Here is a 144179-nt window from a genome sequence, read left to right as displayed (position 1 = left end):
GAAAGAGTTGTAAACAAAACTGCCCAGAAATGACCAAGACAACAATATTTCTATGTAATAATTGACACAGCAGCCAGGTTGAGCCTTTTAAAACAAAAATCAGGTCATGTCACCCCCAAGCTCAACACCCTCCAAAGGAGAGCCATTCTTCCCATCTGACTCAGAATAGAATCCCACATTCCTACCTTGGACTCTAAGGTCTAACATGATGCTGATTGCCTCTCTGGCCTCATATCCTACCACCCTCTCCCTTATTCACTCTGCAACAATGAACACTGGCCTTCTTGCTATTTCCAGAACATTCCAAGACCACTCCTACCTCAAGGTCTTTGCCTGTGTGGTTCCTTCCAAAGTGCTCTTCCCCTGGATAGCTACATGGTTCCACCCTCACTTCCTTCAGGTCTCTTATCAAATGCCACATTATTAAGGATGCCTTCCTGCCTTTTCCATAGGAGGATCTTCAAAAAATAGGGTACATGCCCCCAGATATAAGAAATCTTCCCAAGGAACACCTAGGCACTTATATAGTTTTAAGGGAAATACCTTTTGGAGCCTCAAGTTCTACCTTCATTCTTTCCTAAACTGTTTGACTTGACTAGGGTCAAGTATCTTACAAGTTCCCTCTTCTTATTTCCTCTTTCAAAATAGATCCTTCTCTCACTTTACAAAGGAAATATTTACCTCTTCCTCATCCCAGATCTTGTAACGATGGCTTGTCCATGTAAAACCTCCAGGTTGCCAGGCAAAGTTTTACTTGGAAGGTTGAGGTTGCATCTGAGAAAGTGCACACCACTTATGAGTAAATAAAATATTTTCTTGCAGCTCAAGTAGTTTCTAATTCATTGTTTTTAACAAAATGGAAGAAGTTCCTAATAGATGTATTCACTATATTGATCTAAAAATAATTTTTGATGAAAGATCCCCAAGTGATTTGGGCATTTAACTCAGAAGGAGTTCAGAGAATTGAGTGACACTGCTCTAACAGAATCTTTCCACTCCTATCTACTTACGTATGCAGACAAGATTTCTTAGCACTTACATCTCTAAAAATCAAAAAGAGTTACAGAATTGATATCGAATCTTGTATCATTCAAACAACATTATATTCAGCCAAGGATATTTTGAATTAAAGTTATATTCTTTACAACTACTAATGATAAAATTTAGAAGTTCATTTAAAAATGGTGAGAATCAACACTACTGACCCCATAGACATTAAAAGGAATAAAGGAATATTATATAAAATTCTATGGCCACAAGTTTGATAACTTAGATGAAAAGGACCAATTCCTTGGAACACACAAACTAACAAAATTCACACAAGGAGAAATAGATAATCTAAATAGACCTATATCTATAAGAGAAACTGAATAAGTAATTAGTAACTTTCCTAAAAAGAAAGCACCAGGCCCAAATGGTGTCACTGATGAGCGTTACCAAACTTTTGTGGAACAAATTATACCAATTTTCCACAATCTCTTCCAGAAAATAGAAGCAGAGGGAATACTTCCTAACTCATTCTATGAAGCCAGGATTACCCTAATACCAAGACCAGATAAAGATATCACAAGAAAAGAAAATTACAGACCAATGCCTCTCATGAACATAGTCACAAAAATCCCAACAAAATATTAGCAAGTCAAATCCAACAATGTATAAAAAGAATTACCACAACCAAGTGGGATTTCTGAACTGAAAATTTGTGCTCTTTTACCAGCCTCTCCCTATTTCCCCCATCCCCAGCTGCTGGCAACCACTTTTCTACTTTGTTTCTGTGATTTTGACTTTTTTCCCCCTAGACTCCACATGTACGTGACACCATTGTTTTTCTGTGTCTGGCTTATTTCACTCAGCATGATGACCTCCAGTTTCATCCATATTGTCACAAATGGCAGAATTTCCTTCTTTTTTAAGGCTGAATAACATTCCAGTGTGTGTATATATCTATATCACTTTTCCTTTATCCATTTATCAATTGACAGACACTTAAGTTGTTTCCATACATTGGCTAATGTGAATAGTGCTGCAATGAGTATGGGAATACAGATAGCTCTTCAAGATAATGAATTCATTGCCTTTGGATATATACCCAGAAGTGCGATTGCTGGATCATATGGTAGGTCCATTTCTAATTTCTTGAGGAACCTCTATAATGTTTTCCCTAGTGGCTATAATTCCAGTTTTCATTCTCACCAACAGAACACAAGAGTTCCTTTTTCTCCACATCCTCACCAGCATTTGTTATATCTCATCTTTTTGATAATAGATATCCTAACAGGTATGAGGCAATATCTCACTGTAATTTTTATTTGCATTTCCCTGATGATTAGCAATGTTGAGCACATTTTCACGTACGTGTTGGCCATTTGCATATCTTTTATTTTTGGAAAAATGTCTATTTAGGTCCTTTGCCCATTTTTTACTTAGGTTATTATTATTATTATTATTATGCTCTTGAGTTGTATGAATTTCTTGTATATTTTGGATATTAACCCTTAATCAGATATGTAGTTTATAAATATTTTCTCCTATTCCCTAGGTTGCCTTTTCATTCTGTTGATAGTCTCCTTTGCTGTGTAGCAGCTTTTTATTGGCATAGTCCCATTTGTTTACTTTTCCTTTTGTTGCCTTTGTTTTTGATGTCAAATCCAAAAAATCATTGCTAAGATCAATATCAAGGAGCTTACCCTCTATATTTTCTTCTAGGAGTTTTATGGTTTCAGGTCTTATGTTCAAGTTTTTCATCTATTTTGAGTTCATTTTTCTCTATGGTGTAAGGGAGTGGTACAGTTTCATTCTTTTGCATGTGGCTATCCAATTTTCCCAATACCATTTATTGAAGAAACTACCTTTTCCCCATTGTGTATTCCTGGCTCCTTTGTCATAATTAATTAACTGTATATGCATGGGTTTATTTCTGGGATCTCTATTCTGTTCCATTGATCTCTGTGCCTCTTTTTATGCCAATACCATACTGTTTTGATTACTCTAGCTTTGTAATATAGTTTGAAATCAGGACGTGTGATGCCTCCAGCTTTGTTCTTTCTCAAGATTGTTTCAGCTATTCAGAGTCTTTTTTAGTTCCATACAAATTTTAGGACTGTTCTATTTCTGTGAAAAATGCCTTTGGAATTTTGACAGGGATTGCATTGAATCTGTAGATCACTTTTGGTAGTATGAGTATTTTAACAATTAATTCTTCCAACTCATGAACACAGAATTTCTTTCCATTTATTTGTGTCTTCTTGACTTTCATCAACATCTTATAGTTTTCAGTGAACAGATCTTTCACCTCCTCAGTTAAAATTATTCCAAAGTATTTTATTATTTTTTTGTAATAATTGTAAATGGGATATTTTCTTCATTTCTTTTTCTGATAGTTCCTTGTTGGTGTACAGAAATGCAACTGATATTTGTATATTGATTCTGTTTCCTACAACCTTACTGAATTCATTGTTAGTTCTAATAGTTTTTTGGTGGAATATTTAGGGTTTTCTACATATAAAATTATGTCATCTACAAATAAAGACAACTTTATTTCTTGCTTTCCAATTTGGATGCCTTCTATTTCTTTTTCTTGCCTAATTTTGCTCTGGCAAGCACTTCAAATACTATGCTGAATAAAAATGGAGAGAGTGGGAATCCTTGTCTTGCTTCTGATCTTAGAGGAAAAGCTTTCAGCTTTCCACCATTGAGTATGATGTTGCCTCGGGTTTGTCTCATATAGCTTTTATTCTGTTGAGGTACATTCCCTCTATACCCAGTTTGTTGAGAGTTTTAATCATGAAACATGTTGAATTTTGTCCAATGCTTTTTCTGCATCTATTGAGATGATGATAATGATTTTAATCCTTCATTTTGTTAACGTGGCATATCACATTTATTGATTTGTGGATGTTGAACCATCCTTGCATCCCTGATATAAATGCCACTTGATTATGGTGTACAATCCTTTTAATGAAATGTTTAATTCAATTTGCTAATATTTTGTGGAGGAATTTGTATCTGTGTTCATCAGGGATATTGGCCTGTAATTTTTTTTTTCTTGTGGTGTCTTTCTCTGGCTTTGGTATCAGAGTAATGCTGGCCTCATAAAATGAGTTTGGAAATGTTCCCACCTCTCCTGTTTTTTGGAAGAATTTGAGATGCATTGGTATTAATTATTCTTTAAATGTTTGGTAGAATTCACCATTGATGCCATCTGGTCCTGGACTTTTCTTTGTTGAAAAGATTTTGATTACTGATTCCATCGCCTTACCAGTAATTGGTCTGTTCAAGCATTCTATTTCTTCATGATTCAGTCTTGGTAGGTTATATGTTTCTAGGAATTTATCCATTTCTTCTAGCTTGTCCAGTTTGTTAGTGTATAATGTTCATAGTAGTCTCTTATGATCCTTTGTATTTCTGTGGTATCGGTTGTAATGTCTCTTCTTTCACTTCTAATTATATTTATTTAAGTCTTCTCCCTTTTTTTCTTGGCAAGTCTACCTAAAGGTTTGTTTCTTTCATTTATCTTTTCAAAAAAAACAGCTCTTAGTTTCATTGATCTTTTCTATTTTCATTTTATTTTCTATTTCATTTATTTGCTCTCTGATCTTTATTTCCTTCTAACCTCGTTTAGTTTGTTGGGCTTTGTTAGGGCTTAATTTGTTCTTCTTTCTCTAGTTCCTTGAGGTGTAAAGGTGGGTTGTTTCTTTGAGATCTTTCTTTTTCTTAATGAAAGTATTTATCACTATAAACTGCCCTCTTAGAAGTGCTTTTGCTGCATCCCATACATTTTGGCATGTTGTGTTTCCATCTTCATTTGTCTCAAGATTTCTTAAATTTCCTTTGATTTTCCATTGACCAATTGGTTGTTCAGGGGCATGTTGTTTAATTTCAACATATTTGTGAATTTTCCACATTTATCCTTGTAATTTCTTTTGAGTTTCATATCTTTGTGACCAGAAAAGATGATTGATATGATTTCAATCTTCTTCAATTTATTAAGACTTGTTTTGTGGCCCAACATATGATCTATCCCAGAGAACGTTCCATGTGCACTTGAGAAGAATGAGTATTCATCTTAGATTTAATGCAAACCCAAGCAAAAAAATCCCAGCAGATGATTTTGCAGAAAACAATGAGCTGATTCTAAAATTTATATGGAAATGTGAAATGCCTAGAGTAGCCAAAACAATATTTAAAAAGAAGAACAAAATTGAAGACTTGCATCTCCTGATCTCAATACTTACTATAAAGCTATATAGCTAAGTGTGGCTCTAGTGCAAACACTGTGGTACTATTGTAAAGACAGGCATATAGATGAATGAAGGAGAATTAAGAGTCAAGGATAAATCCTTATTTTTACGGTCAATTGATTTTCAACAAAAATTCCAAGACAATTCAACTGGGAAAAGATAGTTTTTTCAACAAATGGTGCTGGGACAATTGGACACTGACAAGTAAAAAAGATTAATTTAGACCCTTACCACACACCATACACAAAAATCAACTCAAAAATGGATCTAAGGGACTTCCCTGGTGGTCCAGTGGTTAAGACTCTGCACTTCCACTGCAGAGGACAAGGGTTCGATCCCTGGTCGGGGAACTAAGATCCCTCATGCTGCGTGGCGCAGCCAAAATAAATAAATAAATATCAATCAATCAGTCAATAAATGCTTTTAAAAAATGCATCTAAGACCTAACTATAAGTGCCAAAACTTTAAAAAAAAAAAAAAAAAGAGCTAAAACTTTAAAACTTCTGGAAAAAAATATAAAAGAAAATCTACATGATCCTGGGGTGGGCAAAGACTTAAAAATCACACCAAAAGTATGGTCCATAAAATAATTATTATATTTGACTTTAAACCTTTAAAACCTTTTGTTCTTCGAAAGACACCATTAAGAAAACAAAAAGCCAAACCCCAACCTGGGAGAAAACACTTGCAAATCCTATATCTGACAGAGGATTTGCATCCAGAATATATAAAGAACTTATGCAACTCAATAATAAGACAAAAACAATTTCTAAAATTAGGCAAATGATTTAAATAGACATTTCACCAAAGAAAATATGCAAATGGCCAATAAGAACTTGAAAAGATGTTCAACATTAGAGAAATGCAAATTAAAACCAAAATGAGAAAGCACTTTACGCCCACTAAAATGGTTATAATCAGAAAGATAGGCTGGGAACAGGGCAAAGCAAGCATTGGCAAGGATGTGGAGAAACTGGAACCTGCATACATTGCTGGTGGGAGTGTGAAATGGTACAACCATTTTGGAAAACAGGTTCCACACCTAGGTATCTGCCTAAGAGAAATTAAAACATATGTTTGTATGAAGACTTGGATGAAACTATTCATAGCAGCATTATTCATAACGGCCAAAATCTGAAAACAATCCAAATGTCTATCAGCTGGTAAATGGATACACGAAATGTGTTATATTGTACAATGAAATACCGTTCAGCAATTAAAAGGAACAAACGACTGATAGAGAGGAGGAAGGAAATATAACTGTACAATAAATTAGGTTAAAAAACTTTATGCTCTTGAGTTTGAATTGGAAGTAACAGCATGAATTAAGATGTATTTTATCTTAAACAGTATGAATTAAGATGTATTTATCTTAAACACTTTTTTCTAGCTTTGCCCACTAAAAATCCTAGTGAAAAATAACCTACCCAGTATTAATGAGCCTCCTAGCGCCCAGACTATGGTCTCTGAATACAATTTTCCACCAAAAAGAACAAGTACTCCTTGAAGAAATGACTGATTCCAGATCTGTGGCACAAAATGTACCAGATGAGCCTGGAAATTTTTGTCATACCACCAAAAAAAAAAAAGAAGAAGCTACCAACAACTACAAGAGTCATGTCTAAAAGAATGGAGATGTCAAGTTGATTAGATTCCAATCTGCACAAAATGGAACAACCAAGCATCAAAGAGGACAATTACCACAATAAATCAAAACACTTCCAGTGAGTCTGAATCTCTGACTTTATAATGACACTAAAAAACAAAACAAAACTCAATGGTTGTCTTTGGACGATGCTAGGGAATCAACTCATTATTTTGAAAAATAATAAAGCAAAAGAATTAAGCATCTATCTTGCCTTTCATATTCAAATTCATCCTCAGGAGACCAAATGGTTTAAGAGGACAAGTTTATCTTACAGAAGTAATAAAGGCAGAAGTAGAAAACCACCATTTTGCAATCCTAATGAAACAATAGACTTAGGCAATAATTATCGAAGGTTGCTAACATCAAGAAAAGAGATAAATCACACACCATGATACCCTGTTGGAAGTACACTACACCATTCATGACGTAGTCATGCTAAAGAAAAGAATTGAACTTGAACCTGAATGAGTCTCTAAACCCAACTTACAGGAAATACAGGGGGAGAGAAACATGTTAAATAATATCTCAACGATGCAGTTGACAAAACCTAGACTTCAGGAAATTCTAAAGGCAAAGACCTATTTCTTCACTTTAAAAAAAAAAAACTGTTATAGAGGGCAAACCTATACATTAAAAGAGACTTAGAAGACATCACCCAATCACAGTATAAGGGCCCTAATAAAATCATGATGCAAACAAACCATTAAAAATGTTTAAGTGTTTTAGGACTGGATTGTGGTGATGTTTACACAACTGTATAAATTTACTAAAAATCAAGCTGTACATTTACAATGGGTGAAGTTTATAGTTTGTAAATTATACCTCAATAAAACTGAAAAAAAAGTGTGTCAGACGATCAGGGAAATATGAACACCAATGGATAATAAAGAATTATTGTTGATTTTTTAAGGCATGATAATCATATCGTGGTTTTAAATAAAGAGTCCTTATCATTTAAAGATTAATGGTGAAGTATTTGCAGATACAGAGAATTCGAAGCATTTGAATTCAAAGCTCTCTGGTGTGGGGTGAATGAGGGCTATAGGTGTCAAATCTGGATAACAATACTATTCTACATTTGTGCCTGTTAGAAGTGTTCTATAATAAAAAGAGTGAGGTATAAAAAGATGATTGAGAAACAAAAAGGAAAAAAGAAAAAGTGAGGAAGAGAAAGTCTTTTAATAAATCAGTTCTCTCTTCCTTAATTATTTAGTTCTTATCTTTCTACCTTTGATATTAATGCAAATGCCTTGTGGGAATGAATGGCATATAAATAATAACACTGTAAACCAGGTGCTGTATCTTCATAACTATATAATGCATGGAACAACTGCCTCCCACCCCAGGGATGTCGCAAGGAAACTGGAAACCAACCACGTACATGGACTTGACCCACAAATGATGGGCAATGATCGGAGTATGTTTTAGTCTTGGTTTACATGCGTCCCAACGCTGCATACAGACTTCATATGATTTACTATAGTCAGACTGATGAAGTAAGATCCCCAGATCCATTCAACAGCTTTTTATAAAGTAAAATACTTCACACTTCATGGAAGTCAGAGCTTACGTATCCATGAGTAACATTATAGCAGGAAGATTCTGAATAGAGGTGAGCTTTCCCCACAAAATTTGGTAAAATAGCCCTGCAGAGTATAAAGGCCACACAATAGCTTTGCATAATGGTTCTTATTGGTTTACACAGTTTATTTCATTCTAACTCCCCTACCTCTTTTTTTTTCTTGAATCCTAGATTATTTGTTCCAGAATCATCAGTTCCAGGAGCGGGTTTGGGGGATGTCATTCAACCCATAACAGTGTTAGTATGATAAACCATCTTTACCTCCCAGGGGCTGCTTGAAGTGTGGCCTGTGTTGGGTCACACCCGGCAGGTGTGTAACGTGGTTTTCCATATTTGAACATCACCTGCCCTGGACACTCAGCTACAGAAAACAACTGACATTTCTTCTGGATTCATCTGAGTTAGGTGGTAAAGAACACGGCCTTCGGGTTTAGACAGATGGGCTCCTTTTTTTTTTTTTTAAAGTTTTTCAGTTTTTCACTTTATTTATTTATTTATTTACTTATTTGGCTGTGTTGGGTCTTCGTTTCTGTGCGAGAGCTTTCTCTAGTTGCGGCAAGCGGGGGCCACTCTTCATCGCGGTGCGCGGGCCTCTCACTGTCGCGGCCTCTCTTGTTGAGGAGCACAGGCTCCAGACGCGCAGGCTCAGTAGTTGTGGCTCACGGGCCCAGTCGCTCCGTGGTATGTGGGATCCTCCCAGACCAGGGCTCGAACCCATGTCCCCTGCATTGGCAGGCAGATTCTCAACCACTGCGCCACCAGGGAAGCCCAGATGGGCTCCTTTTCAACAGGATGGAGTTAATTCTTCCCTTTTCTAATCCTCACACTCTTCATCAGGGAAATGGGAATAAAAACACCTTCCTCTCAAGGTCGACGTAGGGGATAAAATGAGACAATGCAGGGAACGCTTTTAGCGCCACGCCTGACACGTAAGACATTTTAACCAAAAGCAGCTGCTGTGATGGTTCCTAACACCCAGACTTGTGCAAGATGAAACTGGAGGTGGACCTTGCAGCCTGTTTCACTGGCAAAAAATAAAAATAAAAAATAAAAAAATAAAGCGCTTGGTCTGCTGGATGACCTGGCAGGGCACATGTCTGATGAACAGATTTTTTCCAGGGATGATTCGGCAAATGGCAAAGATGCTTGAAAGAGCTTCAAAGGTCGGCCCCGGCCTCTCGGGGCCCACACAGCCTGTTGACCTCCGGAGGGAGCCTGGCGTGATGGAAAGAGCGTGGACTGGGGCGTCTGCATCCTTGGCCGAGCTGCTTCACCTCGGCCTCCTCCCTTGAAAGTGAAGATGGGAACATCTACCTCGTTAAGGAGGTTAAAAGAAGGAAGGGTGGAAGCTCACGTTGCCCAGGACTAGACTCTGTACAGGGAGTTCACCGTCACTGTTATTTATTGAAGGCTCACAACAACCCGGAAAAGAACGCATCGTTATCTCATCTTATCAGGCAGGAAAGAAAGGCCCGGCTGGGAGAAGGCACGGGCCCAAGGTTACATACCTGTGTGTGGAGGCGCCAGGACTTGACACTGAGTCTGAGAACAGATCCCAACCCTCCAACCACTCCTCCCTACCGCCTGCCACTCAGCTCCCCGCTCTGGACACAGAAAGGCCCGAGACCGCACTCGTGCCGGGACGCAGTGTTTTTAGGTCTACACTAATCCCCGTGATTTCATGACTCCCTATCACAGTGACACGGAGGAAGGGGTGGCAGAGGCCGGCCTAATCTCCCTCCCTAGTTTTGCTACCAACTCTCCATGAAGGAGTTAGTTCTAGTGTCTACAGTGGGCCCAAGTCAAAACACTAGGTTCCCAGAAGATAAAGGGATATTTATTTGGCATCTAGAGGTCAACTCCTGGAAGGAGACAAATGGGAATTCATCTCTTCAGAAAATTAATTAATGGAAGGGCTGCTGTCAACAGAGCCTCCAGAACTGAATATGCAGAGAGCTTAAGAGTTTACTTTTCTCAGTACGTGCTGTCTCATTGCTTGAATTCTTCAAAGCTGCAGGTCTAGTCTCAAGACCTCAGGGTTAACCTAAGTCCAAAAGTCCTGCAGTACCTGATCTACCTCACAGCTGCTAAGCTTTATAGCTGTTGTCAGACCGTTCAAACACAAGCAGAGCCAAACATCCTCCCAGCCAGCATGGCCCTACTCCCGAGAATCATGTGTTACGGTTTCCATCACGCCCAGCCATAAAGTCCCACTTGAGCTTGTCATCCCTGGGAGCCAAGTGACTGCTGGCACCTACCTGGGTGACCCCTGCCTCTTCCCTTGAGACAGGGCTTCTCAGCAGAATGGCCACAGTCACTGGCTACGATGAGTCACAAGTTCCCCAAATCTCCTGACACCAGTCGGGAGCAAAAGGAAAGGGACAGCAAACAGGCCCAGCGGGGGGCTGTCTAGCCATGACATAAGAATCCAGCACATTTCTTCAGAGGAACATTCATGCCCAAATCCACCCCCCTTTGTGGGGGAAGGTGTAGGGGGGAAGCTCCAGAGACAGCGTTTCCACTGGGAGTGAGAGGAACTAGGTCAAGCCCCACACATCCCCGGGGGACACTCCAGACATTCAGCGTACCCACAGAACCTTCCCGACACCCCTGGACCCAGTGACTCTGTCAGGCCAACGAGCTGGCTCCCAGAACGTGAAAGAGTCTGACAAGGAGATGATTCTCTCTCTGAGCAGGCAAGGTTCCATGTCGCAACAGCAATCCCTGGTACTATGAGAGAGTCACAGAGCAGACAGTAGCCAAGGACAAAGACCTGGGGCCAGACCTGCTTCCCAAGTGACCCAGCGTTCACGGAACAGACCCCCCTGTGCAATGGGAATCTCACCCGCCTTCTGCACACACTGGTCTCCTGGTCATTCCCCCACTGAGGCCTCAACCTCCACAGAGGCCTTTAAAATACACCATCTGTTCCCTCACACCTTTAGTTGTTCTCGAGGCGATGGGGACAAGTTCAGACTGTGTCCCTGATCCCTTCAGTGGGTGAAGTCTCCCCGCGCTCGACCAAGGAATGTTTTCAACAACCTCGGCCTGGCTTCTGGCCCTCCACCTACTGCCACGAGGGGCCTGGCCTCCGCCATTCCTCTTCGAGGCTGTTGACCTCCAGCCAAAGCTACCCACTCACTCTTTTCCTGCCCTCTCCCGCCCTGTGCTTTGGCCCAGACTTTTAAAAGACCATCCACCTTAAAAGCCTCACCTGCCCAGCCCAAACATGCATATCGAAATTCTCCCAGCCTTTAAGGCCCAGCCAAACACTCCCTGCCCAAGAAGGCACCCTGATTCCCCATCCACGTCCTCCACCCAGGTCCATACCTCCCACCTGAGGGCAGGTAATTCCATCCCTCCACCCCAGGGGGGATGAACTGTTTCTCCTTAAACGTTGGCCCTCTAATTTACTATTCATCAGTGGATCTTCCTACAATAATTACTATGACGATATTCTATCAGTAATCTTTATTTCCCTCATTCCTTCCACATTTATTCACTAGGATTTTTCTGTAAAGAAGAGTTGTCCCTCCTCCTCACATATTTATTTATTTCAGTCACTTATATTGTACTTATCAGTATTAACTCAAGGATGCTTACTTTATATAAAATTAATATTAAATATAACTGTGCTATATATTACATTATAGAATATATAATTATATTAAATTACAGTCATTATAAATTATGTATAATGTATTGTCTATAAATTACATTAAATTATATAAATTATATTAAATATAAATACTATTGTGATTTATTTTGTTGCTCAAATTGTTCTAGCTTTGGTCAGGGCGAGCTCGTCTGGATTGCTATAATTTGCTTTACTAGATTATAAGCTTTTTGAAGATAAGAATCATGTCTCACTGGTCTTTTTGTTCCCACAGTCCCAAACACAACATCATGAATATAGTCGATTCTCAATAATAATACTTAATATTTATATACATTTCAGTTTTTCAAATGTTTTCAGGTCAATTATCTTGATTCTTACATTGTTAGAAGAATGTATAAATGAATAAGGACCAGACTAATTCATGAATGATTTTTGTGTATATCCCAAAAAGTTACCTAAATTGAACTCACTTAGGAGCTCAACTTTTATCTGTCTTTCCTTGCTTGAATCTAGAGCCGCTATTAGGCAAAACACTTGATTATTTTAGCTGTGTCCAGCTGTGTCCACTTCTGACTCAGACCAACTCTGTATAGGGCTCTTATGAGTAGATCTTAGGTTGTTTTTGCTTGCATGTTTGTGTTTCAAATCAAGCTGAATTTCCCCTGCCTCTCTGCTCATCTGGACGATGCTGATCTGCTATGGTACACAGGTAGAGTACTGAGATACCTGTCTGAAGTGGACAGCATCCCCAGCCATCACACCCTCTTAATATTGTTCTCGATTGTTGGGCAAAAGCTTCTGGAGTATTATACCCAGCCGTGAACATCTGGCCTCATTTTGTAGGACGGCAACTCAGATCCATGTGGACAGCCTTACGTGGAGTATGTTGGTTGCTATCTTCTTGCTAAACTGGCTTGAAATAGGCTGCATCATGGTTGACTTGAAGTGGCTTCAGATGAAAAACATGTTTCCTAGTTATCAAAAGTAACAAGTCTAAAGAAGAATAAGGTGGCATTCTCAGTCTCATTGACCATATCAGAGGAACAGGCATGAAACACTAGTGATTTTTTTATTCAAGAAGAGCCAGGAGGTCTTTTGCTCAACCTGCTGACTCTAATCTTCATTCCCCCTGGGCTCACTTCCACCATTTCATGGCTGGGCCTAAAGAAAAGTAACGGGTGACTAGTGAGTACAGGTAATGTGCCCACATGATGTTCATCTACACCAAGACACTTTTGAAAGGGAAAGAGGATACTATTAATAATGACAACTGGGTGACAATCATAAGTTGAGGCTATCTTGGAGGAATTGGGGTGTATCCTCATTCTACGTAAAACAGAATCCCACCCTTAAAGCAATGGAGACTGGTAAACTTTTACTAGACATATCTGTATCTTCAGGAAAGCCAACAGCAATCCTCAGTGACGTTTTCAGGGAAAACAGATTGTCTTATAATGGAGTTAAATGTGCAAAGGGATAGAAACTGCTAGGTATGTGGAGGATATTTTTGTGGAAGGGACTCAAAGGCAAGGAAACAGAAGGAGGCACAAGCAGCTGAATACACAAGAAATAATCCTGCTCCTCAAATCAAGAAAGAGAATGCAAACCTCTCTGCCTATGAACCAGCTGAACGGTACATCCCAGCAAAACGGACTGCTATGTAGCATAAACTCATTAGTCTTTCAAATCTTAAACACTTTCTTCTTTCAAGTCAAACCCAATTTTAAGTATTCTGTTTAATAATTTCCTTCAAACATCTAGTCACTTAGATCATTTTCTCTTAAAAGACACGAAGCTATAAAGAAGGAAAAATGGGGGCTCTCACCAGGGAAGGTGTGTTCTCTGGGATGTTTTTCTATATTCATTTGGGAGCAGTTACAGACCTCACCATCTACCCAAGCTGTCTCCAGTTGGTCTCTAGTAGGAAACACCTCTTTGGCAACAAGTCATGACCCAGTATTATTTTTTCCCATTCTACCAAGGAGGAAATGGAGCCTTTGTAAGGGGCAAATGATGTGTTTAAATTTCTGGCTTGAATCAGTAAGCAGCCAGATTTGGGATTACTCATGCTGTAGCCACGACCCTTCTCTTTCAACTTTAATGGGAATAGTCAACATCCTATCATGTGAGTGTTTGTCCCGAGTTCATATTTTTTCACACAAGGAAAGGCACTGAATGATATAAATCTTTTCAAACCTATAAAGTTAAAGGAGGAGGAAAGTCTTCCACATATCCATAGTGGAGACAGTGGCCTGGAAGATCAGAGATCATTAGATAAGTCTGTTATCTTATGGTAGAAGCCATGAGGATCTATGAGTAATAATTTCCAACTCAGAATATCTGATGAGTGAAATGCATTGAGTGCTTAGGTTAGAACCTGCCCCCAAAGTCCTCAGCATGTAGTGATTATTATTGCTGTTGTTGTAACTATCAATAAGCAACAACTTCAGCCTAATGCCTTGCGGAAATTTTAAATCTAGTGATACAAAGCAGATTAATAACTCTAGAAACACTGGCATTCCCAGAACTACTCAAGATAAAGTCCACAGGACATCCATCTCATTGCTTCAGGGAAGTCTCTTCATTGAAAGTTTCAGCTAGTGAACTTAGAAGAAATGATGGAATAGCACCATTTTATGACCCTAATGAAATAATCACAATAACAACGATTGTCAATGGCTGCTAACATCATACAAAAGAGAGAGAATCAAACACCATATACTTCCAGCCCTATGTATTCACAGAATACTATGAAGTATTCTTGACAAAAATTGAGCCTAAATATGATCACGCCTTTAGAGCTATTAGTTTTCAGGATACACAGGGGATGAGAAATATAATAAATGACCCCATGAAGACGCAATCTGCAAAATCCAAACCATGGGACCCTCTACAAGTGACGCAGTTTCTTCAACAGAGTGCAAAAAAAGTGGGGGGGGGGGGGAGATATATATAGCTTAAGAGAGATTCTTAGAAACATATAAGAATAGCAATATATGAAGGTTATTTGCATTCTAATGTAAATGTCAAAAACTGTAAGGAAAAATCAGAAAATAATTGAGAAAATTTGAACATCATGCTGACTGGATACTTAATAATATTAAGAACTATTTTATTCTTTATGTGTAATAATGGTACTGTGGTTATGTTTTTGTTATTGTTTTAGTTCTTGATCCCATGTATACAACAAAGTGATTAGAAGAAAACATAAGAGAATACAGGGGACTTCCCTGGTGGCACAGTGGTTGAGAATCTGCCTGCCAATGCAGGGGACACGGGTTCGAGCCCTGGTCTGGGAAGATCCCACATGTCGTGGAGCAACTAAGCCCATGCGCCACAACTACTGAGCCTGCACTCTAGAGCCCGCGAGCCACAACTACTGAATCCCGTGGGCCTAGAGCCCAAGCTCTGCAACAAGAGAAGCCACTGCAATGAGAAGCCCGTGCACTGCAATGAAGAGTAGCCCCCACTTGCTGCAACTAGAGAAAGTTCACGCGCAGCAACGAAGACCCAGTGCAGCCAAAAATAGATAAATAAATAAATAAATTTATTTAAAAAAAGAAAAAAGAGAATACAGAAGTAGGTAAAGATTTCTTGGTGAACACACAGAAAGCACAAACCATAAAAGAAAAAATGAATATACATTGAAATTAAAAGTGCTATTCATCAAAAGACACTATCAAAAAAATAGGTAGCAGATTGCGAGAAAATATGTGCAACACGTATATCTGGATGGATAGATAGATACATAGATAGAACGCCTATATCTTTTTTTTTAATAAGGTGTCTTTAAACAGTCACACACAAAACAAGGTTATGTATTGATTGGTTGAAACACCTATATCTTGTATCCACAATACATAAAGACCTCCTACAACTCAAAAATAAAAAGACAAACAACCCAATTAAAAAATGGGTAAAATACTTGAATGGACACCTCACAAAAGAAGACATACAAATGGCCAATAAGCACGTGAAAAAGGTTTCACCATCACTAATCATCAGGGATGTGAAAATTAAAATCATAATGAGATACCACTACACACACTAGCATAGCTAAAATTAAAAAGATGAAAAATACTAAATTTTGGAGAGGATGTGGAACAATCAGAACTCTTCATATGTTGCTGGTGGGAATGTAAAATGGAGACAGTCACTCTGGAAAACCATTTGGCATTTCTTAAAAATGAAAATAGAGAATCTGAGAAAGAATACATATACACACTTTGCCACACACCTGAAACTAAAATATTGTAAATCAACTATACTGAAATAAAAAAGAAAACCAAAACAACAACAAAAAAAGGAAAATATACCTATGACCCTGCAATTCCATTTCTAGACATTTACTCAACAGAAATGAAAATATATGTCCACAAAAAAAGCCCTGTACAAGAACATTTAGAGCAGCTTTGTTCATGCTTATCAAAAACTGGAAACAGTCCAGATGTCCATTAACAGAAGAATGGATCAACCAACTGGCATATCTATACAATGAGACACTCTTCAAAAATAGAAGGGCTCAAGCCACTGATGCAAGCAACAACCTACATGAATCTCAAAGTAACACACTGAACGCAAGAAGCCAGGAGCAGAAAAGTACAGTATATGAGCCCATTTATATGAAATTCTAGAATAGGCAAAAAATAACCGGTAGCAACAGAAATCAGATCAATGGTTGTTTCTTCATGCAGGGCACTGACTGGGAAGGGGCACGAAGGGATGGGGTGATAAAAACATGCTGTTCCTTGATTTGCAGCTGTCCAACTGACTGAATGGTACACAAGTTCTAAGGATCTGAATGTATGTAAATTATATGGCCAAAAAATTGTTTTAAACTTAAAAGAATTCTTATCTATATAATTATATATATATATTTTTAAACAAGTGAAATTATATGATATATGGGGTTTTCTTCAAAATAATCCAGAGTCAAGGGTGAGTATACATGAAACAAGTTTGGCCATGAGTTGATAACTACTCAACCTGCGTGATGAGTATGTGGAGATTCATGACACTTTTTATTCTTCCTACTTTTGTTTATGTTTGGAATTTTCCATAATAAAGAGTGAGTGAGAGAAAGAGAAGGGAAGGGGTGAGGGGATGAGGGAGAGAGACGGAGGGAGGGAACGAAGGAGGAAGGGTCCAACCATGAGATCTGCCGCAAAGCACTGAGGATGAAGCCAAGCAGGACCCTGTGGGGCTGCTGGGCATGAAAGCCTCTCTGTGTCCCCCATTTCTTGTTTGTGGGGAATAGACTCCAGCTTCCATGACCTTCCCTGAGTTCCAGAGGGCAGATTCAAACAGTTGCTAATCAGGGACAAGGGAGGGGCAGTCAAGAAACAGTAGTGCAGCCTTGGGGCAGGGTCCTGGTTCTGCCTCAAGGAATACACATAAAACAGTATCTTTGAGCTCTTCTACAGAACTAAAACCCCCAACAAATGGAAGATGTTAGCATTCTTCATTCCACAGAAGATCACAATTTGATAAACTTGAGAAGGTCATCAGGAGACCACCTGAAGCCAAATTAAAGGACTGCAGGCCCTGCACCCTGATCCTTACCAGCCACCCTGCCCTTGAACCATCGCTATAAAACTCCTCACCAGATCCTCCCAGGTTGGGACACACAGTTTTGAGGGCATGGGCCCACTGTGCCCCCCTTTGCCTGGCAAAGCAATAAAGCTATTCTTTTCTACTTCACCCAAAACTCTTTCTCCGAAATTCAATTCAGCACCGGTGCATGGAGGCCAAGTTTCTGGCATCGAGGACACCTCCGGACATCAACTTGGCTCAATCATAGATATGCCTGTGATGACCCTGAAAAGGTCAAGCTGAATTGGATATGGTTCTTTTTGCAAGAGAGACTTATGTCCTACTTTGGAGGATATTTTACAAACAAAATAGAAAAAATCCAGGCAACCACAGAGGCGGAGACTTCCAGTGATCTGGAACTGTTCCCAAGTCTGGGGCAGAGCTCAGCCTGAGGACACCACCCAAATGAAGTGTCAAGGTGCTATCATCACGGGGCGACTGACCCTGCCCCAGGGCCGTGGCTGCTGTCCCTCACCAGGGTTTGGAAGAGAGGCCCTCCACCCTGGAGCTCTCCACCCTGGAGCACTCTGCCCTGGAGCTGCGCAGGCTTGGCCCAGGGGCAAGGCGGTGTGGGCCCAGCCTGGCCCTCGCGCTCGGTATTGTAAGCTCATCTCAGCAGGGACATCTGGGTCCAGCTTACATTCCTTCGAAAATCTTGCAAGATGAGCTGTGTCTCTCCCACAGCTATTAAAAAATAGAATTAAATTGTTTTTAAAAAAAGCTTCATTTCCAATGGAAAACAGACCCTACACAGACTGGGTTTTTTTCCTCAGACCTGGATGCACTTAGCGCTGCCCTTTGGTCAGTAGGGATCAAATGGGCTGTGTTTCCAGGTCTGCCTCTTGGCTGAAGCTACTTCAGTGCCACTCCACAGTGTTACTCAGGGATGGATCCTGGTGCTGGCTAGAGGCCAGACCGGGCCTGGATTTGTTAGCACCTCGAGGACAGAAGGCCAGTCTCCTCAACTAGCTTACTCAGCATGCCCTGCAGGTTAGGCAGGTAAAAGCCTCTGATGGATGTTGGAAATTTTAGAGTTTCAGAACCAGTTATCAGGCCAGTATTCTACCTGACCCCAGTAGCCTATTTTTAAAGAATACTTCGTGACGTCTTTCTGGTAAACCTCACTACACGTCTGAAGAGGGTAGGAAACGGAAAGCCTCGTGAAGGCAGATGACGGGTCTGTCCTGTGCACCACACAGGGCATCCCAGCACTGTGCAGAGGGCCAGGTACACAGGTGCTCAGGAGACATTTAACAGCTGAATGAATGAATGAATGAACGAATAGCAGTTAATGTTGCAGTATCTCCAGAGACTGGTGGTGGTTCTCAAATTTCAGTGTTCACAAAAATCACCTGGAATAATTAAAATGCAGATTTCTCAGCCATCATACCCCCCCCTTCCTCCCATCCCAGATTCCTGAATCCATAGGTCTGAGGAGGAGCCCAGGAATTTGCATTTTTACAAATCTTCCCAAATTATTCTGTTGCCCACAGTTGGTAGTTTACACTTTGAGAAACACCGTGTCTTACTTCAGCAAGTTTCCTCGGGGTCTCTAGACATCTTCCCTAGTCTGTGATCCATACAGAGTGGGTTTCCTCTGCTCATTTTAATTCAAAGGGAGGCTGAGGAACTAACTTCAGCAGATGCTAGGTATGGCACATGCAAAATGCTACTAAGATAACAAAACCTTTGGAAGAAACAAACCTTTCCTAAAAATCCACCCACTTTCCTTAATTATAGTTTTTCTTCCATAAGTCTTAGAACTGCCCTGGAAAATAACATTGGCTCATTTCTCAGAGAAGCACTCAATTCCAACACTTTTTTTGTGCTGGTCAATGACCAGCCCTACAGCTTTCAAACACTCCGTATTTGGAACGTTCACTCTCTGGAATCTAGAAGGTGGCAGGAGGCCTTCCCCTTCCCCACGTGGGCAGGCTCTCTGCAGTGGAAGCCGGCAGCTCCCTTCCCAGGTGGGGACATTTGAGACAGAGTCAGGCTTCATCTCAAGACGATTAGGTCAAAACAGCATCTTTGGGATCCAAAGCTGATTCAAACTTCTTTTTGCTGTCAAGAATATTAAGAAATTCTAATCCCAGAGGGAGTATTATTGTCCATAATAAAGACTGAATTTTCATTCATTCAACTGATATCAGTTTCTCTGACACTCAGATCCAGCAGGGGGGACGATGGCTGGGTTTTGAGCCAACTCTTGGAGCAAAGTAAGGTAACTCAGACTCCAAAAGTATTACACAACTGAATGCCCAAGCCTGGAAACATTCCGAAGCCTTTTTTTAGTTACCCAGAAATGACAAAGGAAATTATTTACTCCAGGAAGGTTTGCAGGTTGGTGTGGCTAAGGGATCCAAGAATGCATTTTTCTTACGTCTTCCTCCCTATTCCTACTCCTGCCAGTAACCAAGTGACAACAGAATTATTGCTAGCCATCTATTTTTTAAATCATGTGATTTTCTTACAAAAGACAAGGACAATTGTTGTTTCCAAAGAAAGGCACATAATAGTTACATGAGATTCCATACAGCTGTTAAATGCCTCCAGCCAGTCCAATCCAGGCTTTTGAAAATTATTCATGCTTTTAATGGAATATCAATTAAGACAAAAAAAAAAAAAAAGGAGTCAAAAGGGAACTGGAACCTTAAAGATAATACTAATCTAAAATACAGTCCATAGGCTTCCCTGGTGGTGCAGTGGTTGAGAATCCGCCTGCCAATGCAGGGGACACGGGTTCGAGCCCTGGTCTGGGAGGATCCCACATGCCATGGAGCAACTGGGCCCGTGAGCCACAACTACTGAGCCTGCGCATCTGGAGCCTGTGCTCCGCAACAAGAGAGGCCGCGATAGTGAGAGGCCAGCGCACCGCGATGAAGAGTGGCCCCCACTCGCCGCAACTAGAGAAAGCCCTCGCACAGAAACGAAGACCCAACACAGCCAAACATAAATATAAAAAAAAAAAAAAAAAAAAAAATACAGCCCATAGGGCTCTAAGAACTGTTGAGATCTCATAAGATACTTTCTTAAGAATAAATGAAATTTTCTATTAAGGGTGTGTTTTATCACAACTTCACAAGTACTTCTAAACAGAATTGCCTGACTTCAGGAAATGTCTCCTTTTTACCAAGTCATTGTTTTGGTACACGTGGTGAATTGAGGTAGGAAAAACTGTTATCTTGTAAAGGAGAATGACTACGTTCCTTTCAGAATAACATTGTATTTCAAAAAATATTTGAATATTTCAAATTAATTTCAAAATATTATTTTATAATCAGAATGCAAACCCCACCTATTTTGTCTAATTCCTTTCAGTAGGGGAAAAGTGGAGACAATCCAATGACACAACACCAAGGCAAAAATTACAAATGACAGTGTCTTTCTCCGCCTAGGTTCTGTGAAAACAACTCAGCAACTATCTCAGGGTGACCAGCTGTGCCCTTTTTTTTTTTTTTTTTAAGTGGAGAGGCTAGGACTGTTCCAGGATTGACACAACCTAGCCATTTCTATAGACGTGCAACCCTCCGGAGGGTAAGCAGATAAACTGGCATTTCAGTCTTGTTATTGGCAAGTTTGGAGGTGGGAACTAAGCAAAGGGGACTGACCCTGGTCCCTGAGCCCAGAGAAGAGGTATACGGAAAGGGAGGATTCAGCAGCCTGTGGGGATGGCTGGCTGGAAGGAAAGCCAATGATCCCATTTCATCATCGGTCACATCCCCTCTCTTGCCTTTGAACTTTCCTTGGTTGAAGAAAGTGAATAGCAGCTCCAGACTTGTCCAAATACCTTGGGCTTCTCTTGGTCTGCTTTTATTTATTTATTTACTTATTTATTTATTTTTGGCTGTGTTGGGTCTTTGTTTCTGTGCGAGGGCTTTCTCTAGTTGCGGCAAGTGGGGGCCACTCTTCATCGCGGTGCGCGGGCCTCTCACTATCGCGGCCTCTCTTGTTGCGGAGCACAGGCTCCAGACGCACAGGCTCAGCAATTGTGGCTCACGGGCCTAGTCGCTCCGCGGCACGTGGGATCTTCCCAGACCAGGGCTTGAACCCATGTCCCCTGCATTGGCAGGCAGATTCTCAACCACTGCGCCACCAGGGAAGCCCCTTGGTCTGCTTTTAATTTGTTGGAATGTAGGCAGACGCAGACTGGCTCACCCCAGAGGAATGCCTTTGGCTGTGTCCAGTGGCAAGCACTGACCAGTTGCTTTAGCCTCACTGGGAGCCTGGTGATGACCCAAGTCAGTCAGGCTGGGCTCTGAACTTCTCAGTAGGATGGCTAGAGGGCTGCCTAGGGAGGACTATTGAGGATTATTACGATGCAGCCAGAGCTAAACAAAGACACGTGCCTGCATTTGGAAAAGGAGTCCTGAGAGTCATCTAGCCCACCTATGCAAGGAACGACTCTGATACGAGGGCCTTGAAGGGTAGGAGGAGGCTTTGAGCTGTACCTTGTTGACAAGGAAAGGAGGAGAAAGGCATTCCAGACAAAATCTTCCAGCATGTGAAACAGCTGGAAGCATAAACGGGAATGGCTGTTGGGTGTGACTGGTACCTAGGGTGGAAGAGATGAGAATGCGGAAGAAGGTAGGGAAAGACCTTGTATGCCTTAGATTAACCTATGCTATTCAGACACCAGGCTAACATTCCTTTAGAACAAAAACCCTCCAGCCAAAGACCGCTTCTTCCAGGGGGACTCTTGGTATGTCCACTGTGAAGTGAGGGTTCTAGGAAGTAATTAACTGGAAAACAGTCATTTGCTGATAGGTCGAACATATAATTAACCACCCAAACACTTGACAAGAACAGCTAATAATAATTGTGCTGGGCACAATTAGCCCAAGCCTGTCTTGGCCAAACCAGAATGTCTGGTCACCACTATTTTGTGAGCCCTTTCTATGTGCCAGGCACTGTGATAGGGTCTTAACTCGGGTCATTTGTTTCCCTCAGTAACTCCAGTTGAGCAGGTGTGATTATTTCCATTTGGCAAACCATCATGAGTCCCCAAAGCAGAACTGGCATCCTTTTGTATTGCTTTCCCAGCTCCAGAATCTTCCCCTTCCACCCTCCTGTTTCAAAAACTTCTGTTGGGGAATTCCCTGGCCGTCCGGTGGTTAGGACTCCGCACTTTCACTACCAAGGGCCCGGGTTCGATCCCTGGTCGGGGAACTAAGATCCCGAAAGCCATGTGGCATGGCAAATAATAATAAATAATAATAATAATAATAAATTTTAAAAATTAAAAACCTCTGTCAATGCTTAGGGCATTCAGCTACTCCCCTGTGTACCTCTCCTAGCCACTGACATCTACCTGCCACTTGGTTCCTCCCCCAGATTAAAGGCTTGGGCACTTGAAGTTGAGACTTCCTCTCCACCCCGGCCCTGCAGTCTCTTTTGTTGGCTCTGAAGTCTAATTTGCACACCCCGTGCAATCTTCAGGCTTCCTCTTCCCTGACCTCTTCCACTCTAGGGCCCCATCCTCACTGCCTGTCAATCACCGACTGGCGTGACCACACCCTGGACCTTGAGACAACTTCCTGTTCTCTCCCTCTCTCTCCACCTGTTCTCCTGTGTCATCCAAACTGCCAATCCTTTAATGCCTTCGTTACACCCGTCAGTGGTGCACTGGTCAATGTTTAACCTGCTCCGTGGAGGCAGCACGGAGCTGCATATATAACATACGCCTGCATATATGTACATAAGTTTATTACGAATTTACTGATATAAAGAATATGCAGCACACAATCTATAAATAATAAAATATACAACAGCCTTTACTGTAAACTCTATCAGGCCAATTGATTTTTGGCAAACTCTTCCATCTGTAGCCAACATATGGCGGTGATGGCAATTCAGCCAGGATTTGACAAGGGGACTTGCATCCCAATCCACTAACTCTTTTCTTAATAAATTTGTTTTTTCAATAAATTTTAACTGACATGGGACTTCCCTGGTGGTCCAGTGGTAAGACTCCGTGCTCTCACTGCCGAGGGCCCAGGTTCGATCTCTGGTCAGGGAACTAAGATCCCACGAGCTGTGCAGCACGGCCCCCCGCAAAAAAAAAAAAAAAAAACTGATATGATTTATTGTTAAGCCATTTCCCACCCTCGTTCAAACTATATTTATTAAACTGAAACTTTGCTCGGCTTCAGCACCAGCAGTGGAAGCATCCCCATCGTAAGATACAACCAGGGCAAATATTTACTTCCAAGAGCAGACAAGAGCCACGTGTAGTTCACGAGGACATGATGAGTTTTGAGTATTTACTGCCTTTGTTTTTTAATGTAACTTAGTAAGTTTATCTAAGTTAATTGCAAATAATGGTGCTATCTGAAATTGGCTCACAAAATTCCTGCACACTTAAGCATCAGCTCCTGTGAAATGGGCGATCTGGCTCCAGCACACCACGAGGCCCCCTCAACCTCAGCCTAGCCCTCTCCTCTCCTCATTCCCTATCTTACAGGTTAGCCTATAAGGGCACATGGAGCTGACGTCCTCCACAGCCCCTGGGTGAACATGACTAGGGTGAGGTCGAGGTCAAAGAGTCTACAAATGTCTCTCAATTTTCTTAATATAGGTCCACTTGTTCTTGGGAAACAAGTATCTCGACTAGTTTGTATTGGGCACATAATGGGTTTACAACTTACTAAGTGCTTCTAGAGTTACCAAGGAGAGGTTATGGACTCTCCTGGAGTTTGGGTCTGGTAAAATGTCTACCCACTCCCCCGTGTAAGAGATGGAGGCCTCCAAATGGGAATGCAGAAAAACCATGGAAATGAGCCAAGCAGCTCTTCCACTTACCCTGCGGGGAAAGGTTGACTGTCCAGAAGCCCCACTAAGGAAACGGATCTCCAAGGCCTACCATTACCTATGCTGACACCAACTCCTAAGTTGAGGCTTTTCCCCTGACAGGGGAAGTCATTTGCATACATTACCTCATCCTCCAATCCTCACATCAAACCGGTGAGGCACGTAGAAGGTATCCTCAACTTACCTCATCTGTGGGGAAATCACTGCCCATGCATCAGGGAAGCTCACTGCTCAGCAAACACTCCGAGTATCCCTGCCACCAGCACAGACTAAGCAGTGGGTATCTCTGGTTTGTCCTCGAACCAGTTTGCAACCAAAGTGCAAAGCGGACGGTCCTCTATCCCAATTCACCAGAGAGAGAAATCTGTGTTAAAATGGCCCACTGTGAACTCTGTTCTAAGCAGCTAAGATCACCTCACTGGAGCAGCAATTTTAGTAATGTTACAATCCCGAGAGCGGGTTTGCAGAAACTCCAGCAAGTGGGTTACCATCTTAGGCAATTTTAAGTTTTATGGGAACTCTGAAAGTTGCTTGTTGGGGATTGGAGCTCGTGGAAGGAAATGTAAAGAATGACTAACAAGCCCCCAAAAAGTTGCCCTCTTTCTTCCTGGAGGATGTAAATCTCTACTTTCCACCAGTGGCTGCCAGTGCAAACAAGACTTTCACTTTTCGAAGATATGAACGTGATAAAAGTACTAACACCAAGAAGTTTCACTTAGCCTTTGAGTTCATGGGCAGTACGGTTGACAACAGTATCCTGCTACCAGTCAAGCTGAGAAAAGTTGGCCTAAGAAAGTTGGCCTCTATCTCCCTTTTTTCTCCTTAACAGGTAAATGCCTTCTCAAGTATGCAGCTTCTCCCTCTCACAGCCACGTTAGCGAAGCCTGGGATCTGCACAGAAAGCCTCCTCTCTCAGCCACCTGCAAAACTAGAAGTTCTCTCTTGACCTTCGAGATGCCCATGCCACTCTGTAGCGTCCTCTGGTCAAAGGATCCAAAGGCCTGCCCTTCACCTGCAGCTCGTACCCCGGCTGTCTCCATCTCACATCCGGATTACCCGCCACCACCCAGGACTACCTGCCTTCCTCATTCTTTCATGCCAGCACAGACCTCCCTTTCCATTCCACACTAACTTCACTCATTTTCCAGTTACTTAAACTGGAAAACATCCTAGAGACCATGTATCTATGTGATCACCAGGGTAATTTTCTACACGGAATAATAAATGAGAGTAAGGAAACCTAACATGAACACACTCTCAGTTTAGAGGTCATGGCCCAGCCCGGCTGCAGGCTCATGACCCACGAGGAACACTAACAGATGATACAAGGTTCAATGCCTACGTGACAGTGACTACTGCCGAGACTGCCACTTAGTGCAATACGTCTCTTGGAACAGCCTTCCACCCACCTAACCACACCAACGGGTGTAAGTTTAACCAGCACCATCATTGTTACAGTAGGTCAGCTCCAACGTGGAGAAACAATAGCCAAGGCAAAGTCCTTCAGTGTGGCAGGTCCACAGGTCAAGAAACAATCCGTCAGCCTCTGGTCACAGCAGGGGCCTAGATACTGTCCGAGGAAGGAAGTTTCTCCCTCCATGTTAACCATCAAGCTCCAACCATGGGATCTGTCGCTTCCCACTGTGTTGCTTCCTCTTATCAACTGATGTTAAAACGTGGGAACTGATCTTAATAAATGACATTAGGTGCGTGATTTTATGTATATGTACAGAGGGTTTTGAAAGGAGCCTGCGGGTTTGAGTTCTGGTGGTGCAATCAAGGCGTTTTTCTGCATTTGGACTAGATCACTTTTCAAAGTGATCTGTGCACAAGACCCAGGTCTGGGGGTAGATGCTTTTATCTGTTCCACACTCTGGGCTTCTGACTATCGTGTCTTTTAAAGCAAGGGTTCCATTGCTGGAAGGAAGGCAGGAAAAAACAAAAAAACAAAAACCCTAAAAGCTGGACTGATCTTCCAGTGTCTAAACAGATAAATATTAGAATGACCTATTGCCTTTTTCCTACTCCAACTCATTTGGATGTTCCCTTGCCTAGCAAAAGAGTCAGAAGCATGGAGAGACGGGACTTAATCCTGGTTTTAATCCTGGTTTTAGATTAACCATCATTAATCTAATCCTAACTCATTCCTCGGGCATTTTCTGAAAAAAGCAAACAAAGAAACTCAATCTGCAGCCACTGAGTGGAAGACACAACGTTCCCCCTTCACGTGGCCTTGAGAAGCCACTGCTCCCACCACACCACCCATCCCTGCTCGCTGACCTCCTAGCCAGGGCCCTCCCCAGCCTGCCCTTCAGGTGTTTTTACCTTCAGCTCCACCTATTCCAACATGAGATCTCATATGCCTGGTCATTTCTGTGCCAGATGTAGTGTCAGACGTTCCACGGATGAAGTGCCCCAGGGTGGTTTGTTACCAGGGAGTCTACTTGCTCTTCAATTCTTGGGGACTACAGTTTGGTCCCAGAGGGACTGTTTCCACCCCCACCCCCCACAAAGAAATACCAGATTTGAATAAACCATGGCACCGTGGCTGACAAGGTTTTAACTCACGTGAGAGCAAAACACGAAAAAACAAAAAAAAAAACCCCCCATAAACCTAATAAAGAGCTGATTCTGCACAACTAGAAAAGAATGACACCAAACCATTTAAACATAATTTATGTACATTTATGGCTTTATACAGTAACAGCAAAGATTGTTCTTGTGTCTGTAAGTACATCAGCATCATCAGGCACTTCTCAGAGAGTATGGGAACGGGAACGTGGAACCTGGTACTAAACTCGAGTAGTGAAACGTGGGCGGGAGTGACTGCGTCCTGACGGGATGGACGTGGCCGCACCTGGCCAGGCTGCCAGGCTGTCACCCCCCGCCCCCGTCAGGGAGGAGGCCAAGAGTAATGCTAGGCTGTTCTGTTTGCATAAACCACACTGCAACTTTTACCGAATGGTTACTCCCAAACTAAAACCACAAGAGAAACTTCTTGGTTACAAGTCAGTTATAAATTAAGAACTCTTAGGAGCTGAATGTAAGAATTTCCAGTTGGGGGTTGGGGAATGGTGGGTGGGAGGGGAGGATTGGTAACATATATCCAGCAGCTGAACGAGTCCAAATCGTATATTTTGGGGGAACGGTTTCCATCTTAAGTGTCTTTCTCCTCTTTTGGGGATGTTTCACTGATTTACTGCTCACTGGGGTACAACATTTGCTAATTAATTTAGACTTTGTCAGTTTGTCAAAGCAGAACTTTCCAAGTAACACATCTATGACCTAAATATATTCCATACGTCTATATTACGGAAACAATACTTTATATTTAAAATATCTGAATAGCTCTATAATACAATATGCTTTTAATAACAGTACAAACCAGAGGAAATAAATCAAACAAGGCTGCATAGGTGATATCATTTGCACATTTCACAAAGCAATCATGTACAATAACTGATATACTCATTACTCCAGAAAGTCAGTATTCTTACAGAAAAAGAATTACTAGAGGTCACATAATGTTTGTTTTCAAAATAGACAAGGTGCCTTTCACTGGACTTCACTGTACCCCGGAGAGCTACCCAGGATTCTTGTTAGAATTTCAACACAAAGAAAAATTTGAAGGAAAAAAAAAAAAAAAAAAAAAGATATTTACACAGACTCAAGAGGAAGCAACATCTTTTTAAAAGTCACTCTACGAAGTAGTAAGATTTTAACAGTGATTTGTAGCTACGGTTGCCTCTTCAATGAACAAGGCGGCTGGGGAGGCTCACCGTGCGATGCCTGGGAGGCGGGGAGTGGTGGCAGGTGGCCACAGAGGGGAACACGAGTACTCTGGCTCCAGCGAGCTCTAGCACATGTGCAGGAGGCACTGCTCAGAAGAACTAGGGCTTCTATGACCAGACATATTTTGGAGTGGCCAACAATGAAGACGGCTAGAGAGGCGGCTGTTTAATGAATTTTCAGAAGCACAGAAGTCACTGTGGGAGCTTACAGTAGAGCCTGTCTCCTGGAGGAGAGAGCCATCAGAACACCTGTGTTCTTGTTAAACACGGAGGAAAAACCAAGCCAACAGAGACGCAACTCACAGGCAAGACAAAGCAAGTGGGAAGTGGGCTAGGTTCACAGAAATCAGAGCCTTCTCAAGAAGGCCAGAGGAACGTTTTTGTGCACCTGTTCCTTTTATTGTGCGGATTCTGAGCATTCCACATGACTTGAACACACCGATGGATTAAATGCCACGCAAAGCCAATTAACTTGGTCTATCAGTACAGGTAATTGGAAAATATCAATATTACAACATAATGATCAGAATTATAATTTGGGTTGCTAAAGGCAGAAGAAACCCTCCAATTCTTAACTTACGCTAAGGCTTTTTAAAATAAATTCAAATATACAACTTACAGCTGGTTTGTTGGTTTTCAAATTCATTGCCCCAATTTTTAAGCAAGTTCTATTCCAACTGGTAGCCATCTGCACTCATGAACACAAAACATTCTAAAAATCACTCAAGTCCCACTTAAAAATTCCCCGCTTCGACTTAGCCTTCCACAGTGTGCCAAGTAACCCAAGGACAGAGGGAAAGAGGGATGAAGCATGAGTGTGGACCTAATTCTTCAAGGCAGAGCTACAAAACCAACCTCCACCTAGACCAGGAAGAGCACAGTATTACGAGGGAAATCTTTTGCTGAAGCTCAACTCAAAAAGGTTAAGTTGATCAAAACCCCCAGCTTGAGAAAGGAGCACTGTTTTAGAGGTGGATCTCCCCTTCTGATCTACAAATATTACGAGGCCCCCCGCCAGGAGTATTTGAAACAAAGAGCATACAGGCATCAATCAGAAGAGTCAGTGCTGTGTGGTATGCTTAATTCACAGGATAGTAGAAGCGGATGGAATTTTTTAAAAACACATACATATAAAAGTATCAAGTTCTCCTAAACGTGAAACACAAAATGTTCATAACTATACATCACTCTCCTGCCAAGATAGGGCCAGAAATGTTGAGTGTGCAAGTACTAATTACAATGATTGTAAGATTAGTCAGAAACATCACCAAGTAGCATCCCAAAGTGTACAAACCAGTTAAGCACGTATAAAATTAGTACTAATCCAGTTAGAAATACAAAATGAAAATTATGGATGCTGCTTCAAACATCTGGGATTCCACAAATTTACAAGCAGACTATGTAACAAAGTAGACTCTAGTTTTAAGAAAACATTACAGTTCAATATCTATTCCAAAAATGATCTCAAGTCCCAACAATAACATCAAAAATCATTCATTTATCTGGAAATTAGAACCATTTAAGTGTTTGTACAAATTTGCAAATAACAAAATAAACAAACAAACAAAACCAAAAAAAAAAAAGAAAAGACCTGTACAAAGGCTGGCGTTTAACCTATTTTTTATTTTTTTCCAAAAGAGTTTTGGTAAGTCCATTAATTCAGTAGACGGGCAACACGCTGTTGGTTCTCCTGTGAATTATGTGGCAATGTGAACAGGTCCAGAGCTGTTCAATGGAGGTGCAGAATGGAGAGCTTGGTTCTTTGTCATTCATCAGTTCAGCAGAACACAGGTCGTGTACAAACAAAAGTTTAACTTATCAAGGACATGAGACCATCACAGTATCACAAAAAGAGGAGAAACTTTCCTTGGACCAAATGAATATTTAAAAAAACAAAAATGCACACAAATACAATTCTGTAGCTACGGCTTATATACAAAACTTGAAAGCACACCAGGATCCAAAAGTCTTTTCTGCAATTATATGGTGTAGTGAGTTTGGCACTTCATTGTAATGAAATTTCCAATGGCACAGTCCTTATCTACAGCAGCACGTAACCTGCAAACATCGGGCAAACATCCTGTACAGGAAAAGTGTCTTCGCTGCCAAGTCTGACGAAAGGAAAAAAGAAACACTTTTTTTCTTTTTTTTTAATCAAGAAAACGAAAAGGTAGGGTGAAGGACATCTTTGGACTGCTTCTCTCAGTTCCTGCTGTCAGACAATCTGAAGTACTTTTAAGCGTAGCCTAGGAAAGAAAACACACACACACACACACTCATTGAATATACAGCCAAATTAAAATCAACTCAATTCAACACGTTAGGGTGACAGACATACTGCAGGGAGGGCTGGACTTTCTCAAACAGCTCTGAAATCATTCAGTGGGAGAAAATTCCACTTTAAAAAACCCTTCAGCATTTGATTTGTATCAAATGTATTCACTTATTGAAGAGTTACTAAAAAGATGCAGCCATCTAGTGAACTGTCGAAAGAAACTCTTTAAAGCAGTTAGAGGAAAAGCTTCCTTATGTTTAAGCTCCAAAGGAAAATTTATAAGCTGCAAAAGGGACGGAGAATGAATGATAAAAGATGCCTCTCTGCAAGGGGCGGCCAGCTGCCATCCAAAAAGCCCCGACCATGGAAGATACAAGGCAAGGTACTGGGTTCCTCTCTTTTATGTCCTGTTTTCAGAAGGTCTTTTGGTATCGGGGTGCTCTTACCTGCTCACTTGCTCGCGCTCAGCCTGACACCCAGCTGTGTGTCGTCGTCTTGACACTGTGTGGGAAGCTTTGGTTGGGCAGCACATTGTCAAAGTTAAAATCCAACGTATCTCCATCCATGAGGTCGTTCCGGATGATGGACTCCACGTCACAGTCCAAGCGCTCGATAAACATGCCGTCCAAGTCACTGGGGAGCTTCTCCTGGTGGAGAACGCCCATCCTGCCGTAGCCGTTGCAGCTGCTCACGGAGGAGTAGCCCCCCAGGGCATTCATCTGCATGGGGTGGGGCAGAGGCACTTGTAAAGCTGTCTTCACTGGGGCCAAGCGGCTCATACCCGAGGTGTGGGGCATGGTGTTCACCGCGTGGGGCAAGGCACGCCCATTAACCGCAGACGTTGGCTGAGCGTGTCCAGGGTGGGTGTGGGAGCTGGGGTTCATCATTTTGTTATGAGATGCCTGGCTGCCATAGGCTGGCATGACTGAATTAGGGCCCATCAACACATTCTGGCCAAGGACACGGCTGTTGGGTTGAGCCACCCCAGGATCAACTGGTGTCATAATGTCATTATGGGGAGGAGAGTCAGAAGTAAGTAACTCCTTCAAGAGTCCCGGTGCACAGTTATACTGACTCATGCCTCCATAACTCGATTTGCTGTCCTGAAGCGTTTGCATAGGCATCTGGGGCAAAGGGCTCATGCTAGACTGGCCGTATGTGTATTTCTGGTAGTTTGGGCTGGGTGAATTCAGACTGGTGTTTGGCGGCGCAAACGAGTAGCATGGCGTCTGCTGCATCATGGTGCCCGGCGACGACTGGGTTGAAACAGTTAATGACGTTGGTGATGAGAGAAGGTTGAGATTATCCAAGAGGTTTTCCATGTTCTCAGGACTGCTTATCTCAGACAGACTGGGCAGAGTAGAAGCCATCTTTGCCGCTGACGGTGGGTACACCATAGAATGCACATCCCCGTCTCCAAGATCATCCTGCTCAGTCATAATGGGAGAAAGTCTCCCACTAATAGTACTAGCATTCGAGCTAGTTCGAGGGCGAAATGTACTCCAGTTATCAAAGTCGTCATTGCTGTGAGAGCCAGGGCTTGCAGGCCACTTGGAAAACTGAGACCCTGGGCTGTCCCCGGCACCCTCCTGGCCAGCCTGGAGGGACGCTTTTTTCTTGGCAGCTCGGCCTCGGCTCTTAGCAAATTTACTGTTGTTGTCCATGGATGCGGCTCTTCTCCTGGGCGATTTCCCACTCTTGCCTCCCTCGGGATTAAGCATCCACCAGGAACTTTTTCCAGTTCCTTCATTCTGCACTCGAATAAACTTGCTGTGTAGGGACAGATTATGACGAATTGAATTCTGTAAAGCAAAACACCATGTTAGAAATACAATACTCCTCCAATTGGAAAACCCACTCTTCAATACAGACACGTATCACATGGAAGACAAGTCAAGTTTTGAAAGAGTTTACAGTATAGATTTCAACCTGTACAGTCACTACGCGAGAGCTCAAATCAGTAAAGGAAAAACAGTATCGTATCTTAAAAACAGTATCTGTGTCTTAATTTAACGAGGGGACAAAGTTAAATGAGCATTATTATAAACACCTTCTTTTATATAGCTCTATTTTGCAGGGAAATTACAGGAACTGGTTTTAAAACCACTTGGATTTGCTATGCAAATAGCACTCTATAACAAAGTGCTATCAAAACCCCTTTCCACTCTATCACGCCTAGAACTACTGCAAATCCTCTTCGGACGGCACATTTGCCACTTACACAGCCATCTAGCCTAACTGTCGAAAGTTTTATATTATGGGGCCCACACGGTCACGGAAAGGAAAGAAAGGAAGCAGGATATATTCTTAGTCAAGAATTAAAAGCCTGAAAACTAGTAAGACATAGATTCATTTACATCCTTAAAGTCCATTAGGCAGATATAGGTGAATATAAGGACAACTGGGCTGTTGTTGTTTAATTTTAGAAAGTTAAACTGCCAAAAAAAACGAGAGAGAAAGAAAGGAAGAAAGAAAGAAAGAAAGGAAAGTTTAAATTCAAATGTTGTTCGCAACCCTCTCCTCCCAGCAATAACCAGTAGCACGCACCACCTAACTCAGCCTCTGACACCCGTCACAGGTTACACTCCGGCCAAAAAGCCGGTCTGGGAGGGAAGGAGTGGTGGAGAGGACAGAGAGCTGGTGGCTTTGATCCACTGAGTACGGCTCCACAACTAAATCGCATGCCCCCTGGGACAGTTAGTAAAGAAAATCAACTTTTTTTGGAGCACTTAGGTGGCTCTGCTACTCACTGGCTACAAACCTTGGGAAACTGCTTGGCCCCCATGTACCTTATAGCCCCTTTGGGGCTGTTCTATGGATTCCACGAGATAAGGTAGGTCAAATGCTCAGTGGTGTGTGCAACATGGTAAGCAGTCACCAAGAAGAAGGTGTCAGATCCCAACTTGGTTGGGGGCTGGGGAGGAGGGGCCCAAGGCACCGCCCATTCTGAGCCCATTTCCCTCCTCCTAGTCACTGGTGTGTCGGCAGGAGCTTACGGGTATCGCAAACACAAACCCACCACTCCAAACACGCTGCAACGGGAGCCAGAGACAGTTGCAACTCCAGCAGAAGCTGTGGAGCCAGGCGGTAAACAAGGAAGCCCGAATGCAATTCCCCTACTGGACACACGGCGAGACTGACAGCATCTGGAGAACCTCTGGGACACGTGGACAAGGAAAGGGGGGCTCCCGAGGAGGAGGGAGCTTCTCTGATAGATTTTTTTGCCCCAGCACAGGACAGGGCACGCAGCAGACTCCGTCATCAGGGCCCTGATCCCAAGTCCAGGGGCGGGGACCTGGGGACCTAGAGCAGGGCTGTGTGCGCTGTGTGCGTGGCCCCCAGACTTCCCTGGCTTCCTCTGCCGACTGAATGCAAGGCTCAGCCGACCAAGCCCCCCGAATTGCTGCGGCCTCCCTCCCTGACCACGGAAAGGCTCCGGCTGGATTTGTGGTCGCCCAGGATGCAGCCACGACACCCACACCCTCACGCCATCGCCGTGGGACGCAGACGCTTGAGTGCCAATCACTGCGCCAGAACAAAGCCTTGGCACACAGCAGGGCAGGCCGGGGCTCAACACAGACTATGAGTTCACAATTTTCCTCATTAAAAGGAGGTAGAAAACAAAGGGAAAAAATCTCACTTTCTAAAAGGAGATGCAAAAGTCAGAGTGAGGCCGGACAGTCAAGGCTGAGAAATCCACATTTCAAAACGCCCTCTGACCCTCTGTACTACATTCCACCCAAGGATTGCAACACAGCAGCTATGTGATGAGCCCTTCTGCCAGGCCCAGGCGAGTGTGGGTCAGCCACGGCCCTGAATGGGGACTTCCAGGCTGGACGCTGGGCAGGTGTGTAAGTGGATGGCAGTGAGGATTTTCTTCTGTTGCCAAGATTCTCCTCTTCCTTCTCACCTACAGATCTATCCCCAACTCAAGACCAGCTTTGAGGACTTTGTGGACATACACGAACCCCCTAAAAGAGGCCTAGCACTGCAATTCCCCAATGTCCTATTTCATCCCCATAAGATTCCCCAAACCCTATGGGAAGGTTTTACTTACACGTGCGTGCACACACACACACACACACACACTGTGTGCTCCCAATATTCCATCATGACTATTTTGTTCTTTGAACACAACAGAAACACAGATAAGTGACGATGGAATCTCTGGAGGAAAGGAAGCTTGACTCCTGTCCCTGTCACATTTAGTTAATGATAAAGGGGGAAGATCTTCCTAGATAGTGGCTTCCTGGCTGTCTGTACTGCCTGGGGAAGGGGGTGGCACAGCTCTGTGATTCACATAATTAGATCAGATCATTTGCAACTGCAATTGGGGGACATTTTTTTTTAATCTTATTTTTGCCTGGAAGCCATTCCTTTTTTTTTTTTTTTTTTTTGGCTGCGTTGGGTCTTCATTGCTGCGCACGGGCTTTCTCTAGTTGCGGCGAGCGGAGACTACTCTTCGTTGCAGTGCGTGGGCTTCTCATTGCGGTGGCTTCTCTTGTTGCGGAGCACGGGCTCTAGGTGCGCGGGCTTCAGTAGTTGTGCCACACGGGCTCAGTAGTTGTGGCTCGCGGGCTCTAGAGCGCAGGCTCAGTAGTTGTGGCATGCGGGCTTCAGTAGTTGTGGCACATGGGCTCAGTAGTTGTGGCTCGCGGGCTCTAGAGCACGGGCTTCAGTAGTTGTGGCACGCGGGCTCTGTAGATGTGGCTCGCGGGCTCTAGAGCACAGGCTCAGTACTTGTGACACACAGGCTTAGTTGCTCCGTGGCATGTGGGATCTTCCCGGACCAGGGCTCGAACCCGTGTCCCCTGCACTGGCAGGCGGATTCTTAACCACTGCGCCACCAGGGAGGTCCCTGGGAGACATTTCTAACAAGACTGCAGAATCTGTCATGATGAAATCTTTAAAAAGTTCAGGAAGCATTCACTAGCTCGGATGGGACATACGCTGACTTACCACTTAGATTTACCAAAAAAAAAAAAAAAAAAAAAAAAAAGGGTTGGGGGCGGGGAGTGGGTGTAGAACAATCCCTTACTTATCAAAACATTATGCTACATATTTTCCTAAGAGGACATTTCAGGTCGCTCTTTGAGCAACAGAGCTGTCTCCTAACTTTGCCAACAATTAAAAAATTTTTTTCCGAACAGGAAAAGGTTTGCTGCGCAGGGCTTGTTACATAAATTCCTGTTTTTCACACAGCCGGCAGGACATTAAAGAAGCTATAATTTCCAGTGGGGGATATCGGAGTGGAGGGTGTTGAAGAGGTAAAGCTTGTAAAAATACGTGTCGCTATTAATGATGTTATGTCTGCAAATCTCTGCCGGATGCGGTGGACACAGCCGAGGCAGGGAAAGTGCGGTTCCCCGTGACCTGTGCAGAGAGCCACACGCGGCCAGCAGTGCTCTGAGCTGCTCAGTTCTTCGGCCACGAACAAATTATCACGTGAGGAGCGAGGTAGGGTGAGAGGACAGGAGACTCGTGCACTGCAAACCACTTACCTAAATCCCGAGTTTCTGCATGAGACCATCAGAGAAAAAGACCACTCAGCAACTTTCCCCTCCACTAGCCGTAGTCTCCGCAGCCCGGGCTTGCCGCTGGTGCCGAGCTGGCTCTCCTCTGCACACGCCCTTCGGCCGCCTGCCCCTCGACTCTCCCTCGCCTTTCGCGTGCCTGGCCACCCCGAGCAGGGCAGCGAGTTCTTGGGAAGCCTGACCCAATGGAAGCCCGTGGATCGTGTAGGGGGAAGGGGCAGCCTGCACCCGGTGCGGTGCACCCTGGCTTGCTCAACCTGCTCTGCCAGCTGTTTCGAATGCTCCGGTGTTCATTTTGTGCACTCTACAGACCGGATTCCAAGCTTCTTAAAGGGCAAGGGGCTGAAGCGTGTTTTTATTTCCTCATCTCAAAGCCCCTAACAGATGCTCTACACACAAGATACATTCAATGAACGTTTGTTGACTGATATCCCAAAAACATCACAGGGAAGGTGTAATGCCTTCCCCATCTTTTCTCTATCCATTCGTGTACCAATTCATGCCAAGTAACTTTTATTGGGACTGATTTATGCTGGGTGCAGTGAAGGACGTCAGAAGGAATTAGTCACAGAGTCTGCCCTCCGGGTGTTTTATGATCTATCTACCTGTGGAAGGAACAAGTCCACCTAAATGGCCACTCAGGACAAAAAATGATGTACAAAGGACTGTCCAGGAGCCTCGACTTTTTCCCGCCAAAGGTCACCACCACCCCTAACTTCTGTCTCAGCCCAAGTGTCCCTTCCTTCCGGAAGCATTTCCTGAGAACCCCATCCCAGCCTGCAGCTAACACAGGACCTGATTTACTCACCACAGTCATGCCTCTGCTATGTCTGGCTCCCCACTACCCTGTGAGCTGCATGAGCTCAGGGACCTGGGCTGTCCTCTTGTGCGCTGTATCCTCACAGCTCCATCACCAAGTAGACACTCAAGTATCTGCTGAATGGATTAATAGGTCCTACATGTACGGGGTTGTCGTGAAGATTAAATGAGATAACAGATGTCCTTACCTCAATCGATATCGGCCGCTGTTATTATTAAGATAATGGCACCTATAAGATAACATGTCTGTGTTTTAGAGACTCACCCATATTACAAACATTGGTCTCGTTTCTTTATAATCGTACCTTGTACTGTTCCCACTAAGACGAGGCTTTTACATGTTAGTTACTGGGAAAACAGACCAGTTTTGCGGTAGTAGTTAAGATATTTTCTCTCTGCACTAGATATAGTGTCTGCTGTGGGCAGGTGTTAATGAAGGAATTTAGATACTACAGCTGGTCTGTTAACGCGCTTGCCGGGCGCGTTCTCAGAATCCTCAAGGTGGCTGCCGAGCCTTGTGTGCGGGCTCCGCGCTCTGCGTTCAGCTGGCGTGTGACGGGGAAGCAGCGGCTGGTGTTAGAGCAGGGCCACTTCCAAGGCCACAGGCTGGTGTGTCTCCTCGGGGGACGTTGTGACTGAGCTCTGCGGGCCCACCGCCCTCCTGGCTGCAAGAAGCCACGCTCCAAGGCTGGGCCCCAGAAACCCTGAAGACACAGGGCAGGAACTGCCCCTTTCCTGGACGCACTTAGCCTGGATGTCTAAAGCAATAATCGGAGAGCCATCGACGTGCAAGAAGAAATCTTTACACTTTTCACCTACTTTACATTTTTATCTCATTTTTAAAAATGAGCACGGAGAAGTTGATTTGAGAACTAAGTTCCGTTTCTCCATTCTTTAGCCATTGAATAAAAGCTTGTCTGTTCCAGCCTCAAAACAAATTAAGTAAATAAAAATGAGCAAATGCACTATACAATACATACAATATGCTGGTATAGTATAAATGAATAAATGTAACATCAAAAAGGGTGTGATTTTTACAAAAACATTTAGAGAGCACTAGTCTATTACAGTAAACTTCCAGTCTACTAGAAGCCCCAACAAAGAAAACCAAGGGAGCAGAACTAGACCTCTGTCAAGTCTAACAAACTCTTTGGTCCCCCAAGGCCTGTGTTGAAAAAATGGCCTGGGGGTCCAGCCCTCGGTTTGCTCCCCTCCTCCCCTGCCCTCCTGAATCCCACCTTCAGACCTGAGCTCCCACCCGGCTCCGTCCAGCCCACCCACCAGTGTATGTGGAGACCACCACCTCTCAGCCACCACTCTACCCATCACTGCTGCACCTTACTTTTTGCTGGGCATTCTAAGACTACTCTGGTCTTTGTGTTTAACCAAGAATAAAACAAAACCAGCAACTTAAGCTGAATACATCCTGCTCAGGATCCCCTGGCCTTCATACTTTACATGTGGATTTTACTTTACAGTTTACAAACGGCTTTCAATACATCATGTCTCATTCCATCCTTGCAAGAGCCCTATATAAGGCAGGTATTATTGGCCCCGTTTTAAAAATAGGAAAACTGAGGCTCGGAAAATGAATCTCATGCAAAATAACTCTGCACATAACACCACTGCCAGCTGGAGAAACCACTTTTTGGCTTCACCATCATTAAGAAGAATCAAAGGAACATACTTAAGACTGAGGTTACATGTGTGCATCTTGAGGGAGCGGAAATAATTCTGTTTACAAACACTAGTTTAGAAAACTCATTTTCTGCCTCAACGGGTAATAAATTTACAAAATATGATTTGCTTTTAATTCTAATTGGTTACTCTTTGTGGCAGGAAAGCAGAGCAGCTGAAATGTGAATTTCAGATGTGAGCACCGCCCCGGGGAAAAAGCCTGTGCAAAGGGGCTGTGAGGACCCACGAGGGAAATGGAAAGGCCCTCAGAGGTCCCACAGCCTAGAACTGCCCGTCGCCCTGTGGGAGGGTGGGTGTGAGCTACAGTCACCAAGCCAAACAAAAAGAGCTCCAAACTAAGGCGATGGAACACGTGACTAAATGAACTTGTTGTTCTAGAAATTCTAGAAATTCTTTCAAAATGCTAGACAAACTAGGTTTTTCCAAAAGCATTTTATCTAATTTCTGTGAACTCTGTCAATGTGTGCTATGGTTTCGTAGGCTCCCAGCATGGACTCACCCCCTCCCCCTGCTTCCTCTCTTTTACACATCCCTTCCTGCAGTTCCAAGAATGAAAACAAACTAAGGAGAAAGTAGGAATAATCTCTGTTCAACAGAGTTCCCGTTAGAGGTGCTAATAAAACAACAACTTTGTAAAATAATGCATTTTGCCTGCAAACAGAAGGAAACATGTGACCTTTTGCCCGTGCTTCTTTTTTACAGGTGATGTCAAAAGACGTATGTTACCAATCGACAGCATAAAAATTCAACTTTAGAAACTGTTGTAATGGAAGATTTGCTGTGAAGAGCTTGATCTACATGCTTACACATTAGGCCCTGGCATCCAGCTCTTCTTCTGTAAAGCTGATTTCACTTCCCCGAAACCTGTCCTTCTTGCCTGCACATCGGTGACCCCAAAGGCCACTCTCACCCCCAGTCTGTACTAGGACTCAGGCTTCCCTGGGAACCCCTGTGGACAGAGGACTCGCAGCTTCATAAAACTTGTGAGCTGGAAAACCCTGGGAAGGTCACCTGGCCTAACACCCTCATTTTATATTAGGGAAAATAGAGTTCAGAAAGATTAAAATGCAGGTGAAAGGCTTATGGGTGTTCATTTACAAAAATCAGAAGCACATGGGGCTTTAGTCCTAGAAGAACAAGTGTCAAGGACATGCAATGACCCTCCCCCAACCAAACCAATACTCAGCTACAGATTCTCCAGCGGCTACAGACAGACACACATTTGGCTCGAAGCAGCTCTATCTCTGACTCAAATCATTCCAAAGGAAGGAAAAGATGACTACATTAAATCGGCTTCTACTAAAAAAAGCCTATCGGAGGCTATGCTCTCATGTAAAAAAGAACCAAAAGGACCCATGTAAGATCTCATGCGAACCTTCGTGTTTTCAGGAGGCAGTGGGGAGGCGGATCCCAAGGTCAGACTGTGGGACCCCGAGTCACCTGGTCTCCCCAAGCCCCAGTCTTGACATCTGTGACACAACACCAGCTGTTACTTGGGATCGTTAGGGGCAGAACGGCATCATCTGCATGGAAAGCGCTCAGCGCATCACCTGGCACAAAGTGAGGGAACAGAGGTTGGCTACTTTGTGATGGGAAGTAAAGAGATGTATAAACAGGAATTTTTTAGCCATCATGAATGGTTACAACCTGATTAAAGACCATTCATCACAAACTTCCTGTTCAACAGGCAGCCAGCCTTCCTGAGGCTGCTTCCATGTCCTCACAACTGAGCTGCAAAACCCTTCTCTGACAGAGAAATTGTTCTCGCCCTTTAAGAGGATTTCAAAGGTAAAAGTCCGGATCGTTTGACTAGCGTGTTCCGTCAGCTTTGGGGGCGACCCCTGTCAGAACCTGTGTCCACAAGCTTGTTCAAGGAGCGGGACATACACCAGTCGGCCAGTGAAGAGCTGGTATCCAGGAAGGCAATTACGAGAACAACACTCTTCCTTGTCTCTTCCCACACAGGGGCCACCCAGCGCCGCCTGCTTCATAGACAGCAAACCCTGAAAGAGCCTCCGAGAGGGTGGGGGGGATTTAGAGCAGACTGCAGGGCAGAGTGCTGGGTAAAGGGGTGGGTTACAAAGTGAACGGGACCATGGTATCAGGAAACAAGGCGTGCAGACGGAAGCACCCCTGGCCTAGAAGGACGGCCAAGGAGGAAACCTTGTGATAGAGAAACAGACGATGCTCCACGGCTCGCCTGATCTCTAATAATCTCTCCTGTTGGCCAAAAGCCTCCATATTTCAGGGTAAATTTTCAGCCAACAACCTCAGACATTTAGGACTTAAGAAAAAATCTTCAGGGATGGAAGAGAAACTTTACTTAATGATGTTAAAAGTATCCCAAGCTTTTGCTTCTCAGAAGGTCATAATTAAAAAAGAAGCACCACGTTTCCCCATGCTGTGTCCCATAGGAAAACCCTGTATCAGAGAAAGCTACATTTTATGAGAGGAAGGGCGAAGTCCTTAATTTTCAGCGAAGTCCTTAATTTTCAGGATGTGAAAACCTATACCATTTCATGCCCTGTGCTTTTTACACACTATCAGAAACCAGGAACTCCGAAAGACAAAACCCAGAACAACCCAGGTGAGGCTGAAACCTTAGATGCAAGCATCTTCCCTTCTGTTCCAGATCATGAGGCGTCTATCTGAACCACTGTCCTCGTACAATCTCCGTGAAAGTTGCTACTGTGGAGCCCTGCTTAGTAAAGTCTGGAAAACAGAAACTACCTCCCACGGCTATACACTTGGGCCTGATGTTGCCATATACTAGCCACAGAGCTAACTCTCAAGTGAATGTCATCCACCCTGGCTAGGAAGGTCCCCATAATGGATATACAGAGACTAAATTTCATTTAGCTAAAATTCTTTTAAATACCTTTTTTTTTTTTTTTTTTTAATAAAAAGGATGTGTCGGCTACTAAGGATTTCGAAGTGGAGCTTGTTTCTCCTGGGATTTAGTTCCAGGGCGGCAAGCAGGCATCCCTGGCCACCCTTTAACCCAGTCCCTCCTTCCCCAGGGAGGCACAGAGACCAGCAGGCACTGCCAAGCCCACAGCAAGGAGCCACCACTCCCCACCCTGCCCATCAGCTGACCTGAAGGAGCCTATCCTTTGCGAAACTTCTTTTTCATTAACTGCCCAGAATACAGACTCTTTTGCTGCTCTTGCCTAATGACTGCCTCAGACACATGCTGCCTCCACCAGCACAGAATATTAAGAGGAAACTCATTTGTTGAAGTGATTCTGCCATATTCCTAATGAAAATCTTTGTCTATTTTATAGGCCTTACTACTTTTCGAATCTTCAGTGGCTTTAGAAACACACTGCTTCACAATGCAATTAACTACCTTATGTATTTGGCTACCGGAATGAGGCAAAACAAAATAAAAGCCAAAAACAAAGAACACATTAGGATTTACTCTCTTCTGATGAAGAACTTAAATTAGGCATAAAATGAAACATAGCATATATCAATAGTTTGATCCATTTTAAAGTTTTCTAAAGAGAACTAAAGTGAATTTTAAAGTATTTTGTCAGTTAGTGATGAGCCCATTAAACCTGCTCATGTTAAGTAAATGTTTACTCAAGGTTTGCAACCAAACTGCTTACAAGAGCCACAGAAAGCTCTACGGATGTAAAGGCAATAAGGCTGAAACTTGGACAGATTAGAATCTCTAGGATAAGATCCCACCCATAGGACGTACTATCTATAATTGCTTTTTATCCTAAATATGTTCACTGTCTGGAAAATCTAGGGAAAGATGAATCCACTGAATGCATAAGCTATTTACCAAGAACTACTACTCATAGTCAACAGAATTAAAAAGTACAAAGTCTAGGTTTATGTGGGCTTTTTTTTTCTGTTTTGGAACCCAAATATGATAAATCCAGATTACAACAACAAATTGCAATAAAATATAACACTCTGAATCACACATTATTTGCAATGTAGGGTTTTCTTGGTTATACAGAATCTTGAAACCAGCCTTCTTGCCCATCATTCTGGGTAAGGAACCTAATGCAACAATGATCTGTTAAGTACACATCGTTTTGGGGCTACCCCCCAAAATTTCTTCAGAGCTTGTCTCAAGTCAAATAGTTACAGATATTCACTGACTGACCCAATACTAGCAAAACCATTTGGGCCCATTTACTTCATGATAAAGCGAAGCGCCCCCCACCGTGGGAGACTGGGCCCGCCAGAGCTGTCCCCAAGCGTCCTGCAGATGGCAGGGATCCACCTCAGTGAACAGACCACAGACACAGCAGGTCTGCTGCACAACAGCCCTACTCTCCACACCTTCCTTCCAAACAACAAAGACTCTGTTAGTACCACCAGGACCCACGCCAGTTCAGGGACGCCAAAAGAACCCCCCAAAATGTTTCAGAAATGCAGCTTTATTAAGTTACCTAAAAGCCTACATATACATGTCTCTCAAGGCCTTTCAGAATGTGTCCACCTTAAAACCACATCTCCTCACCGGCACAGCCCCTGTCCTGCACACGAGGCCTGCACTTAACTTCTCAAGCAGTATTTGTCCGTGGCGCTGTCACGACAACATGGTGCTGTGCTTGTTTGTCACCTATGCTATGAACAGCATTTTCACCTCTGAAAACTGCATCAACTAAACAAGGAAGGAGCCTGAGAATGGCCCCCTCACTCCTGCATAGTCACTGAACGCTCCACCAGAAGTAACACATTTATTAAGTGATGCCCACAAGGACCTGCAGCCTAAATCAGGTCTCAGGTCAAGATTAAGGCCAGCTCTGGGAGAATGTGCTTCGCCACGATCACTCCAGGGCTCAGGGGATGCTGGAAGGCTCCAAACTGAGTTTGCCCTGGAACCAGATTTAGACGACCTGGGGACATCTACTATGACTCCTGTGGGTTCCATTATTTTTGAGCTTAGCCCCAGGGTTAGGCTGGTCCACGTTCCAGAGAGAAGAGAGGAAGTCAAGTAGGACAAAAAGGATCCCCAAATCACCTGAGGATCCCCAACTGAGCGATCAGCAAACCTCCCCATCTGGAAAGTTTTCCTTGTATTAAACTTTTTACTCTAATGCTGCAGTTTGAACTCATAACCTCTAGAAATATGAACAACATTGTCAAGAATTAAAAGTGTAAGACCAGGTTTACAAATCTCCAAAGACAAAAACCTCACAGCTACTTTTGGTAGTTATGAGGATCGTTTTTAGGAAGATGTCGATCATTTAAAATGCACCGGCTACACACAACACACGTTCATTGTTTTGGGTTGAGAAAACAATGAGAGAGTTTTGTTAAGCTCTATTTTAAATACTAGAGGGAAACTAACAAAGAAGTAATGAATAAATGACTATATGAACCATTTCTTAGGGTGATTCAAACCAATGGAGAATCAGAACTTCTCACCCGAGCCCATAGTCTGTGATGGTACACGTTCAACTCCTCTTTGGAACTTCAGTGCTCACTGTTTGCAGTTTTATCACTTTGAATTTTGTCCAAAATGGAACTGTGAATAGCAACCATTGTGGCTGGAATCTTGCACATGGTACAAATGTTTTGTATCTCTTCCGAGCTACTGCATTCAAGGATACTCTGAACCACTGCTAACAATTTCCACCACAATATATTAGTATATACATTTGGGGTGCCTTTTCTCCACTTCCTTAAAATGATGCATTTGCCAAAATGGTTCAGTATTAAGGGTCTTCTCAGAAGAGTAAGGGCTTATTTAGACGACGCCCTGTGCCTCACCATCATATAACCCAAAGGAGCACGATGAAAGCTAAGTGAGAGTGCACTTGGAAACCACACAGCATATTAAAAATGTGAAAGACACTAACAATTTCAATTTCTAGAAATCCTTGATATTCTAAAACAAAAGCAGGGTTTTCTGGAAGAAGTTGTTAACCCTGTTAGCAGTGAGATCAGTCTAATTTCAACTCCTCTCACTTTGTTCTAAACAACAGGTAGTCTCTTTGGTATTAATTTATTTTCTTTCTTCTTTTATTACTCGGAAAAGTAATTGAGACAAATTCTGACAACCTAGTTAAGATTGTAAGGGAGCGTTCAGAATTGTTAGTGGGTGAACAAAGTTTCAAACAATCGTTCTTCACTACAACTCTACCCCCAAAGGTAAGAAGTTTTACATTTTAACCATTTTTAAAGTCCATGATACAACTCTATCAAACAATTGATGAAGACAGACACCAATATATTGCATAACTGTTTTAGTCCTCAAAGTAGTTATAAATTAAACTGGAGTAGCATGCCATTTTAGAACAAAATATTTTCTTTTGAAGAGTCTTCAAGGCTGGGTTATTTAGTTTTTTGTTTATTTAATTATAAAGACACCCAACTGTTCCAAAAGGACCCCAGGGTCAGTCAGGGCTGGAGCAGAACATGTCCCATCAGCACTGCCCCAGCCAGCACCAGAGCACTGTTTCCCTGCCTCCCAGGGTCATATACAGATGGCTGACAACATGAAAATGAAAGGTGGCACATGCTCAAAACAAGAAAGGAAAGACCCTAACCTAGAATTGAGGAAAGGCAAGATTCAGATCGCTGGATAAAAGGGAAAGGAATTGTCGGTGTGAGTGCAGAACATGAATAAAAGGTGATGGGTATACTACATAACGTGTTCTAAAACCCGAGAGACCTGGATTCAAATCCAAACCTGAGTAATCCTGGGCAAGTGACTTACAATCTAACAGGACTTACCTTACTGAACCACAGTACTAAATGCTCAGTGTGTACAAAGTGGCCAACAAATATCAGTATCAGTACATGCAAGAAAAGTTTGTTAAAAGCACTAACAAGATGTGTCTGGAGAAGAAGGGTTAAGCGTGGCTGTATTTGAGTTCAGATGCAGAAAGAGGGGAAAACAAGGTGGGAGGGGACTTTTAAAAATGAGCTAGGAGCTTGTATTTTATCCGACACGCAACACTCAGGAGAGCGAGAAAAGATCAGAATAAAGTTACGACGTGGAACCTAGAGGAAAGGGCCAACCTGTCTTCCCACGAGACAGCAGGGAAAAAAGGAGAGACTGTGTCCTGCTCGGAAGGCAGATATTTTTGATTATCCAAAAATTTAAGTATGTGCGACATCTGTATTTTCACGTGCATATAAATGTTTGTTGATAAGCAAAAGCACCTCGGGGAGGTGCTGTCTTCAGTATGGTTCTTCCCCACCCTGAAAGGTGCCCTTTGTTCAAATCACTCCCCCAACAGGAGGCTGCCACAGCTCGTGTGGAGAGGCGGATGACAAGTGTCACCTTGAGGACTTCATGCATCTCTCTCGCTGAAAATGATGGGGTTTTAATATTAAAGCTGCTGCCGGGCTTTTGTCTCATGATTCAAATGCTACTTGGTTGTTTTGAAACTCGTGGCATAATATCTGATTTTTTCATAGTCAGAGGAGGGCAGGAGACTGGGACTGGGACCATTTGTTTTGAAAACAAATTCTAAAACTCATTTAGTCTGGTGTGTTTTTATACTTTTAGCCATCGTTCACAACATTTGGCATACAAATCCCGTTCTTACTTTTAGAAAGGTTTATTTTTGTTTCTTGAGGTCATTGTCTAGGCTCAACCATAACATCTTTCAGGTTGTTTTGAAAGGCTAAAGGGAAATTAAAGGAAGTAATGCCCTACAATGTAACCATGGACCGTTCCACATAAACAGGGATAAAGCTACAACAAATCACTCAGTTATTCAGTACCCTAGTAGATGCATATGAGATCCAGGGCCGAAACTGGCCCATGGCTGGACAGCAGTGGTATGAGGATAAACTGAGATGGCATTTTCTCCCCAGGAACCGCCCCCACACACAACACTCCCTCCACCACCTACACACTTCCATCATCCTGAAAGGCACCACACACGCACACACACAGGAAAGAGGTCTAAATCTTGGGAACTTAATTTTTAACGGCTGACTATCCCATCAGAATTTGATTATAAAAGCACGATTGTGGGTATAAACCCCACCCTCAGCAGATCCCATCGACCTTTCCTCTTCCACAGCCCAGAAGCCCTGGCCTCTATCTGCTTCCTTTCCTTTCTGCCCCATAAATAAGTTAGTGCCGTGCAACTTACAACCAGGTTTAAAAGTCACAAAGTTACTAGCAAGCAAACAAACAAACAATAGCAGGCAGTTCAAACATTTTGTAAAAGGAAGATCTCACAGTCTAATACTTGGCCTGATCACTTTTCTGAAGAAGCGCTGAGGAACACTTGCTGAGAGAAATACCACACCACAGGTTATTAACTTCCCATCTATTTCACAGCGCTTTCTCCCAACCATTGCTCCTACAAGGATCCTTCTATTCTCCCCACCAAAACAAACAAAACCAAACAAAGCAGTTCCATTAAGTCAGAGTTTGTATCTTCTGGATAGAAAGTACTTTATGTGAACTTTTCATGTACACTCAACTCCTGGAAAAGCTTAGCTTAGGTATGGAAGGAAGGGAGGGGGAGGAGGGAAGAAGGGAGGGAGGGAGGGAGGGAGGGAGGAAGAGAGGGAGGAGAAGAGAGGGGAGGGGAGGGGAGGGGAGGGGAGGGGAGGGGAGGGGAGGAGATCAAGTGCAATGCCCAAGATCAGTTCTGAGAAGCTGGACTTGGCTTGCTTCCTTAGTTTCAGATTTCAATGCAAAATAATAAATCATTTCTGCCTGGCTGGAACAATTCACCTCACAATAAAAGAGTTTTGTTAAGAGGTTCTGCTTCCCCCAGAGCAGAGGGCTGACTGATGAGAGGGATGCAGAATCTGCCGCCTGCACCTTCACCTTGCCCCCCTACCATAATCAAGCAATCTAATGAGAGCAACAAAAGCAGCAAAGCTGAATATTAAATATTAAACAAGAGCTGGGGGGAGGGGTGCTGACACAGACGGCCTCGCTCAGGGAATGTGCCTGGTCAAACACCTGCCAAGAGGAAGCAGTGTGTTGTTCTGGGTCCAAATTTCTTCAGTCCATCCTTGCCAAACAGTGCAGCTGTCACTCAGGCTATAGTTCATGAGTCTTTACCTAACAACCCTGACAACCGTTCCTAGAATGCTGATCCTGTTGACTGAGAACCTTCCTGCGTTCCGGTTAAAATCCTACTCCACAAAGCTCCTGCTGAACCGCTGACAATGACATGGTGACAGGATTCCCCACGGCCAGCCTCCCACCCCACCCGCAGGGTAGTCTCTATTACCAAAGCATCTCCAGCCACTGCCCGTGTGGATTCGCCTGCCAGGTCGCCAAAGGTTAGATTTTCCTCTAACCACTGAGGTCTCCTGGAGCACCTCCGAAGTAAATCCAGGACAAGGCGGTACTTTATGGCCGAGGGGAGCATCTCCAACGTGCGCTCCACAGCATAATGGCTCCTCCTAGGGTGAAAGGAGTTCACTGAGGAAGCAGGTTCGGGATATCTGGCCACACCGACTCAAACAGGACTCCCAACTGCGGGATTCTTAGAGCCTTTAATACACTAACTTCATGTTAACATACAAAAGCAAAGCAAAGCAAAACACAACACCCTTCACTAACTTAAGATGTTTCGTTCTGTTTTGTGGGTGTGATCCCATGCACCCACCACGTCTCTGACACTTCCTCACAGACCATACCGTGGAACCAACGTTTAGTAGCACACACTTTGGGAAATGCTGGTCTAATGGCAAGACAGTGGTCAAGAGAGTGAAGACCTAGGTTGGCTCTATCTTTGTATGTATGACTTTGGACAAATTTTATATCCTGTGTATCTCCGCTTTCTTGCCTATAGAGTGGAAAAAATAACACTTGTCCTAACTCCACAGAGGAGTTGTAATGGATACAACTTCTTCAAAAAGCATAAATAGAGCACTGTGCACTTGTGAGATTTCATGATTACGCCCAGGGTAGAAGGGCAGGCTACCTGAAAGCTGCAGAGCTATCCACACTTCCTACCAAAGAACACACCTGTCCCAGGTACCCTGGAAAGCCCAGGTGCTCTGCGAACCATGAACCATGCCCTCTCACTCTCTGAAGGACGAAGGAGACGCAGACTCTCCGAGCAGGTCAGGTTACTCAGGACGAAGCAGGTCCCACACAGGCCTCTCGCCCAAGATCTCACAGTAAGAGCCAACATCAGTATCTTCAAAAATACACAAGGCAGAGTTACCAGGGGAGAAGAATGGGCCCACTCTAATTTCATTTCCAAATCTCTCCCACCTCCCTTAATGCTTTTGCGAGAGGAAGGAAGGCAAGCAAGGTACAGGAGGAAGAAGAAAAGGGGAGGAGAAGGTAGGAGAAGAGCGTGGTAGGTTGATTTGCTCAGACAGCGGAATGAAAAAAATGACTATGATTCCTGAGACATCTCCTAGGTCAGGAAAATACTCCAGCTCTGGCCATGACACCACACACTGAAAGAACTGTGATGTGAGCAGGGAGACAGTTTTCTAGGGTCAGGGAAACGGAGCCTGGAGGAGAGGAACCTGCACACAGGCGCTCCTCATCAGTACAATGTGTAGCAGAGCTACTGTAGAACCAGATTGGGCAAAAACAGCAGCTAGGACTGGAAAGTTTACTTATATACAACATTTGACAATGAATGTCAATTATCACATCCCCGAAACCTCTAGTGCATGCTATTTGTAGCTAATGTAAACGGTGACCTTTATTACCAGTTACATGGGATCTATATGGTCAATTATTTCTTTTACAAGTCAACCTCAATGAATATAATGATGATGTCTCTCGGTGGTGAAGGTAATGGGGATTTTTAAGTTCTAGTTGTATGTTGTCCTTTTTGCTGTTGTTAAAAGAAAGAGCGTGTATAACTTTTAAAATCAGAATAAAGCTACTTCCTTGGCGGGGAGACCCAAAAAGAAAAAAAAATTATGCCTGTTCCTCTTTCATGTGTTCATTCAAAAAACTGATTACCTACCAAGTGCCAGGACCTGTATCATATAATACACACACACACACACACATATTTACATAATCAAATAAAATGAAGTTCACAAACTATATCTTGATTTTTTATTTTTTCAGGAAATAGCTCTTTCCTTAATCAGAAGTAGAAAAAACAATAGTTTTATGATAGTTTTACACAAAACCAGTAGAATATGGTGGCTGAGGAACATGAGCCTGTTGTCAGACAAGCCTGGATTCTAACCCAGTCCTGGCACTTAGTGAATGTGACCCTGGCTGAGGCACTTCAACTCCCCATGCTTTAATCGCCTCATCTGCAAAATGGGGACAACAGTTGCCACTTTAAAGAGTTTTTATAAGGATTAAAATGAGATAATCACACAAAGCACTTATAAACACAAAATGTCAAGCAAACGTCTAGCCTCTGACTAAAGGCAAAGCAAACCTCATGTCGCCGCCCTGCACAGATTCAAAGGGAACCGAGTGCTGGTACGTTTTTTAGGCAAAACACATCCCTGGGCACTGGGTCTTAATGTTTATCCAACCATTATTAGCAGTAGCAACAAAAGATGCTGCCACTTGAAGATGAAAGTCATCCAGGGCACGATCAAACAAAATAATTTCAGCCAGAAGCTCAAAGACACACCGTGTTGTTCAAGACCGTGTCCAAAGCACTTCTTAGCCCTCATCTACACACAGACATACAAGGGTGATGCAGTTAGGGAGATATGGGCACCAACATTTTAAAACCCAGCAGGAGAGGGTGTCGGAAGACATAAGAAAAAAATACAGAATAAAATCAAATGCTTGGGCACGTCCTTGGAGAATACAGAAGGGAATTTGGGTTTTTCCAGGGTATAAAAGGTGTCTGGAGTGGACAGAGCACCACTGAAAATCTCAGCTGTGTCTTGTGACTCCTTCCCTCATCGTGGATAAACCCTGAAGAGAAACCGCTTAAAGGCAAAAAAGTTGAACAAAAATAGAGTGCAACAGCCTTCACACTTTGCTGAAACACATTCCTTCACCTTTGAAAGACAATCATGAGAACTTGTGGAGGGCTGTCTTCATACAATAGTACAAATTGTGTTTAAATTGGGAAACCAGCTGTTCCTTGATCAGTCATCCTTTTATCATCAACAGAACTTTAATTAGCCCCCATCTGCTTCCTGTTTTATGCCACAAATCTTAACTTTCACCTGTCTGGAACCAAACTGCAATAAGTACACCCATAGTAAATAAAAACAATGAACTTTTCATACAACGTGCAATTAATTCTCGTTAAGTTGATACTGGGCTATTCAAAACAGTGCCTGATTCAAATTAACGATTTTCCCATAAATGACAAAGTTCTATACTAAAAATTCAACAGAAACTCTCTCCCACCCACATCTTCTTGCACTTTTTCCATTAAGAAGGTTTTCAAGCTGTCTGGCTTCAATTTCCTGACTTTACGGTTAAGTATGGGGCCATATCAGGTCATGTAATAACAATGGCTAAAACTCAAAAACACCATGCTGACTTTAAAACAGTTGCAGAATGATACCTACACTGACAACACTTATATAAATGTAAAGGGATGGGGGGGTGACTATATAGGATTTATGGACCCGCCTATATCAGCCCAGCTGGGGAGGGGGGGGCAGGCCTCTCTAAGGAAAGGAGCCCCCAACAGCCCACCTCTGAATCAGTGACTGCCTCTGGGGAGACAGGAAGGCTTCAAGCAAGATGGGTGACATTTGTTAAAACCATGTGGTAGCATGTGCGTACCAACTGTACTAGCCTCTGTGCGCTTCTAGATGTTGGGACTATTTCATAAAGCTGTAAGAGAAAGACAAGGGGGGGCAGGGCAGCAGCCAAGAGGGAAGGAGAATCAGTGCCCTAGACTTTCTGACCCCCACCCAGGCGCATGCCCATCTGAGAGCTGGGGCAGCACTGGACACAGCTTGAAAAAGCTCCCCCAAATTGTCATGCCACACCCCCAAGCTCATCCTTCGGGAAGGCTGAGTAGCAGTCCCCACGCCTCAAGGGCAGGGATGCCACTCACTCATCTCCAAACTGCCAGCGCTCACCTACCTCGTCAGGACCTGAGACATGAATATTACTTGAGTGAATCAACAGCTATCAGCAGAGGATTTCTTGTGCTGCTATCTCGTAGCCCAGTAACCAAGCACAGCCGGTCAATTTCCCTTTCCTGAAGGAGTCTGAAGAGATGAATGAGTGCTTACCACTCCAGACTAATGATCGGCATCTTCTAGGAAGTGTGGTGAAAACTGAAACCCTAAAGCCCTTGGCTTGGAGGTTGGGATTCACAGCACATATGGAGTGTGGCCCAGAGTTCTATATTTTAAAAAGTCATAATAATGCTGAGGGTCACCAGGTTTGGGAACACCTGGAGTAGCTTCACATCCAACATTCCTTTCAGTTCTAATATTCTAAGAAAATAACTCAACTGTCTTATTCCATATAGAGTCTGACTCCACAGGAGGAGAGTGTAAGTCCCAGAATATTCTTAACAAGTATCTCATCTGACAGGCAAGTTTGAGAAACACTGTGTTAGTGGTACTTGTATGGGTCATTAACACCAAATAATATAAGGCAACTTATTAGTATGATGTTATTTAACAGGTAGTTAAGAAAGGATGTTTAAAAATATAATTATAAGGTTATGGATAAAAGCCAGTTTTTTCTGAGATCAAACTTTAAACCATCATTGTTTTTCAGAAAGAAAAACAGAAGCATCGTTAGGGAATGAGGACGTGTCAACCTCACCTTTCAATTTCCTGGAATTCTCCTCCCCCGCTTTCCTCTTTAATATATAGTATTTCCTTTGGACACACACACAGCCAACTTCACAATGAAGTCTTTACAAGATCACTGCTCCAGATACCAACAGGCCAGCCAGGGACTCAGTGGGAGGAACACTATTGCAGCTTGACTGCACCCGCTTCCCCTACTCCTGCTTTGGCCAAGAAAGGATAATCATTTCTTATCACACACTGATATCACCTAAAATTCCTTTACGTTTCTGACAAGCCATCTGACTCCAGGGTGGAGGGGGACTTCACATCTGCTCTGGAAATTAACAGTGGAAAGTACTTTCATGGGATCAAAGGTTCTGAACACAGCTGACCATAGGTCAGGTGAGCCTGACCCAGGTTAATGCAGAAGGAAAGAAGAGTGAAACCCCATCCAGCAAAGTGGATCCAAGCAGCCGCCAGTTTTCAAGGGTCAAAAGCAAAACCTAAATGACAAAGATGTCCAGAAAAGTGCAAAATTATCCTGGCTAGTATGTCACATAAGGGCTCACATGGAATCATACACCTTTGAGGGTGTTTAACTTAGTACATAATTTTAACAAGTTCATGTTTGAGACAAGACCAATCCAAAAAGGGGCTACTTCCTTCAGTGTGTGCCCAAGGGAAGTGTGAACCCCCTCCTTCCATTCCATGACTGAAGGCCAGTCTTCCATATATGGAGGCATCCACTTCTCCCCTAACTCCAAGGTTACTGTGACATGAAGCTCTTTTAAGAATAACTGTGGGAAAGAACCTCATGCTAAAAACTCTGGATCACAATCCATAAAGCAGTGAAATCAATCTAGAGGGTTGAGGCCAGCATTTTTTTTTATTAACAAAATAGAAAGCTTTTCTATTTTGTAAAACTCTTGTATCACGTTTGTGCACGTGTACACTGAGTCATACTGGAAAATGGATTTCTTACTATGCATCAGGCTGGGGGAAAAAAATGAGAAAGCCACAGAAACAGAAAGAAACGTATTACTTCCTAGAGGACATGCTTTCCCTCTCTAGGAAAGGCCTAATGACAAAGCCCAATGAAACGGAGCACAGCTCCATCCCCAGGGTTTCCGGAGATACCCCAAAACCTTCAGGGAGTGCCCACTCTGTGCAGGCAACAGGGGGCCTTCTTCCTCAGCGTCCTGTGAGGCAGATGTGACTCACTATCTGGGACAGGGAAGAATACAGGCTGGGAAAGGGTTGTGTACTATCATGTTGGACAATTTTTTTTTAACCAGGTAACTTCTGGCCAAGTTACTTTCTCGTCAAGAGAAGAAACGTGGTATGCTAAACCTTCACATTTTAGGAGTGTGATTTTAAAAAACTATTACTTAAGTCTCCATCTTTCCTTTGGGTGGGTGCAGAGTCAGCACAACGAAACCATGGCTCGGGCAAGTGAGAAAAATGAATTCAGATTATGTTTACAAGCCAAGGAAAGGAGAAAAGAAGACACGTTGAACAAATCCTCTACTGGAAACATTGCTAAAGTGTTTTTAAACTGAAGATTATACCACCACTTAAGATATTTTTTCTCTACTATTTTGCCCAGCATATTACAAAACTGCATCTAGGACTGAAATAGCAGATTGCCTCAAGAGCAAATGACAATATTTGTACCAGAAATGTTGGCAACCAGCGGCACAGATGGGTTTCTGCAAAGCAATCTTCAAAATGGGGCTCCAAGAATAACTCCACCTACTGCACCAATGCTAAATTGCTGAATCCAAAGTCAGAAGGGCTCATTATTGCATATTTTTCCCACCTCCTCCTCCCCAAATGCACGTGTACCTGCCTGACCTCCTCTGCCTGGGAAGCAGGGCTCAGAACAAAGAAGAAAAAGAGAGAGAGAGAGGGAGCAGACTAGAGTGAAAAGGTCCCCAGGCATCAACTGGTAGCCAATGGTCAATTATCCACAAGAGGCAGGAACCCAAAAACAATGGAAAAGTCCAGATAAGCCCAACAGTTATTTACATGAATAGTTTTCATCTTCCCCTTCAAATACAAATTTTAAAGTATTTATCCAAATTTCATCTCCTCTCCAAGGCTGGGTACCTTGGTCATTTTTGTTAAAAGAAAGACTCGAGAACTGAGGGGAAAACTTGTACTAACCATAAGAATTACTCTCCTGCACCTACAGCACAGCTCAAATCTCCTTCAAGAACTTGAAGAATACAGCCACCTTTAAACAAAGGAGTTGGCACCTCCACGGCAGCTCTCGCCGCCTGCCAACCACAACGTGCTGTTCTCCCTCCGTTCCTCTGCAATTTCTACCAAATGGTCTGGAAAAGCAAATTAAACAGAAGTCTTCACTTAAGGAGACATTAATTATGAAACCCATCCAATTAAAGTGCTGTCTCTGGCATTCACAGTATCCTTTCCCTGTCTTTGAAAATGGCCAGGGGGTTGGCAGTGGAAATGGGTCTTTGCCTCTGTGCTATGTAGGCTGACCTCCAAGCAAACCGTAGGGTTCTCCATACAAAAGAGAACAAACATACAAACTTTTTCAGGTTAGGACAGTGCTTTTCAAATTATATAATGCAGAGTACAGAATACTGCATCGTGTTCCGTATCCCCACATGTCCTAAGGTACAGGTGGTGTAGGAGGCCTGGAATCTCACAAATTAAACTCAATTAACAAAAGGTTAGGAGTTCAGGCAAACAGAGGCCTACATTTAAATAATTGTTAATTTCATCCTAAAGAAACCAAGAGTGGAGGATTAAGGGAGTGCTAAATCTCCCACCTTTCCTCCCCGAATGATTTGTGTGTTCCCAAGATAGGCTCTGGTGGTAATTCCCTGAACTGTACTTCTCAGCTTGAAGGTCAGATGTATCTGGAGAAAGGACCTCTACTTTCATTATCACATCTTGATTCAGCTGAAGCTGGATAAGCCAAGTGATGCCATGAGTGAAACAAAGTTGTCTGCCTTCCTTTTCATTTTCCACTGAGTCATCTAAAATCCTAGTGAAAAAGAGGGTGTTAAACCCTCCACAATCGCTGCTAGCAGGAGCAAGCAATGTCCACAGAATCCCAAAGTCCAGAAAAAAATACTTTTAAGCTTTGGTATATGTCTTCATCCTTATATCTGAATGAGTGTATCAGGTTTGGAGGGGAATTTATTCCAAGCCAGAAAGTCACCTAAAGAAGCCCCCCGCTAAAAAGGAGTCGGGAAGCAATATGATCATTTCCCCGTTACCCATCGAACCTCCTCACTGGTAGAAGGCACCAGCCTCATGAGAGCAGTCCTCAACCAAACCTTCTCTAGAGAATTCAGACTAAGCAACGAAGGAGCCTTCCTTGGTACAATGAAGGGCAGGTCCTTCACAGTCAACAAGACAGGGATTTAGAAATGCCGCTGATGCCAGCAGCCCATAGGACCGTCAGTCAGGGTAGATCATCAAGAAATGACCGCAAGAGTATATCCAACACTAAAAGAACCCTCAAACAGTCCCATCTATTCTCATTAATTTTAAACAAGAAGAGACTGGCATGAAATTTACATTTTCCTCCCAATCAAGACCTTCCTCACCAACAACATGGAATTAAAAAAAAAAAAAAAAAAAAAAAAAAATCACATAAGCACAGTCAGTATTATTTTTAGAAACAATTTTCATTTCCATTTCAATTTACTTAAAATTCAAAACTTGCTAATAATAGAAAGTATTTCAGTTGTCACTAAAACCGGAAGTTGCTGCAAAATAAAATATGGTATTTCAGAGTCAAACTCAAGGATCCGTGTTGTAAAATATTTGGTCTTTGTTACTCCCTCAGCATTCAATTTGTAAAAAGGAAACATGTTCTAGTCTGGTTAATTAACCAGTAACATAAGTCAAATAATGAATGCTGCTGCTTCCTAAGTAAATCAGAATAGATTAACAGAATCCTTTTGAGTTTATTCCGTTTCAGAACACATTTCAAAGCCATCACGGTGACTCTGCCTGGAAGTTAAGAAAGAAGGCATGCGCTTCTGTATGTCAGCAGCAGAGGTGTTCAGGAGTGCCACTGTTCCCGGGTGTTCAGAACAGCTCGGCTGTTCGGAGCTGGCAGGAAGAGCCGCCAGACTTCTGGGGCTGGTCACCAGGGCATGACTGGACAACAGCAGAAGCAGCAGGTGTCTGAGGGGTGCCTGGAAACAAGGTGAAGACGCAAAGACTAGTAACTTGGAGACTGACAGAGGTCTTACTCTCTGTCATAATCTGCAGTCAAGAAGTTTTAGCAGGCCTTCCCTGGTGGCGCAGTGGTTGGGAGTCCGCCTGCCAATGCAGGGGACTCGGGTACGAGCCCTGGTCTGGGAGGATCCCACGTGCCGCGGAGCAGCTGAGCCCATGTGCCACAACTACTGAGCCTGCACTCTAGAGCCCGCGAGCCACAGCTGCTGGGCCTATGTGCCACAACTGCTGAAGCCCAAGTACCTAGGGCCCGTGCTCCACAGGAGAAGCTACCGCAGTGAGAGGCCCGCGCACAGCAACGGGGAGTGGCCCCCGCTCGCCGCAGCCAGAGAAAGCCTGCGCGCAGCAACGAAGACACAATGTAGCCAAAAATAAAATAAATAAAAATTTTTTAAAAAAAAGAAGTTTTAGCAAAAGTCTGCAATTTTGTTCTGTGGCAGCCTTCCTCTCCCTACTGCTCGTGGCCCCTGCCCAACTCTTCCCAGTAACAATGGTGTTATTTTACAAGCCTACAGCAAGTCTGAAAATGTAACAGATTCGAAAGCCATCATTTGTCCCAGAATGACTACTCCAGGACAGTGTCAGAGAAGAGGCTCTCTCGGATAAAGAGAAAACCTGTTTTCACAAAACAAGGGATTGGATTAGACTAGTAACATCTAATAACATCTAAGCCAAAGGATGCAAACAAAACACTATGAGAGGAATTTACACCAGAGCATAAATGCCACAAATGGGGAAATCTTCTCCTTGCTGAGACTCCTGGGTTCCTTCTTATATAATAACTCCTGGCTGCTACTGTCCCTAAAAGAGCTTTCTTTCCAAAATGACCATTATCCAAATACCCACCCCTTCCAGAATTAAAGTGACTCAAGTTTGAGAGAAGCATTTGTCTGTCAAGGGTGCAGAATGGAGACAGAGATTGCCTTCAGTCTACATACCTTCATTTAAAAATAATGCTGCTGGGAAAATGGTGCCAGTAGACTTGTTCAACAGAGGGTTGCCACAAACCTTCAACCTGTGAAAACGTAGTATCTGTGAAGCTCAGTGTAAAACAAGGCACACCTGTATCCCAAGTGGGACCCTAGCCAGAAGTAAAATATAGATACTCAAAACCGGAACTAGTGAAATCTAAAGATGAACCCAAAACAGCACAAACCCAGAAAATTCAGCAGATAAAGCTGAGTTTTCCATCTCCGCGGCGTAGGTTAATCCCAACAGTCTCAAAGTCTAGATTTGTTACGCTGGCTCAGACTTGCTGTGAATGGAAGTGCAATGAAGATGAGGAGACATGCTGAAATGCCAACCCTGTTTAAATAACACACCAAGAACTATATTAATGCCTTCTGTGCAGCTTTTTTTTTTTTAAAAGAAAATCAAATTGCTTTGAGGAGTGGAGTGGACTTACATTTAACTAAACATTTTGCCTGGCACATGGCAGTTTTTCATTTAACATGCCACTTCCCAAGTTGCCCAGCAAAACACTCTTTTACTTAATGTCCACTCCCCTCTTCCTTTTATTCCCTTCTGGTTTTCAAGGTGGTAGGTACTGCTAAAAACACCATGCGTAGGTTCTAGAAGACCTCTGGAGGGCTGGAGCATGACTGACGGGGGCAAGATGAGCGGAGGCCAAGAGGACCAGAGTCCCAGGCAGAGAGGATGACCACTCAGGGAGTTCATCAGAAGTCCATCATTTCTGCTCTGCAAACCCACTGAGAATCAAAGAGGCCCTTCTGCCAACAAGTAAGGAGGACGGAGGGGGAGCAATGAGACATCCAAGAGGGAACGCAGACTTTGGAAGAGGGCAAGTTGGCAGCTTGCTGCTGAGGGATGGCACTGATGTATAGACAGTTTCCTAGTAGCTCCCACCTTCCGGACACAGAGCAGTATGACTAGGCCCAGACATGGTCCAGCAGACAGTGGCTCATATGGAGAAGGCAAGCATCGCAAAAAGAAGAAATCATCACTGGCACTGAGCGTCAGCCAAACTGGGCAGAACTGCAAACTCGATGGAGATAAAAGAATTTCGAGCAACTGAGCCAGAGACAGCCAGGAAGTGGAGGGAGTGATGAGGAGGTTAGTACAGCCAGCCAAGGGCCCAGAACAGGAATCCCCATCCTTCCCCAGCAGGCCCACCAGGTAGAGCACCCAGGACAGCTGGGGAGGACAGAGAGCAGAGTGGAGGAGGACAGAGGAAACCCCCAAAGGGGCCTATAAATGAGAAAGTGTAAAACCATTAAAGGACAGTCACTTGATAGTTTTACTACTGTTTCCCTGTGATAAGTGTTATATTTGATTGAAAAACTGGATGAAAAAAAAAAAAAAAAAACGAGCAAAGAGTTTCTTCTCCTTCCTTAGACAGCAGAAAGAAAGGTACTTCCGTCCAACTGTCCCTCCAGTCTCAAGGCCAGTCTGAAGAGATTCAGAGTACCTGAGACCCCACATGGGAAGGGGTCTCTAAGATGTCGCAGGCTCTCCTCCTGATATTCAGGCCCTGTGTCATCTCCTCCCCTACAGGCACCCAGCTACACTGGGCCCAGGATTCCTCACCCACAGAAACTGTGAAATAAGGGCTGTGTGTTATTTTAAACCCCTAAGTTTTGGAATACTTTGTTAATCAGCAACTGATAACAAAAATATCCTATTTCATTAAAACCTTCAATATAAAAACTGAAGCAACTGAAACTAGCATTTCCTTAAGTACAAAGCCAATATTCAGCGACTTTTCTCATCTTTGGGTTCAAAGACTTCATTCGGGCCAGGATCATGAAAGAATGACATAGCATAGCCAAGAGTTGACACCATATATTCTTTTCCTGAGGATTTATTTTTAATGTGGAAATACATGTATGCGGTACAAAATTCAAATGATCTGAAAGAAGACCTCACCATTTCAGGTGTTTGTGTAAGTGTTACCCTAATAAGTCTACCTTGGAACTCAGGATCTGCCCCCTTTCCTTGCTTGGCTGTTTTCCAAAGCACTTAGCACCATGACACACTTCTTTCGCTTTACTTATCTAATTACTAGTACAATTATTGCAGTCTCTCCTGCTGGGGTTGTAAACTCCGCATGGGCATCAATTTTGTGAGTAATGTCTACCAGTGGGTCTCCAGTCCCCAGGACGGTACCTGGCACGTATTAGATGTTTAGTACACACTGACCAGGTGAATAATAAAGGGAAACAGTAAGAAAAGTCTCTGCATATCCTTGACATGGCTACTATCATAGGAATTCATATACGAAACTGAATTTACAATACTTTTCCTCCTGAATTTGTTAACTTTTGATCTCTTCAAGATCTCCAAAAGAAACACGACTTGTACAGAAACACTGAATGCGGCCCTGCTGCATCTCAGAGTGAAAACAGCTGAAAGTGAAGGCCTTTTCATTCAGTGACTTTTGTGAAATTCTATTGATAAGAGGTTTCAATGCATACTTCACCTTACGTCAGAATCAACACAGATACTTCAAGGTGTGACTGCATCATCTTCCCAATCACTTTATTGTTTAACCAAGTCTTTTATGGAAGAGACTTTAAATTTCCAATTAACAGGAGGCTGTGCACACCATGGTGTTGTGGGCTGCTGTTAACTTCTCTCACTCCTCACACCTTCCCCGTGGGCTGCCGGCTGCTTGTTATTTCCTGGGGGCAGCACGTACCTTAAAACTACAGCAAAGACTATTTGAAATTTTTGGTTGCTATAGCTCGGTCAATAAGTTAAAACTTTGCAAGTAGATTAAATGAAATAAATCATTAGGCTGAATTCTCACATACTGGCATCTTCAGCCATCAACATTCCATAGCTACATACGCTTCACTCTTCCCAGCTGGGTATATCATAGTGTGTGATCCCCATCTCATTTCATCTTCATGCTACTTTCATCTCTGCTTCCAACGGCTCTCAGGTTACTAAGCTACGGACAAACTAATTTAAGAACCTGTGTACCTGCCCTCCATTAAAAAAAAAAAAAAATTATCAAAACTCAGGACACAGAGCCAGTTGCTTCCTGCCCACTGCACAATTTGTTTTGTGAACTAAGCCTACAGTGTCTTCCCGGGAATTATCTTAAATTTTTAAAAGCAGCAGATCAATTTGTATTTCAAAGATCCAGAACAAAGAACATTCTGTTTTTGAATAGCAGTGAAAGCAGGGAAGAAGCAAGACTAAACCAGAAGAGTGCCCTGATTACTACATTCCTCGGGAACATTTTCTGAATAGCTCCAATTCTACAACTGGAAATGCAGCATCAGGTGACCCCTGCCTTGGATGTAAGCTCCCGAGGGACTAAAGCTCTGTCTGACGCTGTCTTTCTGCAGTGCTTTAGCACAGTCAGGAAACCAGACTTCTAATAAGTGAGAAGAATCCAAGTTACTCCCTCCTTCTTTCCAATTTCAATAATCCTAATTCCTATTTTCCAATTCCTTGTATTACTTTACTGCTTAACAGGGATGGCAGGCCCCTACTGTCTTGCCATGAAATATTAAAGAAATATATTTCTTTAATATATTTAAGGGGGCATTTCTGGGTCTCACATTATTGAACACAATAAAAAGGTACATGGCTTATGATATTACCAATCTAATAAGCAATCATTTCACCACCTACATAGCAGTTATGTTTATAAAACTTAACACTGATAAAATACCAACTATGCCTCAAGAATAGAAGGAGGCATTTTGAATGAGATCATTTAAAATCTAAGACTCAGAGAGGTACTGAACCTTGGATCACAGACATAATATAGTCATTAGGAAACAGTTCACTTCCGGGGTCTGAAGCCCCGGTGTACAATCGTTCCGAGATGTTACTGTTTTCTACCTAGGTGATATGAAAAAGCTCAGCAAGATAATCATGCATGCTGCAAAGAAAAGCTATTACCACTGTACAGCGTGCTTTAAAAATATTTCAAGTTCAAATCTGAACTCTGGTAATAAATAATACAAACTAAACTACTGGACATCCCAACCTATAAGCTGGTTCTAACTTACACCACAGGTAAAGAAAAGTGAAGATTTAGCTTTCTGTTGTTTGATATTTTTTCAAACAGCAATTTATTATATAAAGAATCCTCTAGTTTGCAGTAAAGTCTACCCCAATATAACAAAAATTCAGGACTTTGGATCCTTCTCTGACATCCTTCTTTGCTCCTTAATTAGATGTTTCATAGACTTTCAAGTGAAACTTAACAATTGGCTCTGAGATCATTTACATTTAGTGAGACATCGTAAGCTGCCCTGTCACCATCATAGAGCACTGCCTAATGAGGTCCCCTTAGACAAAGGCTCGCTTGACAACAACCCACAATTAGTTAATACTAAAGTGATCCAAGATTTCCTAATTCCTCTGAATTTGGAAAGGATTTAGGGAACGCTCTTCCCTAAAAATGGGGGAATAAAGAGATAATATTTCATACAGGGGTGTCTTCTGTTTGAAGGGCCCCCAAGAGAGCTGCACCATTATCAAGTGAGCAATAATATACATTCAAATACATTCACAAGTTCACCTCCGAGTCCTTGAACAGTTAATGGACAGTGCAGAAAAAGCCCACGCGGTCACCGCTATGCCCTTCTGGAGTTTAAGGAGGCCCATGAGGGCAGCAGGAGCCAAGCAGAAGGCGGGGCATTTAGCGGGGAGGAGGAAGAGCAGAAAGGAGGGTGTCAAAAGTGGAGGGGCAGAAGTGGCCCCGGGTCATGAAATGCTGGCTGCAGGCGGTGGAGATGGGCTGGTGAGGATCTCCGGAGTGTCAGGATCTAACGCCTTCATTTCGGGGCTGAGGAAACTGAGGCTGTGCTCTCAAAGCCGGTAAGTGACAGGAATCAGGCCTGGGTTGCTCGTCCACCGCTGAGAAGGCCAGATGCGTGGACAATGAATGAAGAGGTTCAAACCGCTTGGTGTGGACCACCTTTCTACGTGTTCACCTCACACTCTCCCCTCCAAGGAAGAGCACAAGAAGAAGGCAGCAGGGCTTCCCTGGTGGCGCAGTGGTTGAGAGTCTGCCTGCCAGTGCAGGGGACACAGGTTTGAGCCCTGGTCCGGGAGGATCCCACATGCCGCGGAGCGACTAAGCCCGTGAGCCACAACTACTGAGCCTGTGCTCCGCAACAAGAGAGGCCGCGACGGTGAGAGGCCCGCGCACCGCGATGAAGAGTGGCCCCCACTTGCTGCAACTAGAGAAAGCCCTCACACAGAAACGAAGACCCAACACAGCCAAAAATAAATATTAATTAATTAATTAATTTAAAAAAAAGAAGTAGGCAGCAGAAGAGGTGTGCAGCAGGAGGAGGGGCCGTCTGGACCATACGGTTGGTCAACGGGCTTCGATCTGCAGTGGTACCTACGTGAGAGATCTGTAACCAGGTTGTGGTTTTTATACTCTTAAGAAGCCAAGGTCAACTCCTCTCCCCAAATAAAGGAACACTAGCAACTTTGCATTACAAATGGAGAAAACTGAGATGGAGTGATTAAGAGGTTTAATAAATGTCAGACTTTGCTAGAAATGGCAAAATGCCCCTTTGGTGCTAAACAGCTATACTTGAGACTTCTGTTCTTTAGGGCCTGGCTCTAAAAATATAAGGTTATATTCTTGAAACAGGCTTTGTAGAAAAGGAAAAAAACCTCTATTCAATAAGCTTAACCGTTAACTTAGGGGGGGTGAGTACCATAAAATCCAGTGCTTCTGCTGTTAAATGTGCACAGGAATCACCAGGGATTTTATCAAAATGCAGATTCTGATTCCATATGCCGAGGGTCAGGCCTGAGGTTCTAACAAGCTCCTGGGTGATGCTGATGCCACCAGGCCGGTTTATGGACCATACTTCAGGCAGCAAGGCCATAAAACAACATGAGGTATGAAAACCACAGTTCAAGGCATGTTTATCTCACAACTTGGATTGCTGGCTATAAAACAGTGACATGTGGGTCTTTTTCCTTCTGGTGAGTGACAGGCTCTGCAGAAATGTCAACATAACTTTTTTATTCTTGGGGGGGCGGGTTCCAAGTCCAACAAGTAAACATAAAAGCATTCAGTACACGGCATTGTGATTATTTAATACAACAGAAGTGGCTCCGGGTTTGGGGGGAAAAAAATCATAGCCTGTATGTTTGTCAGACAAGAAAGGGAGAGTAAAGGCTGGAGTTAATAGAACCTGATTTAAGTCCTCTTGGGTGGCCAACTGGACCATGTGTTCTTTTGCATGAAAGCTAACCTTCCCCATTTGCACTCAGAGTGGGTCCTGTGTTACTTTCCAGCAGTCCTGAGGCTTCTGTTGTGACAACCCACGGGAAAGCCTGGGCTAAGACCGTGGAGCAGGGTTGCTCTAACCCAGGCATACAATCATTTCTCTAACACCTGACACCATTTCCGTCCGTGGTCTCATGTGCCTTAGTGGAAATGTAAGCTTTCTGAAGACTATCTTATAGTCTTTGTGGGCTATTCCACGTTTGAGGAATCAAATTTTTAAAACTAGCCTTAGGAAGCAATGTGGCTTTGGAGATCTTGGCTCAATCCCTGACAGTCACTAGTACTTGAGCTTTCTAAGTCTTTTCCTCAACTACAAAATGAGGACAAGAGCCACCGAGTGAGGTTCCCGCGAGCTCAGGTACTCTGAGCTCCCAGCAGCTCGGCAGTCGGCCCAGTGAGGCCCAACGGCAGAAGTATCACCGGTACCATCACGGCCACCTTCTCCAGCTGAGCCAGCAACCCCAATCCACGCTCTACTAAACATACATGTCACTGGTAGGCTCTGTTCTCAGCGAGCTTACGTTCTCAGCAAGCAACACGTATAGTCACACCGACTTTTTAAACATCACTGATAATTCCTGATTTCTATGTACTCATCTAAGCACTGCGGTACACAGAGGAGAAAGACTGTAATATTTATTTTCCCCAATGCCATCTCGTCACTAATCCTCCCCGCTTCCCACCACGTCCCCTCATCCTCATTCTGTCTGAAGACAGCACAGCACCCCAAAGAGGAGGAAGAGAGCCTGTCCCCTCACCCCATCTCCCCATCTGTGTGTCCTTCCTGAGCCAACAGCAACTGGTCTCCCCAGCAGCATGTGAGAAAGAACAGACCGCCTTCCCCTGCGAGTTCAGCACTGATCACACAGGAAGGCTACTTACGAAAGCAAAACCCTGGAAGACCACTGTTTACAAATAAGTGCATGTGATTAATGTTTTAAAGTCCATAGTCTTTCCATATACATTATCTCAATCAATCCCAACAATAACCCTGTGAAGTATTTAGGACTGCTATTTTTATTACCTTTATCACAGATAAAGGCTTACAAAGTCTGATAAACGAGACAAGTTCATGGCCAGCTAGCCTTTGTACCTTCTCTCATTCTCTAAGACAGAGAGATCTCCCCAGGAAGATGGTGGTGAGGACATTCCAGAACCACCTACGTAATTCAATTACACACATCTTTCTGACGGAGACCACTGGAGCCCATTTTATCAGCCTGAGCTGCGCCCGCTCTAAGTTATCAGGATCTGTAAACCACAGCCCACCATCTGTGGGCCCTTAATCATAGCCTAAACAAGGTCTCCTGTGTTGGAATGTAAATGGCAACGCTGAGTCAAGGTTGAAGCCGAAACCCTACATTTTCCCTCGGTGAAGGAAGGGCCCTGCCCTATGAAGAACCTTCCCTCGAGCTTGGGAAAGTCTCTTCTGCCGAATCAGAGCTGAAAAGAAACAGCCAGCCTCGGCACCTTCACAGGCATCCCGAGCACGGTCTGAGGGCCTGTTCACCAGTGTGAAAGCTGCTCTCTCCCTCCATCTGCCCACACACCCTTTCTCTGGCTGAAAGGGCCTTTTCAAAGGCATCAGAGGTGCTACAAAATCTCCGCTAAGTAATTTAATAATGAGCGTCTGGTACTTCAGTCCCAAACAGAAAGGAATGTGCCCGGGAGCCAGCAGGCAGAGCCACATTCCTCCTGTCACCCTGTTACGGCGGGCGGGCAGGCGGGCAGACGGGGCTGGAGCAGCGCTGGGGACAAGTATTCTGACAGCACCGCTTTCCCAACATCAAAGGGTCAGGTCGCGTCTTCAATTTGTAACTTGGATTTTTCTCCGTTTCAAATCACAGGCTGACAGAGGTTAAAGACTTGACAGGGTATAAAATCACTGTGTAGTGAGTCAAGAATATGACAAGCAAAAGCAAACAACAGGATAAAGGAGGCCCCCGTTCGGAGAAGGGGACGGAAATCTACCACACAAGTGGCAGAGCATGAAGTAGTGAAGCTGGCTCTTCAAACGGCACAGGGCACAGCGGTGGTGACCCCGCCAAGTACTGTGCATGCAGCAGAGTCACAAACGGGCGAGGGCTGTGTCCTATGGTGACACTTTTTCAGTTTGTCTGGTTTTTTGTTTTTAAGGAAGGCCATTCACAAATGATTCCGAGTTATTTCTAAATTTCTTCCCCTAAAAATTCTGGTTGAATTCACAACCATTTCCACTGATACAACATTATTTCCAAGAGGGAACAAAAACAAACTAATAAAATCAACCAATCCTGCCCACTAGCACGAAAAAACAAAAATCCTGTAACACCACAACTTTAAAAAAAAAGAGTCAACACTTTCTTGAATGGATTCTTTCAGGAATATTTTTACACAAACGTGGCTCACGTGACCACTAACCACCCAAATTTGAGGAGTGGTTTTTATGCGCTAAGCTGTTCTTGTTTTGCCCTTCAGAGTCACATCTCTAAACCTGAATGTACGCCTGACTCTGTGCTATTCCAAGTGTGGTTTGGGGACCAGCGGCATCGTCTAGGCACTGGTTACAAATGCAGGACCTCAGGCTTCACCCCAGACCTACTGAGTCAGAACCTGTGTCTGTATAAGATCCCCGGGTGTGTAAGGTTCATACACATATTGAAGTTTGCTAACCACCATCTCAGAAGATGGTTTCTTATTTAAAAATCATTTAAACCCATTTTAACAGCTCTGCTAAAAAGTCTTCCTTACACTGACTTGTAATATGCCCTCCCATAAGCCCATTTATGGATGCTTCCCTGGTAACTAGAATACTCAGGGAAAGAACTCCAATCTTAAGCCTGTTGTGTGAAATACTTTCAAAATAAACTCCAAGTTCTTTTTAACTGTGTGCAATGTTTGAGGGGGAAAAAAAAAAATCTCTAAATTCACTATAAGCTTTCCATGACACACCATACTGCCACTATTTCTATTGATGATCAAAAATGTACACAATAAACAAAAATAAAAGCAGGTATCCACATGAAATCAACAATATCAACTGAGCAATAAACATGGCAATTCAAGTGAAGAAGGTACAAAAAATGTCTCCAAGACAAAATTATCTGCCAAATCAGTCTTGCTGGGGAATATGTGCTATACAGTTCAGAGTGAGAAAGACAACTTTTGTCTAACTGAAGGAAATGGGATTTTCCCCACATGCCAGTCTCTGTCCTCAGCATTTGCAATACAGTATTGAATTTAAGCCGTACCCCAGCCTTGTCAGGTGGGTATGTCTTAGCCTACATTTTATCGATGTTTAACTTACACATAGCCAAACACTGAAATCTGCTGCGTACAGCTCAGTGAATTTTTACATTTGTATACCCCCGTGTAACCACCACGGCGGTCATGGTCATTCCCAGCACCCCAGCAGGAGGCTCCCGTGCCCCACAAAGTCAGCAGCCCCTTCCCCACAGGTAACCACTATTCTGACTTCTGGCAGATACACTAGTTTTGCTTGTTTACTGAAATTCATATAAATGAAACTGTGCAGAATGTAGTTCTAGAAGGATCTATCTAGTGTGGATAGGGAAAGGGAATGCCCTGCTGGGGGAACAGAATGAGCAAAATAACCAGGAGGGAGGAGAACGCCCTAGAGCATGGAAGGGGGAGCTGCTACAGGAGTTCATAGGAAAGGAAGTTGGAAAGATGGTGGGTGGCCTTGAATGCCAACAAAGAGTGTGTGAAGGTGCTTGAAGGGATGAATGACATAATTAAAGTGACATGTCAAGGAATTTGATGTCTCAGCTCACCCAGAGGAGAGTGAAGGAGGAGGAAACTGGAGGCAACAAGACCACTGTAGTGATCCAGGTACGAGATGGTAAGGACCACAGGGAAGGGGAGGGAGGAGAAACTCCAAGGCAGCCTGCACTTGCCACTCCACTGTAGGGGCTGCAGTTGATGGGAGGAGTTTTCTCCACAGTTCCAGGACAAGACTACTGAAAGAAGAGTGGTAGGTGCTACTCAAAAAATAAATTAGTCAGGAGGGGAAACCAGTTTTAGGGAGGAAAATAAGTTAAGTTTAAGGCCATTTGGTCACCAGCTGGTTGACAAATGAGACTAAAGCTCAGCAAAAAAAAGATGCGAAGATGTCGCGTGGGAGATGAAGAACCAGACAGCAAGAGCTAAACGGTGTCCAGAAACCCATGTCTTTGAATCAAGGCAGCTGAAGCCAGTGAGAAGAGAGGAGACCACCAAGAAACAGCATGAGGTACAGGACTGTACCTTGGGGGATACTCACAGGAAAGAAGAAAAAAGAGTATGCAAAACAAGGACAGAAATAGGGCAGGAGTACGATAAAAACCTAAAGATGGTAGAATACGTTTAGTAGCAATTCCTGCAACAGGCACTCAATTTAAAGATCTTTTTCTCAAGTATAACCATTGTAAATGCTGAAATTAGATTCTCCAAGAAAGTGCAAGGTACTTCAGAAGCTTCATTAACTCTTTCTAGCATCTTCAAGGTATTACTTTGCAAATTACTGTCTGGGTATGCTAAACTTAGTAAATTATTGTTTGGGTGAAGTGAACAGTAACCTAGTGCTCTGAAAGAGTTAACGGGGCTTTCAAACTGTCTAATTTACTCCTAAGGTGCTCATCATAGGCGGAACTCTAACTCGATTCACGTATCACCAATGATGATTTAAAGGCAATCCACTAAACTGTGCACTCACATTTCTGTCCAAATTGAAGCTAATAGATTTTTATTTAGACTTCCCAGTCATCATGACAACCAACGTTTAGATGATTAACAACCAATCAACAGTGGTCTTTCATGAAGAAATCTACTACAAATAAAAGCTGAAAAGAGAAAAACAGAAAAGCTGAGATCAATGTCTGCAGGGTAATGGTGTTTGTAAGCATGAGCCTGAGCTGGGTCTAGTCTAGGTGTAAAATTATCCCACAGGCATGGGTCACAGCTCAATCCCCTGTCTTCCTTCTCTGCATTCATCTTCCCCCTTCACCAGATGACAGCTGGTAAATTTGTTTGTTAAAGCCCAGTCTTCAGGCGATATTAAGAGAGAATTCCTAAGGTAAGGTATGTTTCTTTTCTCTAAACAATGACAACAGATAATATGAAAGGAGGAATTTAGCTTTTGATTTAAAGCTAATTTTTAGGGGGCTTTCCTGGTGGTCCAGTGGTAAAGAATCCACCTTCTAATGCAGGGGATGCGGGTTGATCCCTGGTCGGGGAACTAAGATCCCACATGCCGCGGGGCAACTAAGGCCGCGTGCCTCAATGAGAGAGCCCACGCGCTCTGGAGCCCGCGCACCACAACTAGAGAGAAGACCGTGCGCCACAACAAAGATCCCATGTGTCACAACAAAGATTCCGTGTGTCGCAACTAAGACCCAACAAGCAAGCAAGCAATAAATAAATAAATAAATAAGATACATAAAAATATTTTTTAAAAAAACAGTACTGGGAGTAAAAGATTTTTTTTAAAAGCTAATTTTTATCTGCTCGAGTCACTTCCAGTTATGCTGCCAATGATCGTATTTTACATTATTCCCTGATTAAACTTACTTTATTAATCAAAAGCAAGTTGGCAAGTCTATACATAGCATTAAGCAGTGATTTTTAAAAGATACTGAATAGAAAAGAAAAGGGGAACACTGCTAAAACATTAAGTTTTCTTTCATTAAAGAAATATGGCTCTTTTCCCTATTTTTCAAGTTTTCTTTTATGATTATGTTTTAAAAATTATAAATACAAATTTAAAGTCAAATTAGTTCTCAAGTCTCCTAGCAAATCTGAACAAATCACTCTTCTGAACTGCCCAACACACTAAACATTGACACTTCACTAAAATATGATTTTGAAATTACCATTAAAATTCTCAGTGGCTGAATGGCTTTTTTGTCAGACTGTCACTTTTTGGCACACGTTTTCAAAAACGTTAAGAATAACATCTTTGCTTTGCTATACAGAGCAATAACCAGGCATATCTTTGTACAAGTACAGCTTAATCATTAATATCTTCATTTGAAAAATACTTTGAAATAGAAGTATCACCAAAGATCCTCAGTTCAGACCTGTTATGTAATCTAAAATTAGTACCAGTAGAAGATCTAACTACATTTTCAAATATTAGAGATTAAAAAGTAAGGTAATTGGAACCCTACAGAGGCACATATATTATTACTAATAATGAAATTTTATATACATATGTATATATATATATACATATACACACACACATAGCTTTCAGAGCACACAGAAAAATTCACATACACCTTTGCAAAAAGACAGGCATTCTGGTTTTCTTTTTAGTTAATTTTTAGTTCCATCATGGCAGGAACAAATTAAATACAGTTTCTTCCAAAAATTTTTTTTAACTAAGTGCAAATTAAATAACCAACCTATGCCTTAAGTGTAGGCAGGTTATGCTCCCTCTCCCTAACTCTCTGAAGATGAATCTGGGCAAAGGAACGGGGACATGAACAACCGAGGGACAGTGAATCTGCACATACTCTCTGGCATTTAAATTGGTCATGTGCGAAAACCTAAGGCTGCTGTACACAGAGAAATTTTCAAAAGGAATAGGTATATAAGATAAATAAAGGCTTTCAAAGGAAATTTGAAAAGCCTTCCTTCTCTTTCTCCCCAGTCTCACTTTTGAGGACAAGAAACAATTTTTAAGTTCAAAGCATAAAACTCATTAATACAGATCCCTTAGGGATTAAATGTGGAGGATGGGGGAAGATGCATAACCAATGCACATGTTATAAATATAAGAGAATAAAATCCATACAAGCAATATAAAAGATTATTTCAAACACCAATGGAGAGATACTTACCTTCAACTGCTAATAGAGCTTTTTTAATGCTCATGTTTTTCTACACAAAATCATTTGAATTGGGGGCGGCGGGGGGGAACTGTTGTTTTAATTTCATCCCAACACAGAGCATTCTATCTAGCAGGCATGGTTTACATAGCCCCTAACACACCACACCTTTGGCTACTAATCGGCAGTCATTTTAAGGCTTTTCCAGGATTTGTGAGAAGATTAACAATCTATCCTTTTTAGCTGACAGAAGTAAAGATGGTCCCAAATGCAAAACAAGGCCCAAAACCGCACTACCAAACTCATCTACTTCATAAGCAAAATCTTCTGCACCTCACTCACACTACCATAAAACTGATACAGAGTTCAAGGTCCCAGTGTAGAGGCAATTTTGTGCAGGATGACTAAGGGATGAATGTGAACACCCCACCCACAAGTACACACCACACACGCTCACCCACTCACCGCCTCAGTCACTCAGCAGCTACACCACTGTTAGGGTCATTTCCCCAGTTTTACTTGAAGGCATTGGCAATAGTCCTTCTAGTCTCTTTGAACTTCTTACTATGCCTATGCCTTTTATTTGCATTTCACACTTTCCCAGCATGTTCTTGAGATAATCTATCATTCCAACACAAGGTAATGAAGAGAAACAAGACATATCCCAAACAAATGTGGCTTCTGGTGGTCGAAGTTTTTAATGCCACTGACCATTAGGTTAAAAAACATTTGTTACCCAATACAATCCAAACCAGATCAAAACCCTAGCTGGCCAATTAATTTTAAAAAAGGGAAAGTTAAAGTACAGAATTTTTAAAACTTGATATACAGGCCTTAAACATTAAACTTAAATACATGTACATGTGCTTGAGATAAGGTAAAATCTTTCCTCTGAGACAAGGTCCAGTCTTTCTTATAAACCCACAATGCATTGTCACTGAAGATTTACAACGTTGATTTCTTTAAAGTACAGGAATCTACCCAACCACTGCACGCAGCAATCCAACTACAGAATTCTTCATACTTTCCCCCTAATTTTTTATAGGGTCTGACCACACCTAATTTATCAGCAATTTAAGTCTTTCCAAAGTATTCAACTTAGTTTTCCTAAAGATAATTATTTCACATTCACATTTAATGGAGTCATTTAACATTTAATTAATTTTTTATTAATTGGGAAAGCAGTACAACTGCACACACATGTTTGAAAAAACACAAATGAGTTCCAAGAAAAACACAACTAAGCTGGTGTACTAGAGGGCAGCATAAGCAGCCAGAGAGGCATTCAACCAGGAAGAGTATTTCACGGAGGGCATGGAGAGCATGTGTTCACGCGTGTTGGTGAAGCGCCGGTCAACCAGGAGAGCTGCTCCCGCGGATGCTGGTGCTACCACCAAAGTGTACCCTAAACATTTATCTGTCAGATAGGGGTAAAGACAGGGAAGACTGCAGGATTTTTTTTTTTTTTTTTAACACTTGATTTCTGTTAAATGTGACTGAATTAACCTGAAATGTTTCACTTCCTTAAAAAAAAAAAAAAAAAAACCCTGCCACCCAAGAAGTACTAATATTAACACATTAAATGTGTTGAGTTGAATGTTACTTGTTCCTACAAGTCCATCTTCTGGAAAATCTGAATAGTGATATTGTGTATGTATGTGCGTGTGTGTACATGCTAATTAACGTGCACATATGACCGCGTGTAACCCAATTATCTCATAATTAGCTGGGTGCCAGATAATTTTTTTTAACTCTCCTCGGCTTTGGAATACATGGTATGGTCTTTACGGAGTTCTCTTAGCACAGTTCTTTTCCTTTGTGCTCTCTATATTAGAACTGATTCAGAGGCCTTCAGCCCAGTGTCATACTGGTAGTAGGCAAGGACACCAAGGCGCCAGTGTGGATGAAAAGGCGACAGACACACACGTCTATACTGCAGATACTGAAAGGTAACGCCACTTAATCACCATCAGCCTTTCTCTGCTGGAAACTTTCTTCTTTAGAAATGTCATAACAGGCAATGTGGCTCTGAACCAGACAGCTCTGTATTTGCTCACATACTTGCAAATACTACCGTCATCCCTGAAAACAGTCCTATATAGAACAAAAAGCCACATACTACTTGGTTAAGATGTTATTTTTTTCCAGACAGAAACCTAAAGTGTATTTACTTAACATAATAGAGAGCAAAACAGCTATATGTTAACACCTTCTTTCTAAAATCCAGCTGGTTCCTATTTGACACAAACTCTTTCTCCTGGTTCTTAAGCTGCTTCAGGAATGCAGTTTTTGCTATGAATAATCACATTTATTAAACACCATAGAGACCTGAAGTCTCTGTTTCCAAAATTTAAAAACTGGTATGTATTTCTTGATTTATTAAAAAACAAATAAAACTGGGTAGTAGTGTTCTTTGTCATTTACTCAAAAAAGTGTGATTTTTTAAAACTGAGATTTAACATTTTTTAAAAAACTTTGAAATGTACACGCTGAGTCTGTAATAGTAAAGGAACTGGCGTCCCCAGGAAAAGTAGTTACGCTCAGTTATGTCAAAGTCCTTTTAACATGCTTAGGTAGGTAAAATTGGTAACTCAAAATTTCCAACGTGATAATTAATATACATATTGTTTGATAAACTGTAATCCAGTCCTCATTTTTAGTGAGCAAAACCACACACTGTAGAAAAAAAGATACTAAAAGTCAGTTACCAGTACATGACTACAGGAGTAAATAACTAAATAGAAAAATAAAACTCTTAAAATTCACTGCGTGATCGTATCATTTTATTCCCTGATCAAGGAATAAGTGGGTATTTCCAGGATAATTCCAATCTGTTCGCAGATGCTCAGTCACAAATCCAAGCAGTCCAGGTTACCATAATTGGCAATTAAAAAATTAACAGCATCACTGTTAGCAATACACATATGAAAAATTCCCTTCTCAGTAGCTCCCAACTCTCAATTACAAATGATGGGGACAAGGCCCCCACTTCAGCATCATCTCCAGTAATCCATCTCCAACTACACTACACTTCTCAATTCCCCTAACATGCCGACCCTCTCCCACCAACATCCCTGTGTTCAGGCTACTCCTCCCACCCTGAATCTCCTCCCTGACTGGCCCAAAAGTAGTGTCAGCCTGCTGAAATTCTACCCACACTTCTGCACTCATCTTAAGCGTGGGCCATGCTTCTCTTGGTGCTCCCAACCCGATGTGAACTTTCTAGCCCCTGAAACCCCAGTACTCCCTTTTATGTTTCTCTCCAGTCACTTGCCCTTAATATCTGTGTATCAGCAGCTATCTAAGCCCTGACTAGTTGTTAGCCTCTTAAGGCAGAAGCTGTGTCATCACTGGCTGCACAAGGCGAAGGAATAATATCACTGGTGATCAATGGAGATGCAGGCTGGCAAAAACAACCAACTAGTGTGTGGAAGGATGCCACAAATTACACCAACAGTGGCACCAACACTAACCGCTAAGAGAGGCCTCTTAATATCAGTTGACGAGTGTTTAAAGCTAGGAAGTATGAACCTAATAATCTAGAAGATGTACATGGACCGAGCAATAAAAATATCAACAAATCTGGGACCAACATAAAAGATATTCTGACACAATGATGTGGTGGAATTTACTGAAAGGCATGTTCTACTTAACCAAAATATTGTAAAAACCATTTTTTTCCAAATGTTAGATAGCAAGATGAAGCAAATGTAAAAACTGAAGATCAAAATAACAGCCGTTACTTTGGTGACCAAGGTGGTTTTCAAACACCCCAAGTTGACGTTTTACCAAACTGAGGTTATATCATCCTTCAACACTGAGACTACATACACCACACCCATCCTGTCACCTGAAGCTATCTAGCCTAAAACAGACGATTTCAAGGCCTAGCAGCACTTCAGAAGCAGTACACCAGCTTCTGTCAGCAGAGGAAAAGGTTTTAAATGACTGCACATCATGTTCTCTATTTTTTGGAAGCGCGGGGAGAGAGGCAGGGTGCCAACAGGGACTGAGGAAGGCTGTGGAAGTGGGAGTCTGCCCCTGGGAGACTCTACTTGTCAGGTGTCCCCTGTTCCTCCATCATCCCCAAGCCACACTTCCACCTGAGGGTCCTGCATCCCTGCCAATGCAATTTCCTCGCGGCCACTCCTATTCCACACTTTCTAAAAAAGCACATCTGATCGCATCCCTGACCCTGCTTAAAACTGGCTTCCTCTTTCCATCAGGTGAAGATCAAGTTCATGTAACACTCTCAGATCTGACCCTGCCTGCCTCTGCAGCCTTACTTCACCCTGCCTCTCCCTTCAGACTTTGTACTTGGGCTCCCAAAATGTGTTGTGTCATTGCATGCTTCCCAGAGGCTCTCCATAAAGCCCTCAAGTTTCTCCCGAGAGCTCCCTGTCCCTCCTGACCAGAGGGCACTGCTGCCTCCTGCACACCTCCCCTGCGCCATGTCCAGGCTTCTGTTACAGAAGGAGGCACGTGGTGCTGCAACTCCAGAAAAACCGAAGGACACTGACTCTGTTGTTTTGTCCTGCACCCTGAGTGCCTAGCAAAATGCCAAAGACGGAGTGAGGAGTCTGAGAGTATATGACGTCTCAGCAGTGGTGCAATCCTTGGACTACTGTAACATTCCAAATGCCCCGAGGTGGACGACTGTCCATCCTAGTTACTACATGTGAGTGCAGAAAACCCACATTCTTCTTGAAGACACTTTTAGGCTACGCCTTCACTGGTTTCCCATTTGAGGCTTCTTTACTTCATCCATTTGTTCCAAATGTGCTCTACTACATGTCAGGCACTGTACTAGGCACTACAAATGAATGAATGGATGAGAGAGAGAGAATGGGAGGGAGGGAGGGAGGAAGGAAGATAGATAAGGCATTGTCTCCACTCTCAGGGAATTGAGAGCCTACTGGGGGATTCTATAACCGCCCAATACAGCATTCAGTAACTAGTCCACATTTTTTAGTACACTACACATAGATATTAAGTAACTACACATTCGGTGCCTTTATTCTCATCCAGTATTTAACCTCCTTTGGCTACTTAAAGTCATTCTGTTGCCCTTGGGTGTTTCCCAAGTTTTACACCCTTATGACACATGGCAACATAAAGGTGCACTGGTGGTGCCAATAAATGAAACGTGCAGTTACAGACAGGGAATGAAATCTCAATTCTAGTCGTGTTAGTAACTACAGAGACAGACTAGCCCAACAACTCCATTTTACAGAACAAGCAGCCCAAGACAAATTACATCAACTGCCTGGGGTCTTCCAACAGGTTACAGCTAAACCTGACTTAGAATCGAGATCTCCTGTCTCAGCTCCATTCTCTTCCTCTGTCTTGCCCCTCACCTGACAGTAACGTGTCCCCTGTGATGTGTTAAATTCAGATCACGGTCATATGAAAAGCTGAACTGGTGTTTCTTGGGGCACAGGAAAGGACAAAAGCCAAAGGCAACAAAGTAGCACCACATAATCTCATAACCAAACGCTTCCTCCAGCTGCCAGCATTTTTCGAATTTGTGGTAAATAGAATTGTTGGTCCCAATTGTTCCGGTGTGGTTATTTCCATGGCTCCTTGCTAAAGTGCACTTCTCTCCTCCCTGATTTCAGGCTTGGCCGTATGGCTTATTTTGGCCAACAGAGGCTGGAAGTGAACTTGCGCAGTAAGGCTCCCCCTCTTGTGCATCTGACATCATCCTGAGAAGAACGTACCCCCTTCCAGCCTGGGCCTCAGAGTGAGAAAGAGTGAGCTGCCCTAGGCAACTTCATACATGTGAGCAAGATGTACAAGCATACATGCTTATAGGTGTATGGCACTGAGATGTCGAGGTGGTTTGTTATGCAGCAAAGCTGGCTGACACAATGTCTTATCTATCCTTCAAGCCAAGAATGCCTACTTCTGGTTATCTGTCAATGTTGCATCTCCTCAGAGTATCAGCGTAAGTAGAAAGTATTAGTGTAAGTAGAAACTGACTTATTCTCTTCTACTTCCATTTTGCTAATTTCTTGAGGCCATCTCTTATTTGAATTATCTTCAGAAAAGAACCTGTCTCCAAATTAAAGTGTCATCTCCAAGTGCTTCACTGATTCTTATGGTAGATATTATATAAGTGAGAGAAAAATGTATCCTTTCAGTATGATCTCATGAAATGCCTCCTTCTCCCTTCAAAGCAGTTAAGATTTGTCACGATCACCATTAATTTAGTAAAGATAATTTTCAGCTCATATGATAGATCCTACAGATAGATGGGAAGGGAATACATGTATCTTTCAGGGCAGGTACTAAAAATTTTTTAAAGGCTGCTTTAAAGCCATCAGCTGGAATAAATGTTAAAAACACTGATATTTTTTTCTTAATATTTTTAAAGCCCCTCCAAATCAGGGTAACATTAAACAATGACACTCAACATAAACGTCCTTTAATTTAGGCACTTGCTTATTCCAGCACATACCCCGACGTTGTTGGTTTTTTTTGTTTTTGTTATTTATTTATTTATGTTTGTTTGTTTTTGGCTGCATTGGGTCTTCGTTGCTGCGCACAGGCTTTCTCTAGTTGCGGCGAGCAGGGGGCCACTCTTCATTGCAGTGCGCGGGCTTCTCATTGCAGTGGCTTCTCTTGTTGCAGAGCATGGGTTCTAGGTGCGCAGGCTTCAGTAGTTGTGGCACGAGGGCTCAGCAGTTGTGGCTCACAGGCTCTAGAGCGCAGGCTCAGTAGTTGTGGTGCACGGGCTTACTCCCGTGCATGCATAGTTACTCCGCGGCATGTGGGATCTTCCCAGACCAGGGATGGAACCCATGTCCCCTGCATTGGCAGGCAGATTCTTAACCACTGCGCCACCAGGGAAGTCTCCCCGATGTTGTTAAAACTACTCCAATTTAATCAATTATCTTTATCATTTGTAATTTTTAAAGCTCAGTAGACTTGAAATAAAATTATGTTTGGATGACAAAACACATCACGCAACAGAGTCATCTGGAATAGATGAATAGAATACCAAACTGAGAATCTACTGCTTATTTTTCCTTCTGCTTGCCATGACAAGGTTAATTTGTTTCCTTTCTATATTCTTCTTCCTGTCTTATAAAATGAAAAGGATATACTTCCTTTTGAAAGGATGTAATTTCCACTTTATAAATATATATATGTATAAAAAAAATCCCTCAAGGCCAAGGGTTCTTAACCTGGAGCTTATGTATAGAACTCAAGGGATTTAAGAAACTTAGATTGGGGAGGGGGGGAGACATACATTTTGATATTTACTAACCAATCATTGAAATCTAGCATTTCTTTCAACTATGAAAATAGGTAGCGCAACACAGTATTAGCAGTACCTGTGACTTTGACACCAATGGCAATGGATCTGTCAAAATTCAAAAGATTTTTTTTACTTGCGATGAGTAATTACCTCAAAATTACGGTGACTTGCCACTAAATCCTGTTATTTTAATGTATTGATAAAGAAGCACACGTCTTACCAAGTGACAATTTTGATAACTGTATTCGCTATAACTGGTTTGCTTTGCAATCACATGCGTTGCGTCCACCTGCGTCACTCCCCAGTCCTTATGAACGAAGGAGCCCATGGCAGGGAGGAAGACAAGCACTCTGGGGAGGGGAGAGGAGGTAACAACCTATATGTGTGTCTATAGCAGTGAAATTAAAAAATGGTAATTATGATGAGGATCTGTCTATCTGGCACCATCTAAAACCAGCAAGCAGTAATTGTACAACAAGGGGGTGTTTAGTGTGTGAGGTTTAGGACACTGTCCCAGAAAACCTAAAGCATCCATGCTGTAAAGCACTGTAATAAGCAGGTAATCCTAGGCCCAGCGTCTAAGTTCCTGCCCTAACCTGTTCCTTATGATTATGATTTTTAAAATATCACAGTGTCAGCAGGTTCACTGTGAGTCAGACCTGAAATAATAAATGGCTTATTTTCCATCCTGATGGAGGAAATACATCACGGCTCATTGTGGCTCACTTAACTGAGGCTGTTTTTACAGGAAAATATAAAAAGTCATTCTGCCTGACCATTTTTATTTTAATTTTTTTTATTAACAGAGCTCTTTACTACATCCACTTTAAAAAGAAAAAGCATGTTTTCAATATAAGCTATAAAAACAATGCCCCACAAACATCTAGAAAGAAAAATAACATAAACATCCAGAAAGAAAATTAAGTTCTTGACCAACAAATAACCTGGTGGGCCAAGATAACCAATTAAATGCATTCACTTCATCAAGATAAAGTGCTGCTTATTTAAACTGTCAACCATGTGATAATGCTGTTAAATGACAGCCAAAATCTTTCACCACCATTTGCTAAGGTTGCCAGGTTTTATAAAACTACATTTATTTATACACAAATACGGACATACATTTCAGAACCCAAAATCTTAGCTACTGCACCCGCTCAACTAGAAGTTAAGGGAAAGGTTACATCTTCACCAAAGGTGAATGCTTATCCAATGACATCTATAATGCATACAGACCGTAAAGCCCATCTTGTCTGTGGATAAAATAACTACAATGAGTGAGCAGTATATTCTAGGAACAATGAGTTTGTTCTGTCCTGCCATTTCAACACATTCTACATGACCTTATGGGGTTCTAGAGATCATTGATGCCACCACTTCAGAATGTAATCTTGTTTGTTACCCAAAATTGTGCTAGAGTAGGTTCAGTATAAAAAAAAAAAAAAAAATTAACAAGATGACATTGCTGCAGCCAAGATTAGGTACATACAGTGTATATTTCAGGATTTGACCAATAAATTGAGAATTACATATGAAGTACTCAGTGTATAATACATTTGAAGACAAACGAATTCATAGCTCTGCTGACTTATTACATGAAGACAGAGAGTTAAGCCATCACAGTTCCATTCCATCTCCTTGAAATGGTGCTGAGAGGTAGAAAAACCTGCTAGGAGTTCCCACTGACTTACCTGCCCATTCCCTTGTCACCCGTGGCCCTGAACACGGATGGGGAAATGGGAAAAGGAGACATAAAGGCAAAGAGCAGAAGCTGTTTGTGTGTTGTTCTTCTCATTTTCAAATATGAGTTTTAAAAGGCAGAAACTCTACATACAGTCTGTCACAATCCCTACTGTCGCTCTCCTCCCATCACAGCTGTAGTGTTATCTACAGTTTAAAAAAAAAACCTAAGAACCAGGGGTCTAGCTTTCGCCCTGCATCCTGCAGGGATTACCAAGGACAGGATCCACAGGTTGGTAGAGGCCTGGCGGAAAAGGCACTGCACTTGGGCATTCCAATTCTCCCTCTTCTATTTATTAGTTGTCACACCATGGAGACTGACAAAATCTGGCTTCACCACCTCTCCCACTGGGTCCTATAAAGCTCAAACGGGATAGAGCATGGCAGGCACACAGCACATCACAGACACTCAAATATTAAGAGATCGTGCTGTTTATGAGGGGGAAAAGTGTTACAGGTGTTCCATGAACCTGTAAAATTAAGTATCGGGATGATACCTCAGGTTTTCAACGTTAAAGAAAAAAAAAAAAAACAGAAGGGATTCTTTTTTATTTTATTTTTTTTGCTGCACCACGCAGCTTGTGGGATCTTAGTTCCCCGAGCAGGGATCGAACCCCGGCCCACGGCAGTGAAAGCGTCCTAACCACTGGACCGCCAGGGATCCCCCAGAAGGGATTCTTGACATATGTGTTTGCGTGTGTTACTCATACACACACACACACAAATACAAGCGCACATACACACACATACACAAGTGCAAACATACCTAACAAGTTTTCTTTCAAAAAGAAAGCTGACCCTATGATTTCTGTGGCCAAGAAATCTTAAACTCCCAGGCACAAAATTTCTTGGTTTTGTGGTTGCTGTTTTTTTTTTAAGTCAATTCCATGACTGGTATATCAATCGATCTAGAATTTTAATGGCAACTTTTTAAAGAGGAAATGACCCACAAACTCTGCTTTCCCTTTCCCCATATTCCTTTCATCAGCAACACAGAGGCAAAGAACCAAATGTTTACCAGCCACAATTTTAAGAAACCTACTAGACGATCCCAAGTATTTCAATCTTGGATCTTGGCTAAAAAGAGTACCTAGCGTACATAAACTCTTATTTCCCCATCAGGATTACCACTAGGTCAATGAAACACAGCCAGGTGTAAGAGTCCTCTTCCGTGGCGGGTGGTGGGGTGCTATGTGTGTTGGGGGAAGGGTAGGGGCAGGAACGGCTGTGAGTACAAAGAGGGAGTGAAAAGGTCAGGGGTCTGTCATCTCTCTCTTCCTGAGGCATGTAAGGATATATGACATAGTGACGTGTGGTTTGCAAGAGGTCTCCTCCCTTTATGATCTGCTTCTCCACCCCATCCCCAATCTAAATCCATTTTTATTTTCAGTTCGGTGTCTAAACAAAGAGAAAAAGTTACCACACACAGAGGGACTTTAAGTCTGAGACTTTAATCACATCAGAGTCTGGAACTTCAAAGCTGCAGCTCCCCCAGCAGCAGCAACTCGGCTCCCACGTGCAATGTGAGCGTTACTGTACACGCTAGTATCTCTGACTGAAGACCATGATGTGTGTGTGGGCAGCAGGGCCAAGTCATAGACACTGTGAATTTGAATTTCCTAACTCTCCCTTGGTTGAGTTTAAGCGGGTGATTATGGGGTGTTAGCATCTGCATTTAAAACAGGTCCCCAAGGAGGAAGCACATTCAGGTCACTTGAACAAACATGCGACACCAGAACCATCTGACTGCCTGCCTGGCAGCCCCGCCTCTTCAGCTGTACAGGCTTCCATCCGGTCCCGTGACCAGGACTGATGGGACAGCTCTCACAGGATTCAAAGTTGGACTCTCATGGCTGGTACCATTAAATGGCTCATTTTTCTAAGAGCCCGAGAAGAGCCTTAACAGACAAAAGGGACAGTAAATCAAGCCCCTCTTTAAAAAGAAAAAAACAGACGGAGAAAAAAAAAAAACTAGCATCTGACCCAGCATCTGAACTACTAGCAGTTACCTTTCCTCTACCAAGCAGCATAGTGGTTTCCAAAGGTATTTTCCAGCAGTTCTAGTTCCTGATTTCAGTAGCCACTCTGTTTCAGGAATAAGAACAAAATTCAACACAGAGACGAATGTTGGAAAAGTCCCGGAGAACTAACTGACTTGGCGCCGGTGGTTATATGCAAGTTCACCCGGCCATGCCAGGATGCTTCCCAAAGTCGAAGTGTTTGCTATAGGCTTGATCCCCACTGTGCCCATCTACTTCAGTGGCTGGAAATTTTGAGGCTAGATACATTTAACTACCAGGATGTGATATGAGCTAAATCCGCTTTAGGAAGGCAAGAGCACTGCCGGGAATATGACTCTCTGTTTCAAAGCATGATCCCGCAAAATGATGGCGCCACACTTGATTCATCTGAAAATGATACCCAGAAAGTAGCCTACGTGAGTCAAGGCCACTGGAATTGTAAAAGACCTGAAAATACAGTCAGTCCACCTCATTTTGCAGATAGAACACTAAGGAACAGAGGGGACAAATCTTCATGTAGAGGGTTTTGTTACTGAGAATGATGCTAGAAGAATTTTGGTGTTGCACAGGCTTGGACCCTGCAGAGGAAAAAGTACAAATACAGCAATACGCCTCGTATCTGGTGGTCAGCCTTCCAAAAACCTCAACCATTCAGAAAGCATTTCGACTCTTTGAACAAACATGAACCAGAAAGTCAGGCCAGAAAGAAAATGATGAAAGCAGAGTACTAATCCACAGAGCACAGAGACCCTCTGAGACCCTCCAGCGCCTGCTGGATCTAAACTTCGTATAAAATAAGGTCAGTTACTTAAGATATTATGCAGGTTGTATTATGCAGGTTCTCCTGAGATCCTCATTCCTTCCTAGCTAGAAGACCATTTTTAAGTAGCTGAGAGACCAGTCAATGCACAGTTGAGAAGAGATGCTTCAATAGTCCCAGAAGACATTATGACACAGGCGGGAAGTGGAAAAGTAGATATTCCCAATGATCACCCCAAGTCACGAAGTAAGGTAGAGAGCATACAGTGAAATCAGAGGTACAGGAAAAGTGCATTCGTGCAACAAACAGTTGCTGGGCATCTACATGTCCTGGGTTCAAAGGAACGAACAAAACACACAGCAACACACAGAAAATGCTTGTCCTTGTGGAGCCCATGCTCTAGAGTACACACAGTGGGTAGGATGGCAATAAATGCTAGGAGGAAAAATAAAGCAGAGAGGAGGGATTGGGGATGAAGGAGGCAATAATTATCAACAGAGTGGTCAGGGAAGGTCACACGGAAAAGGTGACATCTGAGTAAAGGAGGCGAGGTGAAGGAAGTCAACCATTCAGACACCTGGAGAAGAGCGCTCCAAGCAGAGGCAAAGGATGGTGCCAAGGCCCTGAGGCAGGAGGATGCTTGGCCTGCAGGGAGGTCAATGGGACCAGAGGGACATGAAGGAGGAAATGAGTTCAGAGAAATGACTGGGGATCAGGCAGGGGGAGGAACCACTGGAAGAACCTTGGCTTTTACACTGAGGGAGCCAGGCAGCCGGGGGAAGGCTGGGAGCAGAGGATCACTCTGGGGCTGCTGGGAAAGGGCTGAAGGGAAGCAAAGGCAGAGCAGGAAACCAGTGAGGAGACCCAGCAAGCAACCAGGTGAGAAATTACACAACTTGGATCAAGGGGGTAGCAGCAGAGGAGGTGAGAAGCGGAAGGAAATCTGGATATATTTTGAAAGTAGAGATGACCAAAAAAAACATTTTTTTTTTTTTTGCTGCACCACATGGCTTGTGAGATCTTAGTTCCCCAACCAGGGATCGAACACCCCTGCAGCGGAAGCGCAGAGGGCTAAATGCTGGACCGCCAGGGAATTCCGGGAGATGACCGAATTTGCTGACAAATTGCATGTGGGGTGGGTTGGGATGGGAAAGGAAAAAGGTCTTCTGAATTCAAAAGTGCTTTAAAGTTACTTGAAATATTTACTTAAACGGAACACAAATATCTTCAGCAGACCACACTGAGACAAGAAAACTGCACACGTGACATATAATGAAGTCAGAGAGCTCTACAGAGCGGCTAAAGTTTGAAGAAATGTCTGAAGGAAGGAAATGGAAGAACCAAACAGGTACTTCTAAAAAGTTCTGCAGAGGAGATGAGTCTTGAGGATGAGACAATGTAGGTTTAATGAGGAGGTTGGGAAAAAGAATTTCAAACGAAGGCTCAGCAGACGGCAAAACGCACGTGGGCAAGGACAAGAAGTCAGTCTATCAGTAAAATCACGGGTTAGAGCGGCAGAAAGGGCCCTTGGTAGCGGGAGTCACTGAGTGGGAATTCAGTTCCAGCCAATGGAGACGCGGAGCCACAGCACACAAGCCTCAGCAGGCCAGCACCCCTGCCGTCCTTATATTTGGGTGAAGGAACAAGAGAAACACTATCAAATGAGTTGCTCGGCTGGCGGGCGGCGGGGGGGCAGGGATCATGATCTTTCAAATAGGAGAAAAAGAGTCAAGTAACAACGCTGAAGAATGACTAAGAAGAAAGCAAAAACAGAAGCAGTATTTAATTTTTACTTCAGAGTTTCCTAAGCAATTAAAGCATGGGTATTCTGTGCCATACATGGACACAATAAATGAGAAGCATTCCATGTGAAATTCTCTGGAGAGAATGAAAAGCTCTAGAGGGTAAGTTAAGATTACAATGAACAAGAAATGAAGTCTAGTCCTCACACACGCTTGAGGCCACTGAACAAAAAACAACCACTTCAGCCTCATTCTTTCATTGGCAAAACAGAAACCAACAGGTGACATGCCTGTCAAAATTACATTATCTGCATTTCTAGATATTCCTTCCAGAGGAGTTCAAGATTTAAGAACCTTCAATGTACATGTACAAATACCAATTCATAATAAAATAAACACTCTTCACACTTCCAATCTCCCAAGAGCTGTGTTCCATGTTACAGGATTAGATTTTGGTGGGTGATTTTGCTCAACTGGGCGATGAAGCAGAGTGACTATCATTTTATTGAAGAGCAGAGTGACAAAACTGAGAAAAGAGCAAGAGTTAATAAAACTAAGAGCCGTGGAGACAGACAGACCTGGACTTGATTCCAGGTTGTCCTCTTCATTAACTATGTCATCTACCTAAAATAGCTAAGCCTCACTTTCCACTTGGAAGAAGGGGAACAGCAACATTATCTACCTTATATGGGTGGAATTAAGAATTAGAATCACGCACAAGATACGTAGTACTCAGTAAAAGGCAGCTATCTTATTAGCTTGTCTCCAACTTAAGCTTGATTTTTATTTCTACTGCCATTCCAGAAGTAGAAAGCTGTACGAACATGGAGTTCTTCTTACTCCTTAAAATCCTGAAAAAGAGACTGGTGGTTATCTACATATGTTTGAGCTCCTCAAAAGATATTACTCCTCAAAAGATTAATATTACTCTTCAGCATTATATAATTATTTGCATATAGTATTATACATGATTTGTATAATTTCTCCTAATTAACGAGCTTGACATGTCTCTTATGTAATGGCCTATATTCCATTACTTATCCTTCATTTTAAAATAAAAATCTCAAACATCACAACTATGGAAAGAGCTAGACTTACAAATGGGGGGGTGTTTGTTTAAAACAAAACAAAACCTTTGACTGAACTGGCTGAGTCTCAACATGACACCCTGAGATATCACTCCTTGGGTGCCTGGCCACCTATGGAGTTTCTTTTCTGGCAGAAGGCAAACGTGCCTTTCCCAAGTCAAAGATATCTAAACAAAAAATATCCAAACCTTTTGACAATTCCACATCATTCCACTGTTCCCTGCACCCATTTCTTCAACTATGAAACAGGGTTACATAGCAGGTAGTTACTTCAGGACTGTTGTGATGATTAAAGAAGATAGTACACGCAAAGTGTACGCCTGGCATACAGAGCGATGAAAAACAAAAAGTTAGCTCTTTGTTGTTATTATTAATATTACTGAAAAATTCCAACCCTGTAAAAATTATTTTCCAGCTTACTCCTATTTTTGCCCATTCCCCAAGAATTCCTAGAGGTAAAAGGTAGCATGGAGGAGGAAGGGTGCTACGTGTCCAGATAGGAGACTCCTCAGGGCACTATCTGCTTGGAGGGTTAGAGTCACAGATCTAAGCCTATGCCAATCATTTCTTATAGTTTTAGTATGCTGATGGTTAACACATTTACACAGTCAAATTCTCAGCTGAGAGTACCACTAAATCAAAACAAAACAACCTAATTTGCATTGATTCACCTTTCCTCTAATCCTCCAATGGGAGAGTTAAAAAACAATGAACTACAGGTAAAGGGGAAGAGGAACACTGGAAACAGGAAACTGGCTTCTGAAAAATAACACAACCATTATATTGAAATACATTTTTCCAACTATCAAAAATCTGACCATAAAACATTAATCCACTGGAAGGCCACTCTACAAACACAGGCTTTTTAAAGCGGCACTGGGAATCATGTGGGACATTAGTTCTTACTGGTGCCAACTTATTAATAAAGCTCTTTTTACTCTGTATGTATATCTGTGTATCACATGATAACCCAGAAGGCAGACCAGCAAACTTGCCAATGACAAGCAGCAAAATGAGATAAGCAAGAAAATCAACAACAGAATTAAATTACACTGACAGGTTACAATGCTGAGTTAAAAATCAAGATAAAATTGAAAGTTCAACAGAGCTGTAAAAAAAAGATGTGAGATATGATATCACTTATATGTGGAATCTAAAAAAAATGGTACAAATGAACTTACTTACAAAACACCAAAAAAATAAAAATAAAAATAAAAGGGAATTCCCTGGCGGTCCAGTGGTTGGGACTCCGCACTTTCACTGCCGAGGGCGCAGGTTCAATCCCTGGTAGGGGAACTAAGATCCCACAAGCCGCGCGGTGTGGCCAAAAAAAATTTTTTCAATAAAAAATAAAAATAAATTAAATAAATAAAAAAAGATGAGTCACAGATGTAAAAAACAAACATATGGTTACCAGGGGGGAAAGGGATAAACTGGGAGATTGGGATTGACATATACACACTACCATATATAAAACAGATAACTAATAAGGACCTACTGCATAGCACAGGGAACTCTACTCAATACTCTAGAATGACCTATTTGGGAAAAGAATCTAAAAAAGAGTGGATATATGTATATGTATAACTGATTCACTGTGCTGTAGAGCAGAAACTTAACACAACATTGTAAATCAACTATACTCCAGTAAAAATTTTTTAAAAATGGATGTGAGAAATTGGAGGAAATGTGTTTGGAGGTAGCCAGAGATATGTTTGCTGACTGCAGGCTTCAGCCGAACTATCAGAGTGATGCAGATCCTGAATAAGCTGTTAAGATACAGGCTGCAGAACCAAAGTGTAGTTTCCAGATCACAGGAAACTGAAGTCCCATGTGCTCGGAAGAGGCCACGTAATAGCTAGAGGATAGGTGAGCTCTTTATTATCACACTTTAAGGACACTGATAAATGAAAGCACATCCCAAAAAGAGAATGGAAGCCAGTTCTGCAAACTTGGGTCAATGAAGTCCCTACCCCTGGAGAAAAACAGGGACTAGGTGACCCTCTGCAGGAGATGCTGAGAGGGGATGTGACCTAGTCGCAACTCTAAAATTTCAAGCACCTGGGAACTGTTGCCATATCACAGCCTGATAGCACCATCAACAAAAAAACAGATCAGTAATGTGATCAAAGCTGTCAGCAACGAATATTGCTGCAAAAGCAGACCACTCATGAAGCTCCTAAGACCATACAGAAATAATGAACTACAGGAGCTTCCCCAAAACTTACCAGAACCCACAGCAATGCTCCACTTCCTAACATCTAAAACTTGTACCAAAAAGGAACAACAGCCATATATCATTTACCGGGTATCGCCCACCCTATCCTACCACTTATACAATTCTAGCACTGATTCATACTGTATTATGAGGGTGGTACTCTGACTAAAGGAGGGGGTGGGAAATCATAGGGCCCGAGCAACCATCTTATCATAAATTAAACGGGGGCTAGCCGGGCAAATGGCAGGAGGACACTGTGTATGAGTTTAATACTTTTTAAAGCTTATCAACTCCACTCTAAATTATTTTTCGGAAAATTTTAAAGTGTATGGAATTACCCACTCGCCAAATCTTTTTGTAAACATGAAAAGGAACATATGATTACAACTTTCAGTGAGACTGTTTCAATAATGGAAATAACTATCTCACTGAGTATGCATAATAGTTTTTCATGTATATAGCAAAGAATATTTCTGGCAATCCATTAGGTAGAAAATTTAATAATACCGGTTTCAGCAGTAAAGATTTGTGTGTATATTCTAGAGTCCTTTGCCAACCAATTATAAAACATGGTTTTAAATGCTATTTGAAAAGTAACAAAAAGTCTAGTAATAGATAAAGTTTTCATTGGATAAATTTAAGTCAGCAGAATTCATGAAAGCACTATTTATTGTAATAAGGTCAATTGTTAGTAAAGACAAAACTGATTAAAGCTTTAACGCAATAGATATTACCACAGTGAACTAAAAGAAACACAAAATGTAGTAAATTAATCTGGATCCAAGCAAACAAAGGTCGGGGTGGGGGGATAAAAGCATTGCCGTGACTACCATAAATGCGGCATGTTGATAAACTGTTTATTATGACCTAGAACTAATTTGACATAGCACAAATGCACTTATGGTTAAGTACAAAATGTGTCACCCGAAAACTCTCACTCAAGGGGTCTCCTTCCTACTTAAACAAAATGAAATAAATACGGCGTCAGCAATTTATACTGCTTAGAGTCCCCAATGCTAATGGATTACTTTTCCAACAAATCCGGCGAATTCTGACTATTACTCAGTAAGTATCCACAATTTCCCACCATTAACACTTAGGGGGCTTCCCTGGTGGTGCAGTGGTTAAGAATCCGCCTGCCAATGCAGGGGACACAGGTTCGAGCCCTGGTCCGGGAAGATCCCACATGCCGCGGAGCAGCTGAGCCCGTGCGCCACAACTACTGAGCCTGTGCTCTAGAGCCCACGAGCCACAACTACTGAGCCCGTGTGCCACAACTACTGAAGCCCGCGCGCCTAGAGCCCGTGCTCCGCAACAAGAGAAGCCACCGCAATGAAAAGCCCGCGCACCTCAACGGAGAGTAGCCCTCGCTCACCACCGCAACTAGAGAAAGCCCGCATGCAGCAACTAAGACCCAATGCAGCCAAAAATAAATAAATTAATTAATTAATTAATTAAAATAAAAAAAATTAGGATGGAAGAGCAGAAATCCAAATGTAGCCTAATAGAAAATTCTATAAAACAGAGTTTATAATACTTAAATTTCCATTAACTCAGACTCAATTAAAAAGTCTAATTTTCCACACAGAAGGAGAACATAGTTATATGATCTTGTGATAATTCTACACAAGGCAACTGTCTCTTTAAAATATTTTAGGTGCAAATTAAAGGAAAATATGGCTCACGATAAGTACATTGTATGGATACTAACCTTCCCACTACCATTTGAAGACACATATTCGCATGCACACTGTCAAAAGCAATCCAGGACAGAAGAGATTATCATCTCTATTTTAGAGATGTTGAAACTGAAACAGGAGTGTTTAAATGATAAACCTGACCAGGGATCAGGGACCTGGGTGAAAAGTCTTTTCCATCTTTACTACTCTATTTTAAAACCTAAGACTATTTTAGAAAATACCTGGTTCTATGATATGTTCTAAGGAGACAGAATAATAGAAAAATCCTAGCCAGCAGATATTCTGATTAATAGGATGTATTTTAAACTAATCCCACCCTTAAAACACTGTAAAAACTCTGAATACAGTATTCCCAAGTCCTCCGACAAAGGAACCAAGTAAGATCACTGATTTTAGGTAGTTATGATAGTTTAACATAAGTGACAAAACATTTTACCAAATGGAAAACCTAACACTGTTTCTAAAGCTGTCCTATCGGCGAGAGATCTCCTGCCCCACACCCGGCAATGTTCTTTGCGTCACAAGGGTTATAAAAATAATTCCTTGTCAGTTAAGATTCCCAAATTTTCCTGGCTCTACTACATAGAAAGTCCAGAGGTAACTCCTTGCACTTAGTGGACTGTTATACACCCACAGAAATGGTAACTACACTACGTAGGCTACCAAACAAAATTGTAAACTCTACCCATACCTCTCCCCGTTCAAAGCCCGTCCTCAAGGTGACGCTCTCCTTGTGGTCTCAGCTGGGGAAAGATGCCTAGTTTCACTTGCAGGGCCCGTGAGCTTCCCTAAAACTTGGTACACCACACTCAGCCTAAGATGACACCAGCCTTGACTCCTTCAAGAGAACAAACTTCCCTCCATCTAAGGCTAAAGGGCTACCAGCCACCAACGTGCGCCCAAGGGTGACTTCACTGGCACAGGCCCTTCATGCAAAGAACTTCGATCTGGCCACAGGATCCAAAACTCCTAAGATTTCACAACCTCTTTCTAAACCAGAGGTGTCATGGTGCCCAGTAAATATTCAGAAATGTATATATACAATTCAGGGACATAAAAATGCCTTCCCAATTTTTCTTTACTCCTCCTCCCTCCTCTTTCATTATTTCTTTAATTTTCCAGATCAAAAGCCTTACTAGGACCCTGCAGTGAGCTCTGCTCTTGTCCAGTGCCATCTACAGCCAAGCAATTTTATCAGTACTTCCTCCACCCACCTGGCCTCTCGAAACCAAGCAACAAGGCCACTGCCCCTGATGCTCTCCGACTTCCCTGTCCATCTCACACCTATCTTCCCAAAGCCCAGAGGATCATATTCACTCACCTGCTCAAAACCCTCTGACACTCTATAAAATAGCTGTATTCTTCCAAATTGTCAATTGCATGAAAGATGAAAACTGAGGAACTGTTCAAATCAAAGGAGACTAAAGAAGGTAATGCTTAAATGCATGTGTGATCCTGCATTGTATCCTGTACCACGAGAAAAAGAAAGCTGCTATTAATGACATTACTGGGAAGCTGACAAAACTGGAACATGGGGGGGGGAAAAAAAAAAGGGATAAAAAAGGCTGTACTAATGGTAAGTTTCCTGAATGTGATAGCTGTACAACAGATACACAAGAGGTTACACTTGTTCTTTGAAAATATACACTGAAACATAAAGGAATAAAGCAACACCACTTATATAAGCTACTCTTTTTTTTTAATTTATTCTTTTTATTGGAGTATAGTTGATTTACAATGTTGTGTTAGTTTCTGCTGTACAGCAAAGTGAGTCAGTTACACATATACATACATCCACTCTTTATATGAGCTACTCTTGAACAAACTGGGGGGAAAATGAATGTATGTCAATACAAATTTACACACACCCATGCATATACACATAAGAATGCAAGCAAATGTGGCAGATGTTAAAAATTGGTAAATCTGGGTAAAGGGTGTGCAGAAGTTCTTTATTCTTTAAGCTCATCTTTTGAGGGGACACGAGGAAACCTCACAGTGACGGCTATGTTCATTGTCTTGACTGTGGTGAAGTTCCACAAGTGCATACGTGTGTCAAAACTCATCGAATGGCACACTAAATACATGCAGTCAATGAATGTTAGTTATGCCTCAATAAAGCAGTTTTTTAAAAATACACATTCACAGCCCTTTGAGGGTTTCAGTCTTCGTGGGCTCTCTCACAAAAGCATCTCAACATACCCTGTGCCCGTGGCCCTCTCGTCCCTTTTCAGCACTTTTCATCCTTCTTTCCCACAGTCCTGAAGAACTCACTGTGCTGTCTGAGTTTGTCTTTCTTCCTCTTTTTTGTTCATTCTACTACGACTTCCTGGAAAAGGGACAGTGGAATTTGGACTCACAAGACCTAGCCTCAAATTTCAGCTGTATCCAGTCACATGCTCGGCTGGCAGCCCAGCTCCTCACCTGTGAAGTGGGGATTATGACCACCTACAGTCTAGGTGCAGATGGGACCCGGCCTCGTGGCTGAGGTTCAAGTTGAGTGAGGCGGGAAGTGTGAGAGTGCTCTGTAAGCTGAAATAATACAGAACAGTGTTAAGTGTCATTACCTCCACACATCTAAAGCCTGCAGGCTCAGCCTTCTTCCCCAAGTTCACCCAGCACTATGGAGACCACCTACGGTCCACCAGGCCCATCCCAGTGCACCCTGTGAATAAGGTAAACGTATCTCAACTCCTCAAGTGTAGCAGCCCCATCTTGACATGTCCTCCTTGCACATCATAAGAGCTCAATATCTGAATTCAATAACATACTGAACTACAATGATTAGATCCTAATCACTGAAAGGGCCCAACCAATAAATAGCACTGAGTAGTTACAACAGTAAGTTCTGAACTGCCTACGACTTCATTCACAACCTGTAGATGTTATGAAGTGGCCAGACGTGGGGCGCACCCACCCGTGGCCCTCTTTTTACATACTGAGTTGTGAGCCTTGGCTAAAACCTCAGAGGAGACCACAGATCTAGTTTCCCTGCAGCCATCTGGTTCCACATGGCCCTTCTGGGGTACTGAGCTCTGTAAGAGGAAGTTACAGATGATGGGACTCAGGATGATTAAACAAGCACTAGCGGAGTGAGTACGCATCATTCTGAAACCAGGGGACCTAGAAGGCAGATGGGAACTGGCGGTCAGGAAGCCTCCAGAAAGAACAAGTAGCCGGCTTCAGGCCTCTCTCAAGCTCAGCACTCAAGCTCATCAACATATGGAGTGACAAGAACTTTTAATTAGTCACATTTAGGATTTTTAACTTACTAATGCCCACGACTTTAAAAACATTGATAATATCATCTACCTTTCTATCTCCAAAAAATAAGGGAGGGAGGTTTAAAATGTAATTCGCTAAACCAGGAACCCCAGACCCGACAAAATGCTAGGCATTTTGTTCTAGGAATTCAAGTACTATTAATTTCAACAGCAAGAGGAACCGAAACCCTGCGAATCTGATTATATAGAAAATCTGCATGTAGTCTATACACATGCCAGCCAGGGGAATCCTTCAAAACAGCCTGGGCCAGTTTTACCCTTGTTCCTACTGAAGAACAAAAATTATTTGTCAACACTAGAAAAACCAAGAAAGGCTTGTCATTTAATGGTTGGTCTGGTAAACAAGAAAAGGGCCTAAAACGATCTATTTATCCCCTCGAAGTATTGTGAAGGCTACGCGCTTTGGCAACACCACTCTGTCATTTTCTTTGTTTAAATCTTCTATGTTTATTAAATGGGAGGGAAGTGCCATTTGCCTGAGATATAACATCAAGATTCCCTCCTGGCACCACTCTGCTGGAACGTGGTTCAGAAGGAGAACAGAAGAACGGAAGAGGCAGTAACTTCAACACAGGTGTGACTTCCGACTCCCAAAGAGGCCTGCTGAAGTGCGGGGCAATTTTCTGCCCGACATAAATTATGTTGTAGGGGTGGATAAGCGAGAAAGAATGAATCCATGATGACGAATACAGAAAAATGAAGAGGATACAAAAATAACTACTGCCGAAGTCTTTGCTCCAGAGTTTGCAATCCCGCGGGGCTGACAGGCCGGGCTGGGGGTCTTGCTGGAGGTAGGCGCGGCAGCACTGCAGTGGAGAAGGGCTTTCATGCTCCAGCTTCGCAGCAGAACCAAAGTAGACCTAACAACTGGAGGATAAGTTTAGAGCCCCCATTCCCTAAAATATGAATGTGACCTCACACTATATACCAAAATTCACTCAAAAGGATCAAAGACCTAAATGTAAGAACTAATGCTATTAAACTCTTGGAAGACAATGTGAGCGTAAATCTTTGTGACTTTGGACTAGGTAATGGATTCTTATTGACAAGACAACAAAAGCACAAGCAACAAAAGAAAATCATAGATAAATTGGACTTCATCAAAATTAAAAACTTGTGTACTTCAAAGAACACCACCGCCATTTCTACATCCACGTTCACAGCAGCATTATTCGCAATAACCAAAAACCAGAAGCAATTCAAGTGTCCACTGACGGATAAATTTTATGTATGTGGTACATACATAGAAGGGAATATTAGTCAGCCTCAAAAGGGAAGGAAATTCTGTTCTATATAACCATATCTGTTTGAAAACATTATGCTAAGTGGAAAAAAGCCAGTCACAAACAGACAAATATTGTATGAATCCTCTCATGAGGTACCTAGAGTAGTCAAATTCAGAGACAGAAAATAGAACGGTGGTTGCCAGGAACCGAGGTAGGACGGTATGGGGAGTTACTGCTTAATGAATGAAGAGTTTTCGTTTTGCAGAATGAAAAGAATTCTGGAGATGGATGGTGGTGATGGTCGCACAACAATATGACAGTACTTAAAGCCACTGAACTAGATACTTAAAAATGATTAGGATGGTAAATTTATGTGGATTTACCACAATTTTAAAAAGTAAAAGAAAAAAAATATCACACCACCACCAAGAAAGTGAAAAGGCAACCCACAGAATGGGAGAAATTATTTGCAAATCATATATATGATAAGGGGTTTGTATCTAGCGTATATAAAGAACTCTTAAATCTCAATTTTAAAAAACATAAATAACACAATTTTTAAATGGGTACAAGAACCCAGGGAGTTCCCTGGTCGTCTAGTGATTAGGATTCGGCGCTTTCGCTGTCGTGACCTGGGTTCAATCCCTGGTCGGGGACTGAGATCCCGCAAGCCATGTGGTGAGGCCAAAATAAAAACAAAAACAAAAACCTCTTTTTAAAAAATAATAAATAAAATGGGTAAAGAATCTGAATAGATATTTCTCCAGAGAAGATATGCAAATGGCCATTAAGATGCTCAACATCATTAGCCATCAGAAAAATGGAAAACAAAGCCACAATGAGGTACCACTTCATATCCACTAGGATGGTTAAAATAAAAGACAGTAACAAGCATTGCCAAGGATATGGAGAAATTAGAATCCTCATACCCTCCTAGTAGAAATATAAAATGATGCAGCCACTTTAGAAAAGTCTGGCAGTTCTTCAAAGGCTAAACACTGAGTTACCATATGGCCCACCTATTTCACTCCTAGGTATATATCCAAGCCAAGAGAAATAAAAAGGTATGTCCACACACGAAAAAAATTATACATGAATGATCACAGCAACATTATTCATAATAGTCAAAAGGTGGAAACAACCTAAATGTCCATCAACTGATAGAACGTAGTATATTCATACCCAACGCAATACTATTTGGCAATAAAAAGGAATGAAGTACGTACGTACAACGTGGACGAACCTTGAAAATGTTATGCTAAGTGAAAGCCAGTCACAAAAGATTGCTATTATATGAATGCATTTATATGAAATGCCCAGAATGGGCAAATCCATAAAGACAGAAGCAGATGAACAGTCAGGAGCCTAGGGTTGGAAGGCAAGGGGCAATGGGGAGTGACTAGCCACGGTTACCCGTTTCTTTTGGGGGTGATGAAAATGTTCCAAAATTGATTGTGGTGATGGCTGCACAATTCTGTGGATATACTAAAAACACTGAATTATACTCTTTAAATAGGTTAATTGTATGGTATGTGAATTACATCTCAATAAAGCTATTATGAAAAAATATAAATGTGAACGTCTATCCATTCCTTACCTAAAAGATACTGAGACACAGTAACTCTCTGAATGGCAAAGGAAAGAATTCACAAGTCTCCTTATAATCAGTTATAGGAACTCAAACTACCTCAGCAGCCCCCTGGGTAACACTGGCCCGGGCACACATCATCAGTAGAAATACCTGTTGTATGTATTAAGCCAAGCAACCAGGGTCATAAAAATAAAGTTACAAAGCACCATACTGAGTAAAGCACTTACTATTAAGATTGGAAGCTCTTGAACATCAAAGTGTTTGCCCACGCGATAGACAGGTATGACAGGATACCAAGGTTTGATATTCCATCGCTATGTGATTTTACAGCAAAAGATAAAGAAGCCTCACTTTTCTAATAAAACTGCCCATGACAAAGTCACCTTAGAGTTTTCCCAATGACACCACAAAATCTTGCTTTGTGTTGGGGAAATCTTCAGAAGACTCAGCAATTTAACTGGTTCACGTCTACATGAGTACATATTTAATTATCTTGCTGTATTAGGCAATAACAAATCTCACTTAAGACATTAACAAAGAAGTCCCATGTTCAATCAACTGAATACAAACCTGAAAGGTTGTAGTAGAAAACATATAATTTTTAAGTCACTCTGAGTATAATTACTAAGAAAAGTCTTAGTAATTTCTTTACTTAATTTCTTTACAAAAAAAATGGTCTTAATTTCTTTAAAAAAAAAATGTACAATTGCAACGTCATTTTAGCATCATTCACTAAAATCTAAGCCTCTAAACCTAACTCATGACATTTACGAGTCATAACCAACCTTATGGGGCATCTGGCATTGTTCTACATGCTTGAAATGAAATATTAGACATCTGAAATGCTTATTACAGAAGAGTCTTTCAATCAAGAAATCTTAAGGCCTATTTCCACATTAACTAACCAAAAAAAAGTTTAGAAAAATATTGCTTCCCATTCATTCTGCTTCTTCAATTCTTCCTAGGAAGAAAGAAGATAAGGAGTGAATTCAAGATAATATTTTTCTGTAGGCTATAAAATATCTGTAGCTTTACAGAACCATTACATTACAAGCTTCTCTTAATATTAAGAAAAAATTTTAATTGTTTCTAATAAAAAGGCTTTTAACACAGAAGGGCAACTTTTCAAGACTTAATTTACAGTTTAATATTGCAACACATTGGAAGGAGGAGGAGGCACTTTATACATTGCCAAGGTTGTTTAAAAAGAAAAAAAGAAATTACCATGGTCAGTTTTGTTTTTACTCAGTTTCATAATTTGCTTGTCAGACACCAGTGAAATTTTTGTTAATCAGGTTTATAATCCTCAAACAAATACCCTGTTAAGACTATAATGAAAATATTTTTACAACAATCCTGGCAGAGAATTTGTGTACAAGAAATGTAGATGTCATGTCTGGGCAATTCCTTGAACTAGATTTCTCACCTCTAACCACTGCCCTCTACAACTGGGCAGGGCTGGTCCCTTCTGCAGGAAGGGCCTCTGGCCGTCAGGCACATCCTGATGAGTGTGATGGCTTCACCGAGTCCTTCGCCTTCCACTGGGGGCCCACCCTGCCCAGTCTCAGAGGCTTGAGAGTGGCCCTGGCCTCTGGGATGCGCTGCAGTCTAGCTGGGGGACCCAATACATGCATTTCACAGTCCCACAGTAGCACATGTCTGTGGAAAAAGCTGTGGGGTCAGTTATACCTCTGCCACAACAAATTACACAACCTTGGGCAAGTTCTTCTAACTCTAGGCGTCTCCTGAGGATAATACTTACCTTGAAAGGTTGCTGTGAGAACCAAATAACATCTCACAACAAGCCAAGCACAGTCCCTGCCACCAGGTACAAGCTGAATAAATGACAGTGATTATAAACTGTGACATTTCTTGAACGATGACTGTGCCAGGCACTGTTCTTTAAGCACTTCACACATATTAACTCATACAGTTCTCAAAACAACCCTCAGTCATTATTACCCTGATTTATAGATGAGAAAAATGAGGCAAAGAGGTTATGAATTTCACTCACCAGTCAGGAAGTCTGGATTCAAAAATCAGACAGGAAGATTCCCAATTCGACAGTCATCAGCCCTTCTAGCAGTGGCGGGTGTATGCAACGGCTACTGATCCTAGTGTAAAAGCTTACAACAGGTCCACATGGGGATTTCACCCTTGACCCAGGTGTTCCTATCTGTCACATTTTAACCAACTCAAAAAATGTCAGTCTCATCTTTCTTGCCTTCTATATATACTCTGTTCTATGCTAAAGTAATAATAGCTGCTATTTATTAAAAAACACTTCCTACATCCCAAACACTGCCTTAGAATATTTCATATTTCATTGAATTCTCACAACAACTTATAAGAGAGTTACTATTTACATTTTTCAGATGAGAAAACTACAGCACAGTGAGGCCCAAGTGACAAAGTTGCTAAGTGCTAAGGGCAGGAGTCAACCCAGGCATGTGACTAGCAAACCCGAGTTCTCACCACTTTAGAATATGGACTTCCTCAGCAACAATTACCTTTATAAGAATAACTGTCACATCTATAGCTCAGATAACCAACTACAGAATTTCAGAAAAATTGTATGTTTAATCTGTAAATTAACTACAGATGAGAATAAAATGTTTGAAAAGCACCACACTTCAGGATCACTTCAAGTTGCAATACACATTTTTACCAACAGTCTATTACGTTAACAGTGACATGTCTGCCCACTTTGTGTCTATTTTTTTAATTCTTGGAATTCCTTTTTCTGCCAGCATAGTTCAGCAGCAGAGGAGACTGGAATACTGTGGAGGATTCCATTCCTTCCTAAATTTAGGAACAGCATGGATTGGTTTAGGTTAGGTTAGTACAATGACAGTGAACCAGATAATTTAAGGACCCGGTAATTTAAAAAGCTGCTCTAGAAAAGCAAGTCAAGCCAGATGAGAACCTCTGGTATCACCATCATCTAACTTACAGAGGAACAGTAAAGTGACGCATGAAAATGTAATATGAAAGAATAAAAGAAATTGCTTTTCTGTCCTCATCAAGAAAAATGTAATGTATTATTTTCTAAATGTCTGTTTCATATCCATTTATGTGGGAGGAACTATACTCAGGTGTTTCCAGGGACCAGGAAAGAGAAGGGAAGAATTCTGCCCTAAAGAGCTTGCAGCCCATGGAGAGACAGAAAGCAAGAGACAAATCCATGAGAAAGCGCACCTATCACAGGAATCAAAGGAAAGAGAGAGATCCCATTCAACTGGGAGGGAATCAGGAAAAGCTTCCTAAAGGAGGTGGGCAAAAGAGGCAGCGGGGAAGGAGGAAGGGAGCCCTGCAGGAGGAGTGGGGCACGACCAATGCCCACCCCATAAGCGTGCAAGGACCAGGCTTTGCCATCACACACCCCGGGGGACCTAGGATTTCAGAAGGCAGCAACTGTCCTAAGAAAACCCATGCCCTCTTATGACAGTAATGAGAAGAATTGAAGCAAACTTTATACTCACACCAGGCAGACACAGGGCAGAAGAAGTTTTGAAGTCACTTCGTAAACAATAAATAACGAAATTCTAGTGCAGGAAAAAGAATAATAGAGGGTAATTTTGCATAGAGCAAGGCTTCTCAACCTCAGCAGTACTGACACCTGAGGCCCAACCACGCTTTGTCGGAGGGCTGTCCTGGGCACTGCTGGGCGTTCAGCAGCAGGCCTGGCCTTTCCCCTCTACGTGCTAGCAGCAACCCTACCCCCACCCCCAATTCTGACAACCAAACATCTTTCCCAAATTGCCAAATGTCCCCTGGGGGACAAAATCCCTCCCGGTTGAGAACCACTGGCCTAGTCTTTTGTAGGGAATGTAGAAATACAGGCATACCTCGGAGATGTTGCAGGTTCCATTCCAGACCACCGCAATAAAGCACATACGCAATAAAGTGAGTCACACACATTTTTTGGTTTCCCAGTGCATATAAAAGTTATCTTTACACTATGCTGTAGTCTATTAAGTGTGTAATCGCATTATGTCTAAAAAAAACCATAAGTACCTTCATTAAAAAATGCTAACCATCATCTGAGCCTTCAGTGAGTTGTAATCTTTTTGCAATAGTAACATCAGAGATCACTGATCACAGATCACCGTAACAAATATAATAATGAAAACATTTGAAATATTGCAAGAATTACCAAAATTACAAAGAGACACAAAGGGAGCGAACGCTGTTGGAAAAATGGCATCAATAGACTTGCTCCACGCATGGTTGCCACAAACCTTCAATTAAAAAAAAAAAAAAAATGCAGTATCTGCAAAACACAATAAAGTGAAGTGCAATAAAATGAGGTATGTCTGGAGAATTTTTTCCTTTCTCTCTTCTATCTGAAAAATCTCTCCAGATAAAATGGATCGAGGACAGAGGAGACAGTCACCTTTGTCTTCTTATGTGGCAACCCCAATCTCTTAGCCCTCACAAAAATCCCAGGATGTATTATTCTCATTTTACAGATGAGGAAACCTATACTTAATGTTAACGTGTCCAAAGTTCTGCTAAGTTCAACAAGCTTGAATGGACTGGTGACAATACTCCAGGTTCTAAACACTACTTCTCCAAAAAGGAGCCCCTTTACTTAGGTAAACAGAAATTCCATTATCTAAATAAAATAAATATTAATAACCCTCTACAAAACCCCACACTAAATAAAATGGCACAAATCCTGTCCATCTATTAGGAACTACCTATTCAGGAAAAATCTAACATGGCACCACTTCACACAAGAAACATACACAAAAGTAGTTGGAAGAAATAATCACTGTAGGTTGACGTGATTTTTAAAGGCTGTACGGGAAAGGTAGGGAGGAGGAACATATTTGGAAGCAGGACCCAAAGCCAAGCAGTATTTATCTCTGAAGCCCGGGCTATCATTTCCTCCAAACCACAATACTCTCGCCAAGCAGCTTTCAAAGCAAAACCAAAAGACTTTCTCTCAACAAGGGGAATCCGGGATTATACAGACCGATGAATTATCTAGTAAGGTCCCATCCGGGCAACGGAAACACGGCCATATGGTAAAGAAGACTGACCAGCACTTAGTAAAGTCTGGGTGACAGCTTAGCTAAGAATTTCACCTCATCTTTGTCCCTTAAATGAGGGCTTAGTAGCCTTCCTTAAGTTCACCCCAAAGTCTTTTCTGTCCAAATGGGTCAGTATTTGTTCTTTCTATTTGTTAACCCCAGAGCATCAACAGGCCAAGACCATCTCCCTGTGCAGGAAGTACTTTTCCTCCTCCTAAGCAGTGTGTGGACATAGTGACAGAGCCCACAGAACACTCTAGCACCCACTCGTCCATCTGGTGAGGAAGACATGGGGCAAAAACTCATTTTTGCCACACTGTGAGCCACGACTGAGCCACTGGGTCACTTCTCCCAACCTCTCATTAATCATCACCATAGATGCACTCCTTCCTCTCCTCAGAGGACAAGAAAATTCACTACCCCAAAGGCTCACTATACCAATGTACTTTTTCATCTTTAGGAGTCTAGTTAACTAACTGGACAAGTCAGCAAAATTTCTGTCTTCGGATTGTCGGTATGTGCATTAATTGTTTAGATTCTGTTAATTAACTGATTATCTACCCGTTAATTTTACCTTCATATTTCCTACTTTAAATTTAAGTCCTAGTTTTTCCTCCAAGATTCTAAAGCTAATCATTCTCTCTGATGTAGCAAAGTGAAGTGGTTAAGAGTCTGAGATCTACAATAAAAACCCCCTGGCTTCTTGGTTCCATCACTTACTGTGTGACACTGGGCTGTTTAACTTTATGCCTCAGTTTCCTTGTCTAAAAAATGGGGATAGTAATGATAGCTATCTTATATGTTTATGCAATCACTTGCTTGAATCCAATATTCTCTATCGAGGAGAAGGAGGAGGAGGAGGAGGAATGGAAAACCCCAAACTGCATTTTCATTTCAAAAAACTTAATACTTCTAATACAAGTGTTTGTTGCTTAAAATATAAAAAGGCCACAGGGAGATCAGCTCTGTGCTTTGTGACCACCTAGAGGGGTGGGATAGGGAGGGTAGGAGGGAGACGCAACAGGGAGGAGATATGGGGAATGTATGTATATGTATAGCTGATTCACTTTGTTATAAAGCAGAAACTAACACACCATTGTAAAGCAATTATACTCCAATAAAGATGTTAAAAAAATGTAAAAAGGCAAAATATAAAGAAAAAATAAATTACCCATATTTATACAACCCAAATACACCCCACCAGCTATTTCCCGTACTATCAGAGTTCTTCCAAAACACAAAACAAGTCTCCCCAGCACCCTCATCAAACTTGCTACAGAAGTACTAGGAAAGTTTAGGAAAGAAAGACCTAGTTAGGTGTTGTAGCTTGCTTTGGTTCTATTCTGTTTTTTACCTAAATATATTTTATGTAATCAAGAAGCCCAGAAACAAAAAATGAAAGCCCCAGACTCTCTGCTACTCTGTTTAAGCCCAAGTATCTTGGCTAATCGTAAAATGTACAACACAGCCTAAGTACGTGGCTCCCTACTCTGAGCACCTCAAGCTGCTCTATAAGTACTCCCCAGTGGTATCACTAACCCCATTTTACAGATAAAGAAGCTAACACAGCAGTGATGTGACTTGTCTAAATATGAATTATCAGGTTACCAATCTAGAAACAAAATCCAGGACTCCTAATATTTACTGAAAAATCACAGATCTGGGCTAGGCTCATGAGGGCATTACAAAAAGCAAATGCTAGAGGGAATTCTTATATCTCTGAAATGACCCCAACATCGATTCTCAAACACCTTGGTGATCTAAGGGCATCCTCCCAGGCGTGTGAGAAAAGATATCTAACCGTGGATCTATGCATGTTCTGTAGACACTGGCACTGGCGGGCCAATTATTCCCAACAACCTGTGATTAAAACAGGACTAGTGTTCCTCTCCCACCTCGGCTGACCCCAAGCGAAGCCAGGTAAGCAACGTTTCCATTCGGACTGACAAGGAGTGGGAACTCTGCTGCCTTGAACAGAAAAGGAAAAGTTACTGGGAGGACCAATGAGAAGGCAGTGATAAGGGTGAGCATCAAATCCAATGGACTCAGAGAAGCACTCATGATGTAAAAAGATCTGTACGTGAGGGATGTACCAGGTCACACATACAGTATTGGCTCAGGAGCTTCCTACGTGGTTTACAGGAACTTAGCATCCTTAGTATTGGAGATCCCAACCCCATAAAGCCTGGTTTGACTGAGTCAAATCTCTGTAATCAATAGATAAAATGTCTATCTATGGAATTACTCACCCAAAACACAGGGGCGGCATTCTCTCTCCTCATTAAAGCACAAAAACCATACAACCCTGAGATTTTAACTGCTTTTACTAATGCAGAGACTTCTCCAGCCTATGGCCTCATATTCTCTAGGCCAGAAATTAAAATTTAAAACTTCAGAATGTGAAATCAACCAACACCACCCATCTCAATATTAGTAATTTCCACATTTAACACAGATGGAGCAGGAAGGTTGCAGACTTTACTAATCCAGACTATGGCTAAAGACAAAGTTCAAGATTCACCACTGAAAAGCTCGAAGGCACACTTTAGTTCAATAAGAAGAGTTGATGACAATATACACCTAGCATAACACCGATATGGCTACGATTACTCACATCTTGCACCTTGGTGTGGTTCTCTCTTCCCAAAAGTCAAATATAGGTTAACTACACATCACTGAATGGGATAGATTTGGTAGTGCAGATTCAGTGGAAATTTACATCTATACATTTGGACTATCCCACATCCAAAAAGCTGTTTCCTTCCTTTCAAAACCCTGCCTACTTACCAGTACAAACTGAAGTTAGTTTAAAAAAAAAAAAAGAACTTTCAAGACAGGCAAACACATACTAACAGATATTTAGCTTAAAAGGCTAAAATACACTGAGTTCTTCCATGTAGCTTATTCCCTCAGTTACTCTCCTCCTCGAGGATTTTCTCTTTACGTGCCTTGCTTAATGTGGGACTTGTAGCTTGTTCACCTGAAGCACAGGACCACCATCCTAACCAAACACTGACGAGAATCCACACAGGCCTCTTGGCCCTGTTCTTTTACCTCTCTTCTATGTCAAAGGGTGACACGGCATCCAAAAGCTAGCACAGGCTTTCTCAAGCCACCCTGCCAGAAGCATGCTGTCCCTGGACAAGGGCACTACCAGCCCCGCCGTGCACTTCACTGGTCGTTCCCCATCCACAGACACCTGGGTTTGGGGTTCTGTGTTTCGACAACGTACAGAAATCTTAAGTCCCTGGAAGGGTTTATTAAGGAGTTAGGACTGGTTAGCTGGGAAAAGAATAATTATGGGAATTGGCTTCAGGTACTTGAAGGGGAAATACATTAAGCTAATTCAATGTAGCTCCAAAATCCAGAAGCAAGCCGGGGGCAGGGAGGAAGGGAATTACACCTGAACACATAGGCTCGATATAGAAATAAACTTTTCAGCAGCGTGCGAGGTAGTGATTCTCAAAATCTCCAAGTGGCCAAGCGGAGGCTCCTACACCAAGTAGTTTTAACATTTGTTCAACTAAAAACTTCACGATTCCTCATACCTTCTCTTACACACAGTTCAGTAAATTTTAAAGGCCTCGAGCCAAAACCCAAGAACTAGGAGATAAATGGGAATGCCAACACTTTAAGATAACTCCTATACAGACAACCTGTCAGACAGAAATCTCCTTGTAAATAGTTCTTAATGGGATCAGATCTATTAATAATTTAATGACCATTTCCAATGGCAGTCGAAAATATAATCGAGTTGCTGTAATGAAGTAAAACACACCAGTAACCAGCAACAACCTTTAAAGAAAGATCTCACCTAACTTACATTAATAAGTTGGAGAAATGTATTCAAAACAAATAAATGAGGTGGCTGAAAATGAGAAGGAAAGCAAAGAGGAGATGAAAAAGTAGGGAGCGGGGGTAGGAGATAATCAAAAAGAAGTGCCCCTTTAATACAGGCATTTGGATGTGTGCCCTCAAAAGCTCAGAAGGCTGCACGGGGCATTCTTCATTTACTGGATAATTGAGAACAGAACAGATAGACTCCCTACAACGTACACTGCTAACTAACCTACCCCAGATATTAACCTTAGATGGGAAATGAGAAAATTAACACAAAAGCAAGCCTATTAATGGGTTATTGGGAGGCAGGGGACACGGACTATGATTTTCTGTTTAAAGCACTTAAAGCAAAAGGTGACTTTTCCAACTTTTAAAAGGAAAACATTGTAAAACTCTGGCTTCAACTTTTCTCTCCACTTCACCAAATTTTAGATACTAAAATTTCATGACAATTCAAAGGGGGTAATTTTTGACAGCGGTTTTGACTACATTCAGGAAACAGAATCACACATGTAAACTTTTAGTCAGTAGCAGCAAAACACCCCCCCCTCAGAAAGAGGTGCAAATATGTTCCCCCTTTGCAGTTTTCTTTGCTGTTGATGGCATACTTAGGACTGGTAAAGACATCACAAAAACATAAGAATTTTAGTTCTTTTTACCAAGTGTACTTAAATGAAAAACAGTTCAAAGACCCTAAAATGTCAAACCAGTGATAAATTTAAATCCAGATCAGAGAAAATAAAACTAGGGATGAGTATAGCATTTTCCGAGTATTCTGCACTAACTACTTTCGTAGGCTCAGACTCCTAATAAAAAGCATGCCAACTGAACCACACCCAGCAGAAAAAATTAATACCCTCTTTGTGCCTTCCAATTCTACTTTTTTCCTGTCTTCCTCCACTTCTGTTGAAAAAGCCAAAATGCGTATTCCCCACACTATCACAGGAAACAAAGCAAGGGAATTCCATCTAAATTGAAGGATGTCAAATTCCCAAGCACAGCCAAGCAGGATGGCAAAGGTCATGCCTCATATTTGGCCAAACAAAAATACTACTAATATAATTACAGCCAGAATGAGTAACTATAAAACCAAAAGCTATAACCTGATGAAAGACAGAAGGGACATTAAATTCAAACGTTTTTAAGCCTACAGGGGTATGCTGTCCTAGTGACATTCAAGTTCATCTGCACAATAAATGTGGTCTAACAAGTCATTATGCTCTTACTGGTGGGCCCGTGAGGTGGTGATGTGCCCTTGTGCAGGTCTGCAGAAAGCTGGCTGCTACCTTGTTTCAGGCCTGAGTATCAAGACAGCAGCCCAGGGGAGCAAGGATAGTTCCCAGGAGAGGTGAGCTTTTGTGCAAAAGGCAGATGGTGGACTTGAACGCTTGCTTAATAAAATTCAATGTCATTTTTTTAAGTGAGTCCCTGAAACAGTCTCAGCAAGCCACCCAGAAACGAGCTTAACGGGGCACGTGATTAAAGGGGGGGTGTCTCCATTTCCAATCCCAGGGGTGTATTCACACAGTTAAGGATCACAAAGAATTTAGTCATGAAAGGAATCCCTCTGAAATGTTTTAAGTTTTCATGTTATCCTCAGACTTCATTAATTCTTCCTTCCAGGACTCTTTTAAGAGAGTTATTTGAAACACAAATGGAGGTGGGGAGTGTAAATGAGGCTTAATTGCAGGCCCTGAGTTGTCAATCGCAGCGGAATCGATCTCAGCTCAAGACTTCCAGGATTGAACGTGTTTTCCCTTTTCTCTTCTTGGCTTTTATATATAAATACAGGCAGAAATAATGGTTAGTCTAAGAACATAGCCATCAACAGCTTGTCTTTGATTAAAGTGTCTCCATAATTTCATCACAAAAGATATTAAGCAGGAATTCCTTCTAGGAATACATTCAGCATTTGATATAACCCAAGATCATTTACATTATTCAACGGGAGCACACAGCACAATAATCAGTATTTTTAATTTTTTTCTTAGAAATACAATTTATAAGGCATGCAATCAAAAGGTAAGTTCTGAAACTGACTGACTTCAAACATGCACCCTCCCATTGTTCGTGGAGAAAAAACACTCAGCGTAAATATGGGTTTCATCTGTATCGGTATCAATATTCTCTCCATTTTATTCTCTATCCACCCTTTAGCTCAAAATAAAGCAGTCACACTAAGGAATGCAACGGCACAAACTTTAATATTCAAGCTACTCACTAAATGGCTTGTAACTTAACTAGGCTGAACAGATTGCTTTAAGAATATTTACTTCTGAGTTAGACACCACAGTGAGAAATTCAGGCTTAAAAGATCATGAAGAAGGGCAGTCTCTGAAAGGATGGTGACAGACAGTGGGGGGGCACTAGTCCTCCAACACAAGGACCCGCCTAAACACTGAAGTGTGGGGGGAGTAATTCTTGAAGCTTTTGACAATCATTCTTACAAAATTTTAATGTGACTTCTGCTTTTTAAAAATATGTTCTCAGTATAATTATCAAAGGCGTCAAAATGGCATTTCAAGAAATATAAAGCACCTTAACGAAGCACCTCAGAAATACTGGAATATAATAATACAGGACTACTACAGAGCAATGTGGTCACAGCTGGGGAAGTATCCATTACAGAAGCAAAAAAAAGGATGTAAATCGCATCAAAACATGCCTAATTATAGGAATTTTTAACCCTAAAAAAATTTCTTTAGCATTAATTTTTTAATTATCCCACGTATTTCAGTAGATAATAAAAACAGCAATAAAAACCATTACGGTGACCTCTTCTAAAATGTAAAGCCATCAAATACTGTGTTTAAAATCAGTGTTAGATCACAATCTGAAAAGCTGCACGTTAATGCAAATGTATACAGTAAATATAAATCCAGGCCCTACATAAGTAATTCTATTTCATGAATTCTAAAGGGGTCAAGAAACCCTTTGGGCACACAGGTAACCGAAGAGAGTGAGCGTATAGGAATCTTTCACATTCAATGTATGCAAATGTCATAATGGGCCACTAAAGAGAAAGTTAAATTCCAAAAGGCTGAAGGAGAGAGACCAATACGGTCACACAGATTACAAAAAGGTCTCTCAGTAGGATGGTCCACAGGAAGCTTTCACATTCATTGCATGTAAATTTCATAATGGCATGCATATCTACCCATCCAGAGAAAAAACGTTTACATTCAAGTTTAGTGAGATGCAACCAAACCAGTGAGGTACCAGGTACACAAACAACCTCCGTTGATATTTACAAGTTCAACAAGTTCCCCTCTGCAACTACCTCCCCTCCGACCCCTTCAGAGCTGGCCCTGCAGAGCAGACAGGTGATGTAACGCCTGCCTTAAGGTAGCTGGGTTTCTCCACTATTCAAAGCACAGTTTGGCGGGCTGAAACTTGACAAGGAACACTCACTGGTGTGACAAATTGATGATTCCACAAATTAAGCATCACAGAATAAAGAAGCTATAACATCTCGAATGCACCTATCTTGATGTAACCCTACACTTAACAAGTGAAAAAATTCATGTCAAAATAGGAGTACAGTAAAATACACTGCCTCAAGAATCTGCCAAAATAAGAGCCTCTAGCTAAACCATATGCAAACCATTTCCTTTGACCTAGCTTCCAAGCAACCAAACTGTCTTGAGGTATGATATATTTACTTATATAGACCATTTCCAGATATTTATGTGGTTATTTTGTTTTCAAGCTTTGAAGGATACACAATATTTACAAGTCTAGGAATTATGTAATTCAATCATAATTTATCTCTCCAAATTGGACTTGAAATTCAAATGCATTTCTTTTCAGACAGACCCTTTTCACTCTTACCCTCAAACACCACTGCAAAGATACCGCCCCCACCCCCAATTGTGTGTGCAGGCATTTTCAACTCGGACAAGATGGGTCTTCCCTCAAGCCACCTGCATGGTGGGCTTCTGAGACATGATACTGGTGGAGGAAAAGCACTAATTTCCTAACTAAAATAGAAAAACTGATTTGGGGGTGGGGGGCAGTGCTAGAAGGCGCTAAGTGCCTCCAGACCTTCCCACAGAACCCAAACTGGTTCTCCTCTTCCTCCTTCCTTCACTAGGCCTCTCTCTTGGCTTGAGTCCAAATAAGACTGAGGGGGTTAATCATGCTCTTTGAGACTTTTTTACTGCAGGTACAAAACGCAACCACTGAGGTCCCCTCCCCCTTCCTGAAGCCAGGTTCCTTTAGCTACTTTCAAAGTTTTAACTCAGCAAACCAGGCCCCTCACTAGCAGTGCAAAGGCACCCGTGTAACAACTTCAGGATCACGGCTGTAAACAGAAAACCATTTTTTCTCAACCCTGATTCTTAGCAAATCTCTAATGTAACAAAAGGAGAGATTCACAAAACCATGACCCATTTTCTAGATTCGGGAGGAATGGCAACTGAGAAATATCTGTTTGACTTAAACAGAGGAAAAACAAATGGACACAGGCCACTGGCTCTTCCCACCCTCTCTCTCGTTACAGTGTTGCTTTTAATCAGGTGAGCTGGGCAGCATCTCCAGAGCTGTTAAGGTCATGGAGTTTAGTATTAGGATCAGCTCTGTAACTTAAGACACACAAAGAATGACACTGTAATTAAGACAAATATCATCTAGGGGGGGAAATTAACCAAGGCAGAAAAAGATTTTCTTTTTAGGTCAAAGATCTACACAGAGATTTTCAGAACCAAGTCACACTCAAAAAAGGTGGCAGCCTCGGGATTTCCATGCATGTGGCTAGCAGGGGTGTAAGAGGAGCAGGGCTTGTTGCAGGTAAGAGCACAGCCCAGGTCACAGGTGCACAGTATAGACCAGTGGGCCACATGCTTTAGAGGTGACATTCTCTTCTCAAAAGACGGTAGTACCACCCACCATCACTAAGAGTTAAAGAATTCATATGACTTAGTGTCAGCAGGAATGGGGCTACCTTGGAAGAAATGACCTATCCTCCCACAGATCTCCACAATGCTTCTGACTCTCCTCCCAGAGGGAGGTAAAACCCCTCACGTTGAAGAATGAAGATGCTTTACATCTCTCTCTACTTATGGAATGAAAAGACCAAAGACACAGCCTGCAATTTTGACCCTCACTCAATCTACAAACAATAACAGCGGGAAAAAATTAGATTGGCCAATTCCATATTGTTTCCTACCTGCGTTTGACTAGTTTACCCTGACATCATTAGCAGTCACGCAACTGTGAAGGCCTGGTGTGCTTTGAAAGCTGTTTCATCCACGTGGAAGGTAACGTACTCATTTAACAAAACCTCACAGTGGTGAGTTTTGCAGTCTATTTTTCCTTCACTGTCCCCCTCCCCACAGCAGGGTATCTTCTGAATAAAGTGTTATCTGCTACTATTTTACTATTTACACTAGTAAAATAGCTTCCTACATTTCAACATCTGTCATTTCTAAAATGGCTAATAAGTTTTAATAAATCTGTATTTCTGCCTTTTGATGTGCCACAGTAGAGTTTTTATTGTTTAAACCTTTTAGTTCACCAAAAGCTAATCCGACTCATTCCAAGTATTCTGAATACATGCAGTTATGTCTATCTGCTTGGCATCAATTTTGGGTTTAGCCTATCCAAATTTAACCTCCTCTGGATCTGTTGAAACATCTCATTATAACCTTCCTCATCCTGTACTTGGGTTAGTGGGTAAAGATATAATACAATAAAGCTATCAAGGATATCTAATATTTAGCTAATACAAAATGAAAACTGACATTTAAATTGTAAAGCATCTTTTCAAGTCAATATAACTTTCACTCATAATTGCCCTAAGTATATTTAGAGGTTGCTAACTTCAACTTCAAGATTTCTCACTTAAAAAAAAACAGTAAGAATTACGACCAATAGTGATCTTTCTTTGTATGAATCACTCTGCCCCCAGGACACCGGGCGTGAAAGTTGATTTTAAAGAACAGACCAAGCAAAAATCTAAATATTTTATAAATGCCTACTAGTCGCATTAAGTCAATTACATAATCTGTTCCCTGCACTACCAAATTCTGTATATCAGTTTTAAATCAAGTGCAGCACATTGTCTTTACACTGCATTCCATGCTCTATACTTATACATGAACACGTTTCTGAGAAATTGCATTTAAAAAACTAAAAACGTAATCCTATTTTCATAATTTCTTATATTACAAAAACAAACATACAATCTCATAGAAAAACTTGGTCTATAACACAATATTATTTTCATAATGTATATGAAGTCCAAGTTCAGTCTGACAATAGAAACTCCTTCCTACACTTTTCAAACCTTCTCTGTGTGTTGCATACATCCATCACTCAGAGAAACTGTTTCCCCTATTTTCATGCCTTTATGAATGCCAGTCCATCATTCCAAAAATAAATTTTAAAAACTAAGAGGGATTGATGGGAAGATGGATGTGCCAATGGATAAATATATGATAAAGCAAGTATAATAAAATGGCAGAAGTAGAAACTAAGTGGTAGGTATATGGGTGTTCAGGGGAGAATTCTTCCAACTTTGCTGAATGTTTGAAATATTTTATAACGAAATCTTGAGACAATAACATCCCATTTCCAAGGCCCACCTAAATGGCCAACCCAGAACTCCATTTTTCTTGAAGGCACTTAACCATGCTACCAGGTATCATAGTTATTATGTGTCACATCTAATCTCCCTACAGGATTCACACTTGAATCATTTTTCTATCATTCAAATGCATCTAATACAACTTATATACAATAATCATTCAACAAATGGGAAGGAAATACTTTGACTATAGACTGAAAATAATCACTGTTCTTTAGTAATACTACTAATAAAATTATCCTCAAGTATTACGGAATGTGATCTTTTTTACTGAAGTATAGTTGATGTACAATATCATGTAAGTTATAACCTACAGGTATACAATACAGTGATTCACAATTTTTAAAGGTTATTATAAAATATTGGCTATATTCCCTATGTCAGAATGTAAGCATCTTGAACACAGAGGAAGCTGAAACATAAAAGATCCATGTTTCAAGAAAAAATTTTTTCCACCCATGTATTTACAATATAACTGAGACGCCAAAAACATGCAGATGTTAAAGATAAATTAAAATACGCAGCAGCATGAATTAAGAGGTTACCAGGCATTCACTCAGAGAATCGAAAATGCCTTCAGACACAAGCCAAGGTTGGAAGTTGATGGAACTGACTTGAACCTTGCAGACTAAGCAAAATTTGTGGAAGCTCCAGTAAACGCACAGGATGCTCCAAGTCCTGGCGATAGGATGGACTGGCCCTGATATAAGAGTTAACCCGGGGAGTGGTTAGAAGCTGGGAAGTGAAAGTCTCAAGAGACCCTGAGAAAGAAGAGCTAACAGACTTGGGGACACTAACACCATAAGAAGAAAGTGCTGAAGAGGACATTCAGGAGTGAAAACGAGGGAAAGGGCTAAAGACCATTAACCAAATCAGGGAACTCAAGATGGGAACCTCATCTGAGAGGAATAAGAAATATAGTATGCTTGGGTTTAGACATGTCGAATTGGAGGTGAAAGTGGGACATTTATGGCCTTCACGTAACTGGAGACTTGGACAATAAAGGGGTAAGTTATCTAGGAAAGAATCAAAATAAGTCTACACCTAGTCCTAGGCATACTTACAATTGAGCATAGAAGGAAAAATGAACCAACTGGAGGAGAAGCCAGAATGCGGGTAAGGATCAGGACAGTACAATGTAACTGAGCCCAAGGTAAGAAAGGCTTTCTACAGAGAGGTCAAGGGAAAACTGAGAAAAGGGAAGAACTTAGACCATAAAGAGTGCAGCTTCGGCAATCATCAGAAACCCAGACTTGGGGGCTACAGAAGCTCATCACGCAGCTCTGTCATTTTTTTCTTCTATAAGGAATATGGCCTGAAAAAAAGGACACAAGTTGAATTTATGTCCTTATTTAAGTAATGCATTAAGGTGAAAATTCACCAAATAAACTGAAAAACGGTTGCAGATCTAGCTTTTCAATTTTATGTGGCCCAATATCAAAACTAGTTTGCTTTTCTTTTCTTTTGGTCATATCAAAGCTATATGAGGATGGATAAAAGAGCCAGGGGGAAGGGGTAAGGAAGGCAAGATTCATTATTTGCACTGCTTAACCCACAAGTCAATAAACCATAGGCAGACTGAGTGGAGTAAACTGGGATGCCAGTGAAAAAAAAGTTTTCCTTAAAGGTTGAACCATATGAAATCAATAAAGTACAATTATTCACTTGCATGTTTCTTATGTTCTATAGAAGACCACAATAAAAAAAAAGTAGTGATACCCTGCAAAGAACTTCTGTGCCACTGACTTGAGTGTTGTTGGTCCTTATCAGGAATTAGCAAAAAGGGGGACTCCTTCTACACCTTACTGTGCGTTGTATACACTGTACATTCGTATACAGCACATCCGTTGGGATACAAGCCTTTACTCCTCAGACACCGAAATAAACACTTTCAAGTTCATCTGGTCTTCTCTGGTTCACAACTGAGGAACAACTGCATCAACTTCAGAATTTTGTGTGCACCAAGAAAAGGTGGTCATCTGACCCAAGGGGCGGGGGCAAGTCCCTGCAACTTGTTACTATGAAGGCCAAGGCAAGTCCTGAGGTGCAGAGAAGCAGGGCTGAACCCACTCTGCTCATTCCACGCAGAGGACAACTGCAAACTCCTTTGCTCTCTCCCATCACCATGGGGTTTACACTGCCTTTCCAAGAGGATTCCAGGAAGCCCCAAAGTGATGGCATACAAAGACAAAAAAAAACTGGCAAAGTCAATTCCCATGATGCCAGGGTACTGGGTAGTTTCCAAGGGCAGAGCGTTCCAGAAAAATGCAAATAGTTAGGGCCTCCCAAAGAAACTCCAGGCCAATACAGGCAGCTGTTCTCTTAGGAAGTCACACAGAATTGCAGTTTAGGAGCTTGGATGAAGAGGTTAGAGCGCAAGGGCGAGCAAAAAGTTGGCACCCTATTATTCTAACCAACCACTGAGTATTCACTCCTCCCTCCCCATTTCATACATCCACTTAGAAGATCCCTGGGCAGCTCATGATAGCTGGCGATATTTGTGTCCATTGCCAATGTGATGGCCTTTCAGTAATGGGGGGAAGGGGATGTCTCAACAAACTTTAACCTTTTTTGAAGTTTACATGAGAATTAAAAATGCCTTCTTTCCAGTATTCAAATGTTTGCCACTTTAAAAAAGAAAAACAAAGCTGAGTATCATTCAAAAATATGAAGCCACCCCTCCTGCCACATCTCCCCAAGGATTTGCCACAAGACCGAAAGTAAAATAAAAATAAAGTTCCTATGAGGAGCAATTAAGGTATTCGTATTTGACATCTATTTGGGAATTTCTGAACAAAATATCTCAGCCATGAGACATGGTCACATCAGTGCCACGTAACTTTCAGCCTTAGTGCATACTTTGCTGTATTATGCCCTTTCCCAATTCTCTTTCCTCATGCTCCTTTCCCCAAATACATATAATGAGATTTTCACCCAACTGTAAAAAAGGTTTTCTTTAAGGTGATTTCAGTAATCCTCACCAGGATTCTGTCAAACGTGACAGTGCAGCAAGAAAGCAGCCATCATCCCTGCCATGGAATCTCTGTGGCTAAATTACTCACCTGCAGGTTGCAAACCCTAATAGAATAAATATGAATTTTTAAATACAAGGAAATGCACTCTCAGTTCACAGACCAAATTAAAGAAACGTTATTCCGAAATAAAGAATATCTGTGATATCTCATAATAAAATAATTTAAAATTTTAACAAGTGTTAAGTTTTACTGTTGAAGCATTCTTTTAATCTGCATTGTGTTCCAAATAATTTCAAAGCATAAAACAAGAGTCAACTCCAAACAACAATTAAAAAAACAAAAACAAAAAACACAGAGCCAGAGCTCACAATATTACTTCCCAAGCTCTAGAAAGCTTTCTATATGGGGGGGGGGGGGGGGAACAGGTCACGGAAATGAAGTTTCACTATGTATAAATACTGTACATGGTTTAAAAGATCCCGGGATTTCCAAAAGTCTCAGCTTCCACTTTGTGTGTAACCTTATGACAGTTCTAACCAACAACTGTAAAGCAGATTTAACATACCATTCCTACAAATACAAAATGCATACCCCACAAATACTACCAGTGTTTAAGGAACTAAAAGTTTTTGAACTTTTTAACAGCTTTCCAACTATTTTGTCCCATGCAAATGACTTTCAAATTCTCAGGCAGGCCCCAGGAAGTAAACCACAAGAAACTATATTTACTTAAAGATTCAGTCTAATTCCCTGTAGTAAATCACAGGAAATAATTTAGTTCCAAAGCAGCCTCTCCTCAGTCCTCAAACAGTTAAGTTTTGGTCGATTTGCATTTTAGAACTGAATTTTTTTAAGCTAAAAGTCACAGTAAAATTTCTCCTTTTTATGAATGTTTAAAACAGGCAAGTTTTTCAGATCTGAGAGTGAAACTTAGTTTTAACAAGTAACTCATTTTTATGAAAACTCCAACCAGAAGACTAGCTATGAGTTAGAAACACTTCAGGTTGTTTCTTTTCTCCTTAAAATACCCTTTTACTCAAAGTGAAAATGCGCTTGCTGTAATCTGACTTGCACCAACTGACTCTGATTGCACCTGAAACATTTCCTCACTTGAGAATGGCAGCCTGCTCTCTCCGAAAGCTCCACTAGGTTTCCACTGGGAGCTGCCACCTGGCCTCCAATTCTGGACAATTCTCACTAACATTTAATAAATCTTCTAGCTCTGACCAGTAAATTTTTTTAAAAAAAATTACAATTGCATTTGGGAAAAAAATTAGAACAAGTAAAGAACCTAATAAAAATGGCTGGGGGGGGGGGGTGATTTGGCCTTGGAATCTATTTTTATAAAAAGCACTAAAGCTTAAACGTTTAAGTTATATTCCTACAATAGTTTAAGAATACCTTGACTTAAGGCCATTTGAGAGGCAAAACTAAAAATAATCCCCAAACTGCCTTTCCCTATCTTTAAAGAAAGCCACTCCAGCAAGCTGAAGCAGGCTGTATCCATTTCCAAGGACATGAGAAAAGGTGTAAGTACATACTGTACTTTGAATGCCCAAAAAAAAAAAAAAGTTTTTTTTTTAACAGCAAATGCTTTGTAACAGCTCAAGTAGGACTGATAAATGAACAAGTCAGTCAAGTACTTAAATTCAAATGTTAAAGTAAAATTAGATTTGGCAGGCAACCCCGATTTTCTGACTTAAAAGAATATGTACCTAGCTTAAACTAAGGAGGCACTTTACCTTTTTGAAGCACTTGGTAAAATTGCATGTAATGCCTAGTAATGAGGTTATAAGTGATGCCTTTACTCTAAAATACACTTTGGAAAAAATAAGATCCTGAATCCTTCTCCAGGAACTTCAATACGATGTGATTAACTTAACCTTTTTTACACACATTAACCACAAGGATGACAGTGTATGTGAAACCACCTTGGTGTAACAAGTGCGCAGCAAAGGAAAATCTGTATTGTGCTGTACAGTCCGAATGAGGGGTAAGGAAGGAGTTTAGCTCAACTAGAGAACCTTCGCATCGATCCTTCCACCTGTGACAGTGAGAAACTGGCAGCTTCTGGCAGCCGCAGGGCGAACGCACGGCCGGTAAGCCTCCGCCCCCCACCCCCCCAGCCCCGAGCCTGTCCTCCCGAGGGCCCCAGGGCCTTCTCCACCTCGGGGTAGGGACGTGCCTGCCCCCACCTGAGTCTCTCCTCGGGTCTGTCTGTCTGTCTCTCTCTCTCAGAAAGGCAAAAAGGGCGAGGCACCTCCTCTACAGGCCTCCATGCAGACAGGAGTTCCTTGCCGTTCCCTAGATTCGAATCTCCACTCCAACTCCCCCAAAACACTAGTCTCAAAGCCCCCCGCCTTGCCCCTCGGATCCGTACCTCCGTGCTCGATGGCACTGAGGTGGCAAAGCAAGAGAGTACACACGCCCCCGGCCCTGGTCATCCAGGGGAGACTCTCCTCGCCTAATTAAAGGCCTTGAACCTTTGGCGAGGCCAAGTTTGGGAGTACCTCCCGGCGCAGAGAAGAGCTGGCCTCGCTGCGCCGCGGCCGGGCCCGGAGGCACGCACGGCCAGGGCGCGCTGGCCCTTTAAAGGCACTCGCTTCCTGCGCCCGCGGCCCCTCCCTCGCCGTCGCCAGCTCCCGCCCCCGCCGAGGGTCACACTTGAACTTTAGCTCGCCCCGCGCGGCCAGGCGCCGGCGCTCCGCAGGCGGTGGCCGCCCCTTCGCACGTGTCGGAGGCGCTACCTCGGGCTGCGCGCTCCCGGCCCCCAGCACTCGAGGCCACTTCGAATAAAATCAAAACAAAACAAAATGCACACCGGCCTCCAAAATCTGCGCGGCCATCCCCGACGGGCCTCCCGGCTCGCGCCCTGCCTGTTCCCTCCACCTGCAGCCCCGTCCCCGGGCGGCCGGGCTCCGAGGCCCCTCGCCGCGCTCTCCCCAGCCCAGCGCTGCGGAAACGGCTCCGCGGGGCGTCGCGGGGCTAGGAGGACGCGCGCCGCGGGGGCGGAGGGGAGCCGCCCTCACCCCCGATGTTCTGGAGAAAAAGCAGCAGCTGCACGAGTCCGCGCGGGCCGTGGCGGAGCAGCTCCCAGTGAACCCCCCTTTCCTTCCACTGGCGAACTTTTCTGCCCGCTCGGAGGTCCACTTCTTGGCGTACTTTTTTCACTCCCTTAGGTCTCAACGAGCCCCTTCCCCGTCCCGCTCCAACTCTCACTAGAGCGCGCGCGGAGACACTTATTCCGGTCCCCCGACGGGTCCGGGGCAAGCCCACGACCCAGCCCTGCCGCTTCTCGCCCGCTCCCTTCACGCGCTGCCCGCGTGCTCTGCACTTTCAGGCCAAGCAAACTTGCCCAGCCGCCCCCTCATCTGCCCCACCGCGACCTCAGGAGGAGGCAGGCGGTCTGCCCGAGCCCCCCTCCCGCTCCGGCCGTGAGCCCCGAGGCCACTCACCTTCCAGCCAGCCGAGCTGTTGCTGTCACCCTTATCCTTGAAGTAGGGCACGCTCTTGACCATCCACTCGTAGATCTGCGACAGCGTGAGCCGCTTCTCGGCCGAGCTCTCGATGGCCTTAGTGATGAGGTCGGCGTAGGACAGGTTGCCCCACGCGTTGCGGCGGGACGAGCTGCTCTTGCGCGGCTGCCCCGCGAGCGGCCCGGCGGCGGCGGCGGGGGGCACGGGCGGGTGCTGCGACAGCGGCCCAGGCGGCGGGGGCTGCGGCGGCGCCGGGTGCAGGCAGCCCGCCTCCGGGCCCTGGAAGTCCCCGCACAGCCCCCCGGTGGCGGCAGCTGCGGCCGCCGCCGCCGCCACCGCGGCCGCCGCCGCGGCCGCCGCCACGGAGCCGGGCGCCTGCTGGAAGTCCCCGCTCTCCTCCAGCAGGCTCAGGTTGCTCATGAAGTCGGCGCTGACAGCGGCCGCCGAGGCCGAGGGCAGGCCCGCGGCGGCGTCGGGGTTCGCGGCCGCGCCGCCCGACGGCGCCGGGCTGGAGGTGGCCGAGTTGGACTGGCTAAACTCCGGCCTGGGTAGCGGCCAGGTGCACGAGCGCGGCCGGGGCAGCGGCTCGAAGTCCGGGTCGATCTCCACCACCTGGGGCGCTTCGGCCATGGTGACCCCCGCCCCTCCCCCAGCCGCGGGACTGCCAAGAAGTGAGAGAGCGCAGCACCGGGGGCCGAGGGGAGAGAGCGAGAAGAGCCGGTCCGAGATTTGCCGGGGCCGGGGGCGGGGGGCAGGGGGGGGAGTTGAGGTCGGTGCCGCGAGCGGACGGAAACCGGGAGGAAGGCGCGGCGGCGGCAGAGTGGAAGCGCGAGCCCAGAACTTAACTTCACAGGTCCATCAACATCTAGGCTCCTCCGGGTCCGCTGCACGGACGGGACGGCAGGCCAGAGTCGCCGGGCCCCGGCACCGCCGGCGTCGCGCTCCTGCTGACACGGCCCGCGGAACGAAGGACGGACGGACGCCGCGGACCGTTCACTCTCCCGGGCTGCGCGACCGTGGCGCTGCTGCCTGTTGAATGTGGCGGCGACGGCGGCAGCTGCAGCAACTACGCTGCCGCCCGACTTACTGGATCTGCCGCCGTCCCCCGCCCGCGGCGGCGCGCGCGCCGGCCCGCCCCTGACTGACAGCCCGAGCGACCAATGAGCGCGCGGCGGCTCCGCCCAGGCAGCCAGTGGACGCCGGCCTGGGCGGGGCCCGGTTTTCCACCGGGAGGCCGCAGTGGGTTGGTGGGGGGTAGTGGGGTGTTTTTCTCTCCCACACACTCACACACACGCACACACACTCTCGTTCTCTCGCTCTCTTTTTTTTTAAGCTCTCTGTTATTATTTTCTGGTAATTCTCGAGTGTTTCTGTGAGTCTCTCGCCCTCTCAGTGTTTTGATTGCTAGGAGGAAAACCAACGTGGAGGCGACGGCGATACTTTGTTTACTACTGAGGAGCAGAGACGAGTACTCGGGAAGCCCGAGTGGAACGAGTCGCTCGCTTCGCCTCGACCTCCGCTCGGGGCCCAAAGCGGGGCCGGGCGGGGGCCGGGGACGCTCAGCGCTCCGGGGGCGCTGGGTGGGCGGGCGGGCGGAGGCGGCCTCGCTGCATTCTGCTCAATCACCCCTTCTCGACTCTGCCCACGATTTCTTTGCAGAGAAACGTGGGGAAGTCGGTGGGTTTTGTTTTTGTTTTGTTTTGTTTTCCTTTCCCTGCGACGTGTCGAGTCCTCCGGCCCCCGCGCGAGCCGCACACGCCACCCGGGGCAGGGGCTCTGACGGTCAAGTCCGCGCGGAGGACGCAGTCGCTGCAGCTTCCGCGCCGGGAACCCACCTGTCCGCACCCGCGGGCTGAGCCTCTGCGGTTGGGTGTAGACGGGGGCCAGTTGTCCAGCCCAGCAACCACCAGCCGGTTTCACTCCATTCTTGACTTAACTAGAAGTGAGGGAAGGGGGCTTGGCGCGGGCCGAAGATGGTCCTGTCTCACACGCACCCTCGGGCCCAAAGGCATCCTCATCCTCGTGCCCTCTTCCCTTGGGCGGGAATCTCAGACTCTGTCCACTGAGTCAGTCCGGGGCGACGGGGAAGGGGTCAGAGGAGAGCATTTAGTGAGAGCCTTGTCACTTTATTACTTATCCTAATTAAGTTTAACTGTTTGCTTGCCATTTCTTTGCTATTTAGAATGGAAGTGCTGAGGTGTTGAGAAGTGAAAACGGAAGAGGGGAGAGGACCAAAGCCTTGGGGTGCAGCCCTGCCCCACTCGCAGGTGTTCCTTTAGGCCGCTTGCCCCGTGCGTCCATCAACCCACCCCACCTTTCCCCATCTGGGCTCCAGGTCCAGGACGTCCTGCCGAGATTGGTGGGACAAAAGGTAGGAAGACAATGGCCCTTGTGTCTCAGGGATTAGAAGAAACAGTCGTCAAGTTTTGTTTTCTTTTGCCTTTTTTTTTCGGAGGAATATGGAAGGCATTTCCTTTCAGAGGGATGGGATCACTTAAGATGGAAGATTGACCGTAGAGTTTTAAATATCTTGTCCAAAATGACAGCTCCCAATTCCAAAAAAAGAAAAAAAAGAAAAATTCCTTTTTCTGACAGGTGGTTCTTCTGTTGAAAAAGTGGCACCTAAAGAAAATGAGGCCTCGTTTACAAAAGTTTGAAAAGACTGAAAGATTTATTCCTCCTTGACATTCTCACTCATCCAAACTCCTATTTCTTCATAATCCTCTTATCACAACAGCTACCCAGCGATAAGGGGGCTGGGTGGAGGTTTGAGCCTGATAGATTGAAGCTAGGGTTGGTTCCCACCCTCGTCCTGTGGTCTCTGCGTTTACTATCAAATTTGGACTGTTTGGGCCTCCTCTGCCCGCCGCTAGGGGACCTCAGTAACCCAGACGAGCTGAAAGGAAGGCCGTAATGTAGAACTACTGCTTCCCTCAACCTTTGCCACTGCACTCTGCAGGGGCAGCCCCCATTCAGACGGCCGCACCCTGCGAATAGGCGGTGCCCTAGTGGGTCATTCTTGGCAAAGGAAGCCAGCTGCAAATTTGGCCTTGCCTTCATTTCAATTCCGGTTTTTCAGGGCCTCAGTTGGAGGAGAGTATTTGGTTAAGAGGGTTTTTTTACAAACTTTCTCCCCAGATCCTTGAAATCTTCTGAGCTATCCTGCCTAATTGTTTCTGTAAGTGACATATTTGCTTTTGCTTGGTCTTTTTTAAAAATTTGACTTGAAGCAGGCCCAGAGTACCTACAAGCACCAATGTCCCTGACACGTGGTTCCAAAAAATTAAAAATATATATTTAAAGGTTCTTATAGCTGCCTAAAATACCGTGGTACCTATCAATCTACTCATACAAGCTGGTGGACATTTGGCTTGTTTCTACTCTTTAGCGGTCACAAACCCTTCTGTAGTGAATAACCGTATATAACTCATTTTGCATATGTGCAAATATGTCTATAGGAGGAATTTCCAGAAAAGAGATCACTGGGTCAGCAGTTAAATGCATTTGTAATTTTGAGACACTGCCGAATTGCCCTCCCTAAGGGTTGTATCAAGCTGAACTTTCTTTTCAGCTAGACCTAGAGAATGATAAAGTTGAAAGTAAACCTGGAGGTCATCCTGGTGGTCCCTTTAATTTATAGATAAGGAAACCGAGGCACAGAGAAGCTAACTGACATGCCCGAGTTCACACAAATAACAGTGGTGCTGTTAGAACTAGAGCTTCAATTTCTTGCTTTCCCATCCATAATCTTCTCAACACACAGATAGAAAATTATAAATACCCTGTAATCCCAATATGCGATAACCACGATAAAACTGTGGTGTATTTCTCTCCAGCCAATCCCACAGATTTTAGTAATTTTACTTAGATTAACTCCACTGAGCTGGAAGTTTTGATTTAAAAGATTTTTAAAAAGCAGACACACAAAAAAATGATAGTAAGATAATAAAAAAGATTACAAAAGAAGTGGTTTGGGTTTTTTTTAGTCAAAAAATGTAAACGTTTTCTTTGAAGGATGGCAAAGGATTTAGGTTGACACTAGCTCTGCTTAAGAGAAAAAGGTTTATTTCTTTTCTCCTTCAGTATTTTTTTTGTGGTAGCTGTTTGCTTAGAAGGCTTTTTCTAATGATTCTCACTGATTAATAAGTAAGTGTGAATCATTATCATCGGTTCATGTGGCCAAATTGAGAAGAAAAATGTTTCATGTCAGGTAAGGACAATTAAAATGAAAAAGGAAGTTTATCCTCACAAAGTCTATCTCACAAACCAATGTGGTATTCTTTCCTCTGCCTCTTTTCAGGGTAATTATTACATCATCCTTGACAGGAAGACTGAGGGATGGTTCTCTTTGATCAATTCCCAGGCAGAAATTTCTATATGTACTCCTCACCACCAACACACTGATCTCTGGTTTAAATTCTTACTTATCAAAAAATAGGTAATTTAAGTCCAAGTTAATGAGTAAAAAGCCTGGATGCTTATTCTTCAGTCACAGCACTTAACTTCATACTCCACCTTCCCTTTCCCCAGAACTGCCCATTTCCAATATTTTGTCTAAATCATTAGGAGGTACTGCTATCAACTTAAAACAGGCTTTCTTCAATTTGCCCATAGAAAATAATGATATGAAACAACACAGCTTCAGCTTCTTAAACCAGTGTCCTGAAACCTGGCCTATTAAGTGGTAGTTATAGCAATATCAGAAGTAGCCATTCATTTTTCTCGAGGGATAATTTCCTTCGGATTTTGTCATTCATTCAGCAAATACTTGTAGAGCACCTCCTATGTACAGGCCAGGTGCCATGCATCACACAGTACGTTGGTTTTTCTTTTTTTTTTTTTTTTCTTCAGAGTATTGTTTTGATGGCAAATTCCTTGAGGTCATAAATAGTTTATTTTCCTTTATATGATATTTGATGTCAGAATTAAGACTATGTCACTCTTTAAATAATCAGCAATGCATATTGACAATATTTATTTGAAGGAATTACACAAAAAAAGTATTTGATAGATACAAGGAATGCTAAGGCAGAAAAGAATTGATGTATTATAGTCACCATTTTGAAGAAAAATAATAAGATGAGGTAGAAAAGCTGAATAAATGAACATCCGCAGGTGTTGGGAGTATGAGCTCTGGCCACCAGGCCTTGGGATTGGGATGATCTTGCCCCAAATGGACAAAAGACACAGGATATGTCAGATTATTTGTCTATCACAAATAAAGATGATGCTTACTAATCTGTAACTGGAGAGGAGCATTGGGCAAATCATAAACCAGAGATCCAACATTTTCTATTGCGCTGTGAAGATGTGTGTCAGCTTCGATAAACTCTATTCCTTTGCTTTAAGTGTTGGTGAGAGACTACTTGTGGGTCCCTACAACAATACTAAAAATGTATTTGGAGATAATCTAAATGACCAACAATAGAGAATGGTTAAATGCCTGTAAGGTAGAATCATATATAGTCATTTAAAATAAAGTGGACCAGGCATACATAATGGCATTGCGACAATGCTGGTGATACAATATTTAAAAGGTTGGAGGTACCACTGTCGGCTAAAAAATTTTGGCAGTGGTTATATCTGGGTGATGGATTTATAGGTGATCGTTACAGGTCTCACACAAACCCCTCATTTTACAGGTAAGAAAACAGACAATGAGAAGTTAAGTGATTTGCCCGAGGCTGTACAGTTAGTGAAGAGCTGGGCCAGAATTCAGACCTCCTAGCATTCGGGCCAAAACTCTTTCTTTGTATTGCATTGCTTTTCACTTTACCTTTCTAACTGGAGGTTTTCAGACTATTTAATGAAATTCAGCCTATTTTAAACACTAGGTCTTTAACTATCTTTGAGACAATAAAATTACTCTCCCAAACTCCAAACTGCCTGCACATTACAATTAAAATTTTTTCTAACATTAAGGACTGAGAGTTGCCATAAAAATTAATGGATGGCACATGAAATCCCAAATTCTTTGAATATCACAAATCTGAATTTTGCACTCATGCTTGAAACACAATGTGTTTTCACTATTTTATTTCTGTTTCATGTCATATTAAAGCTCTTAACATGCTTCCCAAAAAAGGGGGGACATATGTATTAAATAAGAAAAAGCTGCCATGTAGATCACAGATGGTAGTACATTTTTGGCAGAAAGGAAGTTTAACAAGGCGTTCTACTTATTTACTTGGAAAACTAACATGTATGAATGTTCAAGTTAAGTGGTAAGAATTAATTGCTGTTTTACTATAATCAGTTTTTTCCAATCAAATTGCCCTATTTCCATAACATTACAGTAGAGAAAGGGCGTCAAATGTGATTGTAAACCCCTGGAAGTCCACGACAGTAATGAAAGAATGAAGGAAGAAGAAACAGCATTTTATAGTAACTAACCATGTTGCTTGTCATTTGTTGATAAAAATCAATAACAAGAGGTAATGACTGTATAGTCAGAGTACATGTGTTTTTAATATGACATGTATAGTCACTGACTGTGTCAGTTATGGTGTAAAAACAGGAGGTAAGAGTTTATCAAATTTCAGATTTGGCTGACTCAACACAGCCCACCCATATGCAAAGTCTGCTATGCCAGAGAGTAAACATAGATGAATAGTGAGTATTTCTCTGGAATACCAGGTTTTTATTTTGTGGTAAATACAGCCTTTAAAACACACTGAAATATTCTATATTCTAAGGTTTAACATTTTAAAATGGAACTTCCAATTAGCTGATCACTGATATCATGCTGAAGAAAAAAACTGATTTGTCTCATATGATGCCGTTATATACTTTAAATAATTTTGTGTTTGAACAACAAACTGAAAACAGAACATTTGACAGCTACATTGCATGCCTGCACTCCAGAAGATTACAACCTGGAAAAACTCTTTCCACAATCCGAGACTAGGCTTGGTGAGATCTCGCCCTCCTATTTTTCAGATTTATATATCATCTGAGACAAGATGATATGTATATTGATAAATATAAATATATATCTCTCGTTTCAAAATGTTTTCATTTCTAAGCCATAAATCACTTTTTACTCAGAAGCAGAATATACACATTTTCTTTATGCCCCAGTGTTAATAAAAACTACCATTTTTCAACAGTAATTATGGACTAAGCACTCTATAGCTATTATATGAATCAGTCCTCAAAGCCAACCAATAATGTAGGAATTATTATGATTCATATTTTACAGAAATTGAAACTGAGGTACAGAGAGCTAAGAAACTTACTTAATGTTGTAATTTAGAAGCTTATCTAATTGTAATCAGACTTGACCCTACTGTTATCAAAATCCAGAGCTCATCTCCTGGTTAACACACCTTCTGCCTCCGTAAAATGTTGGGATTTTTCTAGAGCCCTAGAAATTAACCAGAGGTTAATTTGATGATTCAGTTTTTTTCCAGAAAATTGACATTGGAACATTTTGGGGGGTGGAGGGATCTTTGTCAGCAATCAGCTCTGCCTGAAACCAGTTTAGTTTATGTTAATGAAAGAAGCCTAGAGATAGAATATAAATGACAATAATAATGCTGACGTTTGCATTTGTATAACACAAATGATGTCGGGGATTTCAAGCCATTAGCACTTGCTTATCTGAACAGACAGCCTCAGACCATCTACATCTACAGTAAGAGCAGCCTGCCCTTCCAGAAAGGTTGGCTCATCTGGAACTCTTTCCAAAGCTCTCCTTATCCTCAATAAAGCACATCAAACCAAGTTCACCAGGTCTCCTGAGCTCTATCCCCACCAAAGAAAGTGGTTAGCTTTGGATCTTTATCTAAAAGCCATTCCTCACATGAGTTTCAGAAGCTCAGATTTAGCTTAGAACAAGTGAACATATATTTTACAATTCAAATGAGGGACCTTACGTTATTCCAATACTACTGAATCCAGCTCTATTGCTGAACATGCTGGGGATTAATCAAAGCCATAAGGTTTACTTTCATGAGACAGTAAACAAAATTAAGAGCAAAACAAACAAAACCCTTGTGTTCCTCTCCACCTCAAAGTGAATTGGAAAGTGCCCTCTCCACCACCAGGTGAGCATAAAATATCAGGAATATTTGTAAAGCACCTTTAGAAAAACTTACTTTGGGAAGGGGATGGGTTCCTATCTTAATGCCCCCAGTTTTCATAAAAAGCATGAATAAAACACCCTTCAGCTAAGAGTTTAGGCTGTGTTCTCCTGTCTTCAGCTTCCCATCACAGAGACATATCGGCAGCCTCTATGACCCACAGACTACAGGCCAGTATTAGTCAGAAGAGCTTATCTGTGGCTACCTTCCTTCCAGTCAATTTAAATTGCCAATGAATCACGAAAGGGAAATCACCCCTCCATGCTTTCCCATCCCCAGGAGACGTCCTAGTTTTAATTAGCCAGTGCATCCAGTTGTGAGAGTCAGCAGATAATCATAATTTTGTATGATGATCAAGTAAAATCAGTATAATAATCCAAATATATTATCTCTTTTCTTCAATAGTTGTATATTTGATACTTGATTTGATGTTTTACTTTTTATTGTAGACACAAACCGACAAGGCCTGGGGAAAGGAGAATGCCTCCACCTGGATAGGAAAACAAATCACGTGTGTCCCTCGCTCATCTCCAGCCAAGGCTATAGTGTGAGTAGAAAGCTCTGGAAACACAGTGGCTCTCTTATAGATCACAGTAGCTGTTTTATCAAGTATGCTGTGATGTTGGCCCTACCTGCAAAATATGATAAAATGAAATCACCAATGGCTCTTCCAAGAAAAGCAGAAAATCAACAAAGCACGATCAACTGAAGTTCTTTTATTCCCTAAGTAGTGTTCAATTTATTCTGCATTTTGAAATTTTATCTTGATATTACTTGCCACCTACATACCTCAAAGAGGTATTGTAAGGATTAAAGTAATGTCTTAAAGTGCTTTGAAACAGGGATGAAATGTTTGTTCTTTGACATCGGTACAACCTCGTGGGTAGGTTTTTGTTACTATACGAATGACTTCAGCTTAGGTAAACACATGATTTCTAAATCACTGATATTTGTTAAATCCTGCTATGGCTCCTTCATGTTCAAATGTTTTGCACATCGGTTGCCCAAATCCAACTGATTCTTTGTGGATTCGGAGATAGTATGTATAACATCCATGGAATGTCATAGCAAGAATTTAGGAAAAGTCTCCAATCTCAGGGATTTTTATTACTTATCCATGCCCTACAGCTGAGTTTTAAAAGGAAAAATTCATGGAAATGACTTGAGAATTCTGAACCATCGATGCACCTTTTTATATGGCCTGATATACCAAAACATTGCTATAAAGGCTTTAAAAATCCTCTGACATTATGCTTGATAGTCTCAGCAGGCAATTAAAAAGCGGTTAAAAATAAAGTTAGCTGACTCATTTTGGTAGTTTAGCTGATGATGATTCTGGCAGCTTCATTTAACAGATAACGTTATCATAGAAAGCAGCACAACTTTAACAATAGAGCAAATTTCTCTAAAACAATTGCAGAAGAGAATTGATACAGTGTATTCTTTGGTTTTCTGTGGCTCTTTTTGGGGGGCAAAATTCTTAAAAAACTAAACCCACTCAAACACCACAGCATGTTTTGTAAGAGTTAGATGTCTCCAAGAAACATAACAACTGGAGACAAGTGACTTCCTCATGAAAACAGAATAGTCCTACAACATTAGCACTCTCAAAAAAAAAAAAAAAAAAGAAGAAGAAAGAAAACAAAAACATACAGAACAGACACAAGAAAAAGTATTCTACTTAAAGGGAATTGGAACATAATGGCTTCTGGGTCCCGAATTTTTTTTTCTAGGTCTGATTTTTTAAGACTATCGAAATACTTATTTAGAAACTAGCTTCTAAATGCTTGATTAACTACCTGTTAAGACAATTAAGGTTAGCTTTAGTAATTTTAAAGCATTCTTTTAGATAAACTGCCTTTCAAACTTTGAACCATAAACTATTTTATTTAGGAAGTCACGTGAAGAGTAATTCATGATTTTTTTTCCAATCTTCTCAGGTTTAATGCCTTACGTATGAGAGAGAATAAAGTGATTTTGATAGTTAAAAAAAAAGAAATATTTAGGAATAAGGCAGTAGCTTAACGTTAACGTTCACTTTTATAATTAAAAAGAATTCATGTCTGTTCATGTAGACAAATTATTTTAACAAGAAATACCACCTGTATTATCAGATTCTGCAGTTATTCCTAGATTAGTTATTCTTGGCAACGGTACTGTAAAACTGTGTCACCCTGTGTGTGTGTGTGTGTGTGTGTGTGTGTGTGCACACGCACGTGTGCAAGCCTGAGGGCGTACACGCTCACGTTCCTATGTGTACACACCAGGATTCTATTAAAAGATCGTAAATGCCACCTTATTTTCACAACCTAATTAAAACATACAACAAATTTAGTCACTGATTGATAAACAAAAATTGATGAGAACCATGGAAACCTCTTAAATCAGGAATCAGGAGGACCTGAAATTAAGAAACAAAAGAAGTTGCTAAAATTACACAGTCAAGGTAAGAATTTGTAATGTAAATGTTACCCCCAAACACTTAAAGGTGTGAAAGTTTTTTATTAGGAAGGACCTTCACAGCTACATTTGCTGATAAATTCTTAAACTGGTCATAATGGAAAAATTATTTTTAAATGGGTCGTGATGAAGAAATTATTAAGGTGGTCATAATGGATAAAGTACTCTCTCTTGTTTCCCAGAGAGAGTCAAAGGCCTTTCTTGAGTTGGACCCAGGTGAGGGGACATCTGTGTTCCTTAGTGCACACTCACTTCCACCTGCTGCCCTGCACCGCGTTCTTCTCTTAGGCAGCTGAGAACGACAGCAGCAGAGAGAAGCTAGGGGAAATTTTTAAATCGTGATATCCTATGCAATTTAAAATCCTCAGTGTGCTGTGGTACCCATACATGGCACTCCCACTGGTATCTACCAGTCATCACACTGCTCCCAAGCTCGCAACTTCTCCCTTTAAATAGTACCTGTTGCAATCTTATATTGAAGTTAGTGCATCTAGATTTTGGGGGTTTGAGGAACCTGACTGTTACGGGCTACATTGCATCCACCCCTCCAAATTCATACTTTGAAGCCCCCAGAACTTCAGAATGTGAGTGCGTTTGGAGAAAAGGCCTTTAAAGAGGTGATTAAGTTAAAATGAGGCCATTAGGGTGGTCCCTAATCCCATCTGACTAGTGTCCTTATAAAAAGGGGAAATGTGAACACACAGAGAAACACTAGGGGTGTGTGAGCACACACAGAGGAGAGATGATGTGAGGACATAGCAAAGAAGGAGGCTGACTGCCAGCCAAGGAGAGAGGCCTCAGGAGAAACCAATCCTGCTGACACCTTAATCTTGGACTTCTAGCCTCCAAAACTATGAGAAAATTAATTTCTGTTGTTTAAGCCAATCGGTCTGTGGTATTTTGTCATGGCAGCCCTAGAAAACTAATCCACTGGCTAAAGGATCAGTTACGTTTTTCCAAAGGTTAGGGTAGATTTTTAACATTCCACTGAGGGACTAAAGGGCCCTAACCCAAAAATGCAGTTAAGCAAATAAAGCACTAACTTGAGAGCAAAGTCTCAACAAAATCCATGCTGCTAATGCACGGTTTATGAACAAGAAGCATGGTCAGCATCAGAGGAAAACATGCATCTAGAACTTACTATGTTCCAAGCACTGTACCATATAAACTCATTGCACCTTCACAAACCCTGTGGGGGAGGCACTCTTTGACAGAAGAGGGAATGGGGGCCCATGGAGGTTGAGCAACTTGCACAAGGTCCCCTAGCTAACAAGGATACCTACTCTGCTCCAGAGTCTTCGCTCTTCAACAGTAATCCGTGTGGCTTCTTTTGTAAGTAGATCTAATACTTGTTACCTCTCCGTCACCAACCCAACAGAGGACAGTGAACTGTGGTGAGAGGATCACTAGCGCGGAAGGTTGAAGGACCTAAATCCAGATTCAAACTCTTACTCCTTATTCCTCCAGGCAGTTTCCTTATCTGAATAACGGGAATGATAATACTTGCTGCTGTGAGGCTCCACTGAGATAATTATACGAAAGTGCCTGCAGGTGGGATTAGCCCCAGGCATTGCAGACTTGTTTACAAGGTCTGAGATTCCTTTTAAAGATAATTCAGAGGGGCTCTCTGCTGAGTGGCAACCCACCATCCACCATGGCTCTTCCGGTCCATCGAAGGCTTACTTCCGCTTCCAGTTAGTCTTATATCTGTAGTGCATGAGGGCTCAACCATGCCCGCCCGTACAGGTCCACTACCCCTTGCCCTCAGTAAACCATCATGGGGACAAGTAAGAATGGCAGGGAAAAGAGGGCCTCTCTCTCCCTTCCCTAGCCCCTGGAGGTCTTCTCTCCCACCTTCCCTAGTCTTCTGGAGAGCCCTTAGAAATATCACATTTAGGAAAAGCAGCCTTTGGATGAAAGCCATTTTTGTGTGCGGCTCGTTGAAAGAATGGGAAGGCCAGCCTATTGAATAAGGCAAGGGTAGACCAGATCCTCTGGTGGTCCCCTCAGGAGCCTACAGAACCCGCATGAGGTCCCTCCCTCCCACACCCAGCTACCCGAAGTGCATTCAAGCTCCCACCACCACCCCCCAACCCCTCCAGGCCCATGTGGCTGAAGGCACCCTAATGCCAGACCAGCCTTTCCTGAGACCAGCCTCAGATGTCCCGATTGGATCCGGTCCACCCAGATTGTAAATACTGGCCATCCAGATAACCTCTGTGGCTCCCTTGCAGGCCTTCCGCAGCCTGGGCCTTTTGGAATCACAACTGACAATGTGAGTTGTCAGTCGGTCACCCCCATCTCTCAGACTTGGTCTCATCCGCGTTGTCCATGCCTCTGCCGTCCACCTGTTTGGGCTGATGACAACATTTCATTATTTCCCTTCCTAGTCATAAGGTTAGCCCGGGCCTCTCGATGGGCAGGGAAACACTCTTCGGAGAACCTGCTTTTGAAATCGACACTCCCCACACACGCTTGCCTTCCTCTCAGCTCACATTACAGCAGCTGCTCCCATGTCTGGATCTAGACCCTCATCTCGTGCCCCGCGCAGCTGAATTACGTTGCCCAGGGAGCTTTTAACATCTTGGCAGGGACAGAGCACAAGCCTACCCCACTGGAGACTAGCTGGGCTGGGCCCTGTATTTGATAGCCATCTTAACATATTCAGAGCCATAGGAATTTTTTCCCCCTGTGCTGCTGGTTTCTTTCCATACTACTAAACTTTGCAAAATAAATGATAAGAATGCCGCAGGCCAGGCTAAATTCAGTGCACAATCTCTAGCTGTGCAGCATAGCCAAAGGGACATGCACGGGCTTGCTTTTCCCTCTCATGGAAATAAACAATCCAAGAAGCAGAGCACTCACTTTTTTTTTTTAATTTAATTAAATTAATTAATTAATTTATTTATTTATTTATTTATGGCTGTGTTGGGTCTTCGCTGCTGCGCGCGGGCTTTCTCTAGTTGTGGCGAGCGGGGGCTACTCTCCGTTGCGGTGCACGGGCTTCTCATTGCGGTGGCTTCTCTTGTTGTGGAGCACGGGCTCTAGGCACGCGGGCTTCAGGAGTTGCAGCACACGGGCTCAGTAGCTGTAGTTCAAGGGCTCTAGAGCGCAGGCTCATTAGTTGGGGCGCACGGGCTTAGTTGCTCTGCGGCACGTGGGATCTTCCCGGACCAGGGATCGAACCCGGATTCTTAACCACTGCGCCACCAGGAAGCCCCAGAGCACTCACTTTTTTTAGGACCAGATGTTCATTCACCACATGACGTGGGTTGTCCCTGCCAGTAAAGAGCAGGGAGCCCAGTGGTCCAGACTGACCAGATCAGTGTGGGACCCGACACCCGAGAATGTCATCTAGCCGTTCCCCACGGTATATTCTTGCCACACCTCAAGTGAATGGCCAAAGGGTCCAAGCCCAAACTACCATCTAACTGAAAGCTATTACAATCTAGGATTTTAAAGTTACATATCCTAGACCATCACAAGGCGTAGTAGACCACGTGCAGTTGAGTTTTGCCATTTCTTTCCGTTTGAGGGATCCCCGTACGTAATTGTCCACAGTTGTTATGGGACATCAGAGAGCCAGCATGAAGTCTTGTGTCCAGGAGAAGTTCACTGATTCCAAACATATTACACAGCTGTCACGTTAGTTTTTTTTTTTTTTTAATAAATTTATTTATTTATTTTTGGCTGCGTTGGGTCTTCGTTGCTGCACGCAGGCTTTCTCTAGTAGTGGCGAGCAGGGGCTACTCTTCGTCGCGGTGCGCGGGCTTCTCATTGCGGTGGCTTCTCTTGTTGCGGAGCACGGGCTCTAGGCGCACAGGCTTCAGTAGTTGTGGCACAGGGGCTCAGTAGTTGTGGCTTGCGGGCTCTAGAGCGCAGGCTCAGTAGCTGTGGCGCACGGGCTTATTTGCTCCGCGGCATGTGGGATCTTCTCGGACCAGGGCTCGAACCCGTGTCCCCTGCACTGGCAGGCGGATTCTTAACCACTGTGCCACCAGGGAAGTCCACGTTCGTTTTTAACACAGAAAGTGATTCTCTGCAAACTTAGCCAAGATGATTTATTAGCTTTGATCTTCTAATTGAACTGTGTTTCTCTCCCTTGCCATCTTCCTCCATCATTTTCCAATTAACCTGATGGGGCAAAAGAAAAGTTGCCCAAAAACCCGTTTTCACTCTGATAAAAGTGTTTTTTAATAACGTTTAACAGCAATGTTTTAGTGCCCCCTACTGGTATGTGACATTAGTGGTCCATTTGCAAAAATGGTTCACTAACCTTTTAGAGAAAAGATAATAAAAGATAACTCATAGAAAAGAAAAAAAGAGAGAGAGAGTCTTTTATGAGCCTTTAAAATTTGTCTAATTTTTATACTATATAAATACTTAAGAGTAATAGATACTCTACCATTTTTATTATTGTTCATTGTATAGGCATATTTTAACATTAAACATCTTGATTAATTTATATCTTTCACTCTATCCAGTATTTACTTGGGGTGAAAAAACCTTTATCAGTTTCATTTTGGGAACTGGATCATTTTTATTTAATAAGTAAATATACTCGTAAAGAGAGAATTTCCATTAGATCTTCACACCCTCTCTGAGGCTGCTTATTAGTCTAAAATAGAACCTTTGTTTCACTTCAGAAAAAGAGAGGAAGTAGGCTTTGGGAATGGATCCATCTTTAAAGGAAATTTATGCTTTGGATTTTTATGAACAATGGATAATAATTATGGAGGCAGATTGCTGAATAGCCATTATGATAAAATCCAAAATCCCAGTAAGGAGAAAGGACAAACACTCCATGCCATAAGAGATCAGGAGACGGAAGAACTACTAGAGGGGACAGGAAGTAAGGCAAAGAGGTGGGGAGGGGGGGTAAGAGTTGGAACTGGAGTGATGAGTAATTAAATGTGGAGAAAGATTTTTGTCCCTGATAAAGCAAGCCCTGTTTTAGATAGTGAAATAATTTTGGAACAACGATTTGCACTTAGAAACCATTTTTTTCTCATTGTATTTGGGTAGAATGTGCAGCCAACTAGGGCAAAGGGAGCCCATATGGCCTAGAGCTCTCTGTCTACTCCTAGCCAACACTAAAGGGGAGAAAATGTAAGCAGGCGTCCAAGAGCGCTCCACAGCCAACTGGAGCCTGGTCTGCGCTGAAAGGTCCCAAGTGCCCAAGAGGGGAAGATATGCAGTGATTCGGGGTTTCCACTTCAGTCAGTGATGGGCAAGCCTGTTTTTGAAAGCCAGAGGGAAACTAGAGATAGCTTCGTGTCAAAAATGGGCCAAGTGAAACCTTTCCACTCATTATCTTGTGCCAGGTTTGAAAGATTAGCCCTGACAGTGAAAACCACTCTCAAAGTATTAGATCCTCACAAAGAGCAAAGCTTCGCAGGAAATTTAAATTTCCCGAAATACTCTCCTCAAGGAGTTTCTAAGCTGTTTTCAATCCTTTAGACTTGACCTTCTACTCAGACTTTTTTCCCTTATCCTACTTTTAATTTTAAAATTCATTGGAGGAGCACTTAAGATACATTTGTCATATAACTTTTATTTCTGTCACTTATTTCCACCTCTTGCTTTTAAAATCTGTTAAGTGAGAAGTGAACATTTCATCAAGGCATATACTTAAAATGTCCAAAACCATGGAATGTCTCAGTATGTTCTGCCAAAATCTTAATTCTAGGTATTTTAGCTTCAATTTTAATAACTGCCATTATTAGTCATACTGTAGGGGAAGAAAAGCTGCCTTAACTGACAGTTCTTCTAAAACCAAACCTACCCATTATAATTTCGCAGGAACTAGGCAACTTGAAAACTGTCTCCAGGGCCTATTTCTCATAAGGTCAGAAGCACATTATAAATTTAACTCAACTTTACATCTCAGCTCACGCTCTAGGGGAAGGGAAGGGACAGGACAAATTTTTTGTTTTAAATAACCGAGCCTATTAAAATACAGATCGTTGTTATGAAAGAGCTCATATTCATCTGCATTCCATAGTTAGACTAAAATACCTAGCTCAAAAAAAGAATAAAAATAGACTGTCACCTACAAACACATTATGGCTTATCCAGTCTTGAATGGGGATGTGGGGCTTCTTGTTTTGAAATCACAACCCCTACAGGTAGGTAAAGTTGGAAACCCTGATATAAAAAGCAGTTGCCCTGATTTTTTTTATGCTGAGTTCTTACCACTAACTTAGAGAAAACCTAAGATTGCATAGTTGTTCAACAAGATACTCACTGATGCTTCCTTACACAATGCTTATGAATAAGAACTAACATTTAGTTCCTGCTGATTATGTGTCAGGCGCTGTCTTAAGCACTATATTATACAACATAGCACAAACCTATAGGCTAGGAACTGAGTTTTACAATCGCTATCAGATGGGGAAACTGAGGCACAGAGGCAGTAAGTAATTGACGCACAGTGGCACAGCTGGTCATGGAGCCAGGCTACGCGTGTCAGTGATCTAAGTGTTGTTTGCTGCACGGACACTGGGCCACACTGCCCCGTGGGAGCAAGCGGGGAGTCCGGGGCTCGCGCTGCAGCGAGTGCCTGGGAGGAGGCCCCCCAGCAGCCAAGTGCTGAGCTGTGTCTTTCAGGGATGGTAAGGAGTTTCCCAATCAGAGAAGGGGGGGTGGTGCTCTAAACAGGGAGAAGAGCACATGGAAAGGTACAAAGGGATAAAGTTTGCCGTTTAATCAGTGCAGGGCTATGGAGGGCTTTTTGGGGGTAGGTAGGGGTGGGGAGAGGCTTTTTAAAAAGAAGATGATCATTATCAACACTGTGTTTTAAAACAAGATCACCCTGGAGAAATTGTGTGATCTATTTTCAGCTCTTTTAATCATGCACATAGAAGCGAATTCAACCCCATTGTTCTTGGGGAAGACAGGAAAGTGATGCTTCAGAAGATGCCAAGTGCTCCGCTATTCTCTTCTCACAAGACTCTGCTCCGTATATTATGTTTTCATTAGTGGGACACCTCCTCCCCGAATCTGGATTTAGCCCACTCTGTGCTTATACATTACAAAATGATCTTACAAATGTGCTGAGCAGATGTTTGCAAGGATGGTGGAACTGAGGGAGAGATCTGGGGGTTCGATCCCTTCTCCACCTGTAACTGGATGGAGAGCGGGAAAGGGGCCTGGGCGGCTCAGCATGGATGAGGCTGAGCTGTCTGTCCCTCAAGTGAGGGGGATCAAGAAAACTGACCTGAACTTGGGGAGATCTTTAGCACAAGGAAGTAGGTGGAGGTTTTCATATATCGGGATAGTTTAAGAAAACCTTGTCATTCTGTTATATTTTCATCAAACATTTATTGAATTTTAACTCTGCCAGCTAGCATGCTAAACCTTGTTCACTGAAAATGAACAAAGCACATTTTGGGAACTTTGGCAACTTTGCTTAAAAAAAAAAAAAAAAAGCAACCTCTTAGCTCTGTTCTTCATGCCACTGATTTGGTAGTTATGGGTAAGGCCAAGAAGCATCCTAAATATTGCTTATTGAAAACCACCACAATAGGTGACGGGTTGGGGGAATGCCCTGGCTGTCCAGTGGTTAGGACTCAGAGTTTTCTCTGCTGTGGGCCTGGGGTTCGATCCCTGGTTGGGGAACTAAGATCCCACAAGCTGCATGGTACAGCCAAAAAAAAAAAAAAAAAAAAAAAGTGGGAATCCCAAAGAATTTAAGAATTAAAAACAAATGATGAGAAAGGGGTACCATGACTCAATTTCTGTCTTAAAAAAAATACGTACCCTGGACATGTCTGTCAGGTAGACACAGTGCTTTCCAGACCCAACTTCTCCTCCTAGATGGAACTGACCTGCCTACAGCCCCTAGCTCAGGGAAGCTGCCCTGGACTGGTTAGGGCAGTGTTGACCAGGATTGAATAAAAAGGATCAGAGGTTCTGATCCCAGGGCCAGCCATCCACAGACAGGATCATGAGGTGGCCTAAAAGGATGGTTCTGGCCTATATGGACTATGGTTATTACTAAGCCAGCCAGATGGGCTCCTTCCAAGTTGAAGTATACAGGGTTGAGACAAAGTTGGCTCGTTGGTAGGGAGAGAAGGCCAGGGCAGCAGTAGCAAGAGCATGCAGACCATAAGAACCGGGCAGACAGGGGCTTCCCTGGTGGCGCAGTGGTTAAGAATCCGCCTGCCAATGCAGGGGACACGAGTTCAAACCCTGGTCCAGGAAGATCCCACATGCCGCGGAGTAACTAAGCCCGTGTGCCACAACTACTGAGCCTGCGCTCTACAGCCTGCGAGCCACAACTACTGAGCCCTCATGCCACACCTACTGAAGGCCGCATGCCTAGAGCCCATGCTCCACAACAAGAGAAACCACTGCAATGAGAAGCCCATGCACTGCAACGAAGAGTAGCCCCCGCTCGCCGCAACTAGAGAAAGTCCACGTGCAGCAACGAAGACCCAATGCAGGAAAGAAAAGAAGGAAGGAAGGAAGGAAGAAAGAAGGACCAGACAGAGGAGCTGGCTCCTAGAAGGGCCTCTGATCCAGGTCAAGTCCATGTGGACTTATCACAAATCCTTTTTCTCTTAAGGGGGTTTGAGTGAGTGAGCCTTTGCTTCTGAAGTAACTAGTGCCTAGAAACCATCCCAGGAGTAGTGTGGAAGATGGATTGGCAGAAAGGCAGATTTTTGGCAACTCTGCATGTGATTAAATATTTTATTGGTCTCCTTTCAAATTATTAGTCCAACTGTTTTACATTAGATGCTGTCACTCGTCATTTTCCTCAGGCATTTTCTTTTCACTTTGTACTCCAGAATGGCTGACATTGTGTTCCTTCAACTTTGCATCTAATGGGTCCTCTATAAATGTTACATCTAGAAAGCATGGTGTGCTTAAAGACAACAGTCTACTCATAAGCTTTTTGACCAACAGGAAATTCAGGTTTCATAAACATAGTAGAACTCCAGTTTGGAGAATTAAGATGATTAAATGTTTGTAAACACTTAGCACTGTTTCTGGATGTCAATTGAAGTCTTGGTTAAGGGTCTGCCATGTAGAGGCCCAATGGTCTGCTCGCTCCTTTTTTTTAAGTCAATAAATTTTTATTTGAGGAATTTCACATGCTATGATGCCTTCCACTGCCAATCCTCCAAAGTTTGATTCTTAATCTTCCCGATAGCCCTCTTAAAAAGAACTTCTGCTCAAGCCACTGTTGTCGAGTCACTTAGTCCACAATTCTTTTAGATGGGTTTCTTTGATCTATACTTAAATGTGGACATACTTCAAAAATTACCCACCTGTAATCTTTGGAAAGCAATTTCTTCAAGCAATTTACTTTTTTTTTTAAATAAATTTATTTATTTTTGGCTGCGTTGGGTCTTCGTTGCTGCGCGCGGGCTTTCTCTAGTTGTGGCGAGCGGGAGCTACTCTTCATTGCGGTGCACGGGCTTCTCATGGCGGTGGCTTCTCTTGTTGCAGAGCACGGGCTCTAGGCGGGCAGGCTTCAGTAGTTGTGGCGCGTGGGCTTCAGTAGTTGTGGCTCGTGGGCTTTAGAGCGCAGGCTCAGTAGTTGTGGCACACGGGCTTAGTTGCTCCGCGACATGTGGGATCTTCCCAGACCAGGGCTCGAACCCGTGTCCCCTGCATTGGCAGGCGGATCCTTAACCACTACGCCACCAGGGAAGTCCCAAGCAATTTACTTTAAGGCCCTAGAAGTTAAACTGTAGGAAGTACATTGCTATTTTGGGAAATGATCTAAAATATATTATTCCTTAATCATTTCTAATACTGAAAAGTCTTGTTATACCCAATTTTCACTCATGAGTCTAGCAAAAACTGTCTCAGGTCTCATTGGCACCACTGCAATAAAATTACTGCAATGGAAGCATAACCTGTGTCTCCACGTAGCCACTCTGCTCATGCCTTTTATCTCATTTACTCCTCACAGCAAACTTGTGGAACAAATATGCTCACACCCATTTTACAGATGAGGGAACTACAACTCAACAATATTGAGTGACTTGCCCAAAGTCTCTCAGATAGGATATGGGGAAGTTAGGGCTATGAATTGAATATAGGTGGTGATTTTCCTGTTACACCTGACTTTTAAGTTAAACTGTTCCATCCACAGCTTTCAAAGGGACAGCTTAGCATGCTAATTAACCTTTACTCCACCCCTCCTCCACAATCCCTAAATAGACCCAGAAAGGGCACCTAACCCGAAGGGACCAATCCATAGTGTGATCAGGGGCTGATGATGTGGATTAAGATTAAGACTCTGCCCAAACTGAGACAAATGGATCCATTAGCTTTTATCCTTCTTAAGAATGTAAACTGAGAGACAAAGATATTATTGTGAGCCAGTGGTGGACCTTTTCACTAAGAGGTTATGATGTTGAATTGAAAAGGCCCAGTAAATGCAATGTAAGCAAAGAGGAGCAATGATGAAAGCAGTTAGACTTTCCCAGTCTCATCCCTTTGCAAGGTGGATTTAATTTTCCGGCTCTGAAGTCCAAAAGAAGAATATTTGTTGTATCTTTAAACACACACCCACACCCACACACATTACTCTTACTATATCTCTACAGTGAGTAGATACAAATAGAGACATCTATCTCTCTGCATGTAGTGGACATGAATAGATAATAGATGGGTAAATAGATGATAGATGATGGATGGATGGATGGATAGATAGATAGATAGATAGACAGACTAATGTAAGAATAGAGTAGAACAGACCAGAAATAGTCTTACTGACAAGTCCAAGAATCTCTTGACATTATGCTGTCTTGAAGAAAAATACATCCACTTTTATCACAGGACCTTTATGATACTGGAGGCCTTCCAAACTTGCACACAATTAATTTCCAACTCTTACTCATTTGAAGCAATAGAGTCAACATTTCCTTCTGACTCCAACTTTTTAAAAATTGTTAGAATCTGTCTTAGTCCGTTCGGGCTGCTGTAACAGAAATACCATAGACTGAGTACCTTATAAACAACAGAAATTTGTTCTCACGGTTCAGGAGGCTGGAAGTCCTAGATCAGGGTGCCTTTTCCACGTCATAGACTGCTGACTTCTTGCTATTTCCTCACATGGCAGAGAGCAGAGGACAAGCTCTTTTGTGACTCTTTTACGAGAACTAATCCCATTCATGGGGGCTCCACCCTCATGACTTTGTCTAAGCCCAATCACCTGCCAAAAGCCCTACCTCCTAATAGCATCCCAGCAGTGTAGGGTTTCAACGTATGAATTTAGGGGGACACTGACACTTAATCCGTAACAGATTGTGTTGCATATGATACATGGCACCAGACAGTGGACTTGCTACTGTCTGGGGGAGAGTTAGGAACCCGGAAGACCCAAAGGGGCATTAATGAAAGGACGTTTACATTCTAAATTAAAATACAGAGAGACAGGGTCAACCTTTCACCCTATACTTGTCCCCAGCAGGTCCTGGGGACAATTTTGGTCATCAGGCCTTGACAGATCCTCAGCTCTGGGAACACCAATTCCATATTTGCTCCTGTAACCAAATCAGCCTCTTGGTCTTCTTTGCCCAAATCAGATTAGATCCCTAGGGCTGCTCTGAATAGCTGCACGAGTAGTAGGTTGAGGCACATAACGTGGTCACTATTGGACTATTCTTGACCTACGTAAACAGCAGTTCCATGTAGTTCAACCCAATACTTACTGACAGAAATATACTTCCAGTGTTTCTCAACAGGGACAATATTGACATTTGGGGCAGGACTGTCCTGTGTATTACAAGATATTTAGCATTCCTGGCCTCCAGTCACCAAACACCTGTAGCACCACCCTCCCCTAAGAGTCCTGGTGACAACCAAAAAGCAAAAACTATCTTCCCGACACACATTTTCAGGTATCCTCTGAGTGGGGCAGTAACATTCCATAATGAGTTTATATAGGATTGTAAGTAACTGTCTTGAGATTTTCATATATCACCAGCAAGTAAAAGAGAGAGAGAGAGAGATGACAGATGGTAAAGTGATTTTCCAAAAGCAGAGGACACAATATCAGAACCAGAAACCATCAGATTCAAATTGCTTTGCAATTAAACCACCAAAAAATCAGCCCATGTTTCCAAAATTCATGTATAGATTTGGAGGAGTGTCAAGTGTTCAACCTACATAGTACCTAGCACAAAATAGGCACTCAATAAATGTGTGGGACAATTGGAAGGATATCTAATCTGATTGGGTTCAAATATACTGATCACTGATTAGCACTGTCTTATAGCTAATTGTATACCTGTCTCTCACTCAAGACTGAAGCTGCTATAGCTAGGGATCATAACTGATTTACCTTTCTCTCCCGCAGTGGTTTTGTAAATAGCAGGGAATATCTTGAACATAGTAAAGGTCAAAAATCAGTGGAATATGATGAAAGGTATAACTGGACACACTATCTACTAAAGCGTTGGCCCCCTGGCTCCTGGCTGTCTTTCAGAATCAACTTGGGGAGGGAGGATTGTTAAAAACCTCAGATTCCCAAGACTCACCCCAGAGTCTCTGAAATCAGAATCTTGGGACTGAATTAGCAGCATTTGTATTTTTATCAGTCTCCCCAGCTGGCTCCAATATGCCTGCCTGGGGCCAATTTTGAAGACCTGGGTTTATAGAACCAACATCTACAGCAGTGTTTCTCATACTTGCAAGATGACAGAATTTGTTATACAAATGTCCAGGTCCCTGCCTTGGAGACCCTGATCAGAAAGTCTGGGGTGGGTCCCAGGAGTCTGTGTTTTTAATAAGAATCCCAGGTGATTCTCATAACCAATCAGCATTACTAGTTAAAGGAAGGCCCGCTGAACCTAGTCCCCAGGCTGAAAGCTAGATGCCCACTTGAGGTTTTGTGGTTGGTTGCTATGCAGCATATTATAGCAGGAGCTGTTGGAGGATGTGCTTACCAAAAGGTTAAGTAAACTAAGAAAGAGGAAGACTTGGCCTACAAGAAGAAATATAACCAACCTAGGAGAGAGGTATCCTTAAGAAGACGTAACAAGAGACCCCAGGATGATAGCCGTTCACTATGTGCAGAGGGCAACCAGTCCAGAGCAGGTGAAAAGCTCCCAGGCAAGACTTCTTCAAGAAGGTGAAATTGATGGTGCCGATGCACGTCAGTATCTCGAGTGGAGAGGAAGCAGCTGCATAGCACAGGGAGATCAGCTCGGTGCTCTGTGACCACCTAGAGGGGTGGGATAGTGAGGGTGGGAGGGAGACGCAGGAGGGAGGAGATATGGGGATGTGTGTATACGTATAGCTGATTCACTTTGTTGTACAGCGGAAACTAACACACCATTGTAAAGCAATTATACTCCAATAAAGATGTTAAAAAAAAAAAAGGGATTTAGATATTTAGAAGGTTTTTATTTAATCCTTCTACTGGAAGTACAGTACCTCTTTTTTTTTTTTTAACATCTTTATTGGAGTATAATTGCTTTACATTGTTGTGTTAGTTTCTGCCGTACAACAAAGTGAATCAGCTATATGTATACATAACACCGTATCCCCTCCCTCTTGCGTCTCCCTCCCACCCTCCCTATCCCACCCATCTAGGTGGTCACAGAGCACCGAGCTGATCTCCCTGTGCTATGCGGCTGCTTCCCACTAGCTATCTGTTTTACATTTGGTAGTGTATATATGTCCGTGCCACTCTCTCACTTCGTCCCAGCTTGCCCTTCGCCCTCCCTGTGTCCTCAAGTCCATTCTCTATGTCTACGTCTTTATTCCCGTCCTGCCCCTAGGTTCTTCATGACCTTTTTTTTTTTTTTTTTAGATTCCATATATATGTGTTAACATACAGTATTTGTTTTTCTCTTTCTGACTTACTTCACTCTGTATGACAGACTCTAGGTCCAGCCACCTCACTACAAATAACTCAATTTCTTTTCTTTTTATGGCTGAGTAATATTCCATACCTCTTACCAGTACATCTTATCTTCAGTTCAAAACTTCTGTTTTACCTTCTGTGGAACAAATCTCCAGTCTTTTGCCAGAGTAGGGGCAGGTGATATAGGCACCTAGCTGCTGCTTTTTTTTTTTTTTTATCGAAGTATAGTTGATTAGCAATTTTATATTAGTTTCAGGTGTGTAGCATAGTGAGTCAATATTTTTATACATTGTGCTCCATTTAAAGTTATTACAGAACAATGGGAATATTTCTCTGTGCTGTATAATATATCTTGTTGCTTATTTATTTCATACATTGTACCTAGCTGCTTCCTAATAGATTTTCAATCAGTCTTTCTTATTTTGTTATACCTACCACCTTCTGCCCTCACTTGCAGAGGAATGTGGTGTAATCAATTACTGATCTTGCCGGGGGCGGGGGAGTTCTATAGAGTAAAACAGGTTGTTCCCATTTTCTTGGTCTGCTAATCCCTTATCACTCACCCGTTGTCTATCCGGCCTCCAAAATCTTTTCACCTTTTCTCTATTTCCAACTTTACGTGCTTATGACTTAAAAAAAGAAATCCCTTTCCTGTCATTTTAGTGAGGTTTCAGGAGGGAAGGTAGATGGCAGGAGTTCAATCTGTTATCTTTAGACAAAAACTCTGGTATAGATTGCAATTATGACAAATGTCAAAACTTTTTATTATGGAAAGCGTCAAATGTATACAAAATACAGAGGATGTTAATAAACCCCTCATATTACTCATCACCCAGTTTCAACAATTACCAATTTGTGGTCAACATTGTTTCGTCCATATCCCTTCCTATTTGCTCCTCCTCCTGAATTCTTTTGAAGCAAATCCCTGACATCATATCATTTCGTTTGTAAATCAATCATGGATTTGAAGTGCTTGAGTAACTGCCTCTAGAGAATGAATTTCTGATGAGGGTACTTCAAATGTTAACTAATCCCCTCTAGAGTGTGGGTTCCTAATTAGTGTACTTCAAATGTGAGCAGCCTCTAGGTTATGGATTAAAGTTAATTTACACACACATACATCACACTGTTTTGTTTTAAATTTTTATTGGAGTTTAGTTGATGTACAATGTGTTTGTTTCAGGTATACTACATCACACTGTTAATACTAAAGTATTTTAAAAGTAAATCACCCTACAGACAACCTAACGCTGTGGAACTCAAAGTCTAGAATTCATGGGTTTTGTTATCTGACCAGAGGGGAGATACAATATTAGAAAATAGAGGTTATTCGTGGAGAAAGATGGAGAACTTGAGATAATGTTGGACACACAACAAGAAATAGAGACAATTGTTTATATATGATTAGGGCCCAGAGAGAGGTCAGGCTAGGTATTCATATTTAACAGTTGTTCTTACAGAAATGAGAATTGAGAGCTTGAGCACAAGTGGTTTGTTCAAGTGAGAGGGCAGAAGGAGACCAGAATGGCCTGAGCTGGGGATGGGAGAGGAAAAGGTGCCACCTGTTTGACAGAAAGGGAGTTGGGTGGTGACACTTTCAATTGACAATACTTCATCACAGAGAGTGTGGTATACACGTTTGTATATGCTGTACTCTAGGGGCAGGGCTCTTAACCACTTGGTTGTGAACTCTTTTTTTTTTGGCTTCACCGCACAGCTTGTGGGAATTTAGTTCCCTAATCAGGGATTGAATTTGGGCCCTCAGCAGTGAGAGCAAGAGTCCTAACCACTGGACTGGCAGGGAATTCCCTGGTTGTGAACTCTTGAAGAAACCTGTGGGGAATTCCCTGGAGGTCCAGTCATTAGGACTCAGTGCTCTCACTGTCGGGGCCCCTGGTTCGATCCCCAGTTGGGGAACTAAGATCCCCAACAAGCCTCTCAGGGTGGCCAAAAAAAAAAAAAAAAAAAGAAATCTGTCGACTTCCTCTCAGAGTAATGTTTTTAGATGCATAAAATAAAATATATAGGACTATGAAGGAAGACAGTTATGTTGAAATACAGTTATCAAAATATTTTTAATGTGATAATGAGTTACTCTTTTTCGACACATTAAATAACAAGATCTAGTGGCAGGTCTAATAATTACTGTAACTTTGAAGCGGTAATGAGTGTAAATTATATTTTGAGATATCTGCAACAACTCTAATGTGATATGAAAATAGCTGTGACTTCTATGGGTGACAGAGTCTTAATGCTACTATTACTACTGTGTTTTGTTGTATACATTCATAATTGAAGGAAATGCTAATTTTCAGTTAGAGGCAAATGGAAATAAGGGAGTAATTTTTTTTTCCTAAGTTCACAGACACTCCCCAACCCTGAATTCTATCTACATATATACCTCCTCCCCCAGTGAGACCCTAGACGCCAGGTTAAGACCCCGTGGTGGGTGGTCAGTTGAATTACTTTATTAATTCAACAGCTATTTATTGCGTGTCAATCTGTGCTAGACATGGAGATACAAGGATAACTAAGCTTCAAGGAGCTCACAGTGAAGACGGGGAGACTGACACACAAATAGATGATGGCTATTCAGTGTGGCAGGTGCAATGATGGAGGAAAGCCTGGTGTATAAGGAGGGGCAGGGGAGGCCTCTGGAAGCAGTTATGCACGAAATAAGTGAGTGACTTGAGGTCAAATTGAACTTGGATCCGAGCCTGTGCTCCACAATGGAGGATCTGTAGGCTGAGCTGTGA

General features: G+C 42.6%; 1 protein-coding gene and 1 long non-coding RNA gene across 2 annotated transcripts; one reads left to right on the top strand and one right to left on the bottom strand.

The window, feature by feature from the left end:
- Nucleotides 1-27177: 27177 nt before the first annotated feature.
- On the bottom strand, nucleotides 27178-118127 carry FOXO1 (forkhead box O1). Its single transcript, XM_061171234.1, has 3 exons — nucleotides 117028-118127; nucleotides 31004-32359; nucleotides 27178-30528 (listed from the first exon to the last, which is right to left on the bottom strand). Exons 1-2 carry the CDS (start codon nucleotides 117676-117678, stop codon nucleotides 31022-31024), a joined length of 1989 nt encoding a protein of 662 aa, XP_061027217.1. The 5' UTR covers nucleotides 117679-118127; the 3' UTR covers nucleotides 27178-30528; nucleotides 31004-31021.
- A 522-nt stretch (nucleotides 118128-118649) lies between these two features.
- Nucleotides 118650-125792, top strand: LOC133076326 (uncharacterized). Its single transcript, XR_009697525.1, has 3 exons — nucleotides 118650-118725; nucleotides 119231-119419; nucleotides 125582-125792. It is a non-coding gene; the product is annotated as an uncharacterized LOC133076326 (long non-coding RNA).
- The last annotated feature ends 18387 nt before the right edge of the window (nucleotides 125793-144179 follow it).

This window comes from Eubalaena glacialis, chromosome 16, assembly GCF_028564815.1.
Source record: "Eubalaena glacialis isolate mEubGla1 chromosome 16, mEubGla1.1.hap2.+ XY, whole genome shotgun sequence".
NCBI lineage: Eukaryota > Metazoa > Chordata > Mammalia > Artiodactyla > Balaenidae > Eubalaena > Eubalaena glacialis.
This window is presented reverse-complemented; position numbering and strand designations above follow the sequence as displayed.

Bases quoted from the DNA above. Each gene is read 5' to 3' on its own strand.
- FOXO1 (XM_061171234.1), bottom strand. From the start codon at position 117,678: ATGGCCGAAGCGCCCCAGGTGGTGGAGATCGACCCGGACTTCGAGCCG. The intron at 32,360-117,027 runs GTGAGTGGCCTC...TTTGCTTTACAG, and splicing joins ACAGCTCGGCTGGCTGGAAG to AATTCAATTCGTCATAATCT.